This window comes from Telmatherina bonti, assembly GCF_933228915.1.
Source record: "Telmatherina bonti genome assembly, chromosome: 10".
Lineage (NCBI taxonomy): Eukaryota > Metazoa > Chordata > Actinopteri > Atheriniformes > Telmatherinidae > Telmatherina > Telmatherina bonti.
This window is the reverse complement of record NC_136628.1, coordinates 8379570-8499158: the sequence shown is the minus strand read 5'-3', so window position 1 is coordinate 8499158 and position 119589 is coordinate 8379570. Positions and strand designations below refer to the sequence as shown.

Genomic DNA, 119589 nt, shown 5'->3' with positions numbered 1-119589 from the left:
TAGAATGTGGTTTAGTTTGTCTACAGTCTGCAGGACGTAGTTAAAGTTTCATCCGTGTGCCTGGTGGAAACTGGACACTGTTCTGCTGAGAACCGGCAGTGTTGGTAATTTTTTCCATGCTTAATCATCAGTTGTCATTTCTTATTTATATAGAATTACCTGATGAGGGTTGAAGATAAGTTACTCATCCGTGATCAACTTCTGTCAACAGTGTTCATCTTAATTACTACAGATTTTCTATAATTGTTCTAATTTTATATTTGTCAGATCCTATTTTGTGATTAAACTTTTTTTTTTTTAAATAATTTTTGTAGTTGTCATTATAGAGTCAAAGTCTAATAAGTAATAGATATTTATTGTTTTATTGACGTGGTTTGACAAATCTGAATTTCATGTTTTTGTAGACTTAATGATTTAAAATTAGTTTTCAAACTTTATTTATTCATAAAGCACTTTTCATGACACAAAGAAACACAACGTGCTTTACATAGTTGTTTTTAAAAGTTAAGGCCTGTTAAAATAAAACAAGTCATAAAGAAATATTCCAGAATCTCTTAAATATTATATATTATATAATATAAAATCTAAATTTGTATTTTCATTTCATTTCAAATACTCCCATACAAACACACAACAGGCAGGGGTCCCCACCACAGCCATAGGGCTGCAGTGCAGGACCCCCTCCAGTAGATGGGTGAAACGGCAATCCTGCAGACCGTGTCCCTGGTGTGGTGGGTCCTCGTACGGAAACAATGGAGTTAAAGATATTAAAGAATAAAAACAAAAATGAAATTCCCTTAAATTAAATAAACAAATTTTAAAAATTGCAACAAAGATTCAGTTAAAAGCCAGAGTAAAAAGTTAGGTCTCAGTCCTCTTTTTAAAAACATCAATTTAGTCAATTACATTTTTTTCACTGGAATTTTAATTAATCTTATTTTGATTTCATTACCCCAGCCAAGGAGGTTATGTTTTTACCAGTGTTTATTTATTTGTTTGTTTGTTTGTGTTCAAGATAACTCAAAAAGGTATGGACGGATTTTCATTAAAATTTCAGGAGTTCTTGGAAAAGTGAAAAGGAAGAACTGATTTAATTTTGGTGCTGATCCGGATCACCGTTTGGATCCAGGAATTTTTTAACTGTGGCCCTTGGCCATAGACTATAGAAAGATGGGCGGAGCCTCCATGACGTCACCCGTAGGTTTCATGTGTGTCGTCTCTCCCAGAAAATACAAATATGAGCAAAGAGGTGGAGCTAAGAGGGGGGTGTGAGCGTCATGGTGGATGATTGACATCAAGCTACCTCCAAGCCTCCTTTAGCTAAGAGCTAACCCGAAGATAACCGGAGCTAACCAGCTAACGGAGGTAAGCGGGCTAAAGCTAAGTCACGTTAACCGGCTAAAAACCGCGGTTGTTCTACGTTCTTCTTACTTGAAGCGGAAGATTGGTACCTGTCAATCAAAGGAGACGCCCCGAAATATGCCAAATCTTGAGATTAAATTACTTTAAATGGGCGAGTTAGAAAAAAATTCCCTCCCCCCACAGTTGTCATGAAGGTAAACCTGACCTATTAAACCGAAAATTATTTTTGAATCAGGCTGTAAACATGTTTATTTCTGCTGTGAAGTTTTTAACATGGGAGTCTGTGGGGATTTGCTCTGTTATGGAGCCAGCCCCTAGAGGAATCTGTTCTATTCTATTCTACAGTCATTTAGCAGATGCTTTTATCCAAAGCGATGTACATATGAGTGAGAACAACACAAACACAATGGATGAAGAGGGAACTGCAATATTTGGCATTTCACTTATAAACGCCGAGGGTTGCTGCTTGCCCTTGGTGGAGGTTTGCGCTCTGAGTGTTTTTCTAGTTATTATTATTAATGTTTAAACTTTACTTCTACAGTTGAACTTGAGCTTGAACACCAGACTAAGAAGGACTCTGAGTGACGTTTCAGGATTAAAATAAAATCAAAGTTACGGGTAAAAACGTTTGATGTTTCTGGGAGAATATTTTATGGACCAAAGAAACCAAAGTTGTTTGTGCAGGCGGGAAATCAGTTTGTTTCTGGGTGAAGAACTGAAGACTACAAGGTGAGCTGTACCCGATGTTATCAAGCCTTTATATGTTTATTCAATCCCTTTTAACACAAATGAGTCAAACACACAGTAGAAACTGAGCACATTTAGTCATTAAAATGAGCACTTGTTCCAATCAACATAATGCAGAACATCATCTCTGAACACACAACACGTCCAGCCTGGAAGCAGATGGTCTCCAGCAGCAGAAGACCACCGCGGGTTCCCTCCTGTCAGTAAGAACAGGAAACGGAGGCTACAATTCACACACCAGAACTGGACAATAGAAGATGGAGAAACTGGTCTGATGAGTCTCCAGTTCAGCTCCACATTCACATGGTAGGATCAGAATCTGCTGGAAACATCATGACAACATGGATCCATCCTGCCGTCAGGATCAACGCTTCAGGCTGCTGCTGCTGGAATGGTGGGGGGAGGTTTTCTGGTCCCACTTTGGTCCCCTTAGTACCAGCATGACATGGTTTAACCAGCACAGCCTACCTGAGTCCTGCTGCTGACCATGTCCATCCCTTTCTGAGCACAGTGTAGCATCTTCTGATGGAAACTTCCAGCAGGATGATGCACCATGTCACAAAGCTCACATCATCTCCACCATGACGATGAGTTCACTGTACTTCTATTGGCAACGTTAAGAAAAAAAGAAGCTACAAAGTTGTGATGTTATTTATTCACATATTTAAGTATGAAAATGTGTTTCTTAAAGTCTGAACCAGCGCAATAATCCAAATGACATTTAATCCCCATGCTGATGCTTGGATTATCCCAAACATAAAAAGCCTGTTAAATCCTGTCTGCCTCTGGAGCCACCTCTTACATAACCTGACCTTTGTGCCATCTCTTTCCCTATCTTACACTCCAGCTTGATCAAATGCTAAACAAGAGCTCCTCTGTTCACCCTTCGTTTCAGATAACGTTCACCAGATAAACCACACAGCTAATTAACACAAATGCAAGGAGACTGTGTTGATCTCATAATGAGCTTGGAAACATGGATCCTTCACTGGAGCATGTCGATGAATACTGATGACCTCCATCAGCTGAAGAGTGATGCTTATTGTTTTACTCTGCTGTTGCGTCGGCTTCTTAGTATGATTACAGTTGAATAATCTAAGTGTGTCCATTTTTGATAAGCACCATCTGTCAGACACCCTCCAGTGGAACATGAGCAAAGTTCACAGGCACTATTTATGGCTTTTGTCCCACAATGACCTCCTCATGTAAATCCCCCCACCCTTCCGACGCAACACCTTTCATTTTTAAACTCCTTGCAGTGTCTCCAATGATCTTCACTATGTTTATTACTAGCAGACAGAAAATAGAAAAAGATAAGTGGCAGAGGTCCGCAGCCTCCATGTTTTACATCTGAACTGTATAAAATAATTATTCTGAAAAGTCTTAAATCTCAATGTGCCAAAAGAAGACCAGGCCTGGGTGAGTTTTCATCAGATTGTCAGAGAGTTCAGTCCTCACATGGACAACAGAGGGAGACACCGTTTCTCTGAACCAGTCCAGGCTCAATGAATTGGACTTGTATACAATATCAGAGGTGTTTGTCGTAAAAAAAAAAAGCAGTTTTTTGCCTTTTACTCAAATGTGCTTTCTTACTTTATCCAGATTCCTAAGAATTTTAGTTATTTACTACGTTTTTGCTGCTGAAGTGAAAAGCTGTGGTTAAAGCTCTATTTTAAGACAATTTCTTTGGTCTATTTCAGACGTATAACATCCATAACAGCACATTTTTCTAATTCTTTCCTTAACATAAAAACTTTTTCTTTAATGTGTTTCTTGGGTACCTCAAACCCTTCCCTACAATATTATATTTAACATGTCTGTCTTCAAAAGAAAAACTCAAGAATCATTTGCTTTGTGAGTCTGAAAAGCTTGTCCATTTGGACAATTTGTCATGTTTCCCAACATTTAAAGGGTCAAATCATTTCAAACTACAGGTTTTATCTTTATCTCAGTAAGTGTAACTAAAATATTTATATTCAATTTACTAATTTAAATCAATGGCTTGTTAATGTTAAGTTTATTTTCTAATTTTCTATCTGAACGTAACATCCATAATGCAGGAATTGCCCTTGTTAAATACCATGTCATATATTTTTCTAATCTTTTTAATATTTTACAATTTGTGTTTCTATTTTTCCGAGCTGCTGTGACACTGAATTTCTCATGTGGGGACGGATGAAGGGTTATCTTAACTCATTTGTTAATAGATCTTATATATTTTTAAACCACATTTGTCTGGAAGAGTTTTGGCCGCTGACAGCCACCGTCCAGTCCCAGCTGTAATTGAGGTTATGTCTATGCTCATCTTCTGTGCGTTTGCGTTTTTTTCATGAAACAAATAAACTCACCGGCAACAAAATAAATGAGGATTATTTTCAGCTGTTAAGTTTACAACATAGAGGAGGAGACAGAGATTAAAAAAAGGCCTCAATGTCTTTTTTTTATGATTCATTTAAATCTTGCGCTTTGTTGCATCACGGCAGAAGCCTGATGTTTTACATTGCATGGATTATTCACTCCGTTGTCCTTTTTTCTGTATATATTCCTTTAATACTACAAAAGTTAAAGTGCAGGCCTTTGTTTTATCACTGGGACTCCATCTCCCACAATGCTCAGCAGCACTGACGACAGAACGCCTGATTATACTTCACTTTGCACAGATTTTAGTGTGCAGATTTTTTTCACTCTTTACTATGAAATGTACAGAATCAGAACATGCAGCTATTTGATCAATTTTTCTACTATCTGTATTTGTTTTTACCCCCTCCCAACCAAAAAATACCAGAATAAAAACCCTCAAAATTATATTAATCCTATAATTATTACAATTATTTTATTTTTCCACACCAAAAAAACTTGAATAATGACCCTCAAAACTGTATTGATCCCGATATATTGATCCAATAATTCTTACAAATTATTTTTTCACACCAAAAAATACCCAAATATAGACCTTCAAAACTATATTGATCCTATAATTCTTACAAATTATTTTTTCACTTCTACAAATTGCAACTGAGACCGACATGTGGCTTAAAACCAGGTTTATTATGACAAATGTACAAGATCCGATCCATAAGAAAAACAGTAAAATGAACAGAAATGTAAGAAGCAGACAAAAAACAAAACAAAAAAACAGCGACAACCAGTCTACTTGGATCTATACACAGTGGAGACGGTGTCTTTCCTTCCAGATTCATCATGAGGTAAAAAGGAAACTGTTAACACTTGTATCATTGGCACAGACTTCCCGTCTTAACCCGTCCCTTCACTCTGACGCAGGTCTGAACCATAAAAGTACATTATATGGCCTCCTGATCTCTGAAGGAACAGGGTCAGACAAGTATCCTCACTCCTTTACTCCGATTCCATCCACAACATCCACCTCTATTACACCTGTATATTTCAGTTTGCTATATTCTGTCCATCTAAAGGCGATATACTATACATGTCGTGTGCAAGGAAAGCAGCACATATAAGCTTTTGTCTTGGAAGTCATGTTTTGGCCACAGCCAGTATCAAAACTGTATGATAAATAGAGTGGTTTATCCTCTGAAGACCATGCTGGGAGTCATTTACAAACTATTTTACAAGCAGGCTTCACTTCCTATCAGATTTCTACAACACCCCACTCTCACCAAGCTCCTGTAACACGCCTGAGCTTGCTCAGTGCTCGCTTACCGCTGCAGTTTCACTGCAATGCCATAGATCCTGTCACGTTGGCTTCATAAGTCCTTCAGCAACAGGCCCCAGAGAGAAACGGCGCTAAAACATGCTGCAAGTTTGTTATAAAAACTGTTGTGCCGATATCACTTTCCTACAAAAAGAAAACTGTTAGAAAGTCATGCAATCCCAAAGAATTGCCCCGATATATTTGGTTTTTTTTTCTCCAATCATTACAAAAATGCTTCTAAATATATTACAGCAAAAACTACAGATATACACACAGACTGGTTCCAGCAGAGGTCAGTAAAGTCTATTCGCCCATAAACTAAATCCCATCTTTTCACCTCTACTTTTTTTTATTACGCTTTGATTTTCAAGATGTTGTTCTGGGTTGAGGTTGAGCAGTTAAAAAAAAATAAAAAAAAAACAGGAAAAAGGAAAAGTGTAGAAAAAGATCCAGAAACGAAAGAAAAAGCAGGGCTGGTTTGGAGCAGAGTGTTATTTTTGTTGTGGGGGGGGGGGGGGGGGGGAGACCGCTGCTGGTTTGGGAACCTTCCACAAAGGATAATATACAAAAAAAACAGAAAAAACACTTTACATTTTTGCTCAAAGAGACGACAAATAAAGGTTTAGATATACAAAAAATACATAATTATTAAAAACAAAAACCACAAATGTAATAAAATGATGCTAAACTAGATCTGAAGATGAGGAGGGACGAGAGGTTCCCTTCCAACATTCCCAGATTAATTCTAAAAACGGAGACCAGTGCTGATGGCAGCGCACATTAATTCAAATAATTATACATGTATACAATATACAAAAGCTACTCTAGCAAATACAAAAGTTCAAAGGAGGGGTGGACAGACGCAGGTTGGTCACAGATATACATTCATACCTTCAAACGATGCAACAGGCTGTGTGTGTATACTGGTGGTGGTTTAATATGGAGGTGAAACACTGGGAATAACTTTCTGGGTGTGTGAAGAGTTAGCTTATCTAATGTGTGATTCAGCCATCATCGAGATTCACCAACAAAAGTTCTGACAAATTAAACAAAACATGTTGGATGGAGTCTTTTCGCTTTGTACAAATGGCAAACTAGTCATTAAAGACCTTTTTAGAGTAAAAACATGGTTTGTTTTGGCTAAAATACCAATTTTTTTCCCTCTTATTTTAACATTTCAGTGCTTAAAAACCCAATTAGTTGGTTTCTTTTTTTAAGAAAACTGAGAAGTAAAGGTCAAAAGTACAAATTAGATCAAAGTTTCAGCATAAAAAAGTGAGAACTGACTGTTTTCCATCTTACTCTTCTCCCCTTACAGTGCAGGAAAACCTGGAAGATCTGCTGTAGCTGGAGGATGGATAACTGCACACAGACGGGGCAACATGTTAAGGCTTAAAATACTACATGATTCATCTTTTCATCGCAGCAATTTTAACTCATTGGCTGCTAAAGACGTCTTTTAACATCTTTAATCTAAATGTTCGCTAACAAAGGTGCAGATTCTGTTGTCCTGCAGCTTGACGTTCTGTGGGTCCTGAAAGACGAGCCAGGACACTCCAGACGCTGGCAGTAAGGGGCGCTCCGCTATGACAGTGAAACCCTAAGAATACAGAAGAAACTCCACAAAGGCGTTTCTGCTTGTGGACAAAGCTTTAAAAGTGGAGAAAAAACTGTCGGCCCGGTTTAATCTGGTTAAAATCCAATCAGTAAACTATCTGCAGCTTCATGAAGAGAAGAGACGGCAGCATTTATACTCCCACAGCTCCCATTCAGGGATTTCCAGACTGCATTATCAACCCTTTTTAGAAACCTTTTTGTCCATTTAGGCCACTTTTCCTGGCGGACACGTTGGATATTTTACCCATACAAGATTCATTACTTTGCAGAACAAAACAGCAGAGAACAGTTTACTTCCCTTTCACAAAGAGCTCCTCTCCCAAAAACTACAGTAAAAACATTCCTGATTAATATTTCACAACTTTATTTTTATCTCAAATCTTTCAGTCATGAAAACAACCAAATATTCCATGACTGAAATTATTCTAATCTTCTAAATGACATTTTAATTGCATAATGTCACTGTTTTTATGAGAAAAAAAAAGGAAAACTTACTTTACATTAAAAAAAAAAAAAAAACATGTTGGGGATCCAAGGATTTATTTATTTTTGCACATTAGTCTTAAATCTAGATGCATCTGTAATGTGTTTGTGTGTTTTTATGTCCTTTTGTGCTCAAATGACCTGAAAGGTTTGAAATCTGAATTAAAGACAATTTTAAATATTTTTTTCTGTCATTTTAAAGACTGATCCCCAAAGACACGAAATGTTTTTAATTTTCTCATAAATGTTTAAAATCATTTCAATGATTACAAATGTGAATGAAGTTAAATAAAAGATTTTGAGAAAAAAAAAGTGTGAAAATTTGTTTGCAGCAGATTTTGGAAGAGGAATTTGTCCACTAAGGACCTAAAAAGGTCGGAAACTGTAGAGTCCCAGTTAATTACGGGATGATTTATGAACAAATACACCTAAAATAAGAAGTTTTAGTGGCAGGTTTGTACCAACAGCAAGAAGCTGCAACTAAACAGGTAAAAAAAAAACCAAAATGTACTGAAATGGCGAGACGTTTGGAGGAAGGTCTGGCGGTCTGAAGGCAAACTGGTGCCCTTACTGGTTCAACAGTCCCACAGGGACAGCGTTGGACTGGGATCCAGTTCGTACTGCTGGGGAGAATCAGGTGAAACGTAACGAAGAATGACGAGGAGGTGTTGGCAGGGGAGGGAATAATAAAGTTAAGCAATATAAAAATACAATACACAAAAAAAGAAACAGTACACCATTTTGTTTGTTTGTTTTTTACAACTGTTCGTTATTGCAGACGTAGTCCACCAGGTCTGTGACTCCTAACAAGTCGTCCTCCTCATCGTCCTGAGCTGCCAGGTCCTGGCCAACCAGACCGTTTGGTGCGACGGCGGCAGCTGGTGCGGAGCTGATGTTTTTAGACGGCTCCAGATGTGGGAGGAGGCTGGGAGCGGCGGGGGTCGGCCGGGCGACGACCCCCTCCAAGCTCTTCTGTCCGTTAGATGGCTGCAGCAAACTGCCGTCCGGCGGGTTTGATCCCTTTGAATCCTCCTCCCCAGATTTCTTCTCCTTTGTTTTTTCCTCCGGCTCGTCGTTGTCGTCCGAGTCGTCCGAGTCGATGCGGTTCACGCGTTTACGGATGGGACGATCCTCCTCTGAGGAGTCGTCTGAGGAGTCCGAGTCGTCCTCTTCGGACGCCCGCCTGCGTTTCAGCGCCAGACGCCGGCGCCGCTGCCGGGAGTCTTCCTCCGACGAGTCGGCTCGCCTCTTCAGCCTCCGATCTCTCGACTCCTCTTCAGAGTCTCTGGAGAAACTCGCTGGAGAGACAAAGAAACCTGTTTAGTCGTCTGCATCGCTCTGAGCAGCGGAACACGAATCACTGCTGTCATGAACCCAAACTGGTCTCACTGAATCTAAAGTCACTCAAATTTCAAGGTAGAAAAAACTCTCTAAAACCAGTCGTTTCCGTTGCCATGGAAACCAAAGGTCGGGAGTGCTGGAAAACTCAAACATGTGTTTAGGCGATAAAAAAAACCGCGCTGCTCACATGTCTGATGAGTATTAAAAACTACAACTCTGCAGAAAGCTCAGAAAACTAGACATAGCATCATAGAACCGCTTTAAATAAATATGTTTGCATTCAGATTTATTTGTGTCTCTATTTGTGTCTCTAATGTCTGATTTACTCTTCTTATATACATATCTCCTTCCCATTTCAACTCCTTCACTCACAGGCTTTTTTTTTTTTTTTTTTAAATTAATAAATTGCAGTGAAACTGATTATTTCAGCCAATAGCGTCACAGATCTGATGCTGACATCACCAACCGCAGGCGGTTTGTTTGTTTTTTTTTAATTTATTTCCTAATCAATGTTTTTAATCCCCAGCAAACAAATCCCTCCTAATACCCCCTGGTGGACCCACACCTCCAAAACACAAATGATAAAATAATGAACTTCCAGCTAAAGATAATTATTGGACGACCCTTTCATAGTAGTTTTGTTCCGATGACACGACATGAAAAAACAAACGTAATCAAATCAGTTTTGCTGAGTGTCGAGGCCATTTATGTGTTTTTTTTCTCCTTTAAGAAAAATGGCTTTTATGCAAGTTAAATTATGTTTTGTATTATATTTTAGGTTATATTACACAGATTTTTATTTAAAGTCTGTTATTTAGCTTTTTGATGAGTGTGAGAACGGTGAGGGAAGACGGGTCATTTATGTCACGTCTCGGGGCGGCGTGTTGGGTTTTTTTGTTGGAGATGAGTGTCAGGTGGCGTGAGATAGGATGAAATGAATTTTGACCACTTTCAGGCGTTTAGTTGGTTTTTGTTAACTGGAACAAATATACAATAATGATCCATCTTTATTTTATTATTTATTTAAATAAAAATAAATCATTTGTGTTTTTCTAAATCTTTTCCCTTTTTATTTTATTTGGGTTTTGGAAGTGCGGACAAAAAATCGCGCTGCCACCGCCTTTAAAAGGAAAAGCTGGTACACTGAGATTATTTGACAGATTTTTAGATGACTCAATTTTTAGATAATTCATATTTCATTCTGGAGCCGTTCTTGTAGCCATGAAGTAAATTTAAGGAGGAATTAAGAGTTTAATCATCTCTGACATGAATCCAAACAGTTTCTACAGGAATTATAGGAACATGTTTGTTTTGCTCCTTTTGTTGTAAATAAAATTAAATAAATAAGCTGTAATTTTTAATAAAACTTACGGTCACAAAGGGAACTTCTTAACCTCACGTTGGACATTTTTGATGTTCGTAAAAAAAAAAAAACTATAAATCTTAAAATGCAGATAAAAGCAGCGACAGCATCATTAAAGACTGAAATGGAATAATATTAAATAAATTAACTTTCTTTTTTTGTAAATTGGAAACGTTTCTGGGAATTTGACAACCAGAACGTGGAATCACCTGCACCTGACAGCTTATTACATGTACAGTACACTGAAACGTGCGCTTTGAGCTGTTGACTGACCGTCGCTCTCCGAGCTGTCCTGGCGGTGTCTGGCTTTCATTTTGGCTCGGTTGGTTCCCGCCTGAGAACCTTCCGACTCCGACGTCTCGCAGTAGTTCACCTGCTTCTTCTGGCTCCTCCGAGAGCGCCGTCGGCTCATGTCCAGGTCGCTGTCGCTGTACTCGCTGGACCCTTCAGTCACTGCACACAGTTGGTGACAAACACGTGAAAAACTGCACAGTTCAGACCCCGTTTGGACGGTTTGAGGTGCATTAAAAACATCAAATGAACATCTTCTGCTGTTTTGTGGTGATAAAGATTATTCCAGCGCCAAAAAAAGACTCAGTCTGAAATGAAGTACTACTACAGTACTACAGGGTACACAAGCAGTTTATATTGTTTTTGCGATAAAGACAAGTTTTCCTTTCACACTTTAACTCTGTACTTTTCTCTCCATTCCTTTCTTTTCTACCCTTTTTTGATTTTAGTTTTTCTCTTTCCCTGCCAGGTTCAGCATCGCCGTGTCAGGACCGATGGTTATGATATTATTATTATTATTATTTATATTATTATGATAAAGACTAATAAAATTATTCAGAATATCAAGGACGAGACGTCTCCCTCAGCAGAGCAAATCTGTCTAGAGAAACATGGCGAACAGACTGCCGTTCTGCATGTTATGATGCTGGACGGGGTTTAAAATAAAACGAAAGGAAATGAAGGTCCTGCTAGTTTCCATGGAGATGAAGGGAGTTTTATAGTAAAACCATGATAGGCCCGACATCTTTCTGGACTTACAGGGTGTTTCTAAGGGGAATGTGGGGTCTGGACTCTCCTGAATGATCATTATTAGAGGTGCCCATCATCATCATCATCATCATCATCATCATCATCATCGGCAGATATTTACCTGATTAACACCTCCATTAAACGTCTGGAAACTGCATCAACCTAGGTCTGGGCGATTAATCGGATTTTAATCCCAACTACAATCTGGATTTTCAACGATCATAAAAATAAAAGGGTGCAATTATTTTTCTCTTTGCAGTTTCCTCTCCTGCTGTCTTCAGCTGCTAATCGAGCGTCTCTGGCGTTGCAGCGCTGTGCTGTAAACTCCTCCCACAGCCGCTTTGCTTTCATTCAGACACTGTTGCCAACTTGGAGACTTTCTCACTAAATCTGGCGACTTTTTTTGTTAAAAGCGACAAATCTAGCAGCTTTTACTGGAGTTATTAGAGACTTTTCTGGTGACTTGAAGGCACATATTGTTCTGCAGTTACTGTAAGGAAGGAGTCCCGTCCTAAAGCACTCCCAGGCGGCCAGTCTCAGTCGGCTCCGGCTGCAGGTCCATGTAGAATAACTGCTGTAGGTTGTGGAAGTTCACCTAAACATAGTTTATACCATTGTCAGGGAGAACTATACATAGTTCGGCAAGTTAAATCACTGTAATATCCCTCTGTTACGAGGCGTTACCATAGCAACGCATTAACCAGCTGGTTCAGCTGTCTTAACAGGTGAATGAGAGAAACGCGCTGCAGCCTGACAGCGGTTGTTTGGCATAAAACGTACATCCAGGCCAACATAAAATAGTTCCTATATAAGCGGTAAAAGCGGATTAAACAACTCGGAACCGTCCATTAGACGGTTATAATGCACGACGCGGAGTCTAGAACACCACGACGCGCAGCGTTGGTTATAAAATACTGGATAATTGTGTTAAATAATCGAGATCTCAATTTCAGTCAAAATAATCGTGATTATCATTTTTGATTGTTTCTGTTTTGTTAGTAGCTCGGCTTTTCTCTTCAGGCAGCGTTTTGCTCCGTACTACGAGAGTTTTGGTCTTAAACTTGGATGTTTTTCATTCCAGGCTGCTCGGCTACAGACTGCTTGACCTGTTGGGAGACGTCTCCCGCAATCCACGTACCTATCTCATCCTCGTCATCCTCATCCGTCTCATCCTCTTCGTCATCCGAGTATCCCCTCGGTCTCCGGCGCTTTCTGGAGCTTTGCCTGCGTTTCGGCTGCTTCCTGCTCAGCGAGGAAGAAAAGTGCCTGCCGCCGCCGCTGTCGTTCGAGTCCCCTTCTGTTTCTGCTTCCGTCTCGTTGTCGGTGACCACAAACTCTTCCTCCGAGCTGAATCCAAACAAGCGTTCAGTAACGTGACAAACACGGACACGAGCCACAGAGGGACGATTCAACCCGTACCTTTCACTGAGGCGGAACTCTTCCTCGCTCTCCTCCTCGTCAACCGTGCTGTCGCTGTCCAGATCGTTGAGTCGCCGGCGTTTCTTCTTGCGCTGACCGGCGTTGCTTCGAGGCGGCCGACCGTTCTCTTTGCCCTCCTCTGCCTGAAGGATGGTGGAAATATCTTTTCCTCTGTGCCCTGTGATATTCGCCATGTCTTTACCTCGACCAGCACCTGCATTTAAAGAAAAATCCTCATAGCTTCATGAATTATTTAAGATATTATCCCTTCATCTACAATCAACATGGTTATCAGTTTATTTTCTACGGGACTGATGTGAGTCCTACCTCCACCCTCTGCCTCCTTGATGTCTTCCTCAATGGCTTCCTCGATCGCCTCGTCAAACTCATCAAATCTGCAAAATGAAAGTAGGATCAACCAAGAATTTTACTCTAATCAAAGCTAAAATTACATCAAAAGTAGAAACAGGGATGTTGAACTAGCTCTTCTTTTTATAAAGGTGATGAATTATAAACGTCTTACATTTGCATCTACATGAGCTGCTGTAAACATGGAGTCATGCCAGAGAGGAGGAAGTGGTCGCAAAGAGAAAAGCAGTGCTGGCTCTCACCACCAACACCACAATGAGACATCCGCCATGTCTCCTACCACAAACACCAGTTTAAATGGTGATGGCTGCCTGTCCTTGAGTCAGAGATTTCCTTCCTGTTAAAAGGGAGTTTTTTCCTTCCCACTGTCGCCGTGTGCTTGCTCAGGATGGGAGATCTGTTGGTTTCCTTATATAGGCTGTTATGAATTGGCTTTAATTATGTTTTTTTTTTTCCCCCTGTCTGTAAAGCATCTTGAGATTGCATTGCTGTGATTTGACGCTATATAAATAAAGTTGAATTGAATTTAAACAGTTGAAACAGGACTGGGAACTGTTTGAAGGGGGACTGTTTTCACTGCTGCAACCAAGGCTGGATTATCAAATGGACAAGGGCTCAGGGGCCCATACCCATTGGGGGCCCATGTGGGGCAAACAGCAGCAGTTTGGCTTTTATGTACATTTAGTTTCATATCCAGATAGTTGCACCACAGTGACTATTGTGTTGCTATTGGTACCATTGGCTGAGAGATGTCAGAAACGTCATTTTCATTCACAATTTTTACAATGTTACGTTGTGGAACGGGGCCCCTGGAACACTCTGGGCCCAGGGACCTGTGTACTTTTAATCCGGCCCTGACTGAACCCATAAACCTGCAGCAGAGCAGCTGCGTTATTGGTGATGAAGAGCGGTGAAATGGACAGAACAAGAGTCGGATCTGTCATCTGGAGATATTTTGGTTTTAAAAGGTCAGATGTTGATCAAACAACTAAAGTCATTGCTGGAAATGGAAACATGACCAGTTAGCTTCATCAAGTTAGCCTCAAACAGTGTCTGAAACAAAGATCAGCACCTCCTCATCCTCAGATAAATCTGAAAATGATGGAGGACACTCAGATCAGAGGTAAAGACTACAGGTCCCTGAATCTGGAAATAAAATATATGACATAATATAGGATATATAGATAGTTAAAATGATAAATCCCTCATCCAGAAACAAACAAATGGCTGTTCCCCTCCCTCAGGCAAACTTAGGCTACGTTCAAACTACAGGCTGAAGTGACTTAAATCCGATGTTTTTGCTCCTATGCGACCTGTAACTGATCTTTTCTTAACAGTCTGAACAACATAGATCTGATATTTTCTTATGCAACTCAGGCCGCTTGGATATGTGGTCCTCAACCCGATATGTATCTGGTCTTGTGCCATGCGACTTCAGTCTGAACGGTCAGGTCGCATTAATCCGACCGACGCGTCATTGACACGCGACAAACATCATTATTCTGCGTTTGTTGTTTATGAACTCTTTATCAGTAAATGCGCTCACATCACTCTCCCACCAATCCCGGCTGCGACTCCGAACCCAAACATTTCTCTCTACAGTTGTTGCTGCCACAGCTCCACAAAAGGCCAAAATGACCAAAACTTGTACTTTCCTCTTCAGTAAACGTCTCCTTAAAACGAACCCGTTCACAATGTTGTGGCTACGGTTGGACGAAACTTTTAACTTTTATTTAACTTTCACGGTTGGACAAAACATTTAAAATAACAAATGCTCTGCTGCACATCCATACTTACTTCTGCAAACACAAAGACGCCACACGCACGCTCACTGCACGTCGCCATGTCTTCTACGCATGCTTCTGGTGCGCATGAGGTTCATACAGGAGATCACAAACGAGTCACATTTGATCGGAAAAGTGAACAGACTTTCAAAAAATTTGGATTTCACAAAAACATCCGATGTGAGCAGCAAGCCCCGCAGTCTGAACGTAGCCAAAAATCACCGGTAGAGTCGTGTTTGTGAACCCTGTCTGCAGGCCTACAGGCATTTCTACATGATATCCACTATAAATAATGTCAGTCGTACAGTAAACTCTGAGTACAGTTACTCTGAGCTGGTTCTCCAAACAACACCTGACTTATGAAGAATACCTGACACCATTAACACGTTTAGCTCCAAACACCAACCAGCTCTTCATGGAAAAACCTGCAGACACCAGTTGTACTGGTTGTCTAAATAAGCTGCTATGTCCTGACGTGCATGTCAGACCTGTAGCTGATGGTTTTCTTGGCTCTCGTTGACCTCCGACCCCAGCTTTTAACGCGTTTGACTTCTTTCTTCTCTTTGATGATAACCTCCGGCTTTTCTTCCTCCACCTCCACCTGTGAGGAGTTCAGAGTCCAACGTTACAAACACTGGCGGGTTTAATGTCCCACTGAGCGAGCTGGAAGTGACTTACAGAGGGTGTGATGATGTTTTCCAAACTGATTCCTACATAAATGAGACGCTCTTTCCTGCGGGAGATAAAACAGAAACGATGCATCTTTTACTGTTTGCAGGAATATAAAAGATCTGATTTAAAGCGACAGAGCAGAAAAGGAGCTGAAGTTTTTACCTTCAGCAACACATGCAGAAATAAAACAAGAATAATCAACAAAATATGAGAAACCAAAATCAAAATTAGAGCCGTTCTCTACTTTTCTGGTCTGGTTTGGTGTAAATGTACTTTGTATACAATGATAACTGAAGGTGTTTACATGTTTCATTCGTTTAAGGAAGGCTTGAAGGGGTTAAGATATCATGTGTGAGTAAAAATAACTTGGGAAGCATCTTTAAACAGCTCAGATTTACACACATGAACATAAAAAGTTGGTATTCTTCTATTATAAACAGAAAGCTCCACAACAGTGGCTGAAATAAGGTGAAATCCAGACAATTACGGGAAATAAATTAATAAAAATCAGACAGTGCTTTTGAACAACAGACTTATTTAAATAAAAAACAAACTAATAAACCTGTCCTCGACTAAATAATGCATCTCTTAGCGTCATAATGGCGACGGTTACATGATGTTTTTTTTAATTCGGAATTGAATAATTTGGATTAATCGTATTCTCCTACGAGTTTAAGTCCTCACTTAATTCCTCTTTAGAGCGGTGGGTTGGGAAGGGTTCTGATTGGACGTGACGTATGACGTATACCGGAAATAAACAAAGTTGGCTCCCTGCTTCTTGTCTTTTCAGTCGTAACTTGTAAAAACTACATAATAAGAACCAGTTTCACCGCTATTTTTATTATAAATGTGAAGCAGCAGCTCAACACCAGCATACTACTTCACTTTCTGCAGCAACTGAGGAGGAGAAGAAAGATAGACCACCGAACACGGGAGGCAGAACAACGCGCGTCATCGGGACAGGACAAGGTAACGAGCATGCTCAGAACGACCAGAATTAACTTAGAGCAGAATGAAGGTTTACATGACAAAGGAATTAAATAGATCGGAATAAAAAAATGCAAATAAACCAGACGCTTACATTCTGAATAGAAACTAGCATTAGGAATTAAGTGTTTACATTGTCGTTTTTCATCAGTTTAAAGCAGAATTAACTTTTATTCGGAATTAAAACTCCCATGTAAACGTACAGATTGTAGCCCGACTCCCTGCATTTACATGATTCCTGCAACTCGGAGAGACTCCTTTCTTTCTGGGGAGTTTTTGTCATGAAGCTGTTGGAGGACAGCTTTCTGACGATAAGTGTTCGCTTCATGTTCTCATCTGTAAACATCGAGCCTCGCCAAAGAGATCCACTCTCGTCTCATCTGTCGAAGGACGTCCTCTCAGAAGCTTTGTTCCACATTTATCTGCTTTTTTTATTTGCTTTCTAGTCCTTGGTCGTCGTCCATGAAGTTCCTTTTGGCTCGAGCACTGACAGAAGATCAATGTAACTTTAATGAAACTCATTTTACGTGTATAAAACTAAATTTACCTTTGGTAAATATACACGACATCCAGAAGCAAAATTCATCATAAAAGAGTGATCTTGGGACCACAAAATCCGCTAAAAACCGCTTTATGTTGGGAGAAATGGGCATGAAGTGGGGAAAACACAGCACACACTAAACATGAAGACTCTTTATACCAGGGGAGTCCAGCTGCGGTCTTAGAGGGCCACAATCCTGCAGCTTTTCCATGTATCCCTGCTCCAACACACCTGACTCAATCTAACAGCACTTCATTGGATCCATTTAACGCGAGTCAGGTATGTTGGAGCAGGAATACATGGAAAACCTGCAGGACTGGGCCCTCGAGGACCCACTTTGGAGACCCCTGCTTTATATTTTACACTGTCTTCATTTTTACCATACATGAACTAGTATGTAGTGATGAGGGGGAAATACATGTAAAAGTAACATACAAAAAAATTTTATGAAACAAACAGAAAAAGATCAGACAACCGTGTTTTTTTCCTCGCGTTTCATAATTTATTTCAGCTGATTTGTCAGTGGGGGTGGGGATTAATGTCATCCATCTAGTCGCATAACTTCACACAATGACATTACCTATTAGCAGTAGATTGGTACCAGATACATGGAGGGCAGCAACTTATCTGCATTAATAATAAAACAGAATTATGTGTTGTTCTGTACCTCGTCGTCTGATGGGACACTCCACCTCCCTGCGCCTTCGGTGGTAACGTGATTAAACGGTGAGGTGTCAGAGAGCTCTACTCAGTTGTTTGCATTCAATTAGCGCATCACTAGATTGGAGTAATTCTTACACACTGGGGCTTTAAAAAAGTAAATATCAGCTGTAAAACTACGTCAAAGATATATTAAGGCGAATTAAAAACATCTACCAGTTTTAAAGATGGTTAAAAATGTTGTGTTGAATCTTTACAAATGCTTCCTTTTGAATATACCGGGGAGTACTCTTCAGGTAAGGTAGAAGTGGGAACTAGAAATGAATGTTGTGATTGAAGACCAAGAATGTGAAAAATTGTGTGAAAATTGGCCCAAACTGACTAGCAGTCCAACATGGACCAACATTTTAAAACCCCATTTATTATCTCTAAGTTTGACAAAACTAAAACAAATTTATGCTGGAGAAATTGTGGGCAAATTGGAGATCACACACATTTTTTGGGACTGTTGGAAACTTCAGTCGTTCTGGGAGGGAATCAGGGGAGAACTTTCCAAAATATTACATACCTACATTGAATTTGACCCACTGATTTTTATCTTTGGGGTTCATTTTTTAAATAAGGATAAAAGAATATCTTTTGAAAATTCTTGTCTTAGTAGCAAAAAAAATGATAACTGTATCCTTGTATAAACCACGTCCTCCAACAATAAATCAGGAAAGAATTCTGAGGGTTTATACAATGGAAAAAAACACAGCAAACCTAAACCTTCCCACTGATTTGTTTAAGAAGAGGTGGAATCCTGTGACAATCTGTTTGTTTTTGACACTGTAGCATTTCAGTCTGTTGTTGGGGGGAATTATTTGGTTTTTTCTGTACTCATTAAAATAATCACAGGCAGATAGAAAAAAGTCAGACATTTCCTTCTTTGTAACAGTACACTGATTTGAGGTACCAGCTTGCCGAGACGTTCTGTTTGGTTTTTTATTTTGTTTACTATTATTTTTTGTTTGTTTTGTTTGCTAAAACAATATGTAGCTTTCTACATTAATATGTACAGATTGTATATATTGTAAAGCTTGAAATATGAATAAAACTGTGTTAAAAAAAAAAAAAAAAAAAGATGGTTAAAAATGCAAATAATAAGTGAGTGTGAAGACCATCCGTGTAATCCAGGATGGTAATGATGAGTATTAAAGCCAGAAATATCAGGACGTTCTTTTTCTCTTCTTGGTTTTTGAGGGAAAAAAATCAGCTTCTATTGTGTATTTTTTGCATAAAGAGAATTAAAATCGAGTGGTGTGTTGTGAGAAAGACGGATAAACGCTTATACTTCTGCCTACTTCTTTTCAAATATGTTATGCGTTGATCTGAATTAGTCATGAATTTACCGCTTACATCCAAGACGGTTGTCTGCAGTCCTGTGGACTTTAAACATCTTCTCACCTTTAAGGATTTATTTCTAATCTAACAAGACTAATTTCTTCTCGGCTCTGGTCTACGATCATCATGGCTTTATTACACCATGATATCAAGCACCCATAGATATATAGAAATGAAGTATAAGTATCTCTACTTATTGAAGTATTACTTTTTCTCTCCTACTTCTACTTTTACTCCACTACATATTTTGGATCACTATGATACTTTTATTCCAATAGATTTTTATTGTCTTATTTTTATTGTCGTTATTTGTTACAACAAAAAAAAAAGAAGAAAAAAAAAGAAAAAAAAACAATGATAATTTGTTTAAATCCATTATACTTGTTATATTTGTGTGATATTTGTCGCTATACACAAGCTCTGTACGCAAGTGAGTACGTTTCAGTTTCACGCCAGTTAAAATAAAAAAAAACAAGAGTGAGACCTCTTTCCTCCAACAAAAGGATCTTTGGCAGCTTTGCTGAGAGGGTGTGAAGGAGCGTCACGCAGTGAGTTAGCAGCAACATAATATGTCTCTTGTGCTTTATGAGTAAGCAACATAACCGTATAAAAGTGTGTGTGAGAATCAACAATACTAATTACTTTAGTTTTCACAGAAAAACTAGCTTATAAGTGTCCAACTTGCCTTTAGTTGCCATAAGTTCTGGATGAAAAGAGACGTCTTTACATAAAATAAAACATTTAAAGTATACTGACTGGTTTAAGATGGGGAAAAAAAATCTATAGAGGGGAATGAACATACACGTGTGTTTTTTTCATGGATGTTCTTGTTCATGTACTACTGCTCCAGTAAAAGGATTTCTGACTGTCAGGCTAAAAGTTTGACATAATAAACAACATGATATACAAAGTTTAATGTTGTCTGCAATAACTACGCACCACAATGAACTGCTTTTACTTTCAGTACTTGAGTAAAAATGTTTAAAATAAACTACTTGTAATACTTTAGTACAAAAAATGTTGAATACTTTAGTACTTCTACTTAAGTGGGGCACTTAGAACACTTCAACTCCTATTCAAGTAACCTTATTCATAGAGTACTTGTACTTTTACTTGAGTCTTGATTTCTAGTACTTTGTACATGTCTGCAAGCACCACAGTGACATCTTACCTTCAGTTAGACAACCATGTGGGTGAATTATTTCACATCTTTCTGAGTGACACCAACATGTTGTCCGAGCTAGTTGCAGAGTATTTTATCCATGTGTGCGTGTTTTGGCTCAAGACGGTGTTATTAAAACAGGTCTGTTCTCACCTCCTCTCAGCTCTTTGCCTCTTCTTCAAGGCCGCGTCGAGGTTTTGGAGCTGCTCCTCTAGCTTGTCGCAGAGCTGCTTCTACAGATGGGGTCATGAGAGCATGTTCAGCCTCACTCAGAGCTCACTTACTCTCATGCCGTTTATTTGTGGGGGTCTTACGGGTACGTACATGCTGGCAGGGTGGACAGAACCATTCTCCATCAGGGATGATCATGAGGGGAGGTCTGAGACAGGCTGTGTGGTAGCCGCTGTCACACGAGTCACACAGTAAGATCTGGAAAACAGAAGCAAAAGATACACATTTCTGTCGTTGTGTTCAGTCAAATCAGACTTAATGAGAGCTTCTGGTGATCCAACAGAGTTTCTGCATTATTTTATGGACACTAACAGTGAAAAGTTTGGACACATTTTAATGGATTTAATAGAGAAGTGTGTCAAACTTGTTTATACAAATACAGACACAAATAATCTTATTTCCAACTGCTTGATTACTGCACGTCTATATAAACATCTATTCTCTGCACATGGGAAAGCGTTTATAACAATGTAATGTCCAGTTTTTGCTCAAATTAATTAGTTTTCAGAGACGACGGTCCAGACTTTTATAATAGACATATTTATCTCATTAATCAGGGAGGTTATGTTTTACCCGGCATTTATCTGTCTGTCTGTTCAACTCAAATAACTCAAAAAGTTTTGGACGCACTTTCATGAAATTTTCAGGACTTTTTGGAAATGTGAAAAGGAAGAACTGATGTAATTTAGGTGGTGATCCGGATCACCGTATGGATGCAGGAATTTTTTTTAAAGGTGTAGCGCTGAGCTGCTGGGAACGGCAGGTCAGGGCTGTGCTATTTGTTGCGCTCGGAGCGCTGGCTCTGATGGATCCACAGGGATAAATAAATAAAACATAACCTCCTCAGTGGAGGTAATAAATGACACACTTCTCGGCAACGATGAAATCTGTTGTGTTTATGTGCGGACTTTTAATGTGCTTCTGATGCACGTTATTAGAGCGCGATGTAACGCAATGCCCGTATTCAGGATTGTTTATTACCTCCACCAAGGAGTAGGACTAATTAATCGGATTTTAATCTCAATTACGATCTGGGTTTTCAACGATCATGAAAATAAAAGTGTGTGATTATTTTTCTCTTTGCAGTTTCCTCTCCTGCTGTCTTCAGCTGCTAATCGAGCGTCTCTGGCGTTGCAGCGCTGTGCTGTAAACTCCTCCCACAGCCGCTTTAGTTTCCGTCATTGCCAACTTGGCGACTTTTTTTTTTGTTAAAAGAGACTAGCATCAAATTTAGCAACTTTTACTGGAGTTATGAGATGTTTCTGGTGTTTTGGGAACTGACTGGAAGTCAGTTTTATCAGCTTTATCTGTTTGTGTTCAACATAACTCAAAACGTTATGGACCGATTTTCATTATAGTTGTTGGAAATGTGAAAAAGAAGAACTGATTAGATTTTGGTGATGATCCAGATCACCGTTTGGATCCAGTCTTTAACATTGTGCTTGGTGGAGGTTTGTGATCTCCGAGTGCTTTTCCAGTTATTTATTTATTCTATTTCTTACATGGAACTAAACCCAGCTAAGCTCTAACTTCTGGAATCAGTGTTTTCTAAAATAACTTCTTCAGCAACCATGTCAGCCCTGATTCTGATTTTACCTGCAGCAAAAAGTGCAACTGAAGTTAACAGGTTTCATTTCCTGATGTTTTTTTTTTTTTTTTGGTTTTATTTAAGAAAGCTGAAAAAAAAATTCTGTGAAACTCACTCAGCTCCAGTTTTTTGTTTATTCAACAATGCAAACAGGACTTTATGAAGCTCAAAGGTCTGTATGAACCAACTTAAGTCTGCTGGACGTCACTGCACAGCTTTAAGAAGCAGAGCTAAAAAATCAGCTCTTTTATCCCAACATTTCTATAATCAACAACTTGTACCGACGCAGAACAGAACATGTCTTCTTGTAGCCTTTTTAACCTGAAGAGGTGCATTATGGGAATGCACTTTGCACAAACACGCATGCTCAGCAGACCCGAAAGATAAAGTAGTTAAGAGCAGTAAACAAGTTGCATATGGAAAGAATAATAAACTTTGTTTTAAAACTTTAAAAAATTTTACATCTAATTTCAAATTTTCCATGTTGGTTCAGAAATATTTCTTATTTGACTTAATTTTTCCATTTTAAACTTGAACCATCAGGGTAACAGCTGAAATAACAACTAAGCAGCTCAGGAAAAACCTGAAAAAGCTGCTTCTGTTTCTGGTGAAGCATCTGACAAACGTTGCCAGAAAACAAGTGCAGCCTCCATCAAACTAACCCTGAGATCCTCGTTGCCACGGTAACAGAGTTGTGGATGGATAAAACTGTAAAGATTTGACGACTTCCAGAACTAAATTTTCCTGCAACACAAGGCGAGTCCTGAAAGTGACGTAGTTCTTGCGCACTCAGACCCTGGTTAACCCTCAAAAAGCACAACAGTGGCGGACCTCTGTGTCACATTTGTGCCACACGATCTTTTTAATTTATTTTTTATTTTATTTAATTCTGTTGAAGCTAAACCTGTTCTGGTTGAATATTTACAGTTTACAGTTGACATAAGTCAGCAAACAGCGCTTCGGTTGTCATGTTTGCGGACGCAGCGCACACCTGGGTGTGTCAGTACAAAGTTTCACTGCCCCCTACAGGCTTGGCATGTACACTACAGTGTTGCCATTTGGCTTTCCTTGCATTGAGGCAGATTTCGTTCCGCTGTTGTGTAAATGCTTTCTTTGTTTTCTCTCATCGGACTTTATCAATTGGCTACGGATTTAAAACAGGTGTGTTGCAGCAGGGAACCTCCTCACATTGTGTGTGTTAGAAAACAGGACCGTTATGTGTCTGTTAGCTAACAGTTAGGCGGCATGTGTGTTACCCACATAGACTGTATATAAAAGATGGGCGGAGCCTCCGTGACGTCACCCGTAGGTTTCTGAAGAGCTGAATTGAAGCTCGGTGGGCGGTTCCTACCAATCGCCATCTTGGTAGGGGCATGCGTGTCGTCTTGCCCGGGAAATACAAATATGGGCAAAGAGGTGGAGCTGAGAGGGGATTGACATCGAGCGAACTCCAAGCTTTCTGTAGCTAAAAGCTAACCAAGCTAACCTGGAGATAACAGGAGCTAACCTGCTAATGGAGGTAAGCGGGCTAAAGCTAAGTCACGTTGTTAACCGGCTAAAAGCCGCGGTTGTTCTACGTTCTTCTGACTTGAAGCGGGAGATCGAGTACCTGTCAATCAAAATGACACGCCCCTAAATACGCAGAATTTTGAGATTAAATAACTTTCAAACGGGCGAGTTAGAAAAAAATTCACTCCCCCCACAGTTGTCATGAAGGTAAACTTGGCCTATTAAACCGAAAATGGATTTTTGTACCAGGCTGTAAACATGTTTATTTCTGCTGTGAAGTTGGTCTTTTTAACATGGGACTCTATGGGGATTTGCTCTGTTTTGCAGCCCCTAGTGGATGAAGGGGGAACTGCAGTTTTATGCACTTCCGCATAGGCTTTACTTTTCATCGCCAGAGGCTCCGCCCGTCTTTTTAGATACAGTCTATGGTTAGTAGGTGTGTGTGTTTTTCGGTAACAGGACCATTAGGTGTGTGTGTGTGTGTGTGTGTGTGTGTGTTGCCCACCAGCTCAGGGTGATTTGGAAGACCACAATGTTTGCAGGGGTCATCGTTTGGCGGTAGATCGTCGTCAGAGGACGTTGAGGAGTCTGAACTCCGTCTCTCTCGGTTCCGGTTCCGCCTCTTCCTGCTCCTCTCAACCTTGTAGTCTTCATCACTATCATCCTCTTCCTCGCTCTCCTCGTCCTCGGTGGACTCCTCGTCGCTGTTGTCATCTTCGTCCTCTGAGTTTTTCTTTTTCCGGCGCGTTCGTGTGTTGGACCATCGAACCCTCCGTCTCTTTCTCGCCTAAAAAGACACTTTGCTGAAATGTCTCGTTGCGACTTGTTTTAATGAAACAAAGAGAGATTTTACGGTTACCTTTGGTTTGGGCTGCCCCTCCTGATATGCCTTCTTCTCTTTGGGTTTCCTTTGAACTGCCTTCGTGTCCACCTCTTCCTCATCCTCCTCCTCCTCCTTGTTGTCTTCCCCTTTCTGAGGCGTAGGAGCCTGAAACTTCTCCGTCTTCTTGTCCTGGATCTCCACGGCCTTCGGCGTCGGTCTGGAGATCCTCGGCGACCTCCGCAGAGATCTCCCGGTGTTTGTGTCGGACTCTGAGTCTCCTTGTCGCTCCTCTCTCTGCAGCTCAGCTTTCCTCCAATGTACCAGAGGCTTGTTTTTCCGACAAGGGCTCTCCTTTGCCGGAGCTTCGTCGCCGTTTGCCACCTGCGTTTTTGTCGAGCCCTGCTCTTCACTTTTGTCTTTGCCGTCCACCTCCTCAGGCTGATCGGCGACTGGTCCCGAAATCGCTTGTTTTTCCGTTTCTTTTGAGGAATCGGCATCAGATTCTTCCGCGTTAGCAGATGCTTTGCTCCGTGCCTGCACCGCTTTCTCCTCCTTTGCTTCGTTGCTTTCTGACGGTGTATCTGTGGTGGAATTCTCTGCCTTTCTTTTGTCATTTGAGAGATTTTGTTGTCTTTTCTCTGCAACGTCGGCTGTGCTTCCCATTGACAGCTGCTCTGTTGAAGTTGTTTTAGACTCCTCATCCGATACCTTCTCCCCCTCCTCCTCTGTCCTTTCAGGTTTTGGATCAGATTCTTCGGGGACGTTTGTCTTCTCGACCGGACCAGGTGGTTCATCTCTCTCAGCTCCTGCTTCCTCTGCTCTCTTGTGTTCAGAGTTCATGTCAGCTTTGTCCTCTTCTTGTGGTTTAGTCAGATTGTTTTCACCGCCTGACTCCTCTTCAGTCACCGGTCTGCACACAGACGGACTTTTCTTCTTGGCGGCATCATTTACCGTCCCGTCTTCACAGTTGACCGGTTTCTCTACGTTTTTGTCTGCGCTTTCCTTCATGTTCTCGCTCTTCTCTGTGGGTTTTTGTGATTCTGATTCGTCTACTTTAACATCAGGATGATCCAAAGTCTTTTCTTCCGTTCTGCTGCTGATTGATGGTTCGTCTTCTCCTTTAATGACACATGGTAACACAGCATCTTGCGTGTCAACAGGATCTTTGTCCGATACTTTATCATCATCTGGTTTCTCTTTTGGAGCGGAGTGATCTGATTTCTTTATGTCTGCGTCTGAAGTCTCTTCTTCTTTAGCAGCTTTCGCTCCTTTTCGCTCATCTTTTAGACTTCCTGACAACTCTGAAGCTTTATTCTGGGCTGACTCGGATGTCTCCAAGTCCGCACATTCTGAATCTTTTGACTCGGTTTCTTTAGGGTTTTCTTCATGATTTAAACTTCCCTTTATGACGGTCGTCGTGTTCACCGTGCGAGACTCTTCTTCATCCTCTGTTTTGGATTCTTCCATTTTCTCATGCTCCTCATGATTTAAGGACTTCTCATCGGTGATGTTTCCATGTTTACTCGAAGGTTCTCGAGGCGGCGGAGGAGACTCGTGGGCTTCCTTTTCTTCCTGCACATCTCTCGTAGTCTTCACCGAGTCTTCTTGACGTGATGCAGCATCTTTCTGGACTCCCTTCGAGCCTTCCTCGTTGACAACTGGAACATTTTCCCGGCTGTCCACAGATTTGCTTGGAGCTGTTTTATCCGTCTGCTCTGCATCGGCTTCTTCTGGAGGCCGAAGCTCACCGTTAACCTGATCGTTTAGTCTCTGAGCTTTCTGTGTCTCCTCAGGAGTCCCATCGGCTTTACCGGCATCCTTCAGGTTGGAAGCAGGTGGATTTTGCGCCGTAATAGCCCCGTTTTTTTCGAAGTCTTCACTAAACTTCATCCCTCGTTTTTTCAGAGGGATTTTGGCCTGCTGGTCATTTTTTTGCTGCTGGATTTCCTCTGAAGTGTTCTTCTTCACCTCCTCTCCTTTTTCTACCTTTACGGAAACACGCGACGTCTCAGAGGATGTTTTCACCTCCATCGGCTCTTCTTTGATGTCTGCGGCTTTGGGGCTGGTGTTTTCTGAGTGGAGATCCGCCTCGGTTTTACCTTCAACAACGCCGTTCAGGGACGATTTGGCTTCAGAGATTCCTGATTTGACTTGATCTTTTTGTGTTGCTTCTTCACTGTTTTCTAACTTTGGTGAAACAGGACAAGCAGCCTTGTCGGAGTCTTTGCTGTCCTCATCTGACGAATCTTCAGTCTTTTTAGCTTCACCTGTAACACAAACATGAACAAATCATACAATAGAAGAAGGATTAAAGTTTTTTTTTTTTTTTGTTCTTGTTCTTTAAACTTGATTAAAAAGAAAAATCAAGATGTCAATAACACCAGATTTCAGTTATTTAACCTTTATATTATGTTAAGGGGCAATTTGACCCATTTTAGTTTTTGTGATGAACAAACTACTGGTTAATTTTTCTTTTTCTTCATTAAATTTGTGACTTTTCTTCTCCTAGATTCATGAACTTTTAGTGAAATTTGAAAACTTTTATGTGTAGTTGAACATCTGTGCAGTGTTTGAATACAAAGATCATTTTGATCCAGACAATTTAGTGTGGGTAAGTTGCTGATTAGAGTAAAAAAAATGTCTCTTTAATGTACTTAATTTTGATGTTTTTAATGCTTTAGAATAGACATTAATACACAGACACTCCGGTGTGTCTTGGGGATAAACTTTCTCGCTCCTGTACTGTAAGTCTGTGGAAATGAAGATCTTTCCAGCAACAATGTCTCTGGAGACATTTGACATAAAATCTCGAGTGACATGAAAGAGAGAAGCTAGCTGCGATCAGATGTTCGGGATAAATGGGTTGAAATTCTACCTTTGTTTTTTACAATCTTGGTTTGCATGTTACTGTCGATGAGTGCCTTATTTCATTCAGGCGGCGCTGTCCTTTCTGAGAGTACATGCCCAACAATCCTGCCAGGTATGGCTTAAAAATATCGATAGCCTGTGATTCAACATCTAGCTATGCATAAAATATGTAAGTGTACACTGGAAAGCCACGTGGAGGTGCGCAACATCACATGTAACAACTTCTTTACATCCTTCTGACTTGGAGATGAACTTCTAAAGAGAAAGCTTTATGTTTCTAACAGTAAAAAAAATAAAATAAGCCAGAACTTTCAAGAATTAAATCTGCAGAAAACACACAGTTACTGTCTGTCCATCATCTGGAGGACATTGAAAATGTTCAAACTGAGAAAATCAGAGAAAATAGGGCAAGTTAAAAGTGTTTGTGAAGAGGGAAAAACAAAAACAATTCCTAAATGTGGTGTAAGAGTTAAACGATTTGATTGAATGTCTCATTTCTAAATGTTTACATCATCTGAAAAAAAAAGTTGTTATTGGTTGAACCAGATTTTTTAATGTGAGTAGATTTGCACATTGTGGGTCAAAATGACCCAAAACATAGCCAATGTGATTTTTTTTCAACATAATACAAGCTTTAACCTCTTCCTGACTGGATTTCCCTGAACAGGAGGCAGCATGAGATCCATGCAGTGCAGAAGATGTTTGCAGAAACCAGGAAGGAGCAACGCTAACATGACAACTGGAAAACTCTCCCAACCACTGGCATCCAAACCAAACACAGGTCAAACCCCAAGTAATTATATAAGAATGCAAAAAGAGAACATCCACTTCAGACCTTGTGATCATTTCTCCGTACAAACAAGGCTTTGTATGAAAGCAGAGACTCAGGTGATTACAGAGACGTCTGTCTCGTCACCGTGGGACAGAAACTCCGGCAGCTAACAGCCACAATCACACATCATGTCTGTTTTGTTTTATTCCAGCTCTAAAAACACTGCTAATGTGTCTCCTGTGACTCTGGCTTTCATTGAAATGAATCATGAAGGCCCTGCTGGTTTCCATGGAGATAAAGGTCCTGCTGGTTTCCATGGAGACGGAGGGGGTTTCATAGTGAAGTACTGACTCTTTCTATCGTAAACCGTCTCAGGCTTCATGTCTTTCTTCACCCTCATGGTGTTGAAAGTGGGTCTATCCCTGAATTCTTCTGAATGACGATTGATAGAGGTGTCCTCCACCACCACCACCACCATCATCATCATCATCATCATCATCATCATCAGTCAATGGTTTCCTGAAATATTTACCTGTATTACACCTTTATTAAACACCTGGAAAACTGCTCAGCTTCACTTTTTACCTTCTACTGTTCATCACATCCTACTTCACTCATTCCTGGATGAAATGATTTGCTATCTTCTGGTTTCCAATGTAATCAATGTGTTTTTTAAGAGTTGATAACTCCGACAGAGTGACACTTGTGTTGATCCTGACACCTCTGTAGAAGCCTCACATGTCTCAGCTTTCTGTACAGACCAAGCCTAAACATACAGCCCGTGTAGTTGTGGAGATAAACTTGATTTATTCTGGGTTTGTCACTTCAGACAGGAGGAAAAAGAAGGTATTGTGAAGAAAAGTTCAAGCAAAAAACCTCCTAAATGACAACAGCTGCTCTGTTTAACTGTGAGTCTGTATCAAACCAGATAAAATAAAAATGTTTTAACAGAACAAAACTTCAGCAGAAATTTTACCTTCTTTTTCTTTGTTCGCCTCATCGGCAGCTTTTCTTTCCTCGTCCTTTTTCAGGAGCTCGGGGTCAATTTGTGTCTTCAGCAGAGCAACAACTTCGGCCAAGTCGTTTCTGTCTCTAAAAGGAGAGAAAAATAGTTGATTTTTTTTTTTTTTTTTTTTTTTTTTAAAGGTGCTTTAATAGATGTGAACAGGGAAGAAACGATGAAGAGCACAAGATCACTGCATGTATTCCCATCAAATTGACATGAATAAAATAAATCTCCAGTCCCTGCAGGAGTTTGTAACGGTATGAACGCATTTCCTCCATGCTGCCTGATATTACACACGCCTCATCTACTTTATTTCTGATTAAAAACATACAAATGTGTGAGAGACAATGACATCCAACATGAACAACATCAAACAAAACAAACAGCACAAACATAGAAGAGTCCGGCTGCAGAGCATCCGGCTCGCTCCACCATAAGGCAGGAAGAAACCGACTGAAAGGTCGCATTGCAGAAGGTTTTTCCAAACAAGTACATTAGAAGTGTGCTATAATCACATTAACCACTGAGCTAAAAAAACTTTAAAATATTATTAAAAGACTATTTTTCAAATGTACAGGTAGCTATAGAAATCATAATTATAAGGGTTTGGTGATAAAAGTAAAATACAAATGAATGTGTAATACAGTAAACCAACTGATCATGTAGATATCCTCCTGACTACCAGTAGTTCAATTTGTCCTCTGTGGAGGACCTTTGTAAACCTAAATATTTTCATCTCACTGAATGCTACTGAACTCACACCTTTTGGTTTTTAAAGAGGACATTTAGTGCTTTTAAATGGTACCTCATTTGTGGGGGGGGTTGGGGCTTTGTGAACCTTCTTTCTCTCTCCAAGAAAAATGGCCTCCATTGCAACAAGCATGTTTTATGGGAAGAGCTGAAGTGCAGAATACTTTTCTTTGTGCTGATTTTTACTTGAAATTTTGTAGTTATATTTTCATTGAATATCTTATAAACACATTAAAAGGTAGAGTATGTAAGATTTTCAATATTTTCAAAACAAATTAACTAAAAAAATAACTACAATCATAATTAGATTTTTAAACATGTAGGTTCCAGTCTGTCCATATTTGATGTGTTATTAAATTACAAGTTTAATTAATGACAAAGACCCTTCTTAAATGTTTGCCTACCAGTAAAAAAAAGTGCTTTTTGTCATTTGTCATTAATTAAACTTGTAATTTAATAACGCATCAAATATGGACAGACTGGAACTTACATGCTCAAAAAACTTTCTAATTATGATTGTAGTCATTTTATTAGTTAATTTTCTTTTTAAATTATTGAAAATCTTACATACTCCACCTTTAAATAGTTTCTTAGATAAATATAACTATATTTTACCACAATATTTAAAAGTTTAAGCAGTGTCCTCGTCGTGGACATTTGTAGTTACTCATGTTTTTTCCTGGTAGTCAGGAGGTTAAAGGTGTACGAGAAGATTTGTATTACAGATAATCAAATATATACGTTGATATCCAATTATTAGTAAGTGTATTTTTGTGAATGAATAGTTTACATGATAGGATGTAACATGAATGGACATGACATGGATGCATTTACTTATGTAAAAATATGATTTTGAAGATGTAAATAGCTTGTATTCCAGGATTGAACTGAAATATTGATGTACTGTGTAACTTTTTTATAAGTTTTTGATGTTATAATTGTGCCGGACCCCAGGAAGAATAGCTGTAGCTTGCTACAGCTAATGGGGATCCTTTATAAACTAAACTACAAGCTAGTTACTCTTCTGATGTAAGTACTTAGATCAAAGCAAAGACACGTTCTTACTTACAACCTTCAGTTATTCATGCACACCGACCCGAGAGTTATGTGGCCCATTGGGACTCGTCCCAAACTTCCCAATTACACAATCCAGCACTGTCAGTGCAGTTTTTAGCTCTTAAATTCATTTTGACCCTAAATTCTAAACAGATTAGTTAGAAAAAGATCCCCCCCCCCCCCCCCCCCCCACACACACACACACACACAGAGTTGTCATGAAGGTAAACCTGACCTATTAAACCTAAAATGGATTTTTGAACCAGGCTGTAAACATGTTTATTTCTGCTGTAAACATGTTTATTTCTGCTGTAAACATGTTTATTTCGGCTGTGAAGTTGCTCTTTTTAACATGGGAGTCTATGGGGATTTGCTCCCCTATTGGACAAAGGTGGAACTGCAGTTTTATGCACTTCGCAACGTCTTCACTTTTAACCGCCAGAAGTTGCCGCTTGGCTTTAACACTCACATTAACGTTCTATAATATACCTGCTTTCACCGAGAGCGCCAACGTCTGAAACACCTGTCTGCTTACCTGACGATGCACTTCCACGATGACCCGTCCGAGTCATCCTGCTCCTCCACGTAAACGCGTACATTGTTGTCTTGGTCCAGCTGAAACCAGTACATCTGTCCATCTTTGTCCCGACCAATCGGCTGCAGGCGCATTTTATCCGGGTCTTCATCATTGATGGCAGTTTTAAACTTCACGTTTTCGTCAAACTGGCACTCGCACAAATACTGGAGAAAGAACGAACACAAACTGGTTCTTAAAGCGCCTGGTTACGCAAAACAGTGCAGCTAAATTCACACAGCTTCACGCTGGCTCTGAAACGCAGTTTTTATCTTTCTAAACTGGATAAATTGCTTTGTAATGGAGGGGAAAAAAGCCTTTAAGCGACACCAAGGCTATGTTCTTATGACTAAACTCTCCTGTTTGACGCCTGAGTAGAAAGACCACCATCAGAGCTGAGAGAAGACAGAAAACGGCTTTTCTCCAGGCGGTAAGAAGAACAGCGAGCTCACTTTGAGTATCCCCGTCTTGCACTCCATCGACATCTCCTTGTATCCCTTTTCTTCCAGTTCCCATGCCCAGGTTGTGTTGAACTCCTGGCAAACCTGCAACGGAAACAAATAAAATGAGTGTAAAACTATCATTTATATTAATAGTAGGACTGGGAGAAATGACCAAAGTGTCATATCCCGATACCGCTCATTTTATATCCCCATAACGATATAAAACGATATAAAATAGTTTGTGTAATGTTGTGCCAGTCATCAGTTATGTGTCAGATGTGTTTGGCAACGGCAGCAGTGATCTCCTTCCATCTGTGGGAACTATGGCCGTATGACTAGAGCTGCAACTATCGAGTACTTTTGTCATCGGGTATATTTTTTATTTTAATTTGTAAAACAAATACTAGAAACTCAACTAAAGTAAAGAAATGTATATTTGTGAAGCTGTTGCATGTGTTGCTACTACCTAATGCATGAGGAAAATGTTTTAAAATGTGATACTTTGGTGCAGCCGACGTGTTTGCGCTCGATGTGTTGGGATAAAATTCTCGATCGATCGCAAATTTCTGCCTTTTAAAAGATTAAAAAGAAGAATTCACATAGAAAGAAGGACTGACCTGTAAACATGTCCAAAGTATCTAAGAACTAGCCGATGTCTTGGTGGACGACACACCTGTTAAAAGTGTGTCTGTTTAATACGGAATAAAAGTTTGCTGCAGGAACAGAGGCTACGCCTGCCGTCACATGCTGCCTAAAACATGCACTTTGACTCTGCGTGTGTGCAGGAGAGACAGATGAGGGACGGATTACAAGACGGTTAACGTGACCGACAACTCGCCATGCCTCGTCACTGCTGACTGATATCACAGGTTATAACACCGTACATTATAACAGCCGCTGCTGCTGTTGATATAAATCGGAAAGCTGAATCTTTGGGGGTGTTTTCATTTCATGTGCAGCAATATTGACACCTTCTATACAGCACACACACTGCATTACGTTTTCTGTCCTTTTCAGTGTGAAATGGTCCCACACTTGCGACTTTTTCGGTCTTTTCCTCCCTTCTTCTTCATTCTCTGCCATTAGAGACCAAAGCAACGAGGATCTTCAGACAGAAAGCAAACCGCTCACTGCTGCTGTTGGAAACGTCCGTCATCAGTCCGGGTGAAACAGTCAGACTGTACAGACATAATGTAGGCGACAGGTTCTGTTTTTATATATTTTATACATGTTTAGATGTTTTATATGTTTACTGAAACAGTGATGTCGTCCCTCCGAACAGCACAGTGGCCTGAGAATGCCGCCATGATGCATAAATTAAAATATATCACCACGTGATGTTAATTAAACGACGCCTCGAGGCAAATAATTTGCCTCGATCGATTTTTGTACTCGAGTTACTGGAGTTACCGTTGCAGCCCTACGTATGACGTTTCACAGTTGCAGCGTTTGCGTCTGGAGTTTATTATGAGCTTTCGCCTCCACTTGACGCTGCTTTTGCAGCTTTTGCTCGTTGACTCTATTCTTTATTCTGTATTCTTTATCCTGATTCTTGGCAGGTGATGAAATGAGTTAGTTGTGTCGGAGTCCGTTGTTGGGACTGTGAGCTAGTCTGTTGTCGGTTCCACGTCAGTCTTTTTATATCCAAACCGCATCCATGTGACAGAAATTTCCTTCTTTTATGAACAATCTCATCAGTTTAGGTTGGCTGGTCATCTTTTAGTGAATTATCCTGCTCTGAAACACGTCTGCTACCGTCTTCCTACATGTTTGTTTATATATTGCAGTGTGAATGCCGTAAAGCACATCTTGACGTAAAATACTGCAGTAAAGCACCTTATCGTGGCGTAAACTATAGAGTCTCATATGAAACGATAGACATTTGGTATCATCCAAACAATATATATCGCGACATCGCCCAGCCCTAAATTTATATATAACTTTTTTAAATGTATTTATTTATTTATTGCTATTTTTAAATGAACGTGGATGAACAGACCTGCTGACACTAACATACCAACATGCATCCTGTTGACTGAACAAATACAGGATGGAAACATGATGTAGCATCCTATAGTAAAAATAAAAAATCAGTAAACACAAGCTGTCAGGTCTGTCTGCAGAACTTGTAAAGTGTTGGAAATCTTTTGTGCTTATATTTCCCACCGTGTCAGTTTATAGCAGTGGTTTCTAAACTTTTTCTGCAGGCCCCGACAATCATGTCGAACAACCCCCCCCCCCCCCCCCCCCCCCCCCCCCCCCCGTCACATGAACCAGAGAAACATAGTGAGAAATGCATCTTTAGTTTTAGTGGTTGTATTGTAGGTAGGTATAATTAAAACCATGTCAGTATTATTCTCCATTCTTCTGCTTCAGAGTGAAACATTTTAAACCAGAAATCTCTGCAGACTTCTTCAGGTGAGTTTTCTATGAGACGATGCTGCTTTAGTAAAACAGTTTATTGTAACCTGCAGGCTTTTCTTTGTGTTCAGGATCAGGGTTCCAACGATTCATCGACGCCGTCGACTAAAATCGACAATAAAACTAGTAAACAATGAATTCCATTGCACAACAGCGCCTCTGCTGGGCGGTAGGGTACATAGCAGTGTCCTCTTGTTTTATTTTACTGCTGCTAACAGGTCTGCTCTTGGTTTAGAGTTTTAAAAAAAAAAAGTTTACTGGATTTTATTAATTATTTTATATTTTAAAAAATCCCTGTCTTTAGGAAATGTCCAGATATTTATTTATTGATGGATTTATGTCTCTACAGAAGGGTTTATAATAAGGGACATTTTGGTTTACTTTTTGTAAACTCGCCTTTCAGCAGCAAAGTTGATTAAAAGAAACAGTTTTGTGTATAAATACAAATCTTTCTTCTGTTTATTATCATTTGCAACATAATTAAAGCAATCTCATGCTAATTTAAAAAAAAACAAAAAAATTATCCAATTAGTCGACTAGTCGTATTAATAATCGGTGACTTAAAATAGTTGTTAGCTGCAGCTCTGTTCAGGATGAAAAGTACCTAAAAGTAGTGGTAACTATTACTGGTCAAGCAGGGGCAGATATGCTCCATCATAGTTTGTTCTCTTTTTTTTTTAATTACTTTCAGTCTCTCTCATTGATTTATTATTATTTCCTACGAGTATCTTTAAAAATTCATCCAGTTTAAAAACTCCCAAGTTTTATTTATCCTTGTGATAACTCTGGCAATCCCCAGTTTGGGAGCAACTGGTTTATACTGTCAGACCCATGCTTATCTGAATGGTTATTTCCCTTCATTAACTGGTTTACAGTCTCTTCACCCTTAAACTTGCAGCACGGCTGATGTCTCATTCAAGCAACTGTGCACCATTTAAAGAAACATAAAATCTCACCTGTAGCGTCTGTAACCTGCTGCACTTTTACATCGAGGACAAATAAAACATGAAATTCTGAGCATTTACCTTTACTAGATACTTCTCCCATCTGTCTGCTGACACCGACTTGCCGATCTTCCTCAGCAACTTGATGTGAAGATCCACGAGCAGCTTTGGAACTGAGGAGACGTCAGAAAGAAACTATTTACCTTTCGAGCGCCAAAAACTCTGCAGACGTGAAGATTTCTAACTAAAACACAGCACGGGCTGCTTTTATACCGCCAGGATTGTTGTTGCCGTGCATCCTGGAGACACAGGGATGGTCTGGTTTTCCATCGGTTTCTAATAGATTTAACTTTCTAAGAAGAAAACATGGTGGAAAGTTTTAAACCAAGCCCAGACGTCTGCTCGACATGCTGCTTTCAGACTAGAAAAATGGATCAATTCAGTGGGTTTAATCTGCGTGTCGGTGTCTTCATGTGGGATTGGAAACGGTTTCCAGCGCTGCATTGACTCCTGCAGCCCAGAGCGAGAACTTACTCACGAGGAAATCCACACATCTATCATTATTTAGCTTGATTCATTCAGCAAAATAAACTTTCATAAGAAATTTATCATAAAAATCCATCTTTAGGAATAAATATGGAGGAATAAATGACAATGTAAAAATTATGAACAGAATAAAAAAGGATGGAAAGCATGTCGACTTCCACTCGGCTTGTTTTTGTTTTGATGTTGGAGGAACATGAACGTCTGAGCATCGGCTACTGGTTACACTTCTGTTATTTACTTTTACACCGATGTACTTCGGTGTGATGACGCATTTATAAAAACACTATTATTAAGCATAAAAACAGTAAAACTACTCCTTTTTCAGACCACAATGACATAAAAATATAAACTAAATGATCTCCAGCTTCTTTCTTCCATTTTCACCCCACTTTGTTTTTGCTTTTATTATGGTAAAAAAGGTCAAAATAAATTAAGCTACACATGCAAAATGCCAGCAGCAGCACGTTGATGTTATAAAATCCTGTTCATGGTTATTTACATTCAGAAACATCAGGTGTGTTTAGAAATCACACAGAACTCCTGGTCCTGTTGGAACGACATCGAACCAAAGACCTCGGTTCGGTTCACTCATTTAAGAATAAAATATATTCACCTAAAAAATAGACCTGAACACATTTATAAAAGTAAAAGAGCAGGACATAAATGTCACTAAACAATCATCTGAAAAGATTTACAGAGTTAAAAATTAAAAAATTGATCAAAAGTTTAAGAATAAATGTGTGGAAATGATTTGGGTTCAAGGAGATTCTTCATGTCAAACTAAAGAAAAAGGGAAATAAAGTTAATAGTGTCGACATCTGCATCTAGACAAGGACAGAACTTCCACCTCTGGATGTCATATTTAGGGACGCATCGGCTCAGTACGAAGCGTGTGTACTCGTACTTGGTGTTAATAAAAGTGTACCGATACCACAACTGATACCACGCTAGTCCAGCCAGCGCAGATGTGTTTGATGACATGCTTCGGATGTGTTTTATAAGAAATAAATGTCTTGAATGTTAAAATCTGACATTTTTCTTACACTAAAACAGTGATCCTCACTGTTAATTCAACAAGAACCGCAATCAATATCAAGACAGGAGAGCCGCCACCTCCCAAAAAAAACGTTCCCACGCTACGTATCCTGCTACGTTGCCAAATCAGTAACATTCAGCTTTATAGAAAGGAATGGTTATCCTAAATATTGCACGGAGTAATGGTGTTCTTATGCAACACTATATGGTGAAAATACTAAAATGCCTCCAGATTTTGGGCGTTTCTTTTAAATAACCAGGGATGCACCGATCCACTTTCTGGGAGTTCTGATCCGATATCAGAATTTGAATATCTGCAGATACCGATATTTGATAAAAATCTCTTTATGTGAACATTATTGGTTATTATTGCTGTTATAACTGTGTAAGATTTTATTAGGTTGTAATAAATGACCCATCCTTTCTGAAGTTACCTCACCAATACAAATATAAGAACATTACAGATCTAACTATTTCGACAAGTTTTATTTTGATTTGGCACATTTTACCTAAATACAACTATAAATGTGTGGTTTTGAAACATAGATCTCGCTTTTAGTGGAACAAATGTCACATCTTAACATTCAAAGCATTTATTTCTTATAAAACGCGTCCAAAGCATGGCATCAAACACATCTGCGCTGGCTTGACTAGTGTGGTATCAGGTACACTTTTATTAATACCAAGTACAAGTACACACGCTGCGTATTGAGCCGACACTGATGCTGATATCGGTGCATCACCAAAGATAACTCAGAAAGTTATGGATAGATTTTCATGAAATTTTCAGGAGTTGTTGGAAATGTAAAAAAAGAAGAAGTGATTTAATTTTGGTGGTGATCCGGATCACCGTTTGGATTCAGGAATTTTTTTAAAGGATTCTGCTTCTTGTTTATCTTACAAAACAGGCTTTTTCAAGATGTAAATAATCATTTAAATGCAATTCTACAAAAATTAAGGAGTTAAAATATTTGATTTATTTTGTTTTCCTTCTGAGGCAAATTCTGTACAGCTCAGATATGACACTATAAGTTTCAAAATAAATTACTAGTAAGTTGTTAAGCTTCAATTTACTATTCAACTGGTTCAGGAGTCGTTCTTCTAACTTCCTAAAGGACATCATGTTGGGACTGACTGGGAATCAGGGGGACGTTCATATGATGCAGATGAAGATAGTGGGATAAAACATACTGGAGCCTGTAAAAAGAGCTGCGTCAACTGGAAGCTCAGATGGTGGACGAGAGAAATAATCGTGACTAATTGAAAAAATTACTTGCAGATTAGTTGACTATTAAAATAATCGTTAGTTGCAGCCCTAGATCTAATCATTTTCCACGACTGTAGGTTAACCCACTCTGTGCAAATGATGCCGTTTGATCAGCTGCTTGTTATTAAATAAAGCCAAAACATTGTTCTGCTTCCAGAACGTCCACACACGTCTCCGTCCTCTACAGCAGCGTTTTTCAACCTTTTTTGAGCCAAGGCACACTTTTTTTCACTGAAAACTCACAAGGCTAACCACAGACCAAAATGTTGTTTTTTTTTAATTGTTTTTTTGTTTTGTTTTTTTTAAAGCCCATATTATTAATATATAGTCATTTGTCAAAGTGTCTTGAATAGAAATAAGATAAACACAAGAAAAGGAAATTTTATCATCTTTCACCTGGGCCTCTGGATGAACACAGAGCTGCTTTTTAGACCAATCAGGTGAAATTGGATCATTTCTCAGGGCAACTCCTAACCACCTAGACACGTCTGGAGGTCTCCTCAGCATCTGGAGGAGTAGGTTTGATTCTCAGGCTTGATAAATAGTTTTTATTCTTAAGTTTCACAGACGGACTGAAGTCCAGCACTGAAAAATAAAATGTCTGTCTCAATAAATACGGCCCTGAACAATCAGATCAGTCCTCTGCAGAACAACTCGCAGCAGAGTACGACTCCAGATCAGTGCTGATAAGTCCTCACCTGTCTGTCAGAGCCACAGGTGTCTTTTCTACATCTGAAACCATTTAAGACACACATGGATTTATATGAAAAGGGATTATTATTTCTACGAGATAAAGAATCACGTCCTGCTGATACACCAGCAGAGATCTCATAGTTTGCCAACAAGTGGAACAAACTGTCAGAGAAGATTAATTTCTTACCAAATGTAGAAACTTTTAAATCCCGGTTAAAAACATTTCTTTTCTCTTCCGCCTATGCATAAAATCTGCACAGTAACTTTTAATTAATTCTGCTTTTAATTATTTTAATTTATGATTTTATTATGATTTTGCTGTTTATGTTTTTTATGCTTTTTTTCCTGTAATGCTTTTAATATTTCATGTAAAGCACTTTGAATTGTCTGGTACATGAAAGCTGCTGTACAAATAAACTTGCCTTGTATGACTGGTTCGAGCTGATTCTTATGTAAAACGTTCCCAAGTAGACGGTAAATTACGCAGTTTGCATGGAAAACTTCTCACATGTTAACTATGAACATGCACGGTTCATAAATGAAGGTCCTGGAATCAGCAGAATGCTTCAACACCCATCTAAGCTGCAGACTGCACCTTTTTCAGTCCAGACGGAAAAGAGACTTTGAACTGACGTGAAATATATCAATCTAGTTTGAAAGATATATGAATCAAGTAATAAATAGATAGATAGATAGATAGATAGATAGATAGATAGATAGATAGATAGATAGATAGATAGATAGATAGATAGATAGATAGATAATGATATAGCTCAGAATCAGAAGTTGCTGTGAAAAAAAAATGCTTACATTTCCATTAATTAGAGTATAATTATTTTACCTAGAAAGACATCAGGGGGAAACTGATCTCCAGTTGTTTTTGTAGAAGTGAAAAATATATATACTTTGCTTGTCATCACGTTTTTAGAAATGAGAAAACTTTGTACATTTTCTTCCTTAAAGGTGGAGTATGTAAGATTTTCAATATTTTCAAAACAAATTAACTAAAAAATAACTACAATCATAATTAGATAGTTTTTTTTAAAACATGTAGGTTCCAGTCTGTCCATATTTGATGTGTTATTAAATTACAAGTTTATTTAATGACAAAGACACTTCTTAAATGTTTGCCTACCAGTAAAAAAAAAGTGCTTTTTGTCATTTGTCATTAATTAAACTTGTAATTTAATAACGCATCAAATATGGACAGACTGGAACTTACATGTTCAAAAAACTGTCTAATTATGATTGTAGTTATTTTATTAGGTTTTTTTTGGGGTTTTTTTTTAAATATTGAAAATCTTACATACTCCACCTTTAAGAAATATGTATTAAAACTCACTGGATCACTGAATCTGTCAATCAGTGTAAACTGGTATAAACCCATGCAGTTTATTGGCATTTATGGTGTTAAAGTATAAAAGACTCACTAGAATGCTTCTAATTTGATGGCCAATGTGATTTTCACATTTTCTAGCAGTCATTTAATTGAAATATTAACCATAAATAATAATAGTTTGTTCATTATTATTATTATTAACTTTGATTTTAAACAATGTATAACAATACATACTGTTACTACTTGTCAATATTGATTTTAATTGTGACTGCACACATAGATACACTGTAATGCTTGATTGTTTATGTGATATATAAAACACAGCTCTAACATTTTAGATATTTGATAGATTCTTTTTAGGTTTGCTGCAACCTCTCCTGTATTATTACCTTTTTTTTTTTTTTTTTTTTTTAAAAACACGAGTTTAAATCCACGCGCTGACAGCACATGGTGATGAGAGGCAAAATTAAAACACAATCAGAAACGCTTCAGGGCGGCGCATGCGCAAACTCAAGCAGCCAAAGAAGAAAAGACGTCAAGCTGACTAAAAAAAAAAGCGCGACCACCGGAAGTGATGCTATTTACATGTTTTAAAAAAAACACTATAAACATACTAACTTAGCAGGGTATATGTGAGAAAGCACTTAAAATAACACGCACGTGAATTCATTGGTTATTACATAAAATAACAGTGATAATAAATACAACATTTAAGGCGCTGAAACTTTTATTATGAAAGCTTTGACCGGATTTACTCGCCATTGTAGCTAGCTTGGTGGAAGCTGAGCTAACCATCAGGCAAAATATTAAACTGTAAATAAAGTGTACAATTTGCAGATAGTTTCTCTCATGTTGACCTGTAATTTATCTAAATGCAGAATGAATGTGTTATATGAAGCATCGTGATGTTTACAGCCTCGCAGACAGTTTTATTTCTCATTTCTGTGTTTTTGCAGCAGATAAAGGCTGGAAAATTAAGCTCAATTCAAAAGCTGAAAAGTGGCAGAAAACATCGAATAATTCCGCGTTTTCACACTCGAAATGCCATTAAATCACATGCAGATTTATTTTCCACTACAAACGACAGATCTGATGCGCAGTTAGATGGTATTTAACTAAATGCGAAGGTTAAAAAAAACCACACACAATAACGTTAGCATTAGCACGTTAGCATTGATGCAGCGCCTCCCCGCGAGGAGCTGCGTGCTTTTCTGGCCTACCTGAAGACGTGTCCTGTAAATATCTCTCCAGCTGAGGGAATGTGAGCTCCGGTAAATCCAACAACACTCCGTACCGCTCCAGGAAAGAGCAAATCACGGCGTAATTTGGACACAAATCGGGGGAAGGACTCGCTGTTGCCGCCGAAGCAGCCATCTTTTCCACACCAGTGTCAAGCCGGCCGGAACTAAATGCAACACTTCCGGTGTTCACAAAATAAAATAGAACCACGTTAATATAAAACATTCTGTCGGTTTTGCTTTAATGCACTTTTCTTGTTGCTGGACAGCAAACTGGACTGGAAACGCAACACTGAATACATCTATAAGAAAAGTCAGAGCAGACTGTACTTCTTAAGGAAGCTGAGATGGTTTAACGTCTGCACCAAGATGTTGCATATCTTCTATAAGTCTGTTGTGGAGAGTGCAGTCAGCTTTGCAGCATCTGCTGGGATAGTAGCATCAGAACCAGAGACTTGAAGAGAATCAACAAATTGATCAAGAAAGCTGCTTCTGTGCTTGGAGTAACTCTGGAGCCGCTGGAACTGATTGTCCAAAGAAGAATGCTGCACAAGCTGATGAAGATGATGGAGGATTCTTCACACCCTCTCCACAACACAGTGATGAAACAACAAAGTGTGTTCAGTGAGAGGCTTCTTCAGGTCCGATGTAAGACTGAAAGACAGAAGATCATTCCTGCCAGCAGCCATCAGCCTCCAGAACAAGACCTCCTCAAGTTAATTATTATTATATACTACAATATTGAATTTCCCTTTGGGGATTTATAAAGTATTTTTCTATTAATTTTCATTTCATTTAATTTCATTAAAGACATGCTTTTGGACACATACATACATATAATCCTCGCAAGACATGGGTTTTACTCCAGGTCCAGAGAGCTTTGAGCAGGGCTGTATTAAAAGTGCACAGGCCCCCGGGCCCAGAATGTTCCAGGGGCCCCCCTTCCCCACTGCAATACTGTGAAAAGTGTGAGTCTGTGCGTTTACATGGGAGATTTAATTCCTGTTTAATTCTGAATAAAAGTTAATTCCACTATAAACTGATGAAAAACGACCATGTAAACACTTAATTCCTGATGCTAATTTTTATTCGGAATTAAACTTAATTCCGATGTAAGTGTCTGGTTTATCCGCATTTTAATTTCGAACTATTTAATTCCTCTGTCATGTAAACATTAATTATGCTCTAAGTTAATTCGGGTCGTTCTGAGCATGCTCGTTACCTTCTCCTGTCCCGATGACGCGCGTAATTTTACCTCCCGTGTTCGGCGGTCTATCTTTCTTCTCCTCCTCAGTTGCTGCACAAAGTGAAGTAGTATGCTGGTGTTGAGCTGCTACTTCACATTTATAATAAAAATAGCGGCGAAACTGGTTCTTATTATGTAGTTTTTACAAGTTACGACTGAAAAGAGGAGAAGCAGGGAGACAACTTTGTTTATTTCCGGTGTACGTCATACGTCACGTGAACCCTCTGTCCAATCAGAACCCTTCCCAACCCGCCACTCTGAAGAGGAACTAAGTGAGGACGTGTTTCATGTAAACCTTTCATTTTCATGTAAACTCGTAAGGGAATTAAGTTAATTCCGAATTATTTGATTTGGAATTATTAATTCCGAATTAAAAAACACCTTGTAACCGTACCCAATGATACACTGTGAAACAACATTTCTAACATCTCTCAGCCAAGACACTGCGGTGTCGAGTGTACTAGCTTTTATGTACATTTTGTTTCATGTCCAAAATGTTGGTGTTTGCCCTACATGGACCCCAAGTGGGCGTGGGCCCCTGGGCCTGTTCCCATAATGCCCACTGGATAATCTGGCCAAGCTTTGAGACTGTACATCAAGTGGAAGGAGGAAAGTTTGATGTAAGTGAAAATCAGATCCACCATCCAAGATGAAACAATAAAGATGCTAGAATACCGTAGGGATAGAAAATTTGGACTCCACTCGTAAAAATTCATTTTAATGTGCAAAAAGAAGCCAACAAAAGATGGGAAAACTCCAAAAGACGTCAAATTACAAGATTAGAAAATTCTGATGACATGTAAAAAAAAAAAAAAAAAAAAAAAAAGTTTGATCTTTTTTCCATCATTTACACTTTAAAATTTACAGAAAACAAAAAGGTTGCATCTGTAAAAGTTTGGGCACCTTGCAGAGTTACGACATTGTACTCCCCCTTTGGCAAGTATCACAGCCAGTAAATGGTTTTTATAGCAAGAAAAGAGTCTTTCGATTCTTTTATACAAAAGTCTTCCAGATCCTTCAGATTTCTGGGTTGTTTGTGACGTGCTGCTCTTTTAAGGTCTAGACTGTCAGTTATGTTATGAGGCAGAAGTAAGTTTATACATGTGGCTTTTAAAGAAGAGTGCTCTCTGTTTGACCACTTTCTTTTGGAGGCCTGATCCATGAAATTGTGCTTTTGTAAACATCTAAATTGTTCACATCTTCCCCAGATTTAGGGACTTGACTTGACACAGCCCTTGTTATTTAGGAGTACAGACATTGTTTGGTTTGATTTCAAGCTGACAAACAAAATAAAAGCATCCTGGTGATGTCCAGTTCTAATTGTAAGGCTAATTGGTATAAAAATAAAGCTCAATTTATATGAGATAAGTGAAATAAAATAAATTACAGAACACATAAAGAGTGGAAATTTTAATTTTTCTTCATTCTGGACGAAAAGATGAGAAACTGATAAATGTTTTTGCAAATTTAGTTTTCAGGTACATCTTTCATCTGATTGGACATTTTAGAGGAAAACCAGTTAAACCAGAGATACAGCCGCTGGGGTGTTTGGGTTTTTTTTTTTGTTTGTTCTTGCTTAAAAAGATCATTCTCCACCCAAAGCTTCTCAGAAGTAAATATTTCCTCTGATACTGACTTTTTAAACTGTAGCTTTGACCAAACACCTGCTAAACTTTTACCTCGGATGTTTTCCGACCTTCCTGACTCCTGTATGACGGGATTATTTAACTGGTAAATTAATCTCCCAGTACAGTTTAAAGTAGTGGAAGCAGATCCATCCATCCAATCAGAATCCACTTTGAGCTGCAGAGGAAAAGTAACTGGAAAGTTGTGATCCTTTGTGGCCACTAGAGGGCAGCAAAAACACACTTCTTCTCACACAAGCTGGAATATCAGGATTTAAAGAGCAGAACTAAAGCGGTGTTTGGGTTCATCTTTTCAGCTCATTTACTGGATTTTATTCAGCTTAATGGTACGGTTTGATTAAAACCTGCATGTCCACAGATTCACTGTTCTCCTTCTGTAACAGAAAACAGAACAAAAAGACAAGAAGTAAACCATGGTGTTTGTTTCATTTAAACTATCTTTATTTCACATTTATTTGTACACAATAAATACAGATAAACATCCATTGGTGTGAAAAATCGTATGCTCTGCAGAGGTGAAGCTGTAAAACAGGAATTTTTTTCTACAGATTTTCAGGTTGGGATCTGATGTGTTTGAGGACCAGAAGCGAGTTAAAAGTCTTCTCTAATGGAAAAGTCTGACAACTTTCTTTTTTTTTTTCTTCTTCTTCCATTTTTTAATACATCAGGGTAAAAAGCAAACTTCAAAAATAAGTTTGATGTCTTTCAGATCTCAAGGAGATCAACAAGAACACAGCAACATGGCTGACAGATATCTCTTTCTCTGAACAAGCTCAACTATGGTTTAAAAGGTCTTAATACTAATAATTCTCTACTAATAAGAAGAAAAGAACGAAAAGCTGTGCTATTATTTGTACAGATATCCATCTCCAAGCTTTCTGTAAACTATCAACGTTTTAAAAACCATCTGATCAAGAAGTCAGATCAGAATCTCAAAGACACTACGTGGCTATGAAAGGCTAAATAACACAGGAGCTGATAAAAGAAAAATATTCATACCAATACAGCTGGTAAACAAACTTCAAACAACAACAATACTGGAAGGGAATAAAAAGACATGGAAAAGTGCTTCACTATGACAGTATAGGCTTTAAATCGGACAGCTGGCAGTTCCGGATGGTTTCCTCACACATGAAGGTGTTTAAACTGACTTCAGTGTAAACCGTCACCGAACCAAACGTTCCCACACTGGCTTCATTAGTCTCATAAAAAACTTCTAAATCTGCACGTTAAAACAGAAACAACGACAAAAAGTCAGACTGCGTGTACGCACGACGCCTCTCCCTTTGAATCCGCTGGAGGAAAGAAAGCGAACACGAAGAGTTGAAAAACAACGAGGAAAAACATCGTTTTGATCATTTCACCGACAAAAACAATCACAACTAGAAATTGCCACTTTTCCCTTGTTTGTGTAACGGCGTCGAGCGGAGAGGACCAGCCTCGCCCCTGCTGGCGTTCTGATGGAGCGTGGAGACGGACTTTTGGTTCAAGTCGCGTGGACAACATGCGAATGGCGTGTGGATGATGAGCAGACGATGTCAGACATGTGACGCCGATGACGTGCTGCTGAGCAGAAATCTGTTGCATAGAAGTGACCTGGTCGTCATGACGCCTCCAGATGGGATGTGAGCGACATCATCATTTAAGGAATCCCTACGAGCACATCATCAGTGCCGTACATCAATGTTTAGGAGCGTTAAAGGAGGAGTTCAACATTTTGGGAAAGAAGTTAAGAAGTTTTCTAGAAGGGGGCGATCGGCTTCAACAGATGCAGGATCACAATCATCGATCATCACCGTGACGGATCAATACTTCTGTTTTCTGAACATTTAGACACATGAAGCAGATCAGACTGAAATCCAACGCGGACGTGTTTTATTACCAGCGGGAAAATCAGATAAAAAAATCAAACATTAGAAAAATGTTGTAGCGGTGAGGCGATACAGTAGAGATGAAATCTCCTTCCATCATTTAGGTTTTCTTTGTTTTTTTTCCCATTTCTGTATAAAAAGCGATTTAAAATCTCCCTAAAAATCAATTTTTTTCAGCTATTTATATGTATTTATTAACATTTGTTCTGATTTTTGTCTCTATGTTATGAAATTTAGGTTGTTTTTCTTATAAAAACAACTAACAAAATTAAAATTTGATATAAAATATTAGGGGTGGAAAAATCGAATTGAAAAATTTAAAATCTGGATTTTTTTTTTGCTTCACAATTTTTAAAATAGATTCTTTTGTGAAAAAAAAGGATTTTTTTTTAAATAAATAAAAATAATACATTATAAAATGGTCTTTTTTATTGTTTTTATTGATCTTTTTACTCGTCTTCTTGGGCATTATAGCAGCAGAATGATGGTCTGGATACTGTGTTGTTTCTTCCTCATTGAAATCAATAAAAATGATGAAAAAAAAAAAGTTTTATACATTTTTTTTGTTATTAATCTACAAAAATCAGCAAAATTGAAGAATAGTGAGAATCTCAATTTAAAACGAATGGGCACCCAATCAAACCGGGACAAAAGCACTTCGTCACAGCCCTATTTATTACTCTGCCCAGACATCATGTGCACATCAGCTCCAGATTTTAGGCTCAACGGCAGAAATAAAAATGATCGACGGGAATGTGAGGTCTAAATGTTTAAAAAAAGTAAAGAAGAATTTTTTTTAAAGTGACTATTATTGAATTATTAGTTATTTCAGGCGATCCAGTAGAAATATTGTTTTTTTTGTTTGGCATCTGAGTGCAGCTCCATCCGCTCAGAGAGCATCGCTGAAGGTTTTTATACCTTCAGTTTGTTGTTTTTTTAGATGTGTGGACGTCAGACCTGGTCCGGGTTTTACTCTACAGGACCGGGACTTTGCTTTCCTGGTGTTTGTAGTAACGACATTAATGTTCTCTCTTCATAAATGATCTGGATTTATGGGTGTTCAATAATAAATGATCTGCTGCAGGAGGTTTTTCATCGTCTTCAGGCTGGTTTGGTGAATAAGAGCCTTTAAGTCACAGGTGTCAGACTCCAGTCCTCCAGGGCCGTAATACCCTGCAGGTTTTCATTGTCTCCTTGCTCCAACACACCTGGCCAACATTCGCAAATAGATTGACAAGACGCTGCTGGATCCATTTGATTTGCATCAGCTGTGTTGGAGCAGGGAAACAAGAAAAACCTGCCGGATTTCGGCCCTGGAGGACTGAAGTCTGACCCCCCTGCTGTGGAGGGATGACGACCCGCAGCAGGTTATCCAGAAACAGTCCAACTAAAACAAAAATCTTCCTCAGCATCAAACCCTTCAGTCTGCACTGATGAGAAGGTCTTTGGAAAAATAAAAACAGTTTCAGTGATGATAATAATTATGATGATGATAAAAAAAAAGGATTGCTGGGAAACAGGACGTGACAGATTGTACAGTTTTCCAGCTTTCCCTCATAAAACACCTGATTCAGCTGTAAGTCAACGATTCTGCGACGCATTTTAACAGTTTAAAACTTTTTTTCTTTTTTTTTTTTTGCCGTTCACAGCTTTAATGCTATGCTAAGCTAATCACCTCCAGACAGTCAAAAGTAGAACAAATTTCCCAAAATGTTGAATTCAGTTCACTGTTATTGGGGTTTAACATCAGGATACTTTTGTTTACTGCATTCTTCTGCAGGTGGTCATCTAAAGTTAATCTCTTTGTTGGGAGTGGAAAAGATTCTCATCCAAACATTCGGACGCTGGTCTGGGCTCTGCAGTGGGAGAGAAACTCTTGGCAATGAAGTGAGAAATGGAACAAGAAAGGCACAGTTCCTCTCCACAGCGCACCAACCCCGTGGGGTCAGCGTACGGCCTCTCCGGGCGTTTCCTCGGGTTTCCTTTGGGAGTGCGTCTTCAAGTCCCGGCTGGTTCGAACCGCGTTTCAGACCAGAGTGATCTCCACCTCTTCCCGCCGCTTCACCTGTCCACGAGGATGCTGCTTCGGAGGCGGAGGAGCAGCTCGTACCTGCAAAAATACGTCAAGTTTACAAAGGAACAAAAAAAGGTCTAAATCAGGACATCAAACATAAGGCCCGTGGGCCAGAAGCGGCCGCTAGGTGGTCCAATGGGGTCCGCAATGTGAAAAAGACAAAACACATGAACTGTGTAAATATGTAAAATAAATAACATAATAGAAAAAAAATAAAATAAAATGAACAAATATATATAAAAATGCATATAAAAGATAATCTAGGTCATAAAACTAGACATAATTTCTATCCTTATTGTAATGTTAAACTTATAAGACAAATTGAATGTAAAGAATTTGTAAACAAAATAATCCTAAATAAAAAATACAACTAATCAAATTTATATATATATATATATATATATATATATATATATATATATATATATATATGTCAATTTAAAATTCAAAACAATTTTTTAAATAATTAGAGGATTTGTAATCATCTGCATTGATTGCATATCAATATTTTTTATTTAAACAGAGTTTAATGGAAAACTGAATGAAATATTAGTCACAGATTTTACTTTTTTTTTTTACTTAGGCTCTATTAATGTCTGGAAAATACATATAAGTTCAATTCCGTTCAAAACAATAGAAAAAAATAGATTCTCTGGCCACAACTAAACAGACCTAAAAGTAAAAAGTGCTTCTTTTTAACGGAGGTGTGCATCAGCATAATGGGTGGAACAGGAAATTGTACACGATGTGTACAATTGTTCTGCGATGTGTTTTTACACACGTTGATTTTTCTGTGATCAATTTATCCTAATTAACGTGTTACAGCCCCAGTCCTGATAAAAATATTTTATTGAAATATGTATTAAAATGAATGTTTATATATTTATGGATGAAAAATCTTCAAATTAAAACTGATAACTAAAAACGATTAAGAGAAAATATGTGAATAAATAAAAGATAAATGATAAATTGAGGTTAAACATTGTTTGCTGAGTTTTTTCATGACTTTTTTTTTTTTTTAAAGGGATCATTTATTAAATGGAAATAACGTTCAGTTACTAAATTCCTCTGAAGCAAGGGAAAATGCTTAATTATCGTTATTATAACTATAATATTTATTATAATTTTACTAGTCTGGTGTGCATGAGATCAACCTGAGCTGTTTGCAGACCCTGAACACATCGCTGTTCTAAACCAACACAAAGCTGCATCATCATCTTAAAACTGAAACTGGTTTGGGACTCACAGGTCGGATGGTGCCGGCGCTGCTCTCCGGGTATTTGGGAGGTTGAGGGGATCCTTGAGCCGGGTCTGGACACACAGACACACACACACACACACACACACACATCAGAAAGAGTTTTTCTACAGCGTCATGCATCTTGTCTGCAGTTCGTACTGTTGTAGGGACTCTTCTGTGGAGCTGGCGGCGGCCTGTGGTGTCCGTTGTGATAGGAGGGTGGTCGGCCAATGGGAGAGGCGGTGGCGCTGCAGGGACTCGACGCAGGAGAGGAGACAGTGGGGGTCTGAAGGGGGCTGCTGTGGAGAGGGCCCGGCTGGAAGGGGCTGCAGGGGGAGCGATCGGACTGGGCCAACGTGGAGGGAGAGGCCTTGAACAGAAGCAGCAGAAGACGCGTCAGCTCGCTGTGTCTCGTCAGGTCTAACACACTGATCTGATGTGAAACTGGAGGCAAAAAACTGCATATATGAGCAAATATTAGGGGTGGGAAAATCGAATCAAACAATAGAAAATCGGAAGTTTTTGCTTCACAATTTTAAAATTGATTAAAAAAATAAATAAAAAAGAATTCAAAGAAATTAGAAATAATCCATTATAAAATTTTAGTCATTTTTATTGTTTTTATTGATATTTTTCCTTGTCTTCCTATTGTAGCAGCAGAATGATGGTCTGGCTACTGGGTTGTTTTTTTCTGAATTGAAATCAAGAACAATGTGACCAAAAAAAAAAAAAAGTTTTTTTCATTTTTTTGTTTTTAATCTACAAAAATCAGCAAAACCGAAAAATTGAGAGTAGCAATTTAAATCAAATCGGCACCCAAAAAATTGGAATCGAATCGAATCGGGACGAAAGCATATCGTCACAGCCCTAACAGATATGTTTTTCATAGCTTTTCCTTTTTTAAACTGAAAATTTTGCTTATTTAAAGCTGGATTTCTTATAAAAACAGAAACTGGCTGCAGGAAGTCTGTCAGTAAGTAAGTAAGTAAGTAAATTTTATTTATATAGCACCTTTCACAGACAGAAGTCACAAAGTGCTTCACAAAAAAGCAAAATACAGAAATAAAATACATATAAAAAGATACAACAAATACACTGTATATAAAAATAGACACAGAAACTGCTGGTCATAACACCCCTAATCTACACAGCTGGGTATGCCTGCCGAAACAAGAAGGTTTTAAGATTGCACTTAAACACATCAACAGACTCAAGCAAACGTAGGGAGGGTGGAAGATCATTCCAGAGCCTCAGCGCAACAACCTGAAAAGATCGGTCTCCTCGGGTCCTAAAACGAGAACGAGGGACCATGAGTAAGTTTTGATCCAACAATCTCAACCTCCGCATGGGGGTATATAGACACAACAAGTCTCTTAAGTAGGAAGGGGCCTGGCCATGCAAGGCTCTAAAAGTGAGCACCAGGATTTTGAAATTCACACGAAAAGAGACAGGGAGCCAATGGAGAGTTTTCAGAATTGGCGTGATATGAGCCCTTCGGTTGCATCGAGTCAGCAACCGCGCAGCAGAATTTTGGACCTGCTGCAGACGAGACAACTCTTTTTTGTTTAGACAAGAAAACAAACCGTTACAATAGTCTAAACGAGAAGACACAAAGGCGTGGATAATCATCTCGAGCTCACCTTTGGATACCATTGTTCTAAGTTTAGAGATTTTCCTCAGCTGAAAGAAACAATTTCGAGTGAGCTGCTTTGAGTGATGCTGTAATGACATTTCCTTGTCAAAAATTACTCCAAGATTTCTGAGACTTGACTTACAAGACAAGCTGTGAACACTCAAATACTGTTTGATCCCTGGAATAGCTTCATCAGGGGCGATCACCAACACCTCAGTTTTTTCTGAATTAAGTTGAAGGGAATTTGCGCCGAGCCATTGTTTAATTTGCACTAGATAGTTCATTAAAGAGTTCAGTTTCTGAATCTCTGAAGCCTTAAAAGAACAGTACAGTTGAATGTCATCAGCAAATAAATGGTAGGAAACATCATCAAACTCCTGAATAATCCTTCCTAAAGGGAGGACATAGAGCAAAAACAAAATCGGACCCAAAACAGAGCCCTGTGGTACTCCACACAGAAGATCAGCAGAGTCAGATAGAATATGGTTAGCTGAGACACGAAAACTCCTGTCTGATAAATAAGATGAGAACCATGCTAGGACAGAGCCAGACAGGCCGACCAAGTCATGTAGTCTTGTTAGCAAAATCTGATGATCGACAGTATCAAATGCGGAGGAGAGATCTAACAAGGCAAGTACCGTGCATTTCCCAGAATCTGCAGACATCATAATGTCACTAGACACTTTCAGCAGTGCAGTTTCCGTTGAATGATGTTTGCGGAAACCAGACTGGAAAGTGTCAAAAATGTCATATTTTTGCAAGAAATGTAGCAGCTGCTCGGAGACCACCTTCTCTAAGATTTTAGACATGAATGGAAGTTTTGATATTGGTCGGTAATTCTTAGGATCTGCGGCATCCAGATTTGATTTTTTAAGTAGTGGTTCAACAATGGCATGTTTAAAAGCACTAGGAAAAACACCAGTGGTGAGTGACAGATTGATCACTTTAGTAACTCAGGGGCCAATGACATCAAACACTTTTAAAAAGAGTTTAGATGGCAGCACATCAGATGAACTAGAAGACGGCTTCATTTTGGTGACCAGAGCTGAAATTTCAACCTCCGTCACTGGTTTAAAAGAGGACCACTCCTGGAGAACAGGCTCATTAACAGGGTTACAACTACTGAGCACTGGAAGACTGTTCTTAATGTCCTGAATTTTGCTAAGAAACACTTAGCAAACAATAGGAGGACAAACAATAGAATTTATGGTGTCAAAAAGCACTTGAGGTTTCTTCTTATTTGAGATAATCAACTGCCGAAAGTAGTCAGATCTGGCAGTTTTTATCATTTCATTTAAAGACGACACCAGTTCCCGGAGGTGCAATCGATGGACCTCAAGTTTAGTGGACTTCCACAGACGTTCAGTTTTCCGACATAGCCGCTTCAAATTCCGAATACTGTCATTTATCCAAGGAGATGCAGATTTTTGAGACACCAGAGTAGATTTAACAGGCGCAACCAGATCTAAAATTTCTTCACAGTGATTGTTAAAACAATTTATAAAATTGTCAACATTGTCACATTCCAAAAACAGTTGTGGATCAAACATGGCCGAGAAACTACCTGCAGTATTCTCAGTGATAATGCGTCTCTGTGATCTGACCACAGAAGGCGCAGGCTCAGGTGCAGAGAGCAGATCACATAAAACACAACTATGATCGCTCACATGGACATCCTCCACACTAAGGTTGGCAACGTTAAGGCCAAGTGAAAACACTAAATCAAGGACATGACCTTTTTGATGTGTAGGGATGGAGACATGTTGCTCAAAATTAAAAGTTTCAGTCATTGTTAAAAGTTCCATTGCTTGGCAGGAAGTGCTGTCATCAACATGCAAATTAAAATCTCCCAGAATTAAAACATTTTCCAACTTTATAATTGAAGATAAAAGTCACTAAAATCATTTAAGAAGACAGCAGCAGGACCAGGAGGACGATAAACCAGCACACAATAAAACGAGTGTGAAGAGCCAATTTTCCACATCTGAGACTCAAAGGAAGAGTAGGTTTGAGAGTCCATCCCTTTGCAGGTGAAGATGTCTCTGAAAACCACAGCAAGACCTCCTCCTCGACGGGAGGGGCGGGGCCTCCCAAGAACAGAGCAACCATCAGGACAGAGTTCATTTAAATGAACGAACTCCCCTTCTCTTTGCCACGTCTCCGTAAAAAACAAGAAATCCATATTTTGCCTGGTAAAAAGATCGTTCAAGGCAAAAGACTTGTTAGCAATAGAACGTGCGTTCAGTAGACCAAGCCGAGTCAATGATGACGTCACAGACGACGTAGCCGGACGCAACGGGACAGGTCGGAGACACGACAGGCGATCACGTGATGTCCAGCTGATCTGGGAGCTCGCATGCAGGATGTCCAGTGTAAACACAGGACGACGTGATGGCTGTACATCCCAACGATCATAATTCCAGTAACGGACAGGCTCCAGATGACTGGCCAAAGAGCCACAGGAAGACAGCGGCGAGAACGCTCCGTCGCCACAGCAGACACCGCGGAGAGGGATCACACGCAAACACCTAATCCACGGAGGCGATCCCAGCCACACGTGAAGAATGTCTGCGCTTCACCTGGACGCCTGCCAGAGATCCTCGCTTCCTCGGTCTTCTCTTTTTCCCCAGAGCACGAGACAGCAACAGATACTCAGGTGAGTCGGGTGTGCAGACAAGAGGAGGAGGAAAAGTTTGACTGTACTTATCCCAGTCCAAGAAAAGAGCGTCCATAGACTCTTTTATGCGGAAAAGAGAGCCGCGATCGTAGCTCCGGATTGCAGATACATAGCCTCGAGATATATGGGATGATATGACCACATATACTGTGAAAATAAACAACAACAAACGGCATAAGAGCTGAGCAGTGGCGTGGCCAAGCACAGGCGCCATCTTATTGTCATGTCAAAAAAAAGACAGTACTGCAGTACTGGTTCTGACCCACTGCTGCAGAAACGTCTTCAGAACCCACAAAATCATTACAAACAGAATTTTACTTTTTCATCCATTTTCTCCCATTTATCCAAAGTCCGACTGCTGTTCAGGAGGGGGACAAAGATATCCTTCCCCCCAGCAACATTCCCAAGTCAAGAAAAATACAACCTCTCCACCGAATCAATGGTTTACTCCCAGTAGGACTCGTCAGGAAGTCCTGCAGAAGAATCCGATGCCTAAACCACCTCAGCCGAGTCTCCATAAGGTCTCTACTCCCTCCAGGTGTGTGAGCTCTTCATCTGATCTCTCTGACTGAGCTCAACCATCTCCTGGAGGATTTTCATTCCAGCCGTTTTATCCGTGACCAGATTCAGTTCCCATCAAACCTCATGATGGACAACTGGGACAAAGGCAAACCAGTACACAGAACGCTTTCCGCCCAGCATCCTTTTCACCACGACAGACTGGTGAAGTCCCGCTGACGAAGCCCCACTTCGTCTGTTCATCAACATCCTGAGATGCTGTGATGCCAAACCAGAGGAAGCTCCTCATCCTTTTCCCAGTAGAGAACCATGGCCTCCACTGGGAACCATGGATTCCTCCCAAACACTCCACATTCACACTCCACAAGTCACCAAACCAAACACCTTCCTCTTCCCCAATGCATCTTTCAGAGCGTGTCCTTGAATGGTGACGAGGAGAATCTTAACATGAACTGGGAACGATGGACTTAGTCCTGAGAATATACACAGAGTCGGTTTTGGTGCAGGTTTCAGTAAGCTGAATTTAACCGGGGGGGGGAGTAGGGTGACCAGATCTTCTCTCCCTAAATGTGAGACAGTGTGAGGTTCCACTCTGTCATGACAAAGATTTTAAAAAATAAACTTTCTGTTCTGCTCTTTGGTAATAAAATGACTAAGCAAACATAACAAATCTGTGATTATGAAACCTCCCTCTGAGTTGCACGTTGGATTTTTGTGCCATTTGCCGCCGTGTGACACGGAAAAATGACTTTGACAAAACCTCTCAGTCTCCTGGAACTGGTTTAACCCAGGAATTTATGCTTTCCCAGTCTGTGCTGTAACAACACTTTCTTTTCTTCTTCACTGCGGTCGTCTCCCTGTCCTCCATGATCAACCGGTGTATTTATTTATTTCTTTTCCTTCGTGGCTGCATCCAAGATGTGCATTGAGTCCCGCCGCCTAGTTTGATTGACATGAGTGTAACTCAAATCAGCAGGCAGTGTGATGTGACAGCCGTCAAATCCTTTGCCACACACTTAGTAAAATCCAGTTTTGTTTGATTTTTTTTTTCCTTCTGAAAGTGAAGCCTGGTCGTAACAAAGCGACAGCGCCCCGTTTTGTGGGACGTGTGAAAAGTAACAGAAATGCGGGACTATCTCGCACAAAGCGTGACATCTGGCCAATCTAGGTAGAAGTAGCTGCAAACTGGGTCGTTTCCTCCCTGCAGGTATCACCGGATGTTTCATCACTACGTACGAACACCGGTAGCTTTCTGATCCTCCATTTTAGTTGCTGTAAACGGTGAAACATCGCGAAATCCAAACTGGGCGCCCGAGATTCCGGGTTTAAAGATCGCTGCCGTCCCACTTCCTTTTAGTTCGTATGAAAATTCTTTATAATTTGTGTCTATTAAGTTCCCAGTGTGAACTCTACTTGTAATTGTACGTTTTTAGGCATACAAGCTTTGCTTCGGCCTATTTTGTTTTTGTTTTACTTGATTGTTTTTTGGAAATGGACAAACTGATTGTGACCGATACGAACAAAACAAAACAGCACAGAACAGAACAGAACGAAATAAACTAACTAAACTGTTTGTATTGAAATTCTTTATAATTTGTGTCTGTTAAGTTTCCAGTGTGAACAGCAGTGAGTTTCTTCGTAAAAAATAGTTAGTTAGTTAGTTTAGTTTTTTTTTTTTTATTATCTGTCACAATCAGTTTGTCCATTTCCCAAAAACAATCAAGTAAAACAAAAACAAAATAGAGCAAAGCTTGTATGCCTAATAATGTACACTTACAAGTAGAGTTACCTTAAATTATACAAATAACAAAAGCAGATGCATTACATACACATTGTGTGACTTTTATAAAGAAAAATCATTTATAAAGTTGCATATCTCTCAAAAATGGCACCAATTTGTAGTTTTTTCATCATAATCATTGAAGTTGTCTGGTGTTGGTCCAAAACTGTGGAATGAGTTTCCCCTCCACATTAGACAAGTCTCCTCTATGTTCATTTTTAAAACTTATCTTAAAACCCATTTTTATTCCTTGGCCTTTAACCCAACGTAAGACAGTAGACCTCTTCAAATTTGACCTTTTTCATCAAACACATACAAACTGATATTATTCCCATTCTCCAAGGTCTAAATAAACTAAATATATAATTTACTTTGATCTTGGACCTTGGCTATGCCTGCCTGAGCCATGTTTTGCACTGTTTTTGACGTTTTTCAAAAACAATGCAAAATTTGGGACATTATGTCCTTGTTTTCATTGTAGCTTCCCAGAGGCTGATGCTGTAGCACTGAAAGTTGAACCAAATGAAAGCTAATAAAATGTTCTTGCATATGGTTGTAAACACATTAACAACTGTGTAAATTTGAACTAATTTTATTTAGGTGTCAGCAAGAGTAGTGAGCCAGTCACATTTCACTCCAAGAGCATCAAACAGAAAGTGAGACTGTGGGCCTACCAGGTCTACCAGGTCTGTAGCTGTGTTGAGGACAGGAGGTCCTCAACAGGAGGTTCATAAGCCAGAGGTGATGGATAGCTGCGTCAGCAGATAGCTGCATCAGATGTGATGGTTACACAGTGGCTGGTGGAGAATAGCTTTCATTTGGTACAACTTTCAGCATGAAAGCCTCTGGAAAGCTGTAACTCTAAGGTGTTTCTGACACCTGAGCTTCTCCTTCTCCAGATTTGGTCATGCCGTGATGTGAACTGAACAAGGTGAATGGCACCAGTTTCTGGGTCATATCAGCTACCATTTTCTGGAGAACCAACTCATAGTCATGCTGCTTGTATTGTATTGCAGCATTCATTCATTTTCTGAATCCATGTAAGGGTCCCAGTCCCATGTCACCAGTCTATCACAGATCCAACACAAACAATTCACAATGTAGAGTAATTGGTGGGAGGAAGCCACAATGTTCTTCATAAGCTGGAGGTCATGGATAGCTGTGTCAGCAGATAGCTGCATCAGATGTGATGGTTACACAGTGGCTGGTGGAGAATATCTTTCATTTGGTACAACTTTCAATGCAGTAGCATCAGCCTCTGGGAAGCTACAATGAAAACAAGGACATAATGTCCCAAATTTTGCATTGTTTTTGAAAAACATCAACAATAAAACTACATCGCTCATGAGGCAGGTATAGCCAAGGTCCAGGACCAAAATCAGTTTGCATATGTTTGATGAAAAAGGTCAAATTTGAAGAGGTCTAGTAAGACAGTTTCCAGTCAGTGTGCTTTAGTTTATTTTTATTATTGGTTTTTACTAACTATTTATTCAGTACGTTTTATTGTTTTAATTCCTTGTATGACCTTTTGTTTTATTTTGTTTTTATTTTGGCCGACTGTGTACAGCATTTTGTTTCAACTCTGGTTGTTTTAAAGGGCATCATAAATAAAGTTGAGTTGAAAGTTGAGGTGTTGCCATGGTGACATTTTTACTATGGGTTTGTGATTTTCTTCTTTTATTTTTTTATTTTCTTTTGCTGACGGATTGGCTGTTTTATTCATTCCTGCCCAGTTGGTGCAACTGGAACACCAACGTCACCGACTCTTTAACCACTCCCCCCAAAAGATACCGTGTACCTGTGTACTGCCATGTCTTTGTCCCTCTCCGTTCTCGCCAACTCCAGCGAGATCCTCCACCAGAACTGCAGGAAAGACACCGACCACGCCGTTAAACTCGCCCTCCCAGAAGCCGTCGTCCTCGTGGGTTTCTCGGCTCAGGATACGGATGATTGCGCCTTCAGGGAACGACAGCTCATCTTCCGTTTGTCCCGCGTAGTCGTACAAGGCCTTTGCAAATGACACTGCAATAACAGAAAAAAGGTAAGAACTAAAAACAAATATGGAAACAGAAAACGGTTCCTCTGCTGGAGGCATTTCTCACCACTGGAGTCGCCGTTGACGGAGCCAGTCGGGGGTTCAGACTCCGGTTCGGTGGAGTTGTTGGAGGAATGGGATCGGGCGTCCAGCGCGGCCAGAGACTGGAGCATGCTCAGTAGGCTGTTGGAGGAAGGCAGCTGCAGGTACTTCTCTGGGACGTACCCCACCTGCCCACTGCGGTTTCTGGCCTGGAAGAGCAGAAAGCAAGCGGAGACGGTGATGGCTGCTGGAATTGTCCTGCTGGGAGGCAGCAGATACACAGAAAGTCACAGCTATCTATCAGAGCTTCTATCAATTACTGAGAGGAAATACCTTAACCCAGTCCTCCATGTCCCCATCATCAATAACCTCCAGGATCTCCTGCTCCTCGATGGTCAGTTCATCCGGCTGAGATGCCTGGAAACAGTTTTTAAAAACATGTTTGGATGAGACTGAAGTGAAAGAAGAGAAACACTCTGCACCTCCAAAGTAAAAGTCTCCACCCGGATTTAACAGAGCAGAAACGTAAAATGATGGATGAATATTACATGTGTGATGCTGTTTCAGCTGCAACAAGTTATTTAACTCTAAATAATCCAATCCACTTTATTTATAAAGCACACTTTAAAAACAATGTCGCAAAAGTGTTGCACAATGTTGAATATCACAAACAATGTTGTTAAAATAATAACAGGTGAAACAATTATAAAATAAATAAATACCCAATGAAATAACTAAAAAGAAAAAGAAAACAAAAGACAGAGAGGCAGCTTGTTATTTAAACAAGACACGTCCTGTGTTCATGGAAAAGAGTTAAATCTGTGTCAGAAAGGTCAAGAGAAGATTCAAGCAAAGAAAACATTAAAGGAGATGCAGAAACTACTAAGACTGGATTATTAACTCTGGAAGAAACGTGAGGAGCCATCATCTTTCTGGGAAGAAGAAAAACAAAACCAGGCATCAAAGAAACGTTTGGTCAAATCAGATGGAAGAAAAACAGCAGGAGAACTCAGGACTGTGTTTGATATTAACGTAAAAACATCTCCGCATGAACAATGTGAAGGAACTCAAGCAGCTGAACAGGAACCAGAAGAAAACCACTAATCAAAAAGGAGAACTGGAGACAAAGGCTTCATTCTGCATAACGACTGGACTCTGGAGCTGGAAGGAGGTCATGTGGTCTGAAGAGCCCAGACGTACCCTGTTCCAGAGAGATGGAGCGTCAGGGTATCATGCCAGGTGTCTACTGTTGAGCCTGTGGTGGAAGTCTGTGATCTGGGGTTGCTACAGTCTAGGTTCAGGTCTAGGTTCAGCAACATCATGTGTCCAGAGAATGAGGTCAGCCGACCATCTGAATTAGCAGGTTATTCCATATGACACGGCCATTTACCAAGAGGACAACACCAGGATTCATGGTGTTAGAGTGGTGAGAGTGTTTCAGGGAACTGGAGACATTTTCACACATAGACTGGCCACCACAGAGTCCAGACCAAGCGGAAACCTCTAGCTGTAAAAAGTGAAGCCTATGCAGAAGTGCATAAAACTGCAGTTCCCCCTTCATCCACTAGGGGCTCCAAAACAGAGCAAATCCCCATAGACTCCCATGTTAAAAAGACCAACTTCACAGCAGAAACAAACATGTTTACAGCCTGGTTCAAAAATCCATTTTAGGTTTAATAGGTGTGGTTTACGCCCTGCGATGGACTGGCGAGCTGTCCAGGGTGTACCCTGCCTGTTGCCCAAAGCCAGCTGGGATAGGCTCCAGCTTCCCCGCGACCCTGAATTGGACTAAGCGGTTTGGAAAATGAATGAATGAATGAATGAAGGTCAGGTTTACCTTCATGACAACTGTGGGGGGAGTGAATTCTTTTCTAACTCGCCCGTTTAAAAGTAATTTAATCTCAAAGTTCGGCATATTTAGGGGTGTGTCCTTTTGATTGACAGGTACCCGATCTCTCGCTTCAAGAAAGAAGAACGTAGAACGTGGTAGTGCCGGCTCACAATGGTTTTGCTCTGGGCGGGTCCTGGGACCTGTGAGGTGCTTGCTCTCCGTGCGGCCCGTGCTTCGGCGTCCGGAGCCCGCCGGGCCGACTTGCCGACTTGCCGTCGCCCTGTGCTACCCGGTGCCCCGGCCTCGTCGCACTGGGTGGCGCCTGCCAGGATGCTTCCTCTGCTCTGGGCTCGGGGGACGGCGGCTCTCTCTGCTTTGCCTGCCCGGGCTCTGTGCGTGGTGGGCTTGCTGGGCCCTGGGGGCCTTGGGCTCCTCCCCAACACCTCGGGTCGTGGTCGCGTTCCCCTACAAGCACTCAGCTGATCTTTGATTGCATGATCACAGGTTAAACACTCACACGTGCACGCCCACAAAGCGCTCATCTTCCCATCTGCTTGCGACTAAATGTTGCTGATGACTCTCTGTAGGTGTGTTTGATCACGGTTGGTATTCTAGTTGTTATTTTATTTATTTATTTTTTTGAATATTGTCATTATTCTACTTATATCTTCTTGTATTGCAGTACTGTAGTAGTTTCTATTGTTTTGCGAATACTGTGACTTTATCAGCTTAAACATGCCTTCTTTTCTCTCCCTTCAACTTCTTTTTTTTCCTCATCCCCTGCCAGGTTTAGCACGGCCATATCAAGACTGATGATGATTACTACAAAAAAAAAAAAAAAATCAGATTATCAAGGGCAGCTATATATGTCTCCCCTGACAGAGCAAATCTGTCTGGCAAAAATACGGCACACAGATTGCTGTTCTGTATGCTGAGATGCTGGACAGGACAGGTTAAAGAAAAACTGACTGACAGGTACCCGATCTCCCGCTTCAAGTAAGAAGAACGTAGAACAACCTCGGTTTTTAGCCGGTCAACAATGTGACTTAGCTTTAGCCTGCTTACCTCCGTTAGCTGGTTAGCTCCTGTTATCTCGGGGTTAGCTCTTAGCTACAGAAAGCTCGAAGTTCACTCGATGTCAATCATCCACCATGACACTCACAGCCCATCTCTCAGCTCCACATCTTTGCCCATATTTGTACTGTCCAGGCGAGATGGCGCATGACCCTGCCAAGATGGCGATGGTAGGAACCGCCCACCGAGCTTCATTTCAGCTCTTCAGAAACCTACGGGTGACGGCCTTCTAGGGTCCAGACCTGAACCCCATTGAGAATCTTTGGGATGTGATGGAGACAACTTTGTGTCGTGATTGGATTCATCATCGTCGATACAAGATCAGTTGGTCACTTTCTGAACTGCTTCGTCTGATTAAAGGTCGTGGAGAAGCTGGAGCCTATCTCTAATACAAGATCTGAAAAGCTAAAGGAGGTTGACGTGACTTTTCCTTTTCTTTTCGAACAGACAGTTCAGCTCTGTAACTTGTCGTATTTACGTATTGACTGTCCCGAGCTGTAAACGTAAAGCTGCCTTACCTTGTAGGAGTAAAGCACTTTGCAGGTGAGCGGATAATTTTTCAAGGTGCTTGAGGGGCTGGAGCTGCTGTCATCCAACACTTCACCGCTGTCCTCCATCTCCTCTTCATCCTCTCGCTCTAAATCCGCTGTTCCCTACAGAAACAAGAGGGCAGGCGTTACTCCATCAGAGCGGAGATCAGACTCGTGCTGCAGCAGATTTAGGATCTTACAGAGAGAGACGGATCGTTGGTGCCGAGGTTGTTCCAGCGTTCGTTCTCCAGCTCCTCCATCACCTGGTTCATGGCGCTCTTCAGCCACGTTTCCACGGCAACTCCTGCCTGCCGGAGCAGGTCCAGACGGGCCTCTGCTTTTACTTTGACCGTCTGCAGTTAGAAAGAAGCACAAAAAACTCACATGTGTAGACACGATTTACTGTCCTTACAGCACATCGATGAGGATAAAAACAGCTCCTCCACCGTATGTACAATCACAATCAAAGACTCATGAGGCGGGCTCTAGCTGTTCAGGAATTCCAGCTGGAGATAAAACATAAAAGGGGTGCTACCAACTTTGTGGCCGATCATGAAACCATGGGGAAAAAGGGAATTCAGTGAGTATTTGTACATTTTTGCATATTTTGTCTTATATAATAATAATAATTATATATATAGTTATATACAATATTATAATAATCTATATAATAATATATTATATAGATATAGATTATTATAATAATCTCATATAATAATAATATAATATCAAATATATGTATAATATTTGGTGTGACCCAAACCCTAACAAGGGGTTTGTGTCTTAAGGGGGGGGGAGTGTTACGTCCCATTACTTGTGATGCAAAACTAACTGTGTGATCTCCACTAGACCATTGGTTGACTGCCTTGTTTCCACCCTACAACTGGCTGCACTGCTCCTTCTAGGATTCGCTCCCTCATCATCATCATCATCATCATCATCTTCAGCTCGTCAGCCCTATTTAAGAAGCAGGCTGGCAATCATTCAGGGCAGCAGAGTGTTGATGGCTCAGTTTGCCTCACTTTGCCTTGGTCAGCCTGGAACGTGGTTTTGTGGTGTAGTAGGGATATTTGTACTTTGTATCTTTGTTTGTGAGCCCAGTAGGGGTGTTCTGTAAACTGTCTTAAATAACAGTGGTTTTGTTGTGAATAGTTTGTCACCCTTTTTGTTGTTCAGGGTGTGACCTGAAACCTGTTACAATTTTTTTGTTGGTTCTTTATTCCTGCCTGTTTGTCACGGGCAACAACATTCATGCCCGCAAATAAACACCTTTTTATTTAAAAAGGACTTATTTGTGGGGTTTAATGCTTACAAACCTCTCCCCCTTTTCACTGGTGAGCTGGGGGTTTGTAATGTAATCAAAACTAACAAGATTTAATATTTCCTGTCACGCGTTTGTCCAATCAAACTGTTGTTTGCTGGGTTTCAAACTGATGGAGAAAAACAAGAAACATCTTAATATGCAGAAAAGACACCAGGAGTTCAGTCAGATTATCTTATAAATAAACTTACTTCATTTGTTTTAACAGCAACAATAATACAACCTGATGTTTATATATATAAAAAAAAAGATGATTGTACTAAAAAAAAGAAATTTAAAAAAATAAAAGGCCCGAATGAGATGTTTAAAAGCAAGTTAGTTTTGCAGTAATGGCCAAAATAATGGAGCTGTGTTTCATTTGGTTCTGATCTGGTTCTGATCTGGTTCTGATCTGGTTCCGATCACACTTTTATCTGACTCTGATCTGGTTCTGATCTGGTTCTGATCACACTTTTATCTGACTCTGATCTGGTTCTGATCTGGTTCCGATCACACTTTTATCTGACTCTGATCTGGTTCTGATCACACTTTTATTCAACTCTGATCTGGTTCTGATCTGGTTCTGATCACACTTTTATCCGACTCCGATCTGGTTCTGATCTGGTTCTGATCACACTTTTATCCGACTCCGATCTGGTTCTGATCTGGTTCTGATCACACTTTTATCCGACTCCGATCTGGTTCTGATCACACTTTTATCCGACTCCGATCTGGTTCTGATCACACTTTTATCCGACTCTGATCTGGTTCCGATCACACTTTTATCCGACTCTGATCTGGTTCCGATCACACTTTTATCCGACTCTGATCTGGTTCCGATCACACTTTTATCCGACTCTGATCTGGTTCCGATCACACTTTTATCCGACTCTGATCTGGTTCCGATCACACTTTTATCCGACTCTGATCTGGTTCTGATCACACTTTTATCCGACTCTGATCTGGTTCCGATCACACTTTTATCCGACTCCGATCTGGTTCTGATCACACTTTTATCCGACTCTGATCTGGTTCTGATCACACTTTTATCCGAATCTGATCTGGTTCTGATCACACTTTTATCCGAATCCGATCTGGTTCTGATCACACTTTTATCCGACTCTGATCTGGTTCTGATCACACTTTTACCTGACTCTGATCTGGTTCTGATCTGGTTCTGATCACACTTTTACCTGACTCTGATCTGGTTCTGATCTGGTTCTGATCACACTTTTATTCGACTCTGATCTGGTTCTGATCACACTTTTATTCGACTCTGATCTGGTTCTGATCACACTTTTATCCGACTCTGATCTGGTTCTGATCTGGTTCTGATCACACTTTTATTCGACTCTGATCTGGTTCTGATCTGGTTCTGATCACACTTTTATCCGACTCTGATCTGGTTCTGATCTGGTTCTGATCACACTTTTATCCGACTCTGATCTGGTTCTGATCTGGCTCTGATCACACTTTTATCCGACTCTGATCTGGTTCTGATCTGGTTCCGATCACACTTTTATCCGACTCTGATCTGGTTCTGATCTGGTTCTGACCACACTTTTATTCGACTCTGATCTGGTTCTGATCTGGTTCTGATCACACTTTTATCCGACTCTGATCTGGTTCTGATCACACTTTTATCCGACTCTGATCTGGTTCTGATCTGGTTCTGATCACACTTTTATCCGACTCTGATCTGGTTCTGATCTGGTTCTGATCACACTTTTATCCGACTCTGATCTGGTTCTGATCTGGTTCTGATCACACTTTTATCCGACTCTGATCTGGTTCTGATCTGGCTCTGATCACACTTTTATCCGACTCTGATCTGGTTCTGATCTGGTTCCGATCACACTTTTATCCGACTCTGATCTGGTTCTGATCTGGTTCTGATCACACTTTTATCCGACTCTGATCTGGTTCTGATCTGGTTCCGATCACACTTTTATCCGACTCTGATCTGGTTCTGATCACACTTTTATTCGACTCTGATCTGGTTCTGATCTGGTTCTGATCACACTTTTATCCGACTCTGATCTGGTTCTGATCACACTTTTATCCGACTCTGATCTGGTTCTGATCACACTTTTATCCAACTCTGATCTGGTTCTGATCACACTTTTATCCGACTCTGATCTGGTTCTGATCACACTTTTATCCGACTCTGATCTGGTTCCGATCACACTTTTATTCGACTCTGATCTGGTTCTGATCTGGTTCTGATCACACTTTTATCCGACTCTGATCTGGTTCCGATCACACTTTTATCCGACTCTGATCTGGTTCTGATCTGGTTCCGATCACACTTTTATTCGACTCTGATCTGGTTCTGATCTGGTTCTGATCACACTTTTATCCGACTCTGATCTGGTTCTGATCTGGTTCCGATCACACTTTTATCTGACTCTGATCTGGTTCTGATCACACTTTTATCCGACTCTGATCTGGTTCCGATCACACTTTTATCCGACTCTGATCTGGTTCTGATCTGGTTCCGATCACACTTTTATTCGACTCTGATCTGGTTCTGATCTGGTTCTGATCACACTTTTATCCGACTCTGATCTGGTTCTGATCTGGTTCCGATCACACTTTTATCCAACTCTGATCTGGTTCTGATCACACTTTTATCCGACTCTGATCTGGTTCCGATCACACTTTTATCCGACTCTGATCTGGTTCTGATCTGGTTCCGATCACACTTTTATTCGACTCTGATCTGGTTCTGATCTGGTTCTGATCACACTTTTATCCGACTCTGATCTGGTTCTGATCTGGTTCCGATCACACTTTTATTCGACTCTGATCTGGTTCTGATCTGGTTCTGATCACACTTTTATCCGACTCTGATCTGGTTCCGATCCGGCTCTTATCAGGCTGCCTCTGATCCGGCTTTAAGGAACGTCTGTTTATTTCTCCCGGCCACCAGCAGTGTTGCCTTCAGGAAGTCCAGATGCTGCGTTTCAGGCCAGATTTCAGGACTTCAGTCCAGAGGTTGACAACGTCGCACATCCAGAACTATAAATGAACTCTTTCAATCAGAAGCTAATATTGCTGGTTCTGTAATATCAGCTAATCCGAATATCCACTAGCCAACTGCTTATTTGAGGAAAATAATCCAGATTATCAGTGCAACTGAATGCATTTAATCACAAGTTTCTTTTAATAGTGTTTATCTGTGTTTTTCTGATAATGCTGAACAACCACATTCTCTGTAAACTCTCTTTTCCAGAAAGGAACAAAGAAACTTAGAAACACGCCTCATTATTTATCCTCCAATCACCACATTTCAGTTTTTTCCTTTTAAACATCATTTCTCTCCACTTTCTTTAATTCAAGTCAAGTTTATCTGGATTGCAGTACAGATAGGTCAACCTTTCTCCTTTGAGTAAAAAAATATGCATTTATGGATTCTTTTTTCCATAAAAGCCTCATTTTTATGCGTTATTTTACGATTAACGTTTTAATCCAGCCTTTAAATGAAAAACTTAACAGAGAACCACGACTTTAAAGTTTGTTCTAAGTGTTTGTTATATAACATTATGACATTTTTATTGGACAAATTCTCTTAACAGCTTTTCAGCTGAATGCTGTTTGTTTTTCAGTTTTAGCTCATTTTCTGTGTTTTCTTAAATGCATTGAAGTTCAGCTCTGTGCCACTGGACTGGCCACAACATCTGCCTTTACATGTGGTCCCAGTCCTCCTTGCATGTGATTGGCCGCACGGTGTGTCCATCAAACTAAAGCTCTCCCTCCTGAGCAGCAGCTGCTGAAGATTCGGCTTTCTGAAGGAAGCTGGCGCTCCTCGTTTGCTTGAAAGATGCATCACTAAATCACTACCAGCCAAAGTGGCTCTTAGTTTTATTGATACCAACCAAACTAAAATGTATCGTGCATCTGGCAGTTCGGTGGGTGTTCAGAAGCCTGAAACCAGCTGGTTTAATAAAACGTAAAATCTGCAAGTTTTCTTCTTCAGGCTCAGTTTGTGTCTCCTAACTGCAACCCTTCCTATTAAAAAAGCTTTTTAGGTTAAAATGCCAACTTAATTTAAGAGGAATTTTTTATTATTTATTCAAATAACCAAATGCCCATTTCTGCTTAAATATGATTTTACCATTTACTATAGAAGGACACAGATATTCCTGGTTATGTTTTAAAAAAATCAGTGTTTATGTGTTTGGTGTAACGCCGGTGAAACTTTTCAGTGCTAACCAAAGATATATGCAGATTATTACTGGTTGCTAAGAAAATAATGACTTTAAACTGGAAGAATATTAAACCAGTGACTGTAACTGAATGGAAACAAAAGTTAAAACGTGTTTATAATGGAACAAATGACGGCAAAATGAGAATGGACATTAATAACCGGAGATGGCATGTTGTTACTGAATACCTGAGGATGTAAACGATTGTTTAGGTTGTTAATATCACTCCATAGTGCTGAAAATGAGCTCTGATCATGAGGTGAATTTATCCCTTTTATTTTTTAATTTATTTTATACATGTAGATGTGTGTATTTTTATTTATTTATTTGTTTATTTTTTTAAATCTATTTGTTTAAAAAAAAAAAAAATTCTCCCTTCCTGGTTACTTGTCTCTGGTGGCGTGTTTTGTTCACTTGTGTTTGAATATTTAAATAAATAAAAAGGAAAAATCAGTGACAGAACCAGAAGGCAGCTCTGATCATGTAAACGTGTGATTCTTACATATGATCACCACCTTCAATCCCTCACAAGTAGCCTAAAAAACAAACCCAGTAAAAGCCCACCAGTAAGGGACGGAACTCCAGGAGACATTGTCTCGTTACTTCCGACATTTCCAGTCACTGAAGTTCTCTGACCAGCAGGGGGAGCCGTCTTCAGACGAGCCGAACTAGCCACGCTGTTGAGTAAGAAGGTGGTTTAAGACGAATACCTCTGCTCTCCGGAGACTGTGTCTGGCCACCTCCATCTTGGTCTCCATCTCGCTGTTCTGGTCCGAAGACTCCTGCGTCCCATACTCCTCCATGGCCTGAAACCAAACCACAAACAACGAGGGTCAGACACATGGAGATGATGGACGCTGTCCAACAGTATGATGATCTGAAGGCAGTTTATTACAGGAAAGGAGTGACTAATCCCTGCTGGACGTGCTGGTAGGAGGTGGCGATAGGAGGTGCTGGTGGGAGGTGCTGATAGGAGGTACTGATAGGAGGTGCTGATAGGAGGTGCTAGTTATCTCAGCTCCGTGTGAGGTGGCGGCCACAAACTACTGACCTGATTGGTGTTGCTTCATCACTTCTGGCTCATCAGAGCCGACTTTGTGACATCAGTTTTAGTAATACTACATTATTGTTTAACAAGTCAAAAGGTCAAATTCCTGCTTAATGCAAAGATTTCTGACAGATTTATTTTTAACAAATAAATAAACAGTTCAAGTAAGAAAAATACAAAAACCAGACACCAGACACTACGATCAGACAGATTGAGAAGACCTTTGACCTCCTACCATCATCATAAAGCAACAAACATGATACTTCATACAGTTACACCATCCATAATATCAGTAATAACAAGATCAAAGTTGCCTAAATTTGCGCTTATTAAGTAAAGACAGCTTCTGGGACAGCTCTCCAATACAGTTGTGCTCATATATATTCATCCCCTTTCATTAAAGAAAAGGATGAATTTACAACAGTCACTCAAATAACTGGAGACTTAAAAAAGGAACAATAACTAATAAAAATTAGCAAAAATATAATTTAGTAATATAAAACACTGTTTTTTCATTTAACTGAGTTGAAGAAAGAAAAAATACCAAACAAACAAATGTGTCCTGGACAAATGAGAGACTTTTCTGATGAACAGTGGGACAAAATACCTGTCAACAGGTGCAGAAGTCTGACTGAGAGGAACAGAAAACACCTGAGTGGAGCGGAAACATTAAAGGATTGTTCAACTAAATATTAGTTTATGACTGATGGAATATGTAATAAATTATCTTATTTGTTTGCTTTTTTAAAAAAAAAATATTTCTATTGAATCAGAATTAGAAAATAAAGTAACGATTTTTGTGAAATTTATTGATTATTACTTTAGTCAATTTCAGCTTATTTTACAGGCAGCTGTTTTGTTCCTTCTTTAATGAAAAGGTATGAATAAATATGAGCACAACTGTACGTAGACATACACTTATACAAATTTAGTAATTAAGTTTCATTATTAAACAAATGCTGATTTCCTGAGTTTTCTTTTTGTACCTCAACCAGAGGAAATCCTGAGTATTGAAGGGCAGTGTTTGGTTTCTAGCTGTGTACATAAAGTGTGTTATTTTTAAAATCAACCAAATCCTTAAATTAGGATGTTTCTGATTTGCAATAAGAGCTGATTACGTTGTACTGGCTTGGAGCTTTGGTTTATGTTTCTTATTGCTCTTTTTTTTAAAGCTGAACATTTGTTTCTCACATCTACACACTCATATAAAACAACATAAAACAGGGATTTTGGGTTTATTTAACTACATATAATATTGCAGCTGTTTTTTACATTTAAAACTTTAACTAGTTTTCACAAATCACACTTTGATTTAGTGTGACTACTGTTCCAGAGGTTTTATTATTTAAATGTCCATAATCTGCAGAGCATCCCTGTGTGTGACCAAGTTTTATTTATTTCTTCAACTTTAAAGCGATCCAATGACTGATTTCTGCTGCGTCCGCCGACACGGCGATACGAGGAAAAGTTCATCTGGGACCAAAGCTGACCAAGAAGAGGACACCACATTTTAATACAGATCATTACACTGATTATTTATTCTTATTTTGTTTTCCACTACTGATGCATTTAGTGTGTGTCTCTTCAAAATGTCTCGTTAACAGCAAACAGCTTTCTTCTGGCTGGGCTCTGAGAAGTGTCGTGTGATTGGTTGGACGTTTTTGGTTGCCGTGGTTAACACGGAGAAGATGAAGCGAGAAGTTGTCACTTCCTCATTTTAGTCGATTTAAAGTTGTTCTAATGAGCAGCTGATGGAGGCGGTGAGAAAGGAGGAAAATGTGTAAAACACGCGGTATTTAAAGACACGGACAGCCGGAACCGCATGCACAACCCTCCCTGCTGCAGACGAAGCTTCTCGTTATGTCTAAAATAACCAGATCAACTGTTTTCTTGCACATAGAAACTCAGACATCCCCCCCCGTAGTTTCCCCCCCTCCCTGCTGCAGACGAAGCTTCTCGTTATGTCTAAAATAACCAGATCAACTGTTTTCTTGCACATAGAAACTAAGACATCCCCCCCCCGTAGTTTTCCCCCTCCCTGCTGCAGACGAAGCTTCTCGTGGAGAATCAGCTGATCGGACCAAAACAAGTTTTTTTTTGTTTAAGTTCTGGTTTTCTGCAGATCATTTACCAGCTTGGCCTCTACACACTGCTCCAGGCAGACTCACAGCGCCCCCTAGTGACAGCATGCCATGTCTTACACCTGTTTCGGATGATAGTGGACATTCTCCATTAAGAAATTCAGGAAAATGAAAATAAGAAATAATCTGCAGGCCACCTCCTCGTGAGGTTTCATGAGTCACCGTGTGAGGTGACGACATCCTGCAGATGAGAACATCACCAGTTTGATCTGGTTCTCACCCTCTGTGTGTGAATGATGCTCTTGTACTCTCTGGCCACACGACTCGCCCACTTCCTCGCCTCCTTATCCAGACTGTGCTCCTCCGCCGTTCCGCTCTCTCTCTGCAGCTGCATCACCTTCGGCAGGTGAAAAAAGGAACAAACATGAACGTTAAAATGAGGACAGAAAAGTTACTGGTGGTTTGTTGAAACGAGCCTGAGATGAGAAAACTGACTCACTAGAGGAAGCTGTTAAAGTTATTTAAAGGTTGTTACTTCATCACATGGTGAGGCACGGCTGCTACGGCAGGAATGTTCCCACACACGTCAACACACAGCCGTGCACAATTTAAAACCAAAACAGGGAAATATCTCATCTGTTGTGACCCTGACAAATAAATCCATGAGCATTATAACTAACTTTGTCTGGACATACAGATAAATCTAATTCTTCAGTGCTCGGTCATTCTGATCATCACCAGAAGATCATCAAAGCCATCCTAACCAGTGAAAACCACTTCAGGGCCAGAATGGATCTACATTCTCCTCACTTAAACATGTCTGATCAGGTACCGGAAACGTCTTTATGAGCCGTCAGACACGCCGACAACAGACCGCCGGAAACGGCAGGAAAAGAAGCGTCAGAGTCACGTTCATCACATCAATCCGATGTTTCATCGTCTGATGATGAATGCAAAGAAAAGTGACACACTGGAAAGACATTAGGAGAGTTTCTGCCTAAATAATAAATAATTAGAAAACATTCAATCTTCTTCATTTAGAAACACAATCAGTTTAATTTAAGGAAACTATACGTGGAGGAATGTTGGTGCGAAGAAGAAGCGCCACAAATAAAACAACAGCGTTTTAATGAGAGTCCATGCTGTTTTCTAACCTGCATTAATTTGAGAATTTTAGGGCAAGTTTGACGGTAAAAGTGAAGTTAAATCTCCTCCTGAGGAATTTATTTAAACAGCATATGAAGAGAAGTTCCTTCCCTGAATCTTTTCTGAAGTTTCCCTTAAAAATAATCCTCACAAAAGCTCGGACCCAGACGGCGTTTAGTCTCTCCTAGTGATTAAAAACTGCTGAGTCGGCTTTTATCGATGCTTCTGTCAGTGGGAGAGAGATCAACCTGATTGGCTTATAAGTGCAACAAATGAATGTCATGCTGTAACATCAGACATCGTCTTCCATTTCTCTTGAACTAGCAAAACTTCACAATGTGGTCAGCAGAAGCCTTCGCTGTAACTCTACTCCTCTGCCTCATGTCACATGCAGGGAACAGTGGCGGTGCAGATTAACACCCCGAGCGGTTGAAACTGCTCAGTTCAGACTCTTTTTATTTAATGATGTGCTGATTATGCTCCATAAGTCTTCCAACCGAGTGGTCGCTGTGAGAAGTCCAACCCCACAGGCTGAAACAACTGATTCCTTACACCCTTCTCATCTCCGAGTCCAGTCCTGTTGGACTCCGGGATACTAACGATGATGATGAAGATGCAGTCCTGATATGAGCATGTTCAGTCAAGTGTTCATAAATACTGGCATTTAGCAAAAATGAAGGAGGAAAACTGTCATACGGACGCATTTCCAAGGGAAAAAAGAATGAACCCTCTGGGGACCAAGGGTATTTTAGAGAAATAAACCTTGCCTGACTTTTTTTTAGTTTAAATGCTAATAAACACCACCTTCCAATGCCCCATAATGTCCTATACCTTGTTTTTTTATTTTGAATCGAAATATCATAAACTGCTTTGTAAATGAGGCTCCTTTGCTTATTATAATTATAAAGTATTGTAACTTCGAAGCATGACTAAAGGTACTGAAGGAGACTGAAGCACTGCAGCTTTCAGCTGCACACACTGTATCTGTTACCAAGTTATACATCTGTTACAACTCCGTCGTGTCGTTTATGTTGAAATAAACTACTTGAGTAATGCAAATGTTTGTTTGAGCGATTATGCATGGTATGCATGCGTAAAAGCTGTTTTCATAATTTATCGGCCTTGTAAATACAGAAGGCAGCTATCACTAATGACACCGATGCAGAGTGATTGACACTGTTTGGAGGCGTTTCCTGAGGCGTCATCGACTCTGATTGGACAAACACGTGTCATGCGCCAAAGACAAAGGTTCTGATTGGAACACCTATTTTGACACAACACTGTATCACTTATGAATGGGCTACAGTGATGCCGGAACCACCGTCTGAAAGCCCGGAGTCTCCCGATTGAGAGGGGGAAAAAAGTACATTTCTATCTTTTATGGTTTGAAAGCTATGCTGGATTAAACACAACGTGGTCCCTGCATCGCCAACGATGCCGGCGTCCCCAGAGAGTTAAAAAGGAATTTATTCTTCTATTTGTGTTGTTCCTCATCAGTTCCTGAGAGAAGACACTGCAGAGAACCAGACTGTGTTCCTGTGTCTGAGTAGGAGAAATGTGGCATTTCTGTCTGATGACAGGATAACACCATGCTGATCCTACCTTCATTAACATTTGCATTAAATACATCTTTAGTCCTGTTTAGCAAACATTTCAGCAACAGTTGGAAAATAAACATCATCTTGTTTTTATACACGACTCACTGATAGTTATTTACAGAAAATGGAAAAAAGTTGATGCTGAACTGATTTTATTTCATGAACTTTGATGATAATCCCTTCATCTCAAACTATTTACTGAAAAGTTGGACTGGTGCATTTCGAGTTTAGAAGTCGTATTAAATTCCCCTGTAAAGGATTTAGGGCAGGGGGGGTCCAAAGTCCTGCAGGTTTTCCATGTATCCCTACTCCAACAAACCTGGCTTCCATCAAATGGATCCAACAGCCAATGAAGTTCTGCACAGTGCTTGCTTAGTTTGAGTCAGGTGTGTTGGAGCAGGGACACATGGAAAACCTGCAGGATTGTGGCTGTTACGACTGCGGTCGTTTTGTGGGTTGTGTCTACTCTGGACAGATACGCCGCCCGACATCGGCATTGGAGCGCCTGTGGAGACGGGTCGGGACGGGTTTGGTTGTCCACGGTTTAAATAAAGAGAGAACAGCCTGGTTGGACGGCTGAGACGGACGGAGCGTGCGTAGCATCCTTCACGTTGCATCAGGCTGGTAGAATGAGTGAAAGTTTGTGAAATGTTTTTGGAAACATTTGTCAATAGCTGTGAGCTGCCTGTTTTGGTTTGAGTTTTCTCCTGCTTTTCTAGATAAGAAGGTAAGCACCTGTCTTTTGTTTTCATGTTTATTTTTTGCTTAGGTGAGTTAAACTCAGAGCATAGGATTTGTTTTGTTTGTTGTTTTGGCGTTAGCTCACATTGAGATTAATTTACACATTTTTAACTCTGATTTGTTTCCAGATCAGAAGTTTTCCGTTAGATCTTTACTTCACGTTGTAAAATAAAAAGCATCTTTTCGTTTGAACCTTCCTGAGAGCCGGTTTGACTTAATGGAAGGATGGTATTTTCCTGTTGCGTTCAGGAACCCCTAGACTGGGCGTAACAGTGACCCTTGAGGACCAGAGCTGGACAGTTATCATCAACGTTTTGTGACTATTAAACATTGCAGGGGATCATTTCTCATTTTTTGGGCCTGACAAGAACCAACTGGCTTTAAGGGTTAATAGAAAAATCTCCAGTAAATCTGTTGAAAGGATCGAGGATCTAACGATAAACTCATGTCCATCTCTATCTCTGCTGTTTATTGAGCTAAAAAAAAAAAACTAACAGATCCGCCGTTTGATGATTTAACGTTACATAAATATATTTAAAAAATATTTCCTAAGGGACACGCGCATAAAAGAAGATCCAATGAACACCTAAAACGATTCTGGACAGGCGTTTTCTGGTCTTACACGTTTAATTCTACATGTTGGAAACAAACAGTCATCTGCTGCTGTGAGCGCGACGTTGACCCTGATCCAAACGCTCTGAAACAACAGCAGCTTCAAGTTTTTGTTTGTGTGCTCGGTGGAACCATTTGCAGATAAAAACCAAAGTATTTAAGAAGTCATTATCATTGTCACAATGATGTTTTCTGGCCAAAAGACACCCGTTAGTCCGGTGCCAAAACCTCGCTGCCCAAGCTGGGGCTCGCTGACAGCTGGGTGGAAGCCGAGCCAAACTGTGTGGGAGATATCAACAATGGGGACGTCATCATCTGCTGCTGATGATGGAAATACTTTCAACTCTTCCTGCGGAAGTGTAAACATCTTGAACTAGCTGAGGATGAGGAGATAAACATTTTTGGTTTGGAACCGTGAGAGTCTTCGGATTTCATTTGTGATTGAAACTCAAGTTTTTTCTTCATGTTTATAATGAAGCCCTAAAAGTGGACTTGAATGGTTTCCACACTTGCAGTACACATATTACAGATATATATACATACGTGTGTGTGTGTGTGTGTGTGTGGGGGGAAAAGGGAAAAGGCTGGGGTGGCGGGAGGGTTGGGGTCAGTGCACTCTGATGAGGCCCACTCACAATGCCTTCTTTTCACAGATGGGCCGTTCACAGGGCCCGGCCTACCTCCTGCCCCTCCCTCCCAGTTCAGCTCTATTCCTTACCGGATCACGCTGTCTGGTGCAAGTGGTATGGGAGGGTGGGAGGTGGGGGCGTGTGGCAGGGAGGGGGAAAGGGCTTCTCCACCATTAATGTTTTCTTTAGGAACAGGCTGCTGCTTGTTTGACTTCCAATCAAAACAATGGCAGCATTCGCAGTTTGGAACAAATTGTCCAGTGTTGTCCAGCGGAGAGGAGGAAGGGACCGGCAGCGATGGCCGACTGTCTGCTCAGGATCGGACTCCCTAACGTTTTCATCCACGCACAGAAGCCTTCACAAATCAGCGGCAGATTTGCATACCGCGGTCATCTCAAAGGCTGATTGCACAACATTTCTGAACTGAAATTGACGTTTATGTTGGTTTTTAAGAAGAGCAAAATAATGTAATAAAAGTCCAGTTGAGGAGGAAAAAAATCACTAGAGACCACAGACCACAAGGACACACTGGGGGGCTTAAAAACAGGTGTACGAAGGTGCAGCGTGGACCCCAGTAAAAGTTGTTGGATAAGACAGAGAAGCCTGCCAGTGATTGTATGTCCCAAACAAGCACTGGCATAAAGAACAACTTCATTTATACATCATGGAAGGTATTAGATGAAAAACTCCACAGACTTGTTGCATAACGGGGACGAATGGTTCAGCAGTTGTGGGAAATGACCAGGGTTGCATCATTTCATGAGCAACATTCATGAAGCAAACAGCACAGTTGCTTCATTCACTCGTCTCACTGCATCTTATTCACCTCACAGGTTTAACAACATCACGCTGGGCTGAGCAACCTTTCTGCTGAATGACAGCACAGCATGTATAAGACCCTACCCATTATGAATCAAAGCTTATATAGAATCTAACAGATCGGGATGGAAATGAGGAAATAATGCATGTCCACTGGCCAATCAGAGTGTAACTGCTGCTTTGACAGAAGCCAGATCATACAAATATATCTAGATAGGTAAAACTCTCTATACATCTTATCAACAACTAGGTTGTAGAGATCTGAAATGATGGCGCTCTGATATAAGTCATCACACACTGAGACGTCCTTGGAAAAGGCCTCCGTCTAATACTAACCAGTATCAATGTTCAGCAGCAACGTTGCTTAAATCTACTTTTTCTTCTCCGTTCATCCATCGGGGGGAGAGGTGGGGTTCACCCAGGGCGGGTCGCATGAACGGCGATGGACCAGTGACTTGAATGACGTGCATCTGAGACAGCTTACTTAATATTGTTAAAACTTGCATTATTATGGCATTATTGTTATTTTTGTTGAAAATGGTGTCAAAGTGACAACAATTATCGCTTAGAGCAATTTGATCGTCTATCGCAATAATTTCTGAGATGGCGAAAGTTGTTACAGTGACAAGCGTAACTGTTGATGTACTTGTAGGCTTTGAAATGCACAATAAACCAGTAAAGGTGTTACATGGCCAGTCTGATCAGGTCTCACATGCCTGCTCTTAGTTTCTTCATAACGGGGAAGTGTGGTGTCAAAATAACACAAATCGGTGCAGCTTTCCATGTGCAAAATAAATGTCTCGCTGTCTAGGCGACAAAGTTCGAAGGGAAACCTTCTCTCATCTGATGTCTTGGTGCCGCCGGTAATGTGGCCACGTTGATGTTTTAGGGTAAAATACGATCCAAAGTCTGGACATGTAGTTTTTATTTGTAAAATCAACTGGATCCACTTTGCTTTTCATCTGATTTTATCCCTGAACGATTCGCTGTGCTCTGGATGGACGTGGTTTCAAAGCAACAAACGTAAATAGCAGCGTGTTTTAGGGAAACGGTGAACTGCGATGGAGCTTCTGGGACACTTCAGAAACGCACGTAGTAGGCCTGGTGGAACCACTCTGATAGATTAAACTTGCCGTGATCAGCTGCGAAAACGCGACACGGTGGAACTGAGAGGGCAGAAGAAACTGGCTTTTCATACGAATCCATACGTGACACACCTCCTGACAAAATCCACATGTCTAAGATATGTACAAGATGGCTCATGACAATGCTTCTGGATGGAATGAAGCTGTCGAGTGTCACCGTCATTGGAGCCTTGCTCGCTCAGTACAATGCCAGCCCAGACGGTTTTCATTTTAGGCCTGTAACCTGTCATAAAGTCAGGCTTTATCAGCATGATCCAGAGAGCAAACAGGAATTTATTGAACAAAAACACGCCCCCTCTCCAAAGACAAAGAAATTTAAAGCCACCAGGTCCACCAAGAGGGTAATGGCCAACATTTTCTTGTACGATTAGATTATCGATTAACCAAGCAAGGTGAGCTGCAGTAAAAGCAGAGCTCTCGAGACGTCATATCACACCATTACAGGTGCAGTCAATGCTGGAATTGATGCATAAATAAGGTTTTAGCTGCACATTCTGGCATCAGAAGGTTCCTAACTGAGCCAGAAGTCATGACCCAGATCTAACTGGCCATCATTTAAGAGGAATTTTATTCTTAGTCATGTATTTTAGTACAAAAAAAAAAAAAAAAAAAAAAAAAACCCACTGGAGGATCTTTTATAAAAGAAAATGAGATAATTCTATCCTGCAGTTGCTTGTGAAACTTTTTAAAGGACATTCATGCAAACAATATGAGGATGTATAAGAGCCTCAGTAAGATCTTTTCCTTTTCTCTTTAACTCATTCTGTTAATTACCAGTCATATAAACCACATAAAGTAACATAAAATATCTTATATTTACATAACACTGATGATCACAGTGTGATCAGATAGCAACAGAAGAGGCTTGTTGTGGAGTAGAGTTACTTTACCGCACACCCACCTCCTTTAACTCTGATCAGAATCTGGTTAAAGTTAAGTTTTAAACATTTAGACATTTTCTGACGGGTTTATTTACAGACTCAGTGACTGTTGAACTGTCCCTGCGAGGTCAGAGGAGAGGCAGAGGGCAGTAACACAGGTCAACTGAACTATTGTGACTCTTTTCTGACAGCTGCTGCTCGTCCTGCTCTGAACGATGACCCAGATTTCTAGCAATAGCTCAACAGTCAGTTTTTATTCTCACGCTCCAGAGATCAGACACAGTTTGCAGGTAGGACGTCTGATAGCTTGGATGTCAGTGGTGGACATTAATACAAAAACATACATAAAACCAAAGCAACACTAAGCAGACCTGCTTGGATGATCAAATGGCATACCTGACTGAAATTATTATAAAGACAAATCAGAACAATACCCGTGTGATAAATCTATCAACCACTCATACAAATAAACAAAGTAGTGGAAGCAAATCCAATAAAAAACCTGATTTACCGTATCAGAGTCTGTGGGCTGGTACGAGAAATCTGATGCTGGTTGAAACATGGCGTTCTTCTGTACAAACATCTGCTGGTGAAACTCCTGCAGAACCTGCAGATGGAAACACTCCATTAGGTTTGTGCAGAAATCAACATGTTTAATACACTTTTTATGTATATTTCAGCAGGAAAAACATCATGTGGGTGGATGGATGGATAGATGGATGGGTGGATGCATGGATGGACCAAGGGATGGATGGATGGACATATGGACAGATGCATGGATCAATGAATGGACTGACGGATGGATGGGTGGATGGCTGGATGGATGGATAGATGGATGCATGGACGGATGGATGGACCAACAGATGGATGGATGGATGTTCCGACTGATGGATGGATGCATGAATGGATGGACAGATGGATGGATGGATGGACCGAGGGATGGATGGATGGACATATGGATAGATGCATGGATCAATAAATGGACAGACGAATGGATGGATGGATGGGTGGAGGGCTGGATGGATGGATGGATGGATGAGTGGATGCATGGATGGATGGATGGACAGATGGATGAATGGAGGGATGGATGGATGGATGGATGGACCAACAGATGGATGGATGGATGGATGGATGGACCAACAGATGGATGGATGGATGTTCCGACTGATGGATGGATGTGACGATGGATGCATGAATGGATGGACAGATGGATGGATGGATGGATGGACCAACAGATGGATGGATGGATGTTCCGACTGATGGATGGATGGATGTGACGATGGATGCATGAATGGATGGACAGATGGATGGATGGATGGATGGACCAACAGATGGATGGATGGATGTTCCGACTGATGGATGGATGGACCAACAGATGGATGGATGGATGTTCCGACTGATGGATGGATGTGACGATGGATGCATGAATGGATGGACAGATGGATGGATGGATGGATGGATGGATGTTCCGACTGATGGATGGATGGATGTGACGATGGATGCATGAATGGATGGACAGATGGATGGATGGATGGATGGACCAACAGATGGATGGATGGATGTTCCGACTGATGGATGGATGTGACGATGGATGCATGAATGGATGGACAGATGGATGGATGGATGGATGGACCAACAGATGGATGGATGGATGTTCCGACTGATGGATGGATGTGACGATGGATGCATGAATGGATGGACAGATGGATGGATGGATGCACGCAACATGAAAAATGATAAACAGTTTTTTATTGTTGTTTTTAACACTTTCAAAACCATGAATTAAAAAAACAAGAAAAGAACAACAAAAACAAACCAAAAACAAAACAACTTCTACTGATGAGAAAATGACTTGTTGATGACTGTTGATGTTGTTGTGTGATGGTGTGATGTTTTTTGTGTAGTCTCCATTCTGGTTTGCTCTTTTATTTTGCAGTTTTCTTTGTGTTTTCTGTCCAACCTTGTTTCCTGTTCATCAGGTCACCTGGGTTCATTTATCTTATCCATTACACCTGTGTCTCGTTGTGTTTTGTGTATTTATACCACATGGTTTCTGTGGTCACTCGCTGGTTGATTGTTCTGTGTTCTGTTTATTAAAATAATATTGACTGCATTTCCCCTGCCTCCTGCTTCTCCAGCCTGCATTTGGGCCCTCATCTTCGGTTATGATGTGAGCTGTTCGTAATTCTGACAGTTTTCTCCTTGTGAAGAAAACAAGTTGTGTATTTACAGGATAGAGTTTCCACATTCAGCTATGTCTGCCTTTTTACACAATCCAACAACAGAAACAAAACATACGAGATGAAAACGGTGTGCAGCTGAGAAACGACTAAACACAGTTTATTTACATTATATGTCAAAGTTCTGGAAACATTTATTCACAGTTCAACAGAAACTTGTGTTTGGCCCAAAAATACCCTGACATGGTTTTAAGCAGCTCACAGAAATTATTTAAAAAAACATCATAAATATTTCTTTGGCACATTTGAAATAAATCCAGCTGAGCAAAGTGCTGCATTCCATTTTTCCTTGGAAAAAAAAAAGGAAATGAAATTTAATTAAATGTCTCTCTCAAGACAGCAATATATATAATTTAAAATAAAGAGTAAAAACACATAAAGGGTAGGTAAATAAGTAAATATTCTTGATAAGAGCCAAGATGTCTAAATCAGTTTTAGACTTAGACCTTATATGAAAGATGGACGGAGCCTCCAGCAGTTAAAAGTGAAGCCGATGCGGAAGTGCATAACACTGCAGTTCCCCCTTCATCCACTAGGGGCTCCAAAACAGAGCAAATCCCCATAGAGTCCCATGTTAAAAAGACCAACTTCACAGCAGAAATAAACATGTTTACAGCCTGGTACAAAAATCCATTTTCGGTTTAATAGGTCAGGTTTACCTTCATGACAACTGTGGGGGAAGTGAATTTTTTTCCAACTCGCCCGTTTAAAAGTAATTTAATCTGGAATTTCGGCATATTTAGGGGCATGTCCTTTTGACTGACAGGTACCCGATCTCCCGCTTCAAGTAAGAAGAACGTAGAACAACCGCGGTTTTAGTCGGTTAACTATGTGACTTAGCTTTAGCCCGCTTACCTCCGTTAGCTGGTTAGCTCCTGTTATCTTGGGGTTAGCTTGGTTAGCTCTTAGCTACAGGCAGCTTGGAGTTTGCTATCCACCATGCGGCTCACAGCCCCCCTCTCAGCTCCACCTCTTTGCCCATTGTTGTATTTTCCAGGACGAGACGACATGCGTGCCCCTGCCAAGATGGCGATGGTAGGAACCGCCCACCGAGCTTCAATTCAGCTCTTCAAAAACCTACAGGTGACCTATGGTCTCCGTCCATCTTTTTATATACGGTCTATGATTTTAGATTGAAAAAGTTGGTTTGTTTCTTGGTGTTTCTTCATGATGTTTTTGTACCATCCAATGTGATATTTACCGTTTGTTCATTGAGTATCTAAAATACAGTCAGATTAACTTCAGAGTGACAAAAACAACAAAAATCAACACAGTGGAATAAAACTATAGCATAGAATTTATCTGTGCTGAAAGACAGATCATAAAACAGTTTTACCTAATGTAAAAAAAACACCTCACTGCTGTATGTTACAAGCGTCACTTTCTTTAGACCACAAAATGGAGGTAAAAATATATATTTATAAACTATTATTAAACCACAGATTACAGGACACAAAGAATGAAGCGTCTTAAAAATGTAATGTAGGCTAAACTAAACGTGGCCTTATGCAGAGAACACATAAGACCTGTGTCTGTGTTGACGCAGGAACGGGCTGAAATGTGAGCTCGGCCAGAAAAACCACTGCACCACCTCTTCCCTCTCAAATGGTTTGTTCATATTCTGGCCTGAGCAGAAACTAAATGCCTCTCTGAGTCCAGCATAGCAAGACGACCTGAACAAGCCGGCGTGGAAGAGGCCAACAGCAGCTCAGGGCATGTAACCGAGCAGCCCCAGTAACTTAAACCATTTTAATTAATTAGTAGTTACTGAGGCGGTGACTTCAGATCACTGCAGAGGTTCAGACGGAAGCTCCAAGAACACGATTAATCCTGAGTCAAATGCTTTTATAATATTCTACCCATCTTTAATTTACTGATATGCTGAACTTTAAATCTGACTTTGTTCTTTATTTACATTTTTTCAAGCATTTGGAGTGTGTGTCTTGCTTTAATGTGAGGAATCAGTGTGTGAATATAAAATAATTGTCCTGGTAAAAGGAAAATGGAACTTTTCCAACAACCATATATGTCTCTGCACTGCTTTAAGATGGTAGGAGTAGTTAGGCACTGGCAGTGGGGCGAGGCAGTTTATTTGCATGAAAAAAAACAGTATCTGCATTTAGTTATTACTCTGGCAACAGAAAGTAGACCGGACCCTGATGACCTCAGAAATCTGGTTGGTTCATAACAAACCAGAAGATTCTGGACAGATTTTGGTCCTAAACCACTCAGTGCTTAATAAACTAACATCTGGATTTTAAAGACAATCCTTTGACAGACAAGAAGCCAGAGGGAAGATCTGAGGACTGGAGTTATATGATCCACTTTCCTGGTCTTAGTGAGGACTCGAGAAGCAGCGTTCTGGACTAGCTGCTGCAGTCTGATGAACTTTTTAGGTACACCTGTAAGGATAGCGGTACAGTAGTCTAGTATACTCATGAACAAGTCCTTAAATTCTCAGTTTGTTATTTAGGTGGTACAAGTGCAACAGACTTCATAGCTGTCTTAATGTGATGCTGAAATTCAGGTCTGAGTGAAGGACTTCAATGAGGTTTTGGGCTTTGCCATTAGAACATCTCTGTCTGAACCTGATTGCTTACTTTTAAAGTTTCTTCCTTGACTCCAAAAAGTTTTTCTTTATTTTAACTAAAAGTAAGTTCTGACATCCAATATGTAATTTGGTTAAAGCATTTTTATCAAAAGTTGGATTATAATTTTCCTAATGAAATAGAGACAAGACAAGACTGCTCGCAAAAACTTCTGACCAGAGATTTAACATCCAAACATGAATACCTCTGTCACAAATCATTCTTTATGCTTTTGTTTTGTTTGTTTTTTTAAACCAAGATAAATGAAAAAACAGGCTACAGACAATAACATTTCATAGGAGAAAAGTACCCGTCCCTTCCAAATGTTCACTGTTGTGAGGACATATTTGTATGACGATGAGGAATCCATCTCTTAGTGAACGTTCACATCAGTCTTTCTGATTTGAATCTGAGTGTGTTTGCTCAGAAGGTGCACTTCGCTTGGAGAAATGTGAATACGCCAAATGAATTCTGATTCGGACCAAATAAATAGACTCGCCTACAAACACAGGTCTACAGGAAGCAGACAACAAGGTCACAAAAATATCACTTCCTGCATTTGGCGTGGTATTGCATTGTGGGTAAACAGGGATATTGTCTTATGCAGTAAACTTGCATAAGACTAGTGGAGGAAACCATAGACTGTATATAAAAAGATGGGTGGAGCCTCCGTGACGTCACCCATAGGTTTCTGAAGAGCGGTTTGAAGCGGTTCCTACCATCACCATGTTGGCAGGGGCACGCATGTCGTCTCGTCCAGGAAAATACAAATATGGGCAAAGAGGTGGAGCTGAGAGGGGAGCCGTGAGCGTCATGGTGGATGATTGACATCGAGCGAACTCCGAGCTTTTTGTAGCTAAGAGCGAACCGAGCTATCCCCGAGATAACAGAAGCTAACCAGCTAATGGAGGTAAGCAGGGAGGTAAGTCACGTTGTTAACCGGCTAAAAACTGCGGTTGTTCTACGTTCTTCTTACTTGAAGCGGGAGATCGGGTACCTGTCAGTCAAAAGGACACGCCCCTAAATATGCCAAACTTTGAGATTAAATTACTTTTAAACGGGCGAGTTAGAAAAAAATTCACACCCCCCACAGTTGTCATGAAGGTAAACCTGACCTATTAAACCGAAAATGGATTTTTGAACAAGGTTGTAAACATGTTTATTTCTGCTGTGAAGTTGGTCTTTTTAACATGGGAGTCTATGGGGATTTGGTCTGTTTTATGCCCCTAGTGGATGAAGGGGAAACTGCAGTTTATGCACTTCCAAATAGGCTTCACTTTTAACTGCCGGAGGTTCCGTCCATCTTTCACATACGGTCTATGGAGGAGTTTTCTTCTTCATGCAGGTATTTTTCTCTCTTTTGCTAAATACTAGTGCAGCACCACCTTTGGTGAGAATGGGGATATATTATTGTAATGCCTTGGCGGAACTTGTGCAAACAAAAGAACTATCTATTGAATGATAAGAGGGCATAGACGGTAAGGAAATTATATGTAAGACCTTTCGTCCAGCGCTGCCTCTGCTGCTTGTTTCTTGCATATTAAGAAAATGCTGTAAGAGAGGTGTCCAGCTGAGGGGGAGGTTTTACTTTAACCAAATTTTAGATAAAGTTAAGCTGTTTAAAGCTCAGTTAAAAAACATGTCAAGTCACAGCAAACAAAACAGAGTAGCCAGCTGTGAAGACACTCCTGCATCTAAGGTAGTGGATGCCGTTTGGGTTTTTAACTCACCCCATTTGAGCTGTTCAGAAGCTGGTTGAAGGTGTTGTGAACAGTCTGGTATGTTTCCAGCTCAGTCTGACAAAGTGACACCAGGTAATCTTTTACCTGCTCATAGATTCTGCCGTCTAAGACCTGCAGACAGGAGCACAAAGGGTTTTTAGCTTTATAGTATGTTTATCTTCCTCAGTGTGCCCCCCATTCAGACACATGGCCTCACCTTGATGCAATCCATAAGGTCTGTGCTGTAGTAGCGCTGCTGGTGAGCGTTGGCGGCCGCTAGTGTCAGAAGGTAGTCGTTTCTGGCGTGGGTGGCTTTGGAGTTACACTCGCTTCTCTTGGCTTTCAGCTGGAGAAATAAATTTCACACTGTTCACTGTCTGTGGGGTTTAAATGTGGGTCAGGTGGTCGGACATGGAGATCCTACCTTTACGCTGGCCCTCTGGAGACTGGACCTTGACTGGAAAAGGCTTAACTTGGACCTGAGAAATAAACAACAACAATAAGCAAGCGGCATCTATCGGGTCCGAGCCTCATGCCGAAACCCCCCCCAATCCTCTTCCTTGTAATTCAACATGTTAAGGATCCACAGAGTAAATGTGTTTTTTTTAATGGAGATATACAATTCACATAAAGAGAAACTAATGGGTGTAAACGCCAAGATGGCGGACACCCCGTTGCCATGGTAAGAGGTACTTAATTGACTTTTTTGCTCCTCTTGGGTTGGTACACGTGTGTTGAATTTCGTTGTTCTACGATAAATTAGACGATCGGGACCCTCGCGACCCCCCCCCCAAAAACACGATACAATGTGTTTAGGCCTAACAAATATGAATGCTTACAATTTTGGTGCAGATCGTATCAGAAAACCGTGTGTCATGGCAAGAAGGCTTTTTTCCATGGGTTGCCACGGTAACACGCTTTCTCCTATTGGAAAGATTTGAAGAACTTTTGGTCCCCATCTTGTCACAAAGCTTCTTGCCGAATTGGGAGCCAATCGCATGAATCCCCTCAGACTACTTTGTTCAAATACGATGCGCCCACTTCGAAGAAAACGGGCAAAAAAAATGGCCGCAAACGTTAAGATGGCGGACAACCCGTTGGCATAGCAACAGGTCTACGATTTACTTTTTTGGTCGCCTTAAGGTGGTAGAAGTGTGTGCCGAATTTCATCGTCCTACGTCAAAGTAAACTTTTTTGACCCCATTCTATGGGCCGTTTTTAGTGTTTCTAGGGGGCGCTGTCGAGCCATTTTTGTATTGAAGTGTATACGGTCCATAGAATATTGCTATTTTCGCCGGGCTTGAGGTGTGTGCCAAGTTTTGCAACTTTTCACCGGGGCTAAGGGGGTCAAAATTGAGTGAGTTGTGCGAGAAGAATAAACATTTCAATCACAATAGGCTCCGGCTATACTACGTAGAGCTCGGACCCTAATTAGCAGTCATCTCTTGCTGAACACGACCATGTGAGAACTTCACCAAGTCTCTGATCTGCTATTTACCGGGGACATGAAAATAAGGTGTGCCATCTTAGACACCTCAAGATTTGATTTGATTACGATTCAGGCTGCTCTGATTCGGTTACTATACAATTATCAGGGCATATTAGGGAGGTGGTTTCCGGTCCGTCTCCCTAACGTGTCCGAGGACCTTAACTTTCAACTTCTGCCACACTTTACTGCTGCATTATTATAATAAAAAATGTTTTCGAACATTTACAAATTGTAATCGAATCGGCACGTGTTGTATCAAGAGGCATGGATTAAATAGTGAGTCAGCCCACCCCATGTGAAGGTGGAACAGAGGCTGGATGCCGACCAGCTGCTAGAAACTAAACAAAAATGTTTTCTGACGATGTCCAAGTAAACACATTGATGCACAAACAGTTACATCTGAAAGTCTGAACAACTCCTATATGGGCATGTGGAACCACCAGACCAGACCAGACCAGACCAGACCAGACCAGGCCAGACCAGGCCAGGCCAGGCCAGGCCAGGCCAGGCCAGGCCAGGCCAGGCCAGGCCAGACCAGACCAGACCAGACCAGACCAGGCCAGGCCAGGCCAGGCCAGGCCAGGCCAGACCAGGCCAGACCAGGCCAGACCAGGCCAGGCCAGGCCAGACCAGGCCAGACAGAGCAGCCAGTATCAGGGTTTAAACAAGTGCCGGTCCAGCTGTTCATCCATCCTGACAGAGTTTTCTCAGCCAGATGTACAGAGACTTTCCTGATGAGCAGAGAAATGCTAGAAATGTGGTGAGTCGAAGTGCCAGCTGGTCATATCGTGCCAGGACAAAGTGCTGATGAGCACCGTCCTTGAGTCTGAGTGCAGGTTATTTTCCCTGAGTATTCATTATTTTCTCCTGTTATCCTAATATACCAAACACTGGCATGAAATGTAGTGAAGAAGTTGGTTAACCTTTTCCCTTTTATGTGGGGATTTCAAAAGCTCCAGATGTTCTTGAAGGAGGTTGTGGAGCTTCTTTCTAAACTGAAAGTGCTTTCCGCTTGGGGCCTAGTATATGTCTCTAGTCGTAAACTTTTGGGTGACATGATTTTATTTAGGGCTGGGCGATATAACCAAAATCTTAAATCACGATATAACTCATTTTATATCCTCATAATGATAAACATAACATAAAATAGTTTGTGTAATGTTGTGTCAGTCATCAGTTATGTGTCAGATGTTCTTGGCAACAGCAGCAGTGATCTCCTTCCATCTGGGGGAACTTTGGCCGTATGATGTTTTACAGGTAAATACCTGTAAAATAATACAGCGTTTCCATTTGGAGTTTATTATGAGCTTTCGCCTCCACTTGACGCTGCTTTTGCTGCTTTTGCTCGTTGACTCTATTCTTTATTCTGTATTCTTTATCCTGATTCTTGGCAGGTGATAAAATGAGTTAGATGTGTCGGAGTCCGTTGTTGGGACTGTGAGCTAGTCTGTTGTCGGTTCCACGTCGGTCTTTTTATATCCAAACCGGATCAAGACAGAAATTTCCCTCTTTTATGAACAATCTCATCAGTTTGGGTTGGCTGGTCATCTTTTAGTGAATTATCCTGCTCTGAAACATGTCTGTTACCGTATTCCTCCATGTGTGTTTATGTATTGCAGCGTGCATGCTAGGGGAGGGAAAATCGAATTGAAAAATCTAAAATTGTGATTTTTTGATTCACAATTTTAAAATTGATTTTTTTTTTTGTTAAAAAAAAAAAACATTTTTGGCTACTGTGTTGTTTTGTCCTCATTGAAAAATAAAAATGCTTGGCATATTTTTTTGTTTTTAATTTATAAAAATCAGCAATATCAAAAAAATTGTGATTATCGCAATTTAAATCGAATCTGCACCCAAAAAAATCGGAAACGAATCGGGACAGAAGCATATCCTCACAGTCCTAATACGTGCCGTAAAGCTCATCTTGATGTAAAATACTGCAGTAAAGCACCTTATCGTGGTGTAAACGATAGAGCCTCATATGAAACAATAGACGTTTTCTATCGTCCAAACGATATATATCGTCATATCTTCCAGCCCTAATTTTATCATACAAAGACCTGAAAAGTCATTTGTGTCATACTTGGCATCAAGCTCGGCCTTCTCTCGGACAGCCTGAGCCATGGTCTCGGCTTCCTGGTACTTCTTCCTGGTCTTGGTCAGCTCCTTCACCGACTCCTGCAGCTCAGCCTGGACCACCGTCAGCTGCTCGATACACTGAGGTTGGAGAGAAGCAAGCTTGAACTTTACATTCATACAAACTTTACATTTATTCCTGCAGCACAACAGCAGAGAAAAATGCTAATTTCTCAAAGCATTTCTATTAAAAAAAAAACACCTGAGCTGAGAGGTGTGTCACACACAGGAACTATGATGGCATGTGCTGAAGGCAGACAGCAAACAAGAGCAGCATTGTCGGCTGCTAGGAGTAGGAAGAGTCCGTCAGAAACCAGAGAGCAGCGTTACGTTTCTGAGCAGTGACGTGTCAGACCATCGTAGCAGGAAACAAGTGGAGCCTGCATATACACACTGCTTCAGATTACAAACACCACGCTGATGGAAGCTGCTCATAATATCAGAAAAATATAAAATATTAGACTATTTGCAACTCAGTTTATCAGGATTATGCTTGTTTACATGAAGTTCAAGAATATGTACCGTATTTTCACGACCATAAGGCGCACTTAAAAGTCTTTCATTTTCTCCAAAATAAACAGAGCACCTTAAAATGTGGTGCGCCTTATGTGTGTACTGAGTTCCAAAATATATAGATGTTGTTTAAGGGAGAACTGTGGGTGTGAAAGAAGACGCTAAAGGCATGCCCTCAATAGGTATTTAGTGCCGGTATGTGCTTTATGCAAAACAACATCGGTTTGGCTAATGACCCCTTATTAAAACGGCTCCTGCGAAGAGACACGCAGTTCAAACTGCAAGCTCTCAGCTATGCGGACAAATCCAGCAGGCGTGAGAGGATTAAGATCAATGAATCCATGGTTCGCAAGTTGAGGAAGCGGGAAACAAGCTTTGCCAAGTCAAGAACACAAAGCTGAGTTTCCGCGGAAACAAGGTGAGGTGGCCTGAATTGGAAGACCGACTGGAGCTGATTCGGAGAGAGCGAATCCCCATAGACTCCCATGTTAAAAAGACCAACTTCACAGCAGAAATAAACATGCTTACAGCCTGGTACAAAAATCTATTTTCGGTTTATGGGTCAGGTTTACCTTTATGACAACTGTGGGGGGGGAGTGAATTTTTTTCTAACTCGCCGGTTTAAAAGTAATTTTATCTTGAAATTCGGCATATTTAGGGGCGTGTCCGTTTGATTGACAGGTACCCAATCTCCCGCTTCAAGTCAGAAGAACGTAGAACAACCGCGGTTTTTAGCCAGTTAACAATGTGACTTAGCTTTAGCCCGCTTACCTCCGTTAGCTGGTCAGCTCCTGTTATCTCCGGGTTAGCTCGGTTAGCTCTTAGCTCCAGAAAGTTTGGAGTTCGCTTGATGTCAATCATCCACCATGACGCTCACGGCTGCCCTCTCAGTTCCACCTCTTTGCCCATATTTGTATTTTCTGGGCGAGACGACGTGCATGACGCTGCCAACATGGTGAGGGTAGGAACCGCCCACCGAGCTTGAATTCAGCTCTTCAGAAACCTATGGGTGACGTCACGGAGGTTCCGTCCATCTCTTAATATACAGTCTATGGTTACGCCACAGTTTGTGAATGGATTGCGGATACTTGGGCTCACGTGTCTGCTTGCACTGTTGTTCGAGCTTTCGCAAAAGCATCCATCATTTATGAGAAGCCACACGGCAACGGGACTGACTCTGGCAATGACGAGCGAGAACCCGGCGTGTTCGATGGAGAACTAGCCCAGCTGTTCATTTCGGACACAGAAGATGAGGACTTTGATGGATATGTGAATGAGGATTGATCAAAAAACAACATGAAAACATTGCTAAATTCTTCCATTAAGTACAACTGAACTCAATTTTTCTTCCGCTGCCTTTTTTAAAACACACGCAAGCATGTTTTAAATTAGAGTACCGGTATGTTTTACCATGCCCGTGCCCTAAAACCTGGTGAGCCTTGTATGAGTGTTCAAATAGCACCCTTAACTGATACTGTGCCTTTTAATACGGTGCACCTTGTTGTCGTGAATATACAGTAGATGTACCACATCTGTTTCTGCTCTTCAGAATCATTGCGAGAAATTTGTCTCAAGAGTTCAGTTTGATTCTTTACTCTCTTAGCTTTTATCACAGCTGATAAAACCACCAGGAAATAGCCATGTTGCAGCTCTTTAATCACAGTTTTACATTTAGATGTTGTTGCATACGCTTCTGTAAAGGCACCGCCATCTTTTTATAAATGCCAGTGGGTCTTGTGGTGGAAAATACTCTGGTCTTGAGAAGTTGTAATACATCTAAGAGTCAACTGTCTTCTTACAATGAACATTTTATTATAAACTAATACAAGCACATGCAAGAGCTTGGAGAGAGAACTCTCTCTCTAGATGCTGAAGTAACATCCGATTATAAACCATGCTTAACTCCTCCTAGTTGCTGGGCAGACCACAGAAAACAATCATTCTCTCCTCTGAAGCTAAACTGAGCTCACTAAGCATCAATCACTCACTATATTACTTTATTGCCTTTAACCTTAACCAAAACCCATAATAATTTCCCCAACACTCTCAGGTGTTAGGGTTAGACTTTTATCAGTAATATGTCAAAACAAATAAGCGATAAATCTCGAGAACATCTTGTTAACAAGTAGAACATGTTTATGTAACTAATTCACACCTGTTTAGTTTGGTGCCGACAGAATAAAGACATGACTGCATAAATAGGAAGTAAAGAATAAATTAGTGGGAGTTAAACTTGTAAGAGACACTTTGTTCCCGTTGGTGTGAAAGAAACAGGAAGTTGTGTGAGTTTTATCATCTCTGTCTTACTTCATCCAGCTCCTGGCCAAACCGCAGCATCAGATGAAACAGAGACGTGTGTACAGCGCTTGTATCGTGGATTTTACTGTGATCTCGGATTGTTTTGGACATTTGGGTTTGACATACCTGCTCTAGCCGCACAAAATAATTTACTTTAAGTCAGAAATTCTGTGGTCTAACTGTATGTGTCATGTTTTAGGAGTCTAACTTCTCCATTACCCGTAAAGAACAAACACACCCTGATTGCATCAGTGGAGATGCGAATGTTTCTAAATACAGACGTGACTTGAAACCTGATCAAATCAGGAATGTCGTCCTGTTTTACCTTCCTGAGCTGCTGCTCCTTCTGCAGTCGAGCTATCTTGGCTGGATCGGCAACCTGGACTTTGTAGTTCTCACAGCCGCTGATCCTGAACTGTGCGGCTTGGACAGTGCCCTCCAAATACGCCTTCCATACGCAGTACATGTTCCTTCAACAAGCACATACACACACAGGCTTAAACACTGGAACAGACTCATGAACAGCAAGTGATTAGCTGTGAAGGTAAAGAAAAAAAACAATATGATGAATGATAAAAATCTTTTTATTCTCTGTTGGATAATTTTTCTGGAAGAAAAACTTAAACTAAATGTAACTTATTATAAGACTGAAATATGTTTTCTAAACGGTGAAGTTGAATCTTTACGGTTCACTGCTGAAGGCTCAAAATGAAGGCTTTAGGATGGGAGACAGGACTGCTCTTTGCTCAGACCAGAAAAAATCTGAGCACTCACAACGGATAAAGTCAGCAAGATGCACCCATGCAGAGACAATCCAGGGACACCTCTGTGACAGAAAACACCAGACGGATGTGGCAGGGAGTCCGCACGCTTATGGGTACAAAATCAGGCAGGGGGTTGACGACGGCGACAACATTTCTCCTCCAAGTTCTGTGCATGGTTTGAAGCAACAAACCCGACATTAGGGAGATGGAGGGTCGTTCTCCTCCATCTGTCAGGCCGGCTCTCACTACCAACGCAGCAGACTCACAGAGGTCCATAACTAGGGTCAACCCAGACCGCAGATCCAGACAACACGCCGGGACGGGTGTTCAGGGTCTGCTGTAGAGCTCAGTCTTACCATTACCCCCAGATCCTTCTAAACATCCACCACTGTTTCAGGTAGGGATGCACCGATCCACTTTTTGGGAGTTCTGATCCGATATCCGAAATTTCAATATCTGTTGATACCGATATTTGCCGATACCAAATCTGTTTATGTGAACATTATTGTGACTATGGTTATTACTGCTGTTATAACTGTGTAAGATTCATCAGGTTGTAATAATGACCCATCCTTTCTGAAGTTACCTCACTAATACAAATATAATAACATTACAGATGTAACAATTTCAACAAGTTTTATTCTGATTTGGCACATTTTACCTAAATACAACTATAAATGTGTGGTTTTGGAACACGTCTGAATTAGTCCTGGCGGTTGTGTACATGGAAACCCCCCGTCTGAAGAAGAGGAACTCGTCTGTACACTGACTTTTACAGTTAACGGACTGAGAAAGGCCTTCCTGTTTGCAGATGACTGGATCAATCATAGAGAAATCCACTTCTCTCAGAAACTTTGGTGCTGCCAGATTTGTCTGTATCGCTCCAGAATGATCTGAGTATTGTTTCTAAACATGGTCCACTTGTGGAAAATTGTTTTGAATGTTTTAAAGCAGCGGTGCCCAAGTTCAGTCCTGGAGATCCTGCAGCCTTTAGATGCAACCCCTGTCCAGCACAGCTGAATTCCTCTTCTGCATGTCATCCAGCTCTGCAGAGGCCTGCTAACGAGCCACTTATTTGATTCAGGTGTGTTGAAGAAGGGTTGCACCTAAAAATAGCAGGATGGTAGATCTCCAGGACTGGACTTGGGCACCCCTGGTTTAAAGGGTGCTCTGAGGAGTAAACAACAGTTAGTGGAGCCCAGAAACAGCCACCTGAGATGAGACTTTACCTGTGATCTTGCTCTTCCATCACAGTCTCTGGCCATTCCCTCTTCAGATACTGATTTGCCAACTTCTGGAGAGCCTTAAAGAGACCGAGCGAGAAACAAATGTGATTATTTCCCACCTATTATACCAGTCTACATGCATCACTGTCGTAGATGTGTCATATATGACATAACTGTAGTCCTAAACAACCTGTTCTCGCAGTGAACAAGGAGCTAGAACATAAGAATAAACAGTGAAGTTTAAAAAAATAGACCAAAAAAAAAAGTAATTTCTGGTTATTTTATCACTTTAGTGGGCTTAAAACCATCATTAACCTGTTAACCACAACCTAGTCTGGAGGTTGGAGATTGAGCCAACCTCCCTTTGAGAGTAAAAATGTCATTTATCTTCACCACATTCAGTCACATCAGGTTCTTCCACCTCAGTCAACAGAGTTTCATCTTAAAGAAGCAGAACAGCAGAGCAGAAAGAAGAATGTGTTGCGGTATGTCAGAGCAATATTCCTCTGCTGTGAGCTGTGATAGAAAGAATGCTAATATTTCTATCACTGTGAAGCCGATACCCGATAAATTGGGCTTTAAAAAAACACTATAAAGCAAATAAAAACTAAAAATATGAAAGAATGTGACACCTGGGCAGTGTGGGGGATATCGGTGCTCATGAGCTGTGTGTCAGACCAGTTGGTTTATGGGGGTTCTGAGAATCTTTTCTGGATACAAATTTCTATAAATGATTGCAAAGATGGTGAGAAGCATCCAGATTGACAAGGTAGCAGGGCCGATCCGATCCGATATCGGAAATTTAAATATCTACCGATACAGATATTTGCCAATACCAAATCTGTTTATGTGAACATTATTGTGACTATGGTTATTACTGCTGTTATAACTGTGTAATATTTCATTAGGTTGTAAATAATAATAATAATAAGTTACCTCACCAATACAAATATAATAACATTACAGATGTAACAATTTCAACAAGTTTTATTTTGATTTGGCACATTTTACCTAAATACAACTATAAATGTGTGGTTTTGGAACAAAGATCTGGCTTTTAGTGGAACAAAAAATGTCACATTTTAACATTTAAGGCATTTATTTCTATTAAAACATGTCCAAAGCGTGTCATCAAACACATCTGCGCTGGCTTGACTGGTGTGGTATCAGGTATCGGTTTTGGTATCGGTACACTTTTATTAATAACGAATACACACGCTTGGTATTGAACCGATACAGATACTGAAATCAGTGTCGGTGCATCCATACAGGAAATTACAAAAAAAAAAAATTGATTAAAACTCCCGTAAACAACACTTTGTTGAACAAGAAAAGACAAATAAAAATAAAAACGTTCAATTTATTTAATCACTTCCGGTCTTTATAACCTCCTTCTGGTATTATCTGCTGGTAAACAAGAAACGCGCTTGTTTGTTTGGTAACAGCAAGAAGTGATGAAAGAAACAGAGAAAAGCTACAGAGTGAAGGAAAATATGGAGCCAGTCCAGTGTGGGATCATTTCAAATTAAAACTACAATGAAAAGACTGTTAAACCAGCTAACATGTAGCTGCATCTCTGCAGAAAGCACCGGGACCTGCAGGCAAGAGCAGAGGATTCTAGTTCAGATACCTGATTCAGAGCTGAAATGAAGATTAATAAACAAAAAACAACAAGAGGTAGCTGTTAATTAAAGACCACATGGCCGCTACTGGTAACAGCAAGCCAGAGTTTTATTTTTCTTACCGTCTGTGGTCTGCTGTGGGTAAACTCTGGCGCTAATTATGCAGTCATGTTATGCTAGAAAGCTCTTACTATTTTACATATAAAGAATGAAATTTAACCCTTTAAAATCTACTGTCAAATACAAAATAATATTGATACATTGCATCAATAACACCATCAGCAACTGCACACGATATTTATTAGGGCTGTGGCGATATGCTTCTGTCCCGATCCGATTCGATTCCCAATTTTTGGGTGCTGATTCGATTTAAATTGCGATTCTCACAATTCTTCGATATTATATTTTTGTAGATTAAAAGCAAAAAAAAAAGTGCATAAAACTTTCTTTTTGGTTGTCATTTTTCTTGATTTCAATCGGGAAAAACAACAAAGTAGCCAGATCATCATTCTGCTGCTATAATATCCAAGAAGACAAATTAAAAGATCAATAAAAACAATAAAAATGACAAAAATTTTGTAATGGATTATATTAATTTATTTGAAAAAAAATTTGATTTTTTAACAAAAACTCGGTTTTAAAATTGTGAAGCAAAAAAAAATCCAGATTTTCGATTATTCAATTCAATTTTCCCACCCCTAATATTTATCAGCAATAATAATAAAAAAAAGGAGAAAAATGATCGATTACCTTGTGACTGTGATGTGTTCATCCTCTAAACAGACAGAAATTTTAAAGAATGATGGATGTATATGATTTATTTCTTCAGGCAGAGTCTGCTCTTCCATTTCACATCAATATTTATTTTATAAAAATACGCAACTCTTTGTTTTCTGTGCTGATGACTTCTGCTTTAAGCCCTAGCAAGAGCCCATCGAGGAAATGAGCACACCTGTCCCTCCTCTGTCAGAGGAAAAGACAGGCGCTGTTATGCGGCCCTGAAGCCGGCATAGCAGCCTCTCTGAACCTGCTGCTCGTGGTGATTTCTGTGCCAAAGCTTCAACGCTGCCACAGACTCGACCATTGTGGGACGAGATAGAGAGAGAATCGCCAACTGAGCTGCCCTAGTGGACATGCCTGAATAGTGTGATGGGAACAAGGGCAGTGGGGGAGGAGGAGGAGGGATGTGAGGAGTCCAGAGGAAGAGCAGCACAGAGGAGGACTTTTTAAACCACACCATGTGACGTGAATAGCAATCAGCTAATGGCTAAAGCAACCTGCAGGTGTAAGAGACCCGGGAGAAGAAGCATTACAAGAAGAGATCTGCAAAGGCGGGGGGGGGGGGGGTTGTAACTAAAGCAAGCAAAATGTCCCAGAGACACTCTGACCCAGTTTGATTCAAGCGTTGGCAGAGCGGGTCTAGATGATCACATAACTGATGGGCAGCAGACCCCTGACAGCATCCTCCAACCTAATGAGAACAGCAATGCAGACATGTCTTGTTCCTTTAAGAACACCGGAACTTTACATACTACTGTTCATTACGTATGTTTACATGGGAGTTTTAATTCCTCTTTAATTCCGAATAAAAGTTAATTCTGCTTTAAACTCATTAAAAACGACCATGTGTAAACACTTAATTCCTAGTGCTAATTTTTTTTCAGAATTAAACTTGATTCCAATGTAAGTGTCTGGTTTATTCACATTTTAATTCCAAACTATTTCATTCCTCTGTCGTGTAAACCGCTCTAAGTTAATTTCGGTCGTTCTGAGCATGTCCCGATGACGTGCGTCGTTTTGCCTCCCGTGTTCGGTGGTCTATCTTTCTTCTCCTCCTCAGTTGCTGCAGAAAGTGAAGTAGTATGCTGGTGTTGAGCTGCTACGTCAACATTATAATAAAAATAGCGGTGAAACCGGTACTTATTATGTAGTTTTTACAAGTTAGCTGAAAAGACGAGAAGCAGGGAGCCAACTTTGTTTATTTCCGGTATATGTCATACGTCACGTGCACCCTCTGTCCAATCAGAACCCTTCCCAACCCGCCGCTCTAAAGAGGAATTAAGTGAGGACGTGTTTCATGTAAACCTTCATTTGGAATTATTATTTTCACGTAAACTCGTAAAAGAATAAGTTAATTCCGAATTATTAATTCTGAATTAAAAGACATGTAACCGTACCCATTAACTAAGTTTTATTTCCTTCACTCATCTGAATTTTCCAAACACTTGGGAGACGACACGTCACATTCAAGAGCTTCAGCCGTCCAATCAAAACCAGTTTTCAGCATGGTAAAAAGTGGAGCAGTTTGCTCATGAGGAGTTAGCTAAAATACCTGCAGAGAGGTGCAGAAGCCTCAGTGAGGGACACAAGAAGCGTTTTCATTTCACTGATTGCCTCAGAAGGTTGTCCAACAAAATATTAAAGCAACATCCGACTTTCATTGTATAAATTTCATATAATTTTTATTTATTATTACTTTTGTCAGACTCTAGTTTATTTCTGTGACTGTGTCATTTTATGATGAACGAACTATTATTTGGTCACTGCAATACGTCCTTGGGGGCGGTTGTGCAATAACATCTTGTTTTGTTCTTTTTTATTTCTGATTCTTTTCTACTCTTTTTTTTCACCCAAAATGATTATTGAGCAACATATCTCTGATTTCTACTTTGTATCTTTTAAGCGATTTTCTTTAGCTTACAGTGTTATTAAGGCAGCAAATGAAACAGCGCTTGAGCACAAATCAAATTTCCCTGTGCTGCAGGGAAATTTTATTTGTGCTGAGTAACAAGAGCTAATTCAGCATCCACCTTGCATCCTGTCTTTTCTCTGAGATCTCTCCAGCCAGTGAATATCAGTCTGACTCTTGTCCTAACTGTCGCTCTATCCGCTGCTTTCTTTTCCGCTCTTCCTCCAATAATCTGCTCCTGTGTTTGATGACTCGGAAGTGTTGTGTATTTAAGAGGACGTTCACATAAGCCTTTTTGATTTGAATCCGAGTCCGTTTGCCCGGAAAGTCCACTTCGTTTGAGGAAATATTAATGCATACTCGTCCGCCTACAAACGCAGGTCTCGGCCCGTTTCAAGTGGACCAAATACAGGAACCAGATTAGAAAACAATATTACTTCCTGCATTTGACGTAGCATCACATTGTGTGTAAATACATCGTGATGGTGTTAAGAGTCCTCTGTCTCGTCTGCTGTTCATACTGCGTCCATTGATCCAGTGTGTTGCTGCTAGGGGTGGGAAAATCGAATTGAAAAATCGAAAATCGGGATTTTTTTGTTTCACAATTTTAAAATTGATTTTTTTTTTTTTTGTTGTTAAAGAAATCTAATTTTTTTCAATGAAATAAAATTGATCTACTAAAGCATTTTTTCCCCCCATTTTTATTAGTTTTATTTATCTTTTTACTTTTCTTCTTGGGCATCATAGCAGCAGAATGATGGTCTGGCTGCTGTGTTGTTTTCTCCTAACTGAAATCAATAAAAAAAATTACTAGACAAAAAAAAGTTTTATCAATTTTTTTTTTGTTTTTATTCTACAAAAATCAGCAATATCGAAGAATTTTGAGAATAGCAATTTAACTCAAATTGGCACCCAAAAAAATCGGAATCGAATCGGATTGGGAGAAAAGCATATCGTCACAACCCTAGTTTCTGCAGTATACTTGCATGAGACACAATAAAAAACCCAAAACAGTGATAGTTTAATCTCCATGTTTAACTTGCAACAGTTTTCTTCTTTAAGCAGGTCTTGTCTTCTCTTTTGCTAAATACTAGTGCAGCGCCACCTTTGCTGGGAATGGGTATATATTATTCTAATGGTTCGGCAGGTTTGACCAAATCCAATCGTGGATCCAATCTCAGCCTGAATGGATACACCCCCCTACAACTGAGCCAAGTCCCCAATCGGACCAAGTTTAGCGGACTATCCTGATGCGAATGCACCCTAAAATAGCCAGTGTGTTGACATTGAGCTGCTGGCATTAAAGCGGTGCTGTAAAGTTAATGCTGCTGTAAAGTGAAGCTAAAGTACAGAAAAACAGCTTCTCAGTTTGGAGATGTTGCAGAACAACGACAGCTGCAGAAATGTACATGTAAATGTCAGCGTAGCATCAAAGGGTCAAAAATCCTCCCAGACATGAAAATGAACGTAGTCTAAAAGCTGCCTGAGGCAACATGTTATTAAAATAAACAATAACTGCAGATATAACGTAACTGATTCATTTACTTATGATGTAAAATAAATTTTTATTTGTGGAAAAAAGACAAACCTTTCAAAATAACTGCACAAATCTCAGCATGTTTATTAAACGTGCTGTGACACCCTCAGGCACAAACTATAAGGTTTATCTTTTTTTTAATAAAACTGACATGTACAGGGTGATGAACGCTAGCCTGTAGGCTGACCTCTGCCTTCTCATATCCTCTGTATCTGTGAGGATCCGACCACTCCATGTCATGACACGGACATATAAAAGAAAACAAATTTCTAAAGTGACATCCAAATGTATTTTCAAACTAAATGAACACTGGTGAATATGCAAACACAAGAATTAGCCAATCAGGCTCCAACTTTGAGGGCGTGTTAAGTCTTTTATGCAAGGTGCAAAGGTAACATGGATCCAGCACAGCAACACAAACCCACAAAAATGGTTTCCTCTTAGTTTTTCATAAAAGAAACCCAGATATGTGAGATGTAAGACTTTTAATGTGCTGTGTTTACTAAAATCAACTAAACATGACATATTTTTAACCTCACTGCAGAGCATTACTTTATTTGCACAGTACATTGTGGGTTAATGATGATGTTAAACACCCTCAGTCTGCAGTTACAGCTTTTACCGGCTAGCAGTAACGATACAGATTACAAACCAGCTAGTTTCTGAAAGGCAACCAGGGAAATACAGTAAATCTTTACAGCTGTCCTCAATAACAGAAGGATCAACAAGAGCTTCCTCGTGTTCCGGCTACAATTAACTGCATTATCTTTATCAGAAAGAGCAAACAGGAAACAGCTGACAGGTATTTTTTAGTATTGGGAAGTAAGTCGTGTCTGACTTGGTGGACAAGCGAGCTCGGCTTTTAGAGAAGTTTAACACAAACAGCAGCTCTCAGTAGTGAACTATAGCGGTATTTCCTCTGCTTTTATTTCAGTCCTCATGATATGGGTAAACGTGAGGGCGTGACACACCCCTACCCACAAACACTGACCACTAGTCCTTCCCTAGAAATGCACAATTGTCTTTTGTTTCTCTTTTCAGACATTTAAACCTTAAAAATCAAAGAGTGACTGTGACTGAGGAGGTGGAGTATTCTGCCAATCACACGGTCTGCAGTTCAATCTCAAGTCAAGTCAACAAGTCAGTGTTGCCTTATACAAGGAACTGACCCCAACATTGCCTCAGATGTCTTCAGAGTATAGGCCAGGGGTGTCAAACATACAACTCAGGGGCCAAAACCAGTCTGTCAGGGGATCCAATCTGGTCCACTAGTAGGGCTTTTTGACCAAAGAAGAACCATTGCTGGTGCTAGAGCCAGTGCTTAGGTGGTTCAGCTCTGGTGCTAGCAAAGAACTGGTTTTGGTTTCGACCAAAGGGGCGGATCGGTGCTGCGTCATAGCCGGCTGGTCACCAAGAATTCAGGATCTGGAAATGTGGGTTTCTTTTGGATCGTTCGTTACTGCTGCGTCCCAGTTCCTCTTTCTGGTCTCCAGAAATCTTCTGTAAAATTTGTTAAACTAAGTTGTTGTCATATTATTATTGTTATTATTACTGCATTACTTAATCACTAAAGTTGATTTTTTTCGTAATCTTATAGATTATAACATAGAATGAAGACATAGACCAGCTGCATAAACTGGGTATTCATATTATTATTGATTGTTGATATAATTGTTTCTATTGTTATTATTAATATCATTATTGGTGTTATTACTGCATTACTACATCACTGTAATTAATTAGAATTACCTATTAGGGATAATATTTTCATACAAGTATCACTAATATACTGGGCTGTTATTGTATTGCTAATGGGTTACTATTGTTATTGATATTATATTACTTCATCACTGGAGTAGGATTATATGTAAGCTAATGCTTCTACCCACTTCTAACCCTTGCTCAACATAATAATAACTAGAAAAGCACTCGGAGAGAGCAGACCTCCGCCAAGCATATTGTGATTAACACTCAACATAACTTCAAAGTGATCCAGAATCTCCACCAAAATTTCTTCATTTGTTCCTCGTGACAGCCTCAACATATCCTGAAGATTTAATCAAAATCCATCCATAACCTTTTGAATACAGTTGGTAACAGACAAACAAACTCGGACGAAAACATAACCTCCCTGGCGGAGGTAATAAGTGTTTTTTACAAATTCAACAGAAAATGTCAATTTCAATGGACACTGTAAAACATTAAAAAAACGACGGAGATCCATCCAATGTGGCAGCGACACTGGTTCACTCTCAAGTGCTCAATATATATATATACGTATATATCATGTCTATGTGCAGAGCTTTCCAATGAACACGAGAGAGTAAGGCTTCGAAAAGCTGTGGCAAGTCCTCCACAGCAAGTAGAAAACCCAGAAATACGCTGCGTGGGTACTTTGCACATGCCACAATTCTTGTTAAAATATTTCAAGAACTCTGGCTTATGTGTCAAACACTGTTCAATGGAAACACTCGCAGATCGCAATTGTAGTTTGTCAAAATTTTAGAAATATTGCTTTTATTTTGCAAAACACTGTAATGGAAACAAAGCTGATGAGAGTTGCATTTCTGTTGAATTTGGGGAAACTTTTTATGATATTAGTTATGTTGAGCAATTTAAATGGTTCTTATTTTATTTGTTTATTGCAAACAGCTGCTAGTTTGTGCATTTTGCCATTAAACCTTAATGGCAGTTGGTGTTTCTCCTGCTAGTGTTGCTCAGGTGAATAAAACGTTGTGATCCCCCTAAAGCCGATGATAAACTAAAATCTCCGAATTCGATCAGGCCTAATCTTTAAAAATGAATCAAACTAGCTCAGTAAATTGTAGTTTTTAAACCAAAAGTCAAAGTTAAAAAAAACTTTTACTTAGCAATACTACTACTTTCCATTCACCTTTATTCAGGATGAACCTCCTGAGCACCAGATGCATGTAAGTAAGCAGACATGCGAGGTTGCTCTCGGGATAACTACAAACATGCCCCAGCTCTTTACGGTGCAAGTGGACATTCCTCATGGGGCTGCAAACCGGACCAGGGATAGAAGTGATTTGCAGACTTTTAGCAAACGTCTCCAGGAAACAACACGGAGGAGAAACCGAGTTGCTGGATCTCTGGTAGATGCTGATCCTCTCTGTGTTGTGGTGTTTTTTCTGTGGCTGGTTACCACTCATGAACTATCTGACCACATGAGAACGCAAACATTTCTTACGGTCACATTCTCAACCCTGCTTGCACATGGTGTATTTGGAGAGTTGTATTGTAAAAAGCAGGCTTATTTTCAGCAACACAAATGACAAGGCATCGCACAATGACGGTTGGAGGCGACAGCAGTGGTGCGAAACAGACGGTAGGGTTCGGATTCACTTACCTGGGCGTAGTCCCTCTCCACAGCCGCCTTCTTCTGGCTGAAAGTCCTGAGGAGAAGAAAAAGTGAGAAACCAAGAGGATGAGACAATATTTAATGTGGATAAATGAAAAAATAAAGAGATGGTAAAGCAGATGGCCTGTTTGTGTTGTTTGTTCTTCCAACGCGATTTACACATAAACAGACTTTATATGAGCCTGATCAATCAGATTGGGGATTTATCCATTAACTTATTTGTTATATATTTGATTATTTTGTTTGTGGTAACCTGTGTGTGTGTGTTTACTTGTTCTTCCTTCAAGGTGGTGACAAATACACTACCAGTCACAAGTTTGGACACACTTTCCCATTGGATTTAATAGGAAACTGGTAGTTTATCTGATTCAAGATTTCCTTGAGGGCCATTCTCCTGCAGTTTCAGATATTTTCCTGCTCCAACACACCTGATTCAAATAAAACAGATCTCCAAAACAGCTTGTTGTCACATTCTTCAGAAGTCTGTTAAAGAACATTAATCTGTGTGAGGTGTGCTGATGCAGGAAACAGCTAAAACCCACAGGACAGCGGCTTTCGATGGTCATAACTGGACTCTCTGACCTAAGAGGACTTCCAGGAAACATGGAGACAATAATTAGTGTCCCTATGTCAAAATAAAATAAAATAAGCCCCATTACAATAATATAATTTCCATGGAGTAAGTCATTAAACGGGTTTTCCATTTAATTGATAAATTATTAGTATTAGTAGTAGTATTAGTAGTAGTAGCAGCAGTAATGTGATATTAGTTACATTTTGTTCTTATTGTAACATATGGGACTTAGTAATCGACTCCAGTCTCTCTTGTATTAGTTAACCCCTCTGGACTCATTTTATTTATATTTATATAAACGGCTGCTGGTAATTCAGCCCAAACAAAACCAGATGAGGCCTAAAACACACATTTCTGAGTTAAAATGCTCTACTTTTCATCCAGTGCTGGTTCAACAACACAAGTTCCTTTCTTCACTAAGAGCTTTGATTTTATGTCTGTTACGAGTTTGCTTTTGGCGTCCTTTTTTTTTTTTTACCTCCTGCACATCTTATGCAGTGAATCATAGAAAAAGTTGAATTAATGATGTTTGACATATTTCCTTAAACTGCTATGAATCGTCTCATTCGGCTTGAAATAAATCATATTATCCTGAATGCTGAGCTATTTATTAAAAGCAAAGATCAGATCTGAGATGCATTGTCCTTGTTTTGAAGGACATCGTTTCCTGCAGCCGCTTCCACACTGGAACCAGTCCTCAAATCAAATCTTTTGTTTTCATAATCTCTCAATTTATTCTTCTTACACTTTAATTTCCTTTTCCATTGCCACATCTTCTCCTCAGCTGGCTTCTTTTTCCTCTGAAGCTTAATGTGACTGTTTCTGATGATACAGTCTGACAAAAGGCCTGTCTCAGATTTACTCCGACCACTTCGTTTTCATCCCGTCTCTCTGATCATTTTCCGTGAGACGCTCATGGAAAACTTGGATTTGACTCACTCTAAAGCTTCACTTCAAATGTTTTCAACAGATGAACACGCTCATCTGGTTTCATAAATACAGAAACAGATCTGAAAAAATGTGCTGAGAAATGTGAGATATGACAGCAATTCCAGTCTTGGTCTTTAACCGTTTTGGCTTCATTTGTAATAACAGGATAATGACAAGTCGGCTGAGGTTTATGCCAAAGTCTAAGAAAAGTAGAGAGGTCAGTGCCCTGGGAAAAAAAATTCTCTGCAGCAAAATCCTCATTAAGTCATTAAACATGTCAGGACTTGGCTGCCATGCTCCACCCTGACTCTAAACAATCTGGCGTGCTTCCTGGGAGCTTCCCCCTCTTCCTCTTCTCCACATTTCCAAAGCTCTTTCTCTTCCACCGACCCCTGCTCTCGCTTCCTGTCATTTTCCCAGCCAGACAACCCAAAGCCATTTCCAGTTAGCTGAATCATTTCTTGTTCCTGATAAATCAATTGTGTCCCGGTCGAGCTGAACATGCTGGGGTAAAGTTACCGAACTTCCCACAGCAAACAATTCAGGGCAGTCAGAACATCTGGCAGCTCTCTGTGACCTAAACTTCCAGCTGTTTGGAGGTCCAGAGCTCCGCCACCGACCACAGACAGGAAGCGGGGAGCCAAGAGGCTGTCAACTTAATCCAACACTTCTAAAACCTTTAAAATGCCTACACACATACACACCAAGGGAAAGCAGCCTGGAGGTTTCTATAGGCAGCGTTTAATCCTAAAATCCCAGCTGAGCGCTCTGCTTCGGAGGCTGTGGAAGAGTCTCAGGTAGACAGAGGCAGAGCAAGAGGAAGAAACTCACCTACAACGTGGAATAACTACAGCGCAGCCATAAGAAATAACATGCTGCATCATGCTGTAGGTGGAAAACACCGGCTGGATTTTAATAAGATGTAATAAACAGGTCTGGTCTTGTAATTACCCACTGCAGGCTGCTTCAAAGTTACAGCGCTTACATCAACTAACACAAGCTAGAACGCTCCGAAAACTTATTTTATCAAACATTTACACATAAAAAGTCAGTTTTCTGTTTGTTAGCTGCAACTTTTAACTGAGTATGAAATATTTTTGGCAAAGTTAATTCTTTCTTCTAGTATAGATTTACTTTATCTGATTAATAGGGGTGGGAAAATCAAATTGAAAAATCCAAAATCTGGATTTTTTGTTTCACAATTTTAAAATAGATTTTTTTGGTTAAAAAAATATTTTTTTCATTCATTAAAATAAAATTAATCCACTACAAATTTTTGTCATTTTTATTAGTTTTATTGCTCTTTTTACTCGTCTTCTTGGGTATTATAGCAGCAGAATGACGATCTGGCTGCTGTGTTGTTTTTTACAAACTGAAATCAAGAAAAATTACAAGCAAAAAAAAGTTTTATACATTTTTTGTGTTTGTTTTTAATCTACAAAAATCAGCTATATTGAAGAATTTTGATTATCAAAATTTAAACTGAATCGCCCCCCAAAAAAATTGGAATCGAATCGAATTGGGACAAAACATTTCGTCAGAGTCCGAATGATTAATGTCAGAGAAACTTTTGTGGGTTTTTTTGCGTATTTTGCATTTCACATTATGAATGTGTAAAATCACACAAACGCTCTTTAAGTTTGATTCAGTTTATCTCTGAGGTCATCATGACTAAATAATATGAAATAATAAAAATAAAAAAAAGAAATAAGTATAATAATAGAAATAAAGTAAAGTAACCGAAACGTCTCTTTCCACATAAATCAGCTCTGCTGCAGAATAAATAAATCCTCCAGATTAACTGGATTTCTCTCAGGGAAAACAGCTGGAAAGGCTGCAGGGACTCTACCTGGACTTCTTTCTGGAAACAAAGTCATTATAACAAAGACTTTTTAACTTTTCTATAGAAAACAGAAAAGCATCTAGCTAGCATTGAATTAAACAGTACTGGAACAGTGGAAATCAGGAAACTGGGATTAACTGTGCAGCACAAGAAGGCTGGGAAAAGAAAAAGATCCACTTTCTTTCAGTTTATCTGATCAAAAAAAAAAAAAAAAATGCCGTTTAACTTTCGCAGTGAGTTGATTCACTAATCAATGCAACATGTGTTGATTCAATAGCACTTCATAAACATTCAAAAATTATTATATTTAATAATTAAAAGACAGAAACGCAGATTCTGAGTGAGAGAAAGAACCTAAAAGCCGCCTGGCAGCAGGCAGTAAACAGCAGAGATAGCAGGACGCTAAGCAGCTAGCCTTGCAGATACAGAGTGGGACGTTTCCTCATCGGGTTTGAAAACAGCGTTTGGAAACATCTTGGTTTGATTGACGAGAGCAGACTAAATTTATTCCCATTTAACCCTTTATGGGGCAAGTGACTATTTCTGATTACTTCGTTTTCTTTCATATTCAGCATGCAACTTTTTTTTTTTTGTTAATGTAACAGAATGGAGGCCTTGGTTCATACCAGAAGGACAATTTTAGGTTAAAATTTCTAATTCGAAGGTATTTCATTGAGCCAAAATACAATCTAATAATAAAACTAGAGCTCTGTTCCAGCCCAGTTAGAGGAGCTTGTTGCTCTTGACTATTGCTAACACGTGAAAATTTCAGGGAAAATTTCAAAGCAAATATGCAAAATGTGTTTGATATGTGTTGGATTTATTTATGGTTCTACATAAACATAGATAATAGAGACACATTTGTTTGATTACTTGAATGAATGGATACTGAATGGAGCATAAATGCAGCCACGGATTCAGAAAAAACCCTTAATGAGGAAAAAAGATGCATGAAAATCCTGATAAATGTGTAATAATAGCATCGTAGCACCTTGAATTGTAATGAAATCATACTGTGAGGTTACTGAAGATTGCACAACTTGACTCATGTTGCACAGTGAGCCTAACCCTAGTTGTACACCGTCATGAAATGCAAATGACGTGAAGGAAACGCTAACGTAGTTTAACCTTTGTGTCCTTCCCTCTACAAAATCCATTATCTCTATACTGTTTCTGTGGGTTTTTTTTTCTTTTTTCCAAAAAATAATGTCATGATTCAAATAATCAAACAGGCATTTAAAGGGTTAACACACTAAAACTGGCTGAATAATCAGTAATTCTTCTTCACTGTCCATTTTTAAAACTTAACACCCATTTTTAACGCCCTGTCAGTGTGCTATATTTTGGTTTTATTGGTTTTATTAACTATTTATTAATTTTGTTTTATTATTTCTTCATTTTTTTCATTCCTTGTATGATCTCTTGTTAAATGGTTAAAGTGGTCAGTGTGCTATATTTTGGTTTTATTTACTATTTATTCATTTTGTTTTATTATTATTATTTATTTATTCCTTGTACGATCTATTGTTTTATTGTGTTATTTATTCATCTTGTCATTTTTGACTGATGTATAGCACTTTGTCCCAGCTTTGGTTGTTTTAAAGGGCTTTGTAAATAAAGTTTAGTTGAGTTGAGTAATTCTGAGCAGATTTCTCTTTCTTCAAATGATTTATGAAAAAAAAAAGACAATATATACTAATTTTTGTGAATGCATTACATTAATGCATCAACAGATTATTAAAAAACGTGAGAGAAAAAGGCATGAAACAAGAAAAGCATTATTGTAAAAACTCAGGTTACTAGCTGTGAAGTTTAGAAAAGGAGTGTATTCATGTTCATCCTTTTACTGCACATTTACAAAGCCGGTGTTTAACCTGCAGATGCTGAAACGTAACGTATTTCCTCCGTCCTCTGCTACTTTTTTCTGCTGCACAGGCTGGAGAGCCGAGTCGTCCTCCATCATGACACTTCAGTTCGTTCTCTTTCCAGAGCCACAACAAATCCAACCAGGATGAATGAATCTGTCTCAGACTGTCCCGCTCCAACACGTCTCCTCCGCAGTCCAGAAGAAAACAAAGCAACACGCGGATGTTGCTCTACTTTGTTCTGCTCCCTGTTGACTTGCACTGATCTGCACACGTGATTCACACAACCTTGCATGGAAAGTGACAACACTGAGCATCTTTAGGGTTAATTAATTATGGCGTTTAACACTGATTAGGTGTGAAAATCAAGTCCGGGCGAACGCTTGTGCTTGTGGAGCAGCGAGCAGAGAAGCTGCAGGAAAATAGAGGATGTAAGACGAAGCTGCAGGTTCAGAACTTAAGAAAAAAAACCTTACATTTTATTTCTGTAAAATCAGAATCAGAAAGACTTTTATTGCCATTATCTTTATACAATTCACAGACTAGGAACTTGCTTCGGTGATAAGGTGCTGAATAAAAAAATAAATAAATAAAAACACTGAATAATAATATAAAATTAGAAATACAGCTATTTTACAACTATTTTACAAATAAGGTAAGGCATGCAGAGAAATTAACATATATACAAACTTTTTTTTTGTTTTTTTAAATATATTATTAAAGTAAAGGTAAAAATGATTTCGTATGTAGACATGCAGATATGTACAGTGTGAACATGTTATCCCCATCAAACCTGTTTATCCATCACATCTGCACCGGCACGGTTTTCATGGTTTTCATGTCTGAAGCAGAAACTTCTGCAGGATGTTTGTAAACTTCCGCCTGGTGTCTGCGGAGCTCGCCCACCGCTGACAGCAGCCCACCGGGACGGACTCGCCACTCGGGTAATCACAACACGCCATCGGCCAACACACACAGCTCGGCTCGCTCTATTTACCGTCAACCCCTCTCCTTTCACTCAATACGAGACTCGACACCGACGCCGTCCCGTAAACTGCAGCAGGTGTTCGTTTTTACGCAACGATTCGTGTCAAGAGTTCACGCAGCTGTTGTGGCTCCAAACCGCTAATCCAGCAAATATTACTGTGGTTCTGGTGGATTAACCTGATTTTTCCTGATTTCCTGATGTCTTCGATGCGATTTGAGAGGAGAGTCCGACGGAAAGGAGAGTATTTCATGTCTGATTTATTTAAAATATGACTGTAATCTCTACATTTATACCCTTCCTATGGCTGCGCTGCGATCCACCTGGCAGGCGTCGCGCCAGGAGTTTGCTCACCTGAGGTCTTCCAGCAGGTCACACTCCGCCTGGTGTTTGATCTGTAACTGGTTCATCTGCTCGGCCTGAGTGTGTTTCAGCTCCTGGGTGACCCGGACCTGGAGGGGGACAACATGCAGGCGGTAAGTTTCAGCCGTCGCTACGAGAGTTCCCACATGTCCAGAGGAAAGTCTGGATTTCACTCAGTTTTTCTCCACTAAGAGTAAAAAAAAAATCTTCTTTTCTATAAATATTATTATTATAATCTGAGTTTTTAACGTTTTATTCAATCTTTTTTTTAACACATTGTTTTTTCAAACTGTTTACTAAAATCTGCTTTTATTCTTAGTCTGAAGAAACTACAAACATCTGGTTGTTCTTTCTATTTTTCTGCAACTCAAAGTGCTTCACATTAAAAAAATACAATGAACCAACCCCTCCAGTCCTTACCCATCAACTCCCCCAAGTCACACACATGTATGGTATAGTCTCACACACACACACACACACACACACACACACACACACACACACACACACACACACACACACACACACACACACACACACATAAACACACACTCCATGTGCATAAGATGTTCCCACCAACAGCATCAGGGAAACTAAGACACTAGTTTAAATGACTGACTGCCCTCCTGTGATGATCAATACTTTTTAAAATCATGATATTGTGTTTTGAAAATGTTGATGCAACTTGTGCATCCCTTCAGACCTGAAAGAACCTCACCTGGTCTAACAAGGTGACAGTAAAAGGCAGTGGTCCCTTTTTAAACCTTTTTTTTTTTTTGGTTATTTCAATCCTACAACAATAAACAAATAAATAAATACTAGTAAAAAGATATAAAAATTTTATTAACGATTGCTAAAAGAAAACAATAACATGATAAAAACAGGGACCCCTGTTTTTACCTGGGAGTCCTACTTCTAGGGGTGTGTTTGGCAAGAATCTGGTGATAAAGCATGCATCACAATACGGGCCACCAATCCCATGTATTGCGATATATCAGGATATTATAAGCAAGACAATATATTGTGATTTTTCTTTACTAGCAGTAAAAACGGAACAGTGTTGCATGCTTGACATCAACTTACTTAATAAGAACAGAGGGTTTCACTACATTTCACTGCAGAATAAATAAAAACACTGATCTTTGTGGACAACATGAATAAAGAAATGAAAATCTGCCTCATCGGCAAAAATCTGTTTGATAATAATCAATACAGTACTTTTTAATACTGAGATTAACACACACACACATACAAATATACATATATATATATATATATATATATATATATATAGATAGATAGATAGATAGATAGATAGATATGTATATTTATACATATATATTTATTTATTTATAGAAGGACTGTGACGATATGCATATGTCCCGATTCTTGATTTTGATTATATGGGTGCCGATTTGATAAATTGTGATTCTCCCAATTCTCCAATATTGCTGATTTTTGTAGACTAAAAGCAAAAAAAAATTTACAAAACTTTTCTTTTGCTCGTAACACAGCAACTAGACCATCATTCTGCTGCTATAATGCTCAAGAAGACAAGTAAAAAGATCAATAAAAACAATAAAAATGACAAAAATAGTTCTATTTATTTGGACTTTTTTTAACCAAAAAAAAAAAAAAAAAAAAAAAATCAATTTTAACATTGAGAAGCAAAAAACCCCGATATTCGATTTTCCAACTCGATTCTCCCACCCCAATCATATATATATATATATATATATATATATATATATATATATATATATATATATATATATATATATATATATATATATATATATATATATATATTTTAACTATTTTAAATGTTGCTGGAACTGACCTATATACATATATATATATATATATATATATATATATATATATATATATATATATGTATGTATATGTATATATATATATATATATATACACATATATATTTATATATATATACATACATATATATATATATATATATATACATACATATATATATATATATATATACATACATATATATATATATAAACATACATATATATATATATATATATATATATATATACATATATATATATATTTATATACATACATATATATATATATATATACATATATATATATATTTATATACATACATATATATATATATATATACATACATATATATATATATATATACATACATACACATATATATATATATATAAACATACATATACATACATACATATATATATATATATATATATATATATATATATATATATATACATATATATATATATATATTTATATACATATATATATATACATATATATATACAATATTTCAATTTTAATATTGGTATTTCCTTACACCCCCACTATTTGGAAGAAAATCTTGGAATAAACACACCTAAAACCATTAGAAATGAACCCCTTCAGACGCGTAACACTAATTTAACCAGCTACTGATCACATAAAGTTATCACTACAGGGGCGATGGAGCCATGAACCCGAGCTGCTGTTCACTTCTAAAAACTCTCTTCTATTATGAATGGCTGAACAGTAATGACTTCAATTAGTCATCCAATACGCTGCTATGCATTGCAGAAGAAACATTTTATGTGTGTATATCATATATACACATACAAACTCTTCTGTATTAAATTTAATCTGGAATTTACACTTTCATTCAGAATTTACATGGTCATTTTTTTTTCTCCTTAAAGTGAAATAAACTTTTATTCCAAACAAAAACTCTCATGTAAATGCGGCTACTGTGTCCTAACGCTTAAAACATCCTGCAGACGTGAATTCTACTCATAATAAACACCAATTTAAGCGATAATTTCAAATAAAAAAACAGCTTTTTACTTGCTTGTTCCACTTTAACAGGAGCGTATAATGTGTCATTCTTCTCCACATTTTATTTTAAATGCAAAGTCTTTCACTCATCACCGCATTCTGTATGACTTAGTTGGACATCACTAACTACTAGCAGACAGCAACATTGGTATATATTTATCTATAAAGCTCTATCGGGTAAACTTCCAGGTTACCTCGGTACCTTTCTGCCTATCCTAATCATCTTCATGCCTCACAATTGTTGATCCTAAATGTTCCTCAGGTTTACACACTCTTTGGAAAAACAGCCTTTTTTTTTACCATAGTCATGGAATAATCTCCAAAAAGTCATTAAATTACAAACATTCATATCCATTAATGACTTTAAGATAATCCTGAAGAATGCAGAGAAGCAGGAATGTTAATGTTTTATTATTTAAAAACCCATCTGTGGCTTTTTTGTATTCATTTCAGTGTTTGTTTTATATAGTTTTGACTGTATGGCTGCTATCTTGTCCAGGTCTCCCTTGTTTAAGAGATTTCTGATCTCAATCAGACTTCCTGGTTAAAAAAAGGTAAATAAATACTGAGAAAAAGGAACAAAAAGCAACACAAGCAGCAACATGTGGGTGAAAATGAAAGCAACATCTGATTTAAATCCAGCTCAACCCAAAACCAGCAGCTTTCTTCAGACCTGCAGCACCTTCAGCTCAACTGGATGAACGTTAACATCGCCATAAAGACACGGCGAGAACGTCACACATCCTCTGGTGTTACATTCATCTCGTCTCTGTGGCGATGCCACGTAAACTAAAGTTGTTCATTAATAACGAAACTGAAAAGGAAGCATGAATCAGTAGCGTTCACCAGGAAAAGTCAGCCTCTCTGACTGGCACTGGTATAAGTGAGCAGCAACCAGATTACCAGTAACCGAGGCGTTATCGGGAGCTGTGGGACAGACTGGGGTTAAATATTCACAGCTGATAAAATAACAGCAGCAAATAAAAAGCAGTAAATGACTCAGAAAAACAAAAACAGTAAAATCTAAAAGCAGCCCGTTAACACATGTTGGGTCGCTTCCATTTAACCCCATTTCAGGTCATTAGAGGAGAAAAAAAGATTCACTCTGCAGAAACTGTTGTAGAAACGTCACAGATCAACATTTTATGTCACTTTTCCCACAAAGCTTTGTCAACTTACACCCTGATCAATAATAATAAATATGTAATTATGCAAAAAATAATAAAATGCCAATTTAATAACACAATGCAACTGTTGTAGAAATAATCATACACACAAAAATATGTTCTTTACCATAAAATACATATTTATGAGATGGAGGATCATTTCTTTAAAAAAAAAAAAAAAAAAGTCTAAAATGCTCTAAAACTAGTAGCTGTGATTTATAAATAAGACCTCCATGTTCCCAATATGCAGTAAATAGAAAAAAAAATCATTTATTTATTTCTTTTAAAAAAATAAAAAGAGTCTACACTGCTCTAAATCTAGTAGTTACGATGTTTAAATAAGACCTCCATGTTCCCAATATGCAATAAATAGAAAAAAAATCATTTATTTATATCATAAAAAATAAAAAATAGTGACATCATGTGATCAAACTGACATTTAAACTGTTAAAATAACTTTAGTAATTACATATTTGGTATTTCTCATAAGGAGTGAAGTTGATTAAGCGATTTTGGGGGAAAAGTAGGAATAAATCCTCATCTTTATTGTTTTTAGATTTTTTTTTGTCTATAAATAACCTGAAAGGGTAGTACATTTTCCCCTGGTGTCCGGTTGGCCTCAACAAGTAAAACTGAATTTCCTCAAGTGAAATACTTTCTGCCAAAAAAAAAAAAAAAGATCCAATATGGGAAAAAACAACCAGATAGTGACAAAATAAAGTCCCTGATGAGCTGCAGGGGTTAAATACATATCTGTAATGTAAATCTAGTAACATGGCAGTCTGTTATGTAACGTTTGAGACCATCTCTTGTGTAAAGCACGTAAACTAAAACAGACTTTAACTTCACCATTCAATCTAAGCACGTTAATAAAAGACAAACAAACACATTTGCAGAGACACCATATCTTCTGATTAAAGCTAAACAGTTGCATTAATGCAGCTGAAATCAAACCTGAGCTTTTTTCTTTTTTTTTTTTTACTAAACTACTGGGATGGCAATGGTCTGCCCTGCTGGGCCATGTTTTTAAATCATCAACATATTTACACACAAAGTCTGAGTTTGCTGAGATTTTTTTGTTATGTTATTCCTGACTAAACATTATTATTACATAATTATTCAATGTTATTTTGGACTCTTTAAGTATATCACCCTTTCTGACAACTTTTTTTTATGAGAGAAAAAAAACTATTTTAACTATTTCAAAGCCAAAAAAAAAAAGGATTATTTGACATTTTTGTGATAAACTTGTTGTGTTTGACCTCGGATGTTGTTGTTTAGTGGATCTTTTGTGTGATGATGTATTTAAAAAAATCATTTTATGTTATATTTTTAAGTTTTTGCTTGATTGCATTGGTAAAACGGTGTAAAATCAGGTTTTATTGCGACTTTTCTGTCTTTAACTGGACTGTTGCTCCACTGGAAAGGAAACGGGGGACTTTAACAGCCTTTTCTCCCTCAAAAAGAAGTAAAAATTGCGGCGCGTGGGATGTTTTTTTAATCAACTTAACTCCCTTTTAAGACACTTTTAAAAACGCCTAAAACAAAATCAACACAATAAGCAAGAAGCAAGGCTAAAATTGCAGGTTTAAAGTGGAAGTTGATGGTTTTAAGCAGACGAGAAGCAACAAAGCGTACATTTCCAAGCATTAAATATGCAGCAGTTGGTCGGAGTCACGTTTAGCTTCGGAGGCCACAACAGCAAAAACTCACCTTTCTCGGTGGGGGTTGCATCTTGGTTTCTGAGCATAAAATCCAGAAGAACGCTGAAAAAATGTCTGGAAAAGTTGTGCAAAAGCGATCAAATGATGACGGGAGGAGGTTATTTCGGCTTGGGTCAAGCAGCCATGGCGAGTCTAGTAAGTTGAGTCCCGTTGAAAACACAGTAGCCCCAGGGAGCAGAAAACACCGCGTCAAGCTCCCGACAGGAATAACAGACACTTCCGGTAAAGCTTTTAACAAAATAAAACCAAGTAAAACACTGTTTCCGTTGGGATTTTTCAAAATAGTTGTTTGGGTAATTTTTTTTTTTTTTTTTTACAATGAAAAACAACAAAAATTTAAAATAGGTCGATGACAAAAAACGTAAGAAACTGTCAAAAATCAGTGTTTGTACTTATAGCTAACAGTTGTGCTCATATTTATTCATACCCTTTCATTAAAGAAGGAAAAAAACAGTTGCCTGTAAAATAAGCTGAAATGGACTCAAGTAATAATAAATAACATTACATTATTTTGTAATTCTGGTTCAATAGAAATATTTTTTGAAAAAGCAAACAAATACGATCATTTATGACATATTACATCACTCATAAATTAATATTTAGTAGAACAATCCTTTAATGTTTCCGCTCCAGTCAGGTGTTTTCTGTTCCTCTCAGTCAGACTTCTGCACCTGCTGACAGGTATTTTGTCCCACTGTTCAACAGAAAAGTGCTCTAATTTGTCCAGGACCATTTTTTTCTTTCTTCAACTCAATTAAATGAAAAAAGAAAGTGTCTTATATTTCTAAATTATATTTTTGCAAATATTTAGTTATTGTTCCTTTTTTAAGTCTCCAGTTATTTGAGTGACTGTTGTAAATTCAGCCTTTTCTTTAATGAAAGGGGATGAAGACATATGAGCACAACTGTATTTATTTACTAAAATAACTATTAGGTGGCATGGTGGTTAGCACTGTGGCCTCACAGCCAAGGCCGGAATATCCAATGGGCACAGGCCCAGGGGCCCACTCCCACTTGGGGCCCACGTAGGGAAAACACCAGCAGTGTGGACATGAAACAAAATATAAATAAAAGCCAGATAGTTGCACCACAGTGTGTTGCTATTGGTACCACTGGCGGAGAGATGTTAGAAATGTCATTTCACACTGTATCATTCAATTTTCGTAAATGTTGCGGTGGAGAACGGGGCCCCTTGAACATTCTGGGCCCAGGGGCCTGTGCACTTTAATCCGGCCGTGCTGACAGCAAGAAGGTCACTGGTTCGATCCTCGGCTGGGGAGAGATTTGGACACTGGCCTTTCTGTGTGGATTTCTGTGTGGTTAGGAAAATGAATGGTTTTGTTCTCTAAGAAAGATGCATTTACATCTGCTTGCTGTAAGGCAGTGTTTCTCAGTTCCGGTCCTCAGGCCCCCTACCCTGCATGTTTTAGACACGTTCCTCCTCCAAAGCACCTGAATCAGGTTATTGAACTTCCTCATTGAGTTCTTTGCAGCCCTTTATTTCATTAAGGCGTGTTGAAGTAGGGTTGCCTGTAAAACATGCAGGGCAGGGTGTCCTGAGGACTGGAATTGAGAAACGCTGCTGTAAGGTCACATAGATGGCAGCTGACATAATATTTTTATACGGTGTCTCTGACGGGACAAACAACTCTGGCTCACCAGATAATTTCAAAGCGTTGTCAGGTAATCTTTAAAGAGATATCGCCTACATTTACCAAATGAATTCAGGGTTTTTATCAGGGTTGTAAAAATTAAATCTGTGAAATCTTCATTTTCTAGCACATTAACCCAAATACATCAAAGTTAGTACACATCTAATTTGGCATCATCTCGGTGAGAGAAGCTGGGTATGTCGGTGCCTTGTCACAAGAGTGAACTAAATTCACCCCCCCAAAAAAATCCCTTCATCCTCCTCATTTATAAAGATCCTGATAGATTTCAAGTCTCATTTTCAGAGGATGCTGCATGAAACATCTAATATAATCACTCAGTTGTTGGTGGGCTGGGGTCGTGAACACCAATGTTTGCTCTCTTTGGGGACATGACCTAAAAAGTCTGAGAATCACAGTGCTAGTAGTTGGGATAAGTAATGCCTTTAAGGGACATGCAAGTTGTTTTCTGTAGTGCATCATTGCTGCACCTGAGGCCGCTGGATCCACTAAATCACATAAAGTCTTTATGACTGAAAGATTTTTTTTTTTACACACAACATGCAAAAGTAACTTTCTCTATTCTAGTTTTCACATTTTCTTATCAAACAGGAAACTATAACATCATACTTTAATGCTAAATTATTCTATTTTTTTATATTTGATTTGCAAAAGTATCATAGTAATAATCACAGTTGTATTAATAATAATCCTCTTTATCATCATAAATGGAAATATCAAAGTCTTAAATAATGATTTAATGATCATTCAATACATTTATAGAGTCAATAAACCGGAAAAAAAAAGTCTGCCTCCATATGGACTGTTTTAACTGAACATGGATAACTCAGTCCACCTCTCCGGCAGCGGCTGGTCATGCAGCGGTCAGAGGAGCATCTTCTCTGACACGATGAAACAACTCAATGCTCCACACCATCACAACATTCAACCACCAGTTGTGTTCAACTGACTGACCGCTGGTGGACAGAGAATGGCCTGGATAAACAGTGGGCTTTAACTGATTTTCTGCACATTTGCTAACTTTTAGTTTGTTAAGCTTTTCTGTTTTTCACACATCTTTCTTCTCAAACTGAACTTTTGTGAAGACAGTATATTCCTGCACATGTGTACATCTGCAGTTCCTGTCTCTTTTATCACACAGAAATAATCATTTATATTATATGGTTTACAAATATCCAACACAAAATCAATCCATCTTATTTATCTGTACATTTTTTATTCTTGCATGCTTATATTACTTCCTTACTTACTTGCTCGTAATCTCCCAGTTTGGTTAGTTTCGCCAGCATTTTCCATTAATAGACAAAAGTCCATATATTTAAGTCTGTTAATAATATTGTAATAAAAAGTATGGGTTCATGATCATCCAGAATACTGGTAAATAATACTGAAATATAAACAAAATATTGTTCTATGCATTTTGTTCATTTAAATTGGTGCATTTGAAGTATGATCTTGTGGTTGTAATACAGAAGTGAAAAGGTGATAAATATTTAGTATTTGGCAAAACATGCATGTTTATTAGATAAAAAGGAAGTTCTACATCATGTTGACATAAAGTCTTCCATGGTAATAATATTAATATAAAAAAAAAATCGAAAGTATGTTGGGATGGATAGAAATACACATGGGGGGGTTGCTCCTTTTCTTCATTAGTCCATTTTGGTCACGTGACAAGCCACTGCCTCTGTTTTGTTTTAGTCAAGTTGTGAGTGAGATATGCAAAACTCCCTGTCAAATTTTCAAAACAAAACAAATTAAAAGTATTTATTTATTTATTTGTTTGTTTGTTTGTTTGTTTGTCTATTTATTTATTTGTCTATTTATTTATTTTTATATATATATATATATATTTTAACTATTTTAAATGTTGCTGGAACTGACCTGTGAAAATGTTTGGAACAGCAACAATGCACATATGAGACATGAGAGAAAAACACTTAAAAACTGTCTTAAATGAAAAGAAAAGATGAACACATGGGATGTCTAACTATTAACTAGATCATATCCAGGAAGTCACTGGAAAAGGCTCTACCTGCTGGGTTGGAAACTTCTCTGTGTCGTCCAGAAAAGCTAATGGGGTTAATGGAGGTGCTTTAACTGCTGCCTCAGCAACCTTTCATGATAAACTATTGATAATGAATGCAAGAATGAATGATTAGGGCATAATTATATGATATTGCAGCTTTTTTTTAAAAACAGTGTGCCTGTGAACTCTTGTGAACCAACTCTTCAAGAATAGAGATTGAATGTTATGAAAATGTGCTAGATGTGATGTAAAATACATTTTTTTACAGGAAAGGAGATACTCATGAATGTAAAATTCATCAGCTTACTCTTCCTTTAATTCTATAGAAGAGGAAACATCATTTGATCATTGTTTTGTTTTTTTTCATACATGGCATAAACTTTAACTTATCACAGGATATTGTTTCCTCCGAGTGGTGGCAAGTCAGATGTTCATTTATTCATTCATTCATTCACTGGATTTCTGGTTGGTTAAGGAGACAAAAAAATATGCTTTTATAGCATATCGTCAACCTTCCCATTGTGGCCTGGAAACTCCCTTTTTTCACCCGTCTTTCCCGCACATTTCCTGCATTGTTATTTTACTGGAAATTTCCCAGATTATGTTACAGGGAGAAAATAAACTGACATGAGGAGACAAACCCCCTAATCTGAGAAGAATAAACATGTGGCAAGCATATAACTTTCATCACCAACCCCCCCACCCAGAACTGCAGTATTAGCTTAATTGGCATCATAGCATGCTGTAATGCTGGAGCATATATTTGTCATCATTTACTGTATTATGATAATATACAGGATATCATCTAATACAGCCTCATAAGCACAAACCAGTGTCCTCTTTGTACTGGTTGCAAGCCCACATAAATGGAGAGGGTTGTGTCAGTAAAGGTGAGAAGGAAATGGAGGTGATTAAATTGTAATATATATATATATATATATGTCAAAGTTGCATCACTCATAAATTAATATTTTGTTAAACAATCCTTTAATGTTTCCGCTACAGTCAGGTGTTTTCTGTTCCTCTCGGTCAGACTTCTGCACCTGTTGACAGGTATTTTGTCTCGCTGTTCAACAGAAAAGTGCTCTAATATGTCCAGGACCAATTTGTTTGTTTGTTTGTTTGTTTTATTTCTGGAACTCAATTAAATGAAAAATCTGTGTCTGATATTACTAAATTATATTTTTGCAAACTTTTAGTTATTGTTCCTTTTTTAAGTTTCCAGTTATTTGAGTGACTGTTTTAAATTCAGCCTTTTCTTTAATGAAAGGGGAT

General features: G+C 39.5%; 2 protein-coding genes across 2 annotated transcripts; both read right to left on the bottom strand.

Annotated features, from left to right (window-relative positions):
* Window positions 1-5136: 5136 nt before the first annotated feature.
* On the bottom strand, window positions 5137-41843 carry rsf1b.1 (remodeling and spacing factor 1b, tandem duplicate 1; the record flags this gene model as incomplete). Its single annotated transcript, XM_079247975.1, has 16 exons — window positions 5137-9180; window positions 10860-11039; window positions 12766-12974; window positions 13047-13260; window positions 13374-13441; window positions 15688-15800; window positions 15878-15932; window positions 20758-20837; window positions 20929-21033; window positions 24438-24719; window positions 24792-27022; window positions 29372-29487; window positions 31743-31948; window positions 32234-32326; window positions 35671-35762; window positions 41690-41843. The coding sequence occupies 16 exons, from the start codon at window positions 41841-41843 to the stop codon at window positions 8639-8641; spliced, it is 4740 nt and encodes a 1579-aa protein (XP_079104101.1). The 3' UTR covers window positions 5137-8638.
* A 3249-nt stretch (window positions 41844-45092) lies between these two features.
* LOC306761820 (F-BAR and double SH3 domains protein 2-like) lies at window positions 45093-114757 on the bottom strand. The gene is made up of 20 exons (XM_079248116.1): window positions 114605-114757; window positions 108867-108964; window positions 102304-102349; window positions 93092-93165; window positions 91424-91568; window positions 88235-88368; window positions 85087-85141; window positions 84880-85008; window positions 84672-84794; window positions 78625-78720; window positions 70823-70939; window positions 68124-68219; window positions 62106-62258; window positions 61894-62028; window positions 58804-58887; window positions 58496-58679; window positions 58192-58415; window positions 49944-50154; window positions 49791-49855; window positions 45093-48580 (listed from the first exon to the last, which is right to left on the bottom strand). The coding sequence occupies exons 1-20, from the start codon at window positions 114623-114625 to the stop codon at window positions 48497-48499; spliced, it is 2274 nt and encodes a 757-aa protein (XP_079104242.1). The 5' UTR covers window positions 114626-114757; the 3' UTR covers window positions 45093-48496.
* Between the last annotated feature and the right edge of the window lie 4832 nt (window positions 114758-119589).

Bases quoted from the DNA above. Each gene is read 5' to 3' on its own strand.
- LOC306761820 (XM_079248116.1), bottom strand. From the start codon at position 114,625: ATGCAACCCCCACCGAGAAAG. The intron at 102,350-108,866 runs GTGAGCAAACTC...TCTTCTCCTCAG, and splicing joins GACCTGCTGGAAGACCTCAG to GACTTTCAGCCAGAAGAAGG. The intron at 70,940-78,624 runs GTAAATCAGGTT...CACCTGCCGAAG, and splicing joins AGCCCACAGACTCTGATACG to GTGATGCAGCTGCAGAGAGA.